At 37.2% G+C, this 121,896-nt stretch overlaps 3 protein-coding genes and 1 long non-coding RNA gene across 7 annotated transcripts; 1 reads left to right on the top strand and 3 right to left on the bottom strand.

Moving 5' to 3' along the window:
- Positions 1-225: 225 nt before the first annotated feature.
- Positions 226-66,816, bottom strand: LOC127650620 (inactive ubiquitin carboxyl-terminal hydrolase 53-like). 3 transcript variants are annotated; one of them, XM_052136156.1, is made up of 18 exons: positions 66,723-66,816; positions 48,756-48,986; positions 48,250-48,418; positions 45,525-45,617; positions 43,582-43,716; positions 39,859-39,972; positions 38,157-38,239; positions 37,420-37,519; positions 36,309-36,455; positions 33,784-33,933; positions 29,194-29,362; positions 27,869-28,018; positions 24,699-24,833; positions 18,801-19,503; positions 17,653-17,720; positions 5,079-5,130; positions 1,750-2,468; positions 226-1,267 (listed from the first exon to the last, which is right to left on the bottom strand). In XM_052136156.1, the coding sequence occupies exons 2-18, from the start codon at positions 48,794-48,796 to the stop codon at positions 1,191-1,193; spliced, it is 3,105 nt and encodes a 1,034-aa protein (XP_051992116.1). In that variant the 5' UTR covers positions 48,797-48,986; positions 66,723-66,816; the 3' UTR covers positions 226-1,190. The 3 variants fall into 3 exon arrangements, with proteins under 3 accessions (XP_051992116.1, XP_051992106.1, XP_051992126.1); XM_052136146.1 differs by having other exon boundaries at positions 66,413-66,772; XM_052136166.1 differs by having other exon boundaries at positions 48,250-48,415; positions 66,413-66,772.
- Positions 66,817-79,837: 13,021 nt separating this feature from the next.
- LOC127643718 (myozenin-2-like) lies at positions 79,838-90,863 on the bottom strand. The gene is made up of 5 exons (XM_052126552.1): positions 90,697-90,863; positions 87,757-87,923; positions 86,166-86,280; positions 82,005-82,188; positions 79,838-80,620 (listed from the first exon to the last, which is right to left on the bottom strand). The coding sequence occupies exons 2-5, from the start codon at positions 87,913-87,915 to the stop codon at positions 80,365-80,367; spliced, it is 714 nt and encodes a 237-aa protein (XP_051982512.1). The 5' UTR covers positions 87,916-87,923; positions 90,697-90,863; the 3' UTR covers positions 79,838-80,364.
- On the top strand, positions 90,733-96,908 carry LOC127643723 (uncharacterized). Its single transcript, XR_007970566.1, has 3 exons — positions 90,733-90,812; positions 95,340-95,505; positions 95,618-96,908. It is a non-coding gene; the product is annotated as an uncharacterized LOC127643723 (long non-coding RNA).
- On the bottom strand, positions 91,514-119,765 carry LOC127643708 (synaptopodin-2-like). 2 transcript variants are annotated; one of them, XM_052126540.1, is made up of 5 exons: positions 119,648-119,765; positions 105,299-105,450; positions 103,357-104,072; positions 99,311-102,204; positions 91,514-95,872 (listed from the first exon to the last, which is right to left on the bottom strand). In XM_052126540.1, exons 1-5 carry the CDS (start codon positions 119,753-119,755, stop codon positions 95,303-95,305), a joined length of 4,440 nt encoding a protein of 1,479 aa, XP_051982500.1. In that variant the 5' UTR covers positions 119,756-119,765; the 3' UTR covers positions 91,514-95,302. The 2 variants fall into 2 exon arrangements, with proteins under 2 accessions (XP_051982500.1, XP_051982492.1); XM_052126532.1 differs by lacking the exon at positions 91,514-95,872 and having other exon boundaries at positions 97,059-102,204.
- Between the last annotated feature and the right edge of the window lie 2,131 nt (positions 119,766-121,896).

Genomic DNA, 121,896 nt, shown 5'->3' with positions numbered 1-121,896 from the left:
TGTCTCAACAGAAATCGAGACTCCATGAAGGTCCATGTTGCATTCTATGTTAAAACACAAGAGTTTGCCCAAAATTTAAATGGGCATTCATTCTAAATTATTATTATTATTTTTTTTTAATTTAACACCATTTGGATGTCGTCATCATGCTACAATTCCGAAAGAGCTCATCATGTTTTTGTAACTAAGATTTGAATCGAATTCTAATAAATGAAGAAACCATGCTATGCTTAAATAAATCAGTTTATTAAAAGTCTTAATCAACCAAAATTAACTACCTATTATAAAAAATGTCAAAAGTTAAAATTTTATAGATAAAAACACCTTTTTTCCCACCTTTACATACAAAATAAGGCACTATTCAGTGGTCTGCCTAGCAACATACAAAAACATTATCATACAAACAAACACAATTTGACAAATGTACAACTGCTCTTGTTCCAAATATTAAAAAAAATCAAAAGAAAATCCATACTTTGTGCCCAAACAAATTTAGTCTCCACTCTTAACAAACAACTTACAAATGAATCTCAGCAATCAAACATGTCTTTCCTCCAGTGTCCTCCATGTAAGTTCTGTGCACATTGGTCGAAAATATAGTCAACATAGTAAAAAGGGTGCAAATATTTTCAATGGCCCATTTTAAGTAGTGATCAGGGACAAAATTAAAATAAGATATATTAAAAAAAGAGCTCATCTCTTTTCAAAGGCAGTTCTTACTAAACATATGAACCATGTCAAATTTAACGGCTTTACCATTTGAAATTACAATCAAACATTTTAGCAGCTCTGCTCACTAAAACAATTAATAAAATAAAAACATTAAGCCATTCCAGAGAAAATTAACAGCAGTAAACAGGCATATCCTCTAAAGAACAAATGGGACTGCATACCCATTCTTTCAGTTTTGTTAATTCTGTTAGTCTAAAGTCATGTTGCATTACATTTATTCAGAGCCTAAGGAGTGTTTCAAATATTTTCTTTTAAGCTATGCAGTATCATTCTCTTTTGGCATAAACATGTGCAAATGTTTTATACTGCCACACACTGACATCAATGAAAATGTAGCAACACAGATCTGCACGAGAAGCCCATTTAAAGTACACTGATCCATATTTCTCAGGCAAAGTGCTGATAATATTAGGCAAATCATCACTACCACTGCGTATGTCATTGGATGAAATCTACTGTCATAGGAAGCCATGTTCATCCAGTCCTTTCACGGTAACAGTTTTCCATTTTGCAGTGGGTTTACTCGTAGCATGAACTAAAAAAAGAAAAAAAAAAGAAAAGAGAATTAATATTTAACAGTTCCATTTCATGAGACTCACAGGTAAATATATACATTTTGGTAACACTTTACAATGAGGCTGTATTCCACGCAACGTATACACACACATTATACATACATATATACATATATACATACATACATATATACACACACACACGCACGCACACAGAGTGGACCAAATAATAAAGAAAATAAGTTCCCAACATAGATGGGAACTCCTTCAATACTGTTTCAAAAGCATCCCAGGGTGATACCTCAAGAAGTTGGTTGAGAAAATGTCAAAAGTACATGTCTGCAAATTCTAGGCTAGTATTTATAAATGGTTTTTCTGGAAACCATTTATAAATACTAGACATTTAACAGGAGGTTGACACATATCTAGCACTTTATCACCCACCCCTACACATTGGCATATGTAGGATGTCAAATGTCTATACATTTGAGACTGCAGTTACCTGGTACCGGTATCGCTCTGAGATGCTGTGGTGCCTGTGAGTCCGATGGAGCTGTTGATACTCTGTCGCCGTAATCACTTTCTCCAGATGACGTATGATCCCCACCTCTAGTGTCAGTCATCATATACAGAGCAGGTCTCTTTTTGTGGTACTTGGCACGGTATGTGTCCGTCATGCAGTTATCCACAGAGAAATAAGTGGTGCGGATTCCAGTAGACTCAACCAGAGGCTTAGAAACAGTAGAGAACTTCTCACCCTCGCTAGCTGAGAGATCATTCCTGTCTTGATCAGACGAACCAGATTTGGAGCTTGTGTCTGATGAGAGCATGTTTGACTCAGCTGAGTTTTCAAGCCACTTCTGCAGGCTTGTGTAAGACAGAGTAGAGCCGTTGTGTGGAAGGCGTTGAGGGCTTGGAGGAGAGGGATCGTGCACAAGGCGTCGCCGGTTCTCTGAACATAATACGAGTGGTTTCGGAGGCAATGGTGGAGCTGTAGAGTTTGATAGAGTCCGAGAGGGAACCTGAGGAGGTGCTTCAGCGTGTGTTGAGGAATCCTCCTGCTTGGAAAAGGGACCAGTGAGGTCATCGGAGCTATTCCACTCCGAGCTGCTTGTTTTGGTGAAATATGGAGGGATGGGGTTCCCGTTTGCTACATCTACTCGCTCTTCCACTGTCTTTTCCATCTTGTTCATACCAGGGTTGTATCTAAAAGCTGGTCTTCTGCAGGAAGATTGCAATGTTATACACCAAGACTGCATTGTCAAATATATCAAACAAACGGTAACACTTTGCAATAAGTTTCCATTCAATAACATTAGTTAATGCACTAGCTATATCAAATACAACTTTTAATTTAGAAAATTTATTAGTATATGTTGAAATTAACATCAACTAAGATTAATAAATGGGGTAAACATTTTGTTCATTGTTAGATAATGTTAACTAATGTTAACAAATGGAACCTTATTATAAAGTGTTACCCAAGAAACAACTCAATAACAGCCTATAATTACCCATATGAGGCATTGAAATGAACTGAATACAAATACTTTCACTAAGACCCGAGCTTCATGTTTAAACATCACGTATGCACAATATATGTGCCATTTTCAGGGAACCCAAAGCTTGGGAAGAGTCATCTCAAGCCAATGAGATTTGAACAAAGCATAACAGTGCCTGCTCCATTTTTTGGTACCGGAAGTAATTTCCCCATTAATTTCTCCCTTTGGGATTTCATATAACTCTTTTATGAAGGAGTTTAAGCCATGAACCAAACCAACCAGCTCTAAGGTGAATCACAACATTACAAACTTTGATTTGTAGCAAAAAGTAAAAAAAAAAAAAAAAAAAAAAATCTTTTTTTATGAGGGAATGAGATAAAATCCCATGAAGCATTGCTAATGACATAATCAAATTGAATTCAATGGAAACATATAAAACCACTGATTTGAAGTTGTTGTTGATGTTAAGGTATATTAACAAAATATTCAGATATATGCAAATATTTAAGTAGTTAGAGAGTAGGTAGACCGATTAGATTGCTTCATGGAAGTGGGTGGTTGCTGCAGGGCTCATTTGGTGCACTTTGTTTGCCGTGACTCTCCGATTGGTGGATCGTTTCCCTTCAGGATTTATGGCTAGTGCATTTCTTCACAAGGGATTCAGCTATTAAACACGGTTTTAATTTTTTAAGGAAGTTGAAATAATGCAGACTGTTGGCTTATTCCATCGATTAACAACCACAAAGCTCACGGTAGGCCTGTCTTTAATACTCTATTCCCCAACGGAAAAAAATTTATGGGATTTTTACATCCAGAAGCAGACTGTTGCTCTCTTTTGTGCCACAGTGTTGGCAAAATAAATTTGGACACTTAAGCCACTCTTAAATGGAATAGGAATAGGAATAAATAACAAAATACGACACCAAGTGGCATTTATATTAAAGATAACACAAGCACACTTTTCAAGAAAAATGTTTTGCAAAATTACATTTGTTAGGTTTGAAATAAAACAATGGATAAACTGCTCAAAAGTATTAGGACACTTTTGGTTTGTCAAACATAGTAGATCATGTCCAAAGTTAATCTGAAGGACTGCTTACTTGAGGGGAACTGACCCCAAACATCCTCTAAAAATGACCAATGGACTACTTGTTTTTTTGCAAATAAAGAGGAAATTAAAGTTATAGTTCTGGTTTAGCATCATTTTTTTGAAGATGCCACTTGGTTTGATATTTTGCCATCTAATGCATTGACATTCATACTTTTTAAGTTTGACTTATATGTCCAAATACGTTAAGGGTTGTACAGGTGCTCCTCAAAAAATTTGAATATCGTGGAAAAGTTATAATACAGAAATGTTGACCTTCTGAAAAGTTTGTTAATTTATGCACTCTATACTTGGTCGGGGCTCCTTTTGCATGAATTACTGCAAATAATCTACTTTTCAGATGAAAGTACATTTTGCAATTAATTTGGAAATCAAGGTCCCAGAGTCTGGAGGAAGAGTGGAGAGGCACAAAATCCAAGTTGCTCAAAGTCCAGTGTGAAGTTTCCACAGTCAGTGATGATTTGGGGTGCCGTGTCATCTGCTGGTGTTGGTCCACTGTGTTTCTCAAGTCAAGAGTCGATGCAGCTGTCTACCGGGAGATTTTAAAGCATGCTTCCATCTGCTGACAAGCTTTATGGAGATTCTGATTTCCTTTTCCAGTAGGAATTGGCACCTGCCCACAGTGCCAAAAATACTAGTATCTGGTTTGCTGACCATGGAATTACTATGTAATTGATTGGCCAGCCAACTCGCCTGACCTGAACCTTGTCAAGAGGAAATTGAGACAACAGACCCAACAATTCAGACGAGCTGAAGGTATCAAAGCAACCTGGGCTTCCATAAAACCTCAGCAGTTCCACAGGCTAATTGTCCCCGTGCCATGCCGTATTGATGCAGTAATTTGTGCGAAAGGAGCCCCGACCAAGTATTTAGTGCATAAATTAACATACTTTTCAGAAGGTCGACATTTCTGTATTCTAAATTCTTTATTCTAATATTTTGATACTGGATTTTCAATTTCCATGAGCTTTAAGCCATAATCATCAAGATTACAAAAACAAAAAAGGCTTGAAATATTTCACTTTATGTGTAATGAATCGAGAATATATGAAAGATCCACTTTTTGAATTAAAATTACAGAAAAAAAACTTTTCCACGATATTCAGATTTTTTGAGATGCACCTGAATTTATGTGTACAGAAATTTTAGTAACTACGAAAAAACGATGACAAATGTTATACATGAAGCCATCTATTAAAATCACATTTTTAAATGGCTTACCTTAGAATGACAGGACTCAAGGAATGATCATGTGTTTTCTTTTGATGATCGCCTACAAGATAAATTCAAAATAATAACAGTTGCTATATACCTATTAATACAAATAATATTATTTGCACATCAGCTCGAATATTTCTGCTCTGACAAACTGTGAAAAAGACATAGACTCAGGCTGAATTCTGGCAAATATGTCACAGAGGGCGAGCCCTGGCTGTAAATTCACAGTACAGACATGTAATGTAACAGGGGTCAGGGCTGGGGTATTGTCTGGGTCCAGAGAGGAAGTGTCACAGTGGGGTATCAGGCGGGCAGTGCTCAGTGAGTAACCCTTGGTCTGTCTGAACCAGACAAGCCTTTACAGAGGGGCCCAAAGCCATCCGGTTTAAACCAGCTTCTTTGTGCATTCTCTATAGTTAGTTAAAAAAAAAGAGATGAGGGGGTAAAAAAAAGTGATCCTAAAAATGTTCTTGCCATGCCAAGCGGGCATCGAGTCAGGGAACATGGATTTAAATGGAGAAAGGAGAAAGGCTTTACAACTTTTATGTGCTGTTGTTGTAGTAACCACACCTTGTAAATCTTACTAGCTCTCTGGTGGATTTTGGTCATTGTGAGGCATGTGACTGCACAGATGCATGCTGGGAACACGTTGAGTCACTGTACAAAAACATTTTTTTTTAAACACATTTCTCAACAAAAAAAGGAGAAAACAAAAACGTTCCCCTTGAAGAGACACTCGAGTAAATGCAGCTTTAGCAAAGTTATGGCCTAAATATATAAAGGGAAAACTCAAATGAAGAGTTTTTAGAAGAATTTCTCAGCTCTTTCGGTCCATAGAATAAAAGTGAATTTTGAAGCTCCAAAAATTCCATAAGGAGCATAAAAGTAATCCATAAGACTCCAGTTGTTAAATCAATGTCTTCAGAAGTGATAGGTTAGGTGTGGGTGAGAAACGGATACATTTTTTAAATCTATATTTTCCTCCCTGCTCAGTCAATCTCCACTTTTACTTTCACTTTCACATTCTTATTTAGTTTTTGGTAATTCAATTTCTTCATCCATATCAGCACCTACTGGGCAGGGAGATTAATTTCTAGCAACAAAAAAAAAAGCCTTAAATATTGATCTGTTTCTCACCCACACTCATCATATCACTTCTGAGGACATGGATTTAACCACTGGAGTCTTATGGATTGCTTTTCTGATGCCTTTATGTGATTTTTGGAGCATCAAAATTTTGCATTTGATTGCATTTGCATTGTATGAACCTACACAGCTGAAATATTTTTTCTAAATATCTTTGTGTTCAGCAGAAGACAGACGTCATACACATCTGGGATGGCAAGAGGGTGAGCAAAATTAGAGAATTAAAAATTTTGGGTGAACTATCCCTAATAACTTCACAACTCCAAATGCAAGCTGATGTATTCTATATAGGTAAGCTTGCATTTTTTAAATGTTCCCTGGCCAAGATAGGTTGTTCTTGACCCAATGACTTTTTTTTGTTGCTTTTAGCCCATAATTGTTAGCTTTGAGGCCATCTATATGATTATTCAGGAGGGTTTCAGACTGGGAACCTGGGACTCCCTTGGGGCCACAAGGAGGTGCAAGTGAAGCCGTGGAAAATTACAGAGGAATAAAAAAATTAACATTTATTATTTTTCTTTTGTTCTGCTTTCTAAAGACTATAAATACATTTCAATTTAATGTATAATACACAGGTTTATACATATAAAAACTAGAGGTTCTAAAAGATATACATTAAACTTAATACAAAGTAAATATTTTCCACATAATATTTTTATAATATCTTTTGACTTTATTACAATGACAATGTAAAAGCCAACTATTTAATTTGGTAAACAACATGTTGTCTTATCTATTAGCTTCTTTCCTCACAGAATAAATTGGACCTTATATGAAAAAAAAAACAAAAAAAAAAAACGGTATCTGGCTTACATTTAGGAAGGGGGTCCCTCGTGAGTGGATCATCATATTTGTGAGTCCTAAGCATCACACATTTAAAACCCCTGAGCTAGTGTGCTCCTAAAAGTTGACAAAATTAACTTTTAGCTAATATAGGCTGCACATTTAAAATGTACAGCCCTTCTCTAAAGGAAAAAAAATACTCAAAGACATCACCTCAAATCTTTCTCCAATAAAATGCTCTCTATCTATAGGCTTCCTCTAGCTCAACTGGTAGATCATTGCGCCAGCAACGGCAAGATCAAGGGTTCAATTGCCAGGGAACACACCAATCTTTGTTAAATTGTCCACAAACCCTAGAGGGCACTAAAGACATAAAAGTCAGATTGGTCCAAGACAATTAAGGAGATTTGATTTGCTGTACATGCTCTGTACAGCAGTGAGTCAATATAAAGTTCACTGTAAATAGTCGAAAGCTGCATATTTGAATGCAAAATACTGTACATGTCATACATAACAAAACACAAAAAAAACGAATAAGCACATAAACTCTTTAATTAGTCCTACACTTGTTAGCCATCGTGGGAAACTCTGATCATCTTTGTCTTCTGAGCACAGACGTTGCTCTTGATGTCAAGCCCCTGAGAATCAAGCATCAGGGTGCATGTGTGTATGTGTGCAAGTGTGTAATGTACTGTTATTATTATCCCCCCGCGCATTAACAACTAAATCCCTTTGGCCAGCATGCAATTATGAGAGGATTGGACTTTAGACCCCATTTTCTGATCATTCCAGCCTGTTGTGTTTAAGCTGCTAAGCCCCATGTGAAGAACCTCCATTTGATGGCCAAGACTTACAATATCAACAGTAAAGATTGCTAAACAGAATGGCGGTCTACGGCCTTTCATGACATAACATGTGTGTAGTAGAAAACCACAAAGCATATACATTTTAATATTGATCGAGGGTAGCAATTACCATATTTAGACCAAATCCACTTCTATTACTGCAGCATATCACTGAAACGTCACAGTCCAGTGACCGCACAATTAAATCATAGACCTGAAATCAACTGAAGAAGGCTGTATACCATCTGTAAACTACATTACGGACATTTTCTGAAGAAAGTTTTAAAACAATTCTAAATAAAATAAATAAATAAAATATAGATCTGCTACTGATGTGTTAGTGTGACCCATCACAATAATCAGAATCAGATTACATTTTATCACTTTATGTAGTGATGCAAGGAATTACTCGTTATAGCTATACAATTATAACTTCTGTTCTGTTACTTGCATTACAAATACAATTTTAATTTGATCAAAATTATGTAGACGTGCATGTGCAAATGTTTTAAGTGCTCTCTTCTGCAGTATGGCCTCACTCAAATATCGCTGGGAAGCCCGTGAATAATGTTTCTTGCTTCAACGAAATATCAGTACAAACCAATTCATTACAGTATACTTCCCATTGCAACAGAGGATGTTCAAACTCTGTTCAGCCATTCGCACAACAGCAGCTCTACTCAGTTGTATGATGTGGGGTATCGGGACATTTAAACAAGAACATGAGTAAAGTTTCTAACCTGATGTCAATCCTTTAATAAATGCATCATTCTTTCTGTGTGGTGCTTCATCCTTGGAAATAAGGAGTATTCCAAACTCCTGTTGAACTCTGCCAGTGGATGAAGCTGGTGACGACACTAGAACACACTAGCGGAGACTATGTGCTGTGAATAGCGGCTGCATGTGATAGCAAAATATGAATTTCATATCATTTCTTCAAAGCGGGCCTAATCCTGTTCAATTTCTAAAGTCTCTCACAGGCTGCATCAGAGCAGTCGGAGGTCCGCTGATGACCCGCAGGCCAGAGTTGGACACACCTGCTATAGGGCCTTTCCCACTGGCGGTACTAAAGCCCGTTTTAGGTACTTTTCCCTGGGACTAGCGCTTTTCGTCGTTTTCGCAATTAACAAACTACAGTTCCTCGAAGCCGTTTTAGAGGACATTTTTAGCTCCCACTCTGGGGTAGATACTTTTGTGGCGTATAGGGACTGTGGGAGGTACTGCAGCATGTGATTGGTCAAAAACCTGCATTGAGAAAGGAGGTAACCTGAAGACACATGCTACGTCCGAAAACTTGAAAATGCTGCCTTCTGAATCTGTATAAGGATGGATGATGGTAGGATAAAATAAAGGTGCCTTTTAAACAGTTCAGTTACATTCATCCAAAAACACTGTTGTTTAAACCATTAAATGATAAGGCAGTTGACTGTTTTCCGAAGCAGCCAAAGTTTGTATAAAACAACCCTAAACAAACAAAAGTGTAGCTCCGATCCTGGGGTCGTCTGTCAGTGTTGTCGATTTGTTGTTGTTGTTGCTACTGAAACGTGCGTGCAAATAACGTCAGATACTAGATGACTATACACTACAGTGGTTACGTTGGGAATGCCAATGCAACGGGAAAGTCTCCTCTGTGTTACATTTCTCGTAAGAGTTTTCATGTAGAAAGTTCCAGGACTGAAGGTGGGAAATGGCCTTATGATCATTCTAGACCCTAGATATGGATCAGGTCCATCCATCAATGTAAATCTTTGGGGATTAACACCAGTTGTATTGTCCACCATTACAAAATCATTAGTTTGATTAGCTACACAAGTTGAGGTATCTTTAATGACTCAAAATGGGGCAGGGCGTGTTAAATGCCAATGTTTGCTCAAATCCCAAACCCCAAGTATGAGCAATGGTAAAAGTGATGCTTGACTTAGCAAGCACCATCAATAAAGGATAATTGCATTACTGACTACAAAATGCATGTCAATTCCTGTGAGTTTATTCAGCAAAAACATGAAAATAAGCCCATAACCAGATGATGTCATACAACTGTACCTTTAAAATGACTGTTAGAGCATTATATTGGTTATTTACCTCCACACTGCTCATCTCTTATTTATTCAATTTATATTAATGTTCTGTAAAGCCTAGGAGTATCCTAATCAGTGAGGAAATTAGCACATAGACAGCCATCATACATGTGCAGGCAGGCTAGCATCAGAAGTCCGCTGAGCAGCAGATCAGATTGAAGGGTTTGGAGAGGTGTCATGCCAACATGAGATCACTGCCAGCCAGCTGACCAACACACACCTGTTATCCTAGTTTGCACTTGAAAGAGTGAATCAGATCCAAAAGTTCAGCACCACATTCAGATGGACAAATCGGCCAAGCTACAATATGCTGTTAGCTTGAAAATGTACCTTGAGCCAGATATGGATGTGTATGATAAATGTCTTCTACTTCAGCGTTAAATGACTCCTCATTTCACCACTTTTTATATTACTGCTAAATGGGAATATGATGCCATATGCGATTGCTTGCCAAGTAATCTTTGCATATATAAATACAAAGATATGTATCGCATTAGACAAGACTGAATTGGATCTGTCAACCTGTCAAAAATATTTACTGACGTCTAAGAATAACCATTTTCCACAGTGCAACAGGATAGGTCTTAAATGAACTTTGAGAATGTCTTAAGGTTTTAATGCGCCATACAGAAACGAGGCATGCTACAAACTCTCAAAACAACTAGACATGCATTCATCTTCAGTCTTGAAAAATAGGACTTAACATGAAAGAAAATACAATGTGCTTTTCTCAAAAAACAAATGGCCATCTGCTCATTTAGTTTAAAAGGAGGACAATTTAAGCTTAGAATTTTGAGTCTACAGATAAACGAAAGACAAACAAACAAAAAAACGATTAAAAAGACCAAACCAAAAGAAGTCAATACTGTGAATACATTAGTAGTAAAGGGTGATAATTCATCCACTATACTGTTATTTGTGCTATACTTAACACCTCATTAATTCCTTTTACGGTGTCATTAATCAACTTGTTTGGCTCGAAAAAGCAAAAACACACAGAGGATAATTACTATACCAATGGTCTGCTTATAATAAACATGTTCATATTATAATTGTTCATAAACATAGACATCAGTGTGTATTCTGGTTCTCTTTTACCTGTCTAGTTGTAGAAAAACACTGAATTCAATATAACTATGCAGTAAATAAATAATATAGCAGCCAACACATTCTTCTTATTAGAATTTTTATGTACTATATTGATACCAAAATGTTTTACTATATACCATGTGTTTTGTCTTAATGAATAATATCATTAAGATGTGTATCACTGTGCTTGTTGTATTATCCTGGGATTCAAAATGAAGGATGCACCGTTATGGACATTTTGGCCGATATGATAATTCAGTGTATTTGGAGGCCGATAACTGATATATTTGAAGAGAAATCTATATCTGGATATAAATCTACATTTTTTATCTGATTACAAAAACAAAAAAGGCACACCTTATAAAGCCACATCCGGAGCACTTCTAATGAAATCAATCATGAAAAGTGGATTATTGTTTTTATTTATAATAAATCTCAATTGCAGAAAAAAGGAACCTGCAAGAAACATCTAAACTTTTAAATCATTTACCAAATGTAGCTTACTTTGAACCAATAGTAAATAAAGAAATGTTACATTTCTATGGCTAACTTATTGACTCTTAAATTAAATTGAATTTGAAGACTGGGCTACTTTTATAAATACATGCACTGCACTTGATTCAAACCTGTGAAAAGACAAAACTAAGGAATGCAAACAAGTCTAAAACTCACTGTAATATGCCCTAACATACAAAAAAAAAGTGTTCACTCCGATCCAGTATTAGTGTCGTCACGGTACCAAAATTTCAGTAGTCGGAACCAATTCCAGTGAAATTTCCCTATTCTTGATACCAGTTTTGTTACCACAACATACATATGCTAATATCACATGTATAAACAGTTTGCGACACTTCTGAGTCACGTCTGAAATCTCTTTACACTGACAAATGAAATGTTGGACACAGTTTTGGAGTGTTTGTATTTTGTGTTTTAGATTACTGGTGTTAGTGTATGTGGTCATTTTTAAATGTTAAGTTTAAAATGTTATTACAGTGAAGCACTTTTTGTTTTAAATGCATTATAAATAAAGTTTGAATTGAGATTAAAGCGCAAATGCACTGATTTAATTATTTAAATATATAGTTGGAGTGGTGGTGACGTAGTGGTCTAAAGCACATAACTGTTAATCAGTTATGTGCTGGTTCGATCCCCACAGCCACCACCATTGTGTCCTTGAGCAAGGCACTTTATTCCAGGCTGCTCCGTGGGGAATTATCCCTGTAATAAGTGCACTGTAAGTTGCTTTGGATAAAAGTGTCTGCCAAAATGTGTAAATGTAAATAGTTTACATGTGCTGCGTGGTTCACAGTAGATTACTGCTCTGTCATCAGATACAGCATGTTGTGAATAATTCTCAATATGTATAAGTGGTCGGATTTATACATTCGAAGTACACAGCTCTTCCACACTAAGATCGCAGCCTTTAGCAGTTTAATAAATCATACTAGGACATGTAACGATTTTAATTTGATAAAATGTAAATTTCAGAGAAGCATGTGACACACACGTGTGTCAGTCATATCGCACGCTGGTACCGGATTGAGTCGGTGCTCGGTACTACCGGTACTGCAGAAACACTGGTATCCTTACATATTTTTTATTATAGTATCGACTTGGTACCGAAGTATACCGGTACATTTGACAACACTACCCAGTATGATCCTCTAAAGCAAAGCCAGAAGGCACCAATCAAAATCCACATGGTGAGTAGCATGTGCCTGAAAAAGACATTTTATCAGCCAAATTTTATAAATCGGACCGATAACTTTAGAATTCACATTTATCAGCGAATATTGTCACCGAAATATTGTGCATCACTATTAAAAATTCCAGTGAGGTTCAGCAATTCATTTGGGCTACGCTCGTAGTAAAATAAGCCATAAAAGACTCTTTACATGCAATATCTAAAAAGGGTTTAGATGTCATAAGATGGCATTGTGTGAGGAACGGGCCGAAAAGTATTTATGAATTTATAATCTGCCGTTTTACTCATGATTTGTGAAAAAAATAAAATAAAAATCATTGTAGTTGTAGCGCATAGTGTTCGTTTGACCAGAAAACTGCCGCGTACATACAACGAACCACTTACAAATAATTTAGCAAGTTATAGAATATGTTGTTACATTAGGTTTACATTAGCATATATATGGCCTCAAAACAAACACATGGACTCGAATTTCATGGGTCTTTAATTTATGCTATATGAGAAATATCTCACTTTCGGTCATAATGGGATAGAAATGTGAAAGCAGAGCTCATACAAGTACTGAGAGTTAAACACTCTTGGCGATTACAGTGTCTACAGGGATACAGGCTGGTGACAAAAAGGCAGTTAGCCTTGAAAGGAAGATCAATTGTCAGGCGTTTGTCCGTTTACAAGCGTGAACTTTTAGCAACTCTTGCTGGTCTGACCTTTTCACATATCTTATGGGATACAAAGCGCACCCACCACACTAAAAAACTGTGAGCACAGCATTGATAATTCACAAGAGAGTATGAGAAAATGAGACAGTTGCCATTTGAGCAATCTGACAAAGCGCAAGGGAAAGCATATCCTCATATACACTCGCTCAAACACTGCAGAGAAGAAAAAAAAAACTCTGCAGAGCACGTCAGATCAAACAAGGGCAGTGTTCAGCAGTAGTGTTTACTGAATAGCTGAGTTGCACTGGTGATTTCCTTCTTTTAAAAAAGGGCTCTTAAGTCACACTTAGTGTCTGAATTCATTTTGTTAGATAACAAAACATCAAACCAAATGGCATCTCTAGAAGCATTTTTTTTAAATCAGACTTTTAGTGGATATATGAAGTCAGTTCTCCCCAAGCTCACACAAATACATTGTTAATTTGAAATAAATATATATATATATATATATATATATATATATATATATATATATATATATATATATATGTTTTATCATTTCATACCTAACAAACATCTTTATGTGGAGTTTTGCTAGAAAAGCGTGCTTGTGCTATCTTCCTTAAGAAATAACAGCCACTTCTTTTATTTTGTTCTCCAATACAATGACATTCACAATTTTGTAATTTTGGCTTGAGTGTCCAAATACCTTTAGGAGTCAATGTATAATAACATGCACACATTTATTAATGCTTTATATATTCATTCATTTTTCAAATAAATAAATAAATCTATATATACACACACATATATATCTATATATCTATATATCTATATATATCCATCTATATATATATATCCATCTATATATATATATATATTTAAATCACTTGATCTAATTTTAGCTCTTTGATTTGCAGAAGTATTTCAGTTCTAATGGCCAGTGCCAGTGAGGGGAACACAAACTGCAGTCGCCACATTTGAACTAATGCCAAATTGATACATTTCGCAAGAACTGTCAATACAATTTTAAAATGGAACTGGATATAAAATGGAGCAGAAACACTGCAACATAAAACAAACAACAAACATTTCTGTTATCAAGTAGCACTGAAGAGCTCACCTAAATCGCATTGTTGAGAATACAGCGAGTATTATAAATGACATCTGTGCTTGACAAAAATAAGACAATTAAAACTGTCCAGAGGAAGATGCTCAACATCCTGGAAACACTCCCACCCAGTTTAATGTCAAAAGGACACATCAGAGCACCATCCCTATGGCAGTGAACACTTCAACGCTTGCTCCACTTGTGAAAACAGCCTTAAAGGCAAGCAGTTGGGCACAGGCCTCAGAGCTCTCCTTTCTGCTTCACTACTTCAGCCCATAAAACTCCCATAAACCACCTTCAGCTGGGGTAAACAGACACCCCCCCCCACCCAACCCGACCATCACAACACACTCGCACACAAATACCTTCCAGCGCTGACAAGCAGAACAAATGATTCGTCCCCAAGCATGACCCCATGTGCACCCTTCACTTCACCAGTTCATCTGGGCCATGAGTGCTGAAATCAGTCCGTTATGGCTCGGCTCAGGCATACATTGGCAAAAGATTTGGCTGTGTGTTCAAATGCCACATCCCTGACAGCATAGATCATTAAGTTTTCTGTTGGCTGGGCAGCTCTGACTCTTTCTCTGCAAAATACTTCTATGATTCGAGTATGGAATATATAATTGTTTGAGCTAATCATTGCTTCAGTTGCCACCAGTAGCTGTTGTTTACTTACATTTTACATTTAGCCACAATTTATGCTTTTTGACCAATGAAATTCAATGAATCTTACAGTTGTTTGTGTTTTTGGGAAAACTATTTTCAAGAATCATTTTGATTCAGACACTTTAGACCAAGTTCTGACTCAAAAGAAGGATTCGCTCACAAATCGGACATTACTATGGCTTGCAAGCAAGTTCTACTCCACTCTAGGGCTGGGTGATAGAACGATATCTTACAAAGATCCTGATGACGATTGTGACACTCAATTGACAGACGATGGACAATATCGGAAAATGGCAAAACCAAAACCAAACGGCAAAACATTAGCCCTGGATGTAAAACTAACACCTGCCAACCATATGCGACGAGGCTGAATCCGGTTCGCAAGCTCCTCGTCTAAATGTATTTCATGCGTGAGTAGCCTAATTTTGCTCATCTACCCGCAACAGGCGGGTGAACAGTAAGACGTCTCGGAGTGACACATGACAAGGAATGCTGATAAACACAAAGACACTTGAAGAAACACACTTTATTATATTTTTAAGAACAGAGAAAAGCCATCAATGCTCATGACTGATTCGCTGTTTGCTCAGAGGCGTCCAGCAGGAGCCTGTCTTGAACGCATGTAGGTGTGCCGCGTCACATGGAGGAGGCAGAAAGCGTATTCATTGTTTACAAGAGAAACTTGCACAGACCACAGATCAAGCGCCTTTCACAAACCAAAAGTCCAAATTTATATAATTTGAAATAATAATAATAAAAAAAACATTACTGCAGTAAATAACCATCCTTTATTTCGGAGCAATGCCGTTGCGTTTTCTGCTTGTGCTTTTTCTTTAGCAGAAAAATACTGTATAGGCTATATGACTGTCAGGAATTCAGGTGACATGTTGTAGTTAGTGAAACCACACAGTGAGATCAAATGGTACAGGTGATATCACACAGAAGAGAAGCTTCACAAACTGAAGACGAGGTAAAAGGCGAAACATCAGGATAAACCGATATCGACGAAGATCAAGAGCAAATACAGACAAGTAAATAAACACAGCGTGGGAGCAGCGCGGTCATAATAGAGTCCTTCGAGTAAGACTTGACAGTGTCGTGGCGTGAAGGTGAGTTATTTGTGCAGGCAGTGATGAGTGAGTGAATTCAGTGCAGGTGCGGTGAATTAGAAATCGGGTGATGATGAATGGAGCACTGAGGGAGGTGTAGAGCCCGAGGGAGGGGTGACAATGACAAAGTTTTCACACATATCCGAGTTTGTTGGAAAAACAGCACGGGCACAGCCGATGAATTCAGATATCGACCCAGTGTCTTTCGATGGTCTGTAATCCTCAGGGGTAAAATGTTCACTGCACACCCTCCAATATTTGAGAGTATATAGGGGTGTACTGATATCCAGGTTCAGCGTGATAAGCCAGAGCTTCAATCTCTCATGATCATGTATAGGCAATCGATGGAAAGTTTATATATTTCCTGGCATGCATTTTCTTTGGGGTTTCCGAAGGTTGAAGCATCCAGGATACACACGGCAAATGACCATTGTGAACAATACACTTATACAAATACAAATCTACAGCAAAGACAATTAAACTTTTGTATAGCGCTCCTCTTACAAACTATGACACGCTTTCTGCCTCCTCCTCCACGTGACACGTGACCTTACCAAAGAGCTTACGTCATCCCTCTCATGTACGGAAGAGACCATTTGTAGTTATAAGTATTGTTATAAGTATAGTTTTGTTACTAAAAATAATCAATCGTTTGGGTTCAGAAGAACTTTATTGGTCGACTGGATTCGTGTGGTTACAACAATACCACGATGAATGCACACCATAATCAAAGCTATAGGCTGTCCAACGAAATATTAGAGTATGCAATGTTTTTGGGGGCCAGACAGTGTATTAAAGAAACAAAGACGAAAGCGATTAAAACATAAAATAATACAAGACAAGTACACTTTTCTTTACATATCACCCAGCCCTACTCTACACAAGCTCTGACCAAGAGCAATATTTATGTACAGTAGAAGATGAAATATTTTATGGCACAGCGCAACTAGAGAAATATTATATTCACTATAGAAACTTCCAAGACTTTTCCTTGACTTTGTTGATTTCCATTACTTTTAAATGTTTTAATTCCCTGATATTTCCAGGTATTCATGACAGTGAGAACCCTGTATAATTCAATATTAATCTTCTTCTTCAAAAACAAGTACTGCTTCTGTGTTGTTGCACATTTGACAAATAAACTTTAAACTTTAACACTATGTTCAGAGGTCTTATTGACCCAGAGCCCCAGTGGTGAGATCTGACAGCTTGAGTGTGACCGAGTACATACTTGACACCCTGTTTCCAACCCCTTGCCATAAATTTGTCACATACAATCTTTATCATCCACCACAAGCTAAAAATATCTTTCTGACTCTGTCTGATAAGACTGTTAATCAGCATTTTTGTCAAATTCAGAAGTCTAACACGTGAGGCACTTACTGTAGATGATGGACGAAGGTGAAATCTCAGCTTTTGAATCGTCATACCTCCTTTGGTAGTTTGGGTCCCTAAAAACATACAATTCATTGAACTTAAAAACAGCGCTCTAAAGCAACATGTGGTTCCCAACCCTGTTCCTGGAGGCCCTCCAACACTACACATTTTGGATATCTCCCTAATCAAACACACCTGATTCAACTCATTAGCTCATTAGTAGTGACTCCACAACCTGAATTGGGTGTGTCAGAAAAGGGAGATACACAAAATGTGCAGTGTAGGGGGGCCTCCAGGAACAGGGTTGGGAACCACTTAGCAGCATTCAATTCAATTAATTCACATGCGAATGCAGGAGAATGGCTACATAAGCACATGTGTACAATTTCAACTTTGTTCAACAGTGGAAAGTCTTTTTTCTAAACTAATTTGCAAGTCAATTAGACAATCTAAACATCACAGATTGATCTCTTGGCTAAAAATCAAACACGTAAGGAACTCTCCTTTTAGTGCTGTCACATTAGCATGTTCAATATACAAGTTTCAGATAATGCAAACTTCAATTGAGCATATGCTAGGAAGACAAATTGCAGGGTGGGGGGGTGCTTACTTAAAAATCCAGAGTGACTGCCTCTTTAGTCAGTCTACATTAGTTATTCCCACACCTAACCTTTTTAAGAAATTTAACTGAATGGCGTAAACACATCCACCCAACATTCCCGAAACATGCTGTACTCTGATTCACAGGGAGCACACTTCCGACAAAGAAAGCCGCCCTAATGAGACTTTAATTAAATACAACTTTGTACACACACCTTTAGCAAATCACTGTTCATAGAGATCTACCACGAAGCCTGTATACAATTTAAAAATAAAGGAAAAACTGCTATAAAGAATTCCTTACAAAAAATACCATGGCAGTACCATGGTATAGTGATGGCATAAGATGGTAATGTCATGATACTTTTATATAAATAACATGGTACTAAATGATCATATTGATCTCTTGTGATCACATTTGTCACAATTCTAGCATCATTTAGCATCCAATGCGACTTGCTTAAATACAAATGTTCCGATATTCCGCTTGGTTGAGGATTACTTAGCTCAGCTAATCATATGAAATTCAAAAGAACAGTGAAATTAGTCCTTACCTGGACAAGTGTACTTCTAGTAAAGAGTGCATTTCTTTGTTGCTTAAGTTCTCCACGACAGGAGAGTCTAGATTTGCCGAGCTATTGCTTAGGCGATCGCTGCTTTCATATCCAGACTCAGTGCGTTGGATCTGTCTGTTATCATTCCTAATGGTGATACAGTTGACTGTTCCTTTAGATCTCTCCTGCTCTGGAGGTCCCCTACCCTCTGATTCCAGTGAGCTCTTGCTGCCCATAGCCTGCTTCTGTTCATCCTCATAAATAGTCATTAAACTCTTGGGTTTGCATTCTTCTCTGCTACCCCAAGCTAACTCTTCGCTCTCCTGATAAGAGGTCTGTCTGCGAGAGTTTTGGTAGTTCTGAATGTTATCACTGTTCATTACACTGTCGACATTAAGTGCCTCTCGCATCGGCCTCCACGCCCGATTGACACGGCTACGAGAGGCTCCGTAAGTCCGAGAGTCCTGACTGCTGTCTGTATCGTAGCCATTGCCGTGATCTAACCTCCGGGATTGATTGCCACTAGGGGGGTAGTCCGGGACCCGAGGCGGAGATTGGGAGTGTGGTTCGTGATTGAGGCGAGGCCAAAGCTCCGCCTTCGTCGGGCCCCTGCCCTGACTACTATAGAGCCGTGACTCCAGGTGCTTGAAGCCATTCTCAGGAGGCGAAAGTGAGCGGGAATAGGGCTTCTCAGGGGCCAAGTCTGGGGGAAAGAAACACACAGTTACAACCAGTGTCAATATTTGCCCCCTGGATTTGTTTTTCAGGGGTATTATTTTCCTTTAATAATACATAAACATAAATTCTCTGTGTACTTCTATCTTAAGCTCTATGCAATAATATGTATTCATGTGTATTGTGTAGAATAGAATATGAAGAAATATATCAGAAGTTACAATTAAATCGCAAAATAAATCATTATGGGGATATTTTCTGACCCCAGATTTTGAATTTTGGGGGTCTTTGTCACTTTCGGTGGCGATTTTGCCAAAAGCCCACATACATTTTTTGACACAGGATACAACTTTTACTATCCAGGGGGTTCTTCCTGCTAAAGTTACCCAACATACCACTGGAGTGAAACAAATCAACTTTGGGGATAATTCTGTAAATTGTACATGAGCATGAGCATGGATGTTTTCAGAAAGGTCAGTGATTGCATTCAGTACACAGTCTATATAGTCCACATATATAGTACTGTGCATAAGTTTTAAGCACTTGTAAAAATGCTTTAATTATTTATCAAATAAATTCTAAGTTGTCTCTTCATGTATTTTCAGACTGACTCTATGATGTTGAGATCCGGTCTCTGTGGGGGCTATCCATTGTTCTTTTTCTATTAATTTCAAACAGCATGTTCCTTACGCCTTTTAAGTGATTAAAATAAAGCAGTTTTGCAGACCTAGGTGCTGCAGAACGCAGCTTATGTGGTCATGTAAACGCATAAGCAAGTGCACGTGCATATACACTTGATTAACTCGTGTAGAGCAATTTCTTCCAGAAAAAATTATGTTCCCAGTTCTCAAGGAATTTATTATATTTTTAATTTATGTTACACAAAAACATTTCACAGATGCTGGGCCTGCTACGAACATGCAATTCCGAATCATCCATCGCTGACAAATGCAGCGTTGCACTAATAGCCTGGATGACCTTTTTATCTTGTGAAGGTGGACGAGTGACTCTCTTTGGGCAGGACAGTGCTGATTATTGGCATTGTTATATGGGCAGGCATAGAAACTCTGCGAAATTGCAAATCTATAATGCTGTGGTGCCTTTCCACATTGCTAGGTTCACTATATCTTTATGCTGTAAGAGCTTAAAAAAAACAAAAGAAAAAACTCAAGCATTAGATATTAATGCATCTCTGTCTTGCGGCTCAAACAAAACATACACTCACACATTGGAAAAGCAAATTAACTTGGCATGATAAATTCTCAAACAGCCTACATGGTTAACTTTCTACAAGAGGAAGGCAGTCTGGTCAAAGCTCTGCTGGCTAAAGGCAATAAAAGCCATTAGTAAGCCATACACCTACTTACAAAGAGTGAAATAAAGTCAAGCAGCTTGGCTTGCAAATCACCTTTATGCTGCTTATGAGCAATAAAAGGAGATTGTAATGTTGGTCACATGACCACGGCACAATGTTATGAGGCATTGTGATTAAACATGCCGTGTCATTTACTCTCTCCAGCATTAGTATGGTTATGCAAGTGGAGATTTGGGTCCTGGTGATCCAGCGTACACTGTTTAATCTCTTCAGTGAGTCTGACTGGATGTGTTAATATAGTAATTTGTCTAAAGATGACAACTGGAATTGGGCACTGTGATAAGCTGCAAACAGAGGTGTAAAAGCTTGAATGTTGATATGTGATATGATGTGTGAGAAGATTTGAAATACAGTACCCTTTTTAATTCAATATCCATATCTTTTGAATGGGCAGACATAGTGTAGTAGCTGTCAGCCACCTGGTGTATTTTGCAGACTGTGAGGATAATGACTTTATGCCTATTTATCAATGTGTGCGCATGTCCATTTAAAATGACAAATCCAAAGTGCACTGTAAAACAAATGGAAATGTTAGGTTTCCATGCACTGAACTCTATCATTGTAAAAACTCCACTTCTGGAGAAACGTACGATAACTGCAACTGCATCAAAATTTCCTAAAGGACATACTGTATGTATCTGTGCTTGCAAGGCAGCTAACTCATAGCTCTATTAAGGTTTAGGTTTTGTGAAAATGAATTGCAGCATCAGAGCCATTTCACCCTTGTCATGATACTCAATGTGCATCTTACGGTCAATTGACAGTGCATCGGAGTTAACACAAAGTCAGTGTGCAGTGTATCCAAACTGAGCTGTGTTGCAAATATTACAATGATGTCATAGCTGTCCGTTTCTTTTTGAATGCTGAATATTCAATCAATCAATGTAAATCAAAGGAAGATTTTTTTTTTTAGAATTATAAAGTTTACAAAAAACTAAAATAGATAGCACACATAAGATTAAGCCTGTAAGGTTCAGTCTGACTTAAATGGAAGAAAAAAAAACTTTATTGATACTTACTAAAATGGATAGTTCACCCATATATTATAATTCTGTCATAATTTACTGACCCTCATGTCATTCCAAACTCATCCTCAACTTTTAAAGCTTAAAAAAAAAAAGTAGTCCCAAATGTAGTCCATGTGGCTTGTGTGCCATATGGCAAGTCTTCAGAAGGCATTTAATAGGGTTTGGTGAGAAACAACAAGAAGTAAAATCTTGATGTCCGTTGAGTATTCATGAGTGCTCTGAAAGAAGCTTGTTGTGGCACACATATTAATGCAAAACGTCATGTTGTTTTTAGCACTTAATCACATAAGAAAGAAAGTCATATGGCTTTAGAATATCATGAGGGTGAGTAAAGCATGACAGAATTACATTTGTGGGTGAACTATCCTATAATACTTAGGGTAAGGGGTTTGGAACACACCCTTGAATTGAATATGAACAATATCAATACTGTGCTGCATTTAGGCACCGAAAAAAAAGGTAACACCTTATTTTAAGGATCAGAAATTAGACTGTAATTAATGCCTAATAATTAAGACTTGTAAGGGACTAGTTACAGATTGTTTGGAATTATAAGGTATTTATTAGGCCTTTGTTCATTGATTTCTTACCCTTGCCTAATAGCCTCTTTACATTAGTTTATTCTAACTATTAACTTGTTAGGTAAAAAGCAAAAGATACCAATAGCTAGGAAGGTGCAAAATACTGTACATCCTTTATGCGTTCTCATTACAATATGTGAATGCGCAACTTATAAGTATAAAATAAATATAGAAGGCAGAGACTTTTGTTGCTTGGTGTAAATAGCAACAAAAACAGTCTCTTTACACTAAGGGCAAAGAGTGTTAGATGCCATTTGCACCCCTAATTAAATACTACCATACAGTAAAGAGGCATCACTGCATTGTATTATACATTTTGTATTATATGCACACTCACACAGAGGACCTATAAAGGATGTATGAATCATACTAGCAATTGATATGTTTTGTTTTTAGCTAAGAAATACGTTGTTATGACAAAAGCAAATATAAAAGGGCTATAAAGCAAGAATAAGAAATCAGCCAATAAAGGCATAATAAATACTTTATAATGCCAAACAAGTGCATAAATATTCACTTACAAGTGTAATATATTAGTCATGCATTACTAATTAATGTCTAATTTCTGATCCCTAAACTAAAGAGTTACCAAAAATAAATAAATAAAATGACATATAACTGCATCACCCAATATGGCCCATTCATATGTACTGGAATGGAGCTGGTCGCTCAGTACAAACTGAACAGAGGAACAGTTGCAAAGATTACAGGACTCAGTGTGAGGATGGAGTGCACATCAGAGGTAATCTGCATTTTTAACACTTCTCACTGACCCCAGGTTACATAAGGACCAGCAGAGCACTCTCAGAGTTTATTCCACTCCAAAGCTCTGCTAAAAGCTCTCAGTGTAACTACCATAAATCTGTGCTTCTCACTGTTAAACAGCAAGCCAAGACATAGTTGTATAAACAAAGTGACTATTTTACATGAATGGCAAAGTGTGTAATTTTCTCAAATGTTAAAATATGGTTTAATATGCAGTAACACTAGTGTATTAAAACTGTGGCTCTATTGCACTTTCAAAACATTACATAATAATGTTTTAATTTCATTTTGGCGCAGTCCGACATTTCAACATTTACATCAACCAATAGCATGGACTGTGGGGCAAGACTACCTGATTCCTGAGATAAGGGACAAAACATGTCCTACATACAAAAGTCCTCTTTATGTTAATAATCAAGTTCAATCTAAAGGAAATGTGTATACACATGGCATTTATTACTTATACTTTTAAATAATTTCATTTGAAATGTTTTTAGAAAGCATGCTCTATGAAGCACATTTTACTTAATCTGTCCTCAGCAAGAGGTCACAACGTTAAACTACCAAACAAAGTGTTTAGAAATGCAGCACATTCATAAATATAAATATCAAATGAAAGGTATGGATCTATAAGATACCAAACAATGCATAAAGTAAACTTTAAATAATATTCCATTTTAATCCTGAATAATTCAGACAACGTCAGATTTAGAGATGACTCTGAGAACCTCTTTGCCACTTCCTGCTCATGGGGGATGCAACAGTAGGACACGTGGTCTGGTAAATTATATATATATATATATTTTTATTTTAAAAGTCTCTGTCTTCACAGCTTCAACACAGTCACCCCATTGTGATCATTTCTGTTAAGAATTATGTAATAATTTTGGCATTTTATTTAAGGTTATAGAAGCAGCTTCAAATGAGAAAAAAAAAATGCCTCCAGTGTACAACACAGGGTTAATCTAGAAAAATATTAATTTTGTCAATGCTGTCAGAATTTTCTAAATAGTGTGAAAACATAAATAAATATGTATATAATGTATTTTATCACTTAACTTGTTTAATGAATACCATTTTTACATAATTAAAGATGTTACACTTGTCTTGGATGGATCAGATTAAAATAGCATGCTTTTTATTGTGTCTGACAAAGTTGACACAAATTACAGAAAGATGTAATTTATGAAGTGAATAAATGTCAAAAAAGTGTTTTTATAAAAACCTGTTCCCTTCCATGGTTTGTTAGCGGAGACCTTTGTCTACAAATATCCATTTCAAATTAAGTATAAAAAAAACTCAATGTTTTGTCTCTTATCTCAAGAATCAGCGAGTCATTATTTTTGTGCAATTCTGCTTGATGCCCTTACAGGTGGAACAATATCATGCTTCACCTTTAATATTTTCCCTAAAGTGGTCAAGGTGTGCTTATGTGTGTTTGAATATGTCTGAAAGCACAAGTTTCCTCTCTTACCCCGATGCCTTGGTGTTTCTGGTCTGCCCTGTGACCTGTCCGACTCCTTCTTCACAAGGTTGATGGGACGGCCCTCTTTTGGCAGATCCCTCAAAATCTCTCTGATTCGACTCTTTGGATCGAAGTTCATCTTCACTGTTAGTTAAACAACACATTGCAACACTTAATCTGAAGTAAATGCAATTCTTTTTTCCAGAACTGTGTTAATCTTACATATTTATGCAACTGTTAAATGTCCTATATTCTAGTATGGAGGTCCCTAAAATGTATTAAAACTTTACTATAAATTCTCATATATCACACTGCCCCCCACCAACATAGGAATGATAATTCAGCCATTAAAAAAAATGTCAAACATGTTTTATGACTCTGCTGTAAAATCCATATGTTGTAGTACCATTCAAATGAACCTTTAGAGTACATTCGAAGTTAAGAATCATTGGGACAGTAGGAGAAAGTGTGGCCTCGGCACTCTTTAAATATACCCCTGAGGCTTCCGGGAAGGACAGGACAGCATAAGAGCCTTAACCGTAAACAATGTGTGTGTGTTCCAGCTTTTTGCAGTGCTCGAAGGTGAAAGCAGTGAGGTGTTACAAGAGCGCAAAAGAGTGAGGAGAGACACATGAGAGAGAGAGAGAGAGAGAGAGAGAGAGAGAGAGATATTATTTAGAGGGAAAGAGAAAGGACATTTCTTGCCCTCAAACACTGCAGTCTCATAAGTCTATTAGAGAGAAGGGTTACTGGACAAAGCAAAAAAAAAAGGAAGGCGTTTTAAGTTCTTACAGCTGCAAAAACATCACCCTATCTATCTTGTATCGCATCTTACATTGAAAAACATACTTTGAAGACTTCCTGCTGAACTTAAAAGTTAACTCTACAGTGGCTCAAAAGTATTTAGCCAACACTTAAAGGGATAGTTCACAGAATAATGAAAATTCTGTCTTAATTCTCCACTAAAGATGAAAGTGGTGATGCAAAAAGTATCACTTGGTTTACATTTTTTTGTTATCTAATATAATGAAATTCATACATTTTGAAAGGAATAGTTCACCCCGAAATGATAATTCTCTCATCATTTACATACCTTTATGGTGTCTCAAACTCCTATGACTTTCTTTCCTCTGTGGAATACAAATTAAGATATTTTGATAGAGATCTGATGTGTTTTTGTCCATTCAGTGCAAGTCAATGGGGCCCAAAATGCAAGGAAGTGATTCGCGCCAAGGGGACTTCGAAAAAGGAGTTGCAATTTGATCTTTCTCTCACCCAAAACCAATAGCATCACTTCAGAAGACATGGATTAAACCACTTCTGTTGTATGGATTGGACTTTTATGTTGCTTTTAAGTTCTTTTTGGAGCTAGAAAGTGTTAGACCCCATTGACTTGCATTGTAGGGATATACTGTATATACATCATCTCTCTAGGAGAATAATTTCTCCTAAAAAAGAACTTGAATATTGATCTGTTTCTCACCCACACATCATATCACTTCTGAAGACATGGATTTAAACACCTGAGTCTTATGGATTTTATGATGCCTTTATATGCATTTTGAAGTGTCACAATGTTGGTACCCATTCACTTGCATTTTATGGAGATATTGCCGTAAAAATATTTGTTTGCATCCTGCAGAAGAAAGTCATACAATTCTGGGATGGAATAACGGTGAGTAAATTTAATTTTTGGGTGATCCATCCCTTTAAGGGCGAGTAAATAATGAGAAAATTATAATTTGGGGGCAAAATATTCTTTAAAGAGTGTCCAAATAATTTTCGGGACAACTGTATAATGTAAACATTTTCACTAAATGCACATTAATACAATGACTACATGATCAAAACAAGATCGTTAATTTCTGTCTTGCTCTTTTAAAACTTGAAAAAATAGCTACTGTGCTCTTGAATTGCTGCAGACTACAATAAAGAAGTCATTCTCCATGGCTTTATCAGCTGTTTCCCCAAGCCAAAGGAAATATTTTCATTTCCCTGATGACAGAAATCCATTACAAAATTGATCTAAGAGCATTTAGTAGAGAAGAACTTCAACAATAAAAGGGAGAAGAATCAAGCCATTATGGTTTGTAATAACAGTGGAATTTGGGCTACTTGTGTAATAGCCAAAACGTCTCACACCCGCAGGTCTTTCCTGTCTGTCTCTGTCCAGACATCCTTTGCTTCTCTCGGTTCCTCTGGGCATTAAAATACTTAGTAGGGGAATAGTTCTGCGGAAAATATTGAGACCACCGGACAGTTCATAAAATATAGATGAGGCTTTGGGATGACTAAAACAGGTACATCAAGGTAACAGAAATTCTTGACTATTTATATACACTGTTGTTTTCTCTTTTGGGGCAAGTTCTTGAATGGGACATTCATTCTCTGATTCTTTCAAAAGCAGCAATATGTCACTTTCATCATACTGTAGTAGCTAGGGCTGCACAATGACTCAATATGGGTTTGTGTGATTATTAAATCACAAGAAACTGCAACGTAAATAAATATAAGTGATGCAAACTTCTGAAAGAAGGGGCGGAGCTCGGTTTCGTCTACAGTCTACTGCATAAACTCCAAGTACATGAGGCTATTAAAGTATTTTTGCTGTCTTTGTCCATTGGTTTCACAATGTGCATGGTGCACACAAACTCCAATATGGGAAGTACTTTCATTTTTGCATTAGTGTAACACGTTACTTCACAAATCTATATCAATACTAAAAAAAAAAAGAAAGTTGTCGAGTGTTTGTCAAGTTTGTGGTTTTCACACCCAGATGGGCTATTTTAAAAATGTAGAAGCGAGTTGAAATGATAGAGTTGTGGGTTGAGTTTTTTGGGATCCTTTTAAAATGTACCATGGTTGGTTGACAGTAAACATTAGAAAATGAATGATACTGGAACTGAGCCCTGGGCAACCGCGTGCAGCATCAAAGGATCACGGTCTTGAATCCTGCACTGTTCCAATCCGGCTGGATGTCAAGATTTCTAATGAATAAGGACTTACATTTTGGTGTGTTTTTACTTCATTGATCTTACAAGTACTGGACCCCATTGACTTGCATTGTACGGAACAAAAACACCTCAAATCATCTTTGTTTGTGTTCCGCAGAAGAAAGAATGTCATATGAGTTTGAGATGGCATGAGGGTGAGTAAATGACAAAGTGTTTTTTCTTTACCTGGCCCTCTGCCAACACTGGTCTGGTTACTGCCACGACTGAACAAAAGCGGTGGCTGAGACTTCTGCTTCAGAGTACCATGATTAGAAAAGAATGCAGTCGGGTTCTCTCGAGTCAACTCCAACTTCTTACCACCCAAGATTGGAGTACCTGTGACAAAAAGATAGACAGGCAGAGGAAAAGACACAAAGACAGAAAGTAAATAACCTTTATTCAGTACAGATCATTTAATATTCCTTTGCTACAGGACTACTGTACATAATAAAGATCTAGATGAAAGATCTCAATTGTATGTGTGATCACACTTAGCAACAAACTATGTTTACAAGCAAAGTTACATTATGGAACGTATAGATGAGCAATTTAATGAAGAGAACTGAAATTGGCTTGTGGCTGTGTCACCAGCAGTTTGTGGTTGTGTCATTTGGGGCTTGTGAGGTCAACCAGATAACTGTAGTCCCAGTGAATCCGGTAAGTCATGCTACTGCACCACAGCTTTCATGGCTGCAACTCTTCTGAAAAGCTATTTTGTTATATTTTTGTGCAGTGATTTATGAAAATGTTCACTATAACAATGCATGAACACTTATGATTTACCCTCCTGGAACAACCACTCTGTTGGTCCTGGACCAACATTCCTATTAACCAATCAGATTTTTGGTTTAGGGACTTGAAAATAATTTGTATCTTATCAACATTTCCCTCTGATTTTGGGGTTAAGCTTTGGTTAGGGGGTTGGCCCTAACCAAAATGAAAATAAATGGGACATTATGCAATCTATATTTGGAAACTCAGAGACAAATCAGCACAGAGTTGTAAAAACTTCTACCAAACATTTCACAATTTCAGGAATACATTATATTAATAAATATCCATTTTACAGTGACTCATCATTGTTAGAGGTGTAACTATTGACATCCAAGTTTCAACTAATCTTTACAACCAATACTAGTTGCACTAGTTGCCACTAGTATTGCAGTCGTCAACCAAATAACTGAAGTCCCAGTGAAGCCAGTAAAAAAATTAACAGCTAGTGGCACTAGTTGAGCTTTGGGATTGCAAATACAACACTGAGAGACTCTAAAAATAGCAAGTGATCAATTGGCATCAATCGATACTAACATTATCTTTTTCCGAGATTATAACAACAACATTTGAAAGACAAAAACCACATACATATTACTTCAATAAATACAACATTTTGAGATGCTAGATTTTGAGTGCCATGACACAGCTACAATCTACAATGAGAAAATGTAATGGTCATCAATATATTAAGGCACTTATTCGTGACAAATTGTATATAAAGGTGAGTGTTTTTCTACCTGGTGTTTCTCCATTGACCGAGGTCTTGTTTTGGGTGGTGGTATGGTTAGGCCGCACAGCTTCATCTGTGGTCACTGCACTGCCATCAGGGTTCGAGTAAAACAAAAGCAAGGGTTGGAAGTGACCTTTGATGCATTTGGTGACCACGTCTTTCCATCTGGATCCCACCTGTGCACATATATGAGATCAGAGTCAAAACAAGCAATGGTGAAAAAGTGGAAAGACACACCACAGAGTAACTCTACATCTGAAGTGTTAGATTATTATTAGTCATGAACATGTGCATGCCTCAGGATCGTGTAGGTAAGAGCGTGTGTACTGCATGACTGTACTACAAAAACCTTCTCCAGGCAAACAGATGTAAGCTTCCTCATTAATTAATAGATAGTGGGATATGACAGAATGAGAAAGAGCCAGTGGGACATTTTCCTAAAGCAATGTGCATCCCATTAAAGAAATACAATTAGCAGGCAGGAAATTAGACAAATAAAATCTGAAGATCAGGCACAGATTACCAAAATTGTCATCATTTACTCACTCATATGTTGTTCCAAACCCATATGACTTCATTTCATCCATAGAACAGAAAAGGAGATGTTTTGAAGAATATCCTGAATGCTCTTTTCCATATAATGTAACTGAATGGGGGACTAGAGCTGTCAAGCTCCAAAATGGCAAAAAAGCACCACGAAAGTCCTTGTGCGTCTTGTAACCAAACGTCATTGATGTGAATCCAGAGGTGATGCATCATATTGTGGCATATTTGCTTTGAGATGGGGTGAAGGGGATAATTTTTAGTATATAAACAACACACAAAGATATCGAATGTCTTCAGAAGACTTGGAATAAAGTGCACGAGTCAGACGGATTACATTTATTTATACATTAGAGCAAAAAAGCATTCATGATGTTCTTCCAAAGATGAAAGACAGTCAGAGGTTTGAAAAAAATTTTTAAGGGTGAACTATTACTTTAAGTAGTTTTACGAAGACAATTGAAAACTATAAGTGAAATTAACTTGCATTACATACTGGGTTGGCTCTCTATATAGCTTTTAGGAAGCAAACCTAAGTCTTGTGTGAGGGTGATCCATCTTAGTGGAGGTGACAGACCCCGCAGGCCCAGCGAGCACTGAAGTGAACATGCAAGCACAAGTCCCACACTACCGACAGTCTGATAAAGAGATACGAGGCATGTGCCAAACACTACACTACATTGCACACTCACATACACTTTCCACATTTGTTGGAAGTCCATCAAATATGCATCAACATTATTTGATTAGTGGCAATGTAAATAATGGTTGTTCATTTTATGACATAAACAGCATAAAGAAAAGTTTCATAGAAAATGATATATATTTTTTATAATATTATACAATGTAGTATCGTTCTCAAAGCAATGAGAGAAACAGAAAAACTGAAAAAAATGTATCTGAAACCCATTGGGTGAGCGTAAAAACGAGAAATAAACAAGATACAGAAATCATGTGATCAGAGTGAAAAAGAAGAAAAATATATAGTAAATTGTGTAAATGAAGTGGAATGTTTGTTTAAAGGAATAGTTTACCCCAAAAATTAAATTCATCATTTACTCACCCACATGATATCCCAGAACTGTATGACTTTTTCATCTGCTGAACTCAAAAGATTTTTAGAAGAATTTCTCAGCTATTTTTGTCCATACAATGCAAGTGAATAGGTGCAAAAATATTGACGCTCCAAATCTCAGCATAAAAGTCATCCATAAGACTCCAGTGGTTAAATCTATATCTTCAGAAGCGATATGATCGGTGTGGGTGAGAAACAGATCAATATTTATGTCCCTTTTTTACTATAAAATCTCATCCATGCTCAGACAATCTCCACTTTTACATTCACTTTTTAATTCTTCTTTTGCATATCGCCTCCTACTTGGCAGGGAGAAGAATTTCTAGTAAAAAAGGGACTTAAATATTGACCTTTTTCTCACCCACACCTATCATATCACTTCTGAAGACATGGATTAACACTACCGGAATTCTATAACTACTAGAATGGCCATAGCGGTCATTCTGACCATTCATACTAGACTGTACCAAATGTCATTTTCTTCATGTCATATTTACATTCAAAGCTTCTATTGAAGCTTCTAATGTCTGTCATCATATTTTATGACATCATCACCCTAATTTATTTTTTTAAATCCTCGAAAAAAATCCTCAATTTGAATAAAATAGAATAATATGGATTAAATGGAGCGCCAAGCGAACGCAGATAGGCCTACATAATACGATCTTTTTGTAATATATAATAGTGCTAGACTAATATATATATATATATATATAAGCTACTAGACTGCCCCGGAAGGTGCGTGCCTCGCTTTGTGTCCAGCAACTTTTGTTTTTGAAAGTTAAACACCAACAAACATGGATTGAGGCAGAATGTTTCGTTAGATAAAAACATGCTGTGAATTTTGGAAACAATCCTATGCAGCCACCACTGCAATCAAAATCCATGAATAAATTAATCTGTTATATTAATAATAAACACCAGGACACGAAATTTAAATTCAAATGAATATGAAAATTTATTAGTTCATCGACAACCACATAACCTGCTATTGTAGCTAATTACAGATACAAATTGTATTTATATTCTATTATTTTCTTTGTAAAATAAAAACAAATCTTACAGGATACAATAGCTTATAAAAACATCACCAAAGTGTATTTCAATGCATAGTAAAAACCTTAGACATGTATGAAACACATATAGGCCTACCCACAATGGCCAAAACGGTTAATAAAGAATATGAGCATTCGCTAAACTGTGGGAAAACGAACTGATTTAGAAAGCAATGTTTGTTTTACAGTGAGCAAAAAAATCATGCTTTAAAACTATAATGAAAATATTATGCTGTAAAATCATTATGAACGAATTCTCCTAAAAGTGGGCTCACTTGAACAAGGAATCTGGTTGTTTTGGGGGCAAACACCGCACATCAATCACTGACGCTTGTGGATTGATTACTCAGTCAACACAGGTACTCTCTATCTTCCATGTGCAGCTCCCACACACTACCTTTTGACATTTGTCACAAGTGTTCTTAGTTTTGTTTTTCTTGCTGTTTCTCCGCACTTGACACTGCCTTCCCCTCTCCATCATCAGCTGCTCCTGCCTGGGTCCTCGCACCGTCAGCTGTGTGGCTTGTGCTCTCATATGGCCGTAGCGAAGTTCATTTGTCAGTCGCATTATGAAGTTCCTCCGTGACATTCTCTCATTTGTGCATTTCTTGAACAGGATGGAAGCATTTATTGCAGCCAGGACAAGGATATTATAAAACACAGCCACTGGACATCTACATGTGGGTGCTTTCACATAGCATTTCCTCACCATTTGATCTTGCACATCGACTCTGAACTTGGTTCTGTTGTAGTATGTGACTGTCTCTGGTTTAGCCTTTTGGCCACTTGTGATGGCAACAGCTATGTGGATAGTGCTTTCCTTCTTTTGCACTGATAGACTGTGAGCATTGCATTGCCACTTCTCAGCACCTCCATGGTGAACAGCACCCTTTGTTCCTTTACGTAGCTAACGCTGAAAAACTTGCGGTCAAAATGACCGTTATGGCCATTCAAGGTAGAAATACTCAGAACTAAAATTCTCAGAACTAAAACAATAACAATGTTAGAATAAAATATACACATTTAAGGAAAGTCATGGTCCTATGGTTATATGGGTTTTATGGGACCGCCGTGGTAGTTCTAGTGTTAAAACACTCAAAATTATGTTATGACCTTTGTATGGACCTACAGAGCTGAAGTATTCTTCTAAAAATCTTTGTTTGTGTGCTGCAGAAGAAAAGTAAGTAATTCACATCTGGGATGGTGTGAGGGTGAGTAAATGATGAGAGAATTTTCATTTTTGGGTGAACTATCCCTTTAAGTGCTTGATTGTGTGATACTTGTTTCATAAAAAAACTTGATGCTAGGGTAGTATTATGGTTGCCAGGATGCTACTATGTAGTTGCTAGGATGTGCTGATGGTTTCTAGGGTGATACTGGGTGGTTGCTTATTAGCCAAAGTTAAAAGAGCCCACCCCCAAGTCTCTTAGGGGCATTCACACTGAACGCGTTTCTTGTGCAATTTAAAATGTGAAGATACTGGAAAAACAGTGAGATGCAACACAACGGTCGAGACTTCAGTCTAGCACATATTTACACAAAAAAATAAGCGCAGCCTGTTGCAAAAACGCATTCAGTTTGAACAGCCCCCAACACGTTCCGCTCACAAGATAATAAGATAAACCCCAGAGTAAAATACCCATATTTTATTAATCTCCTCATTTTATCTGCGTAAGCCAGTTAGAAAAATAATAGCACACTTCTCAACAAGCCGCACCTATTGAGCTTTAATTAATATCTGCAGCACAAATGGTGTGGGCCGAGATAGGTGACAAAGTTTAACACTTAGGGTCTAACTCAAAGTATGAGCAATAACAGTAATGCTTGTCTCAGCAAGCATCACTAAGTAATTGTACATAATATAGTATAAAGACAGAGGGACTACAGGTAGAAGTGATTAATCAAAGGCATGTAGAGTTCTCACCTCTTTGACAGTGGCATCATCAAAGAAAACCCATTTGGAGGATTTGGTGTGGAAGGCAAAGGCACAGTAATGTCTGCTGGAGTAACAGATCATTCCCACCAATAGCAGCTCACTCTTCTTTGCACGCTCATCTGTGACACGGTAAAAGAGCTGCAAACACACAAAAAATGGATATTCATGTCGACAATCAAGCAAACAATACAAAATATGCTTTCACAAGTGTCCGCTATTAGGCTAAATCTAATGAATAAAATCACTGAGTCATAGTGCGCCTGTATACAGTATTTAGAATGCAGAAGAATGTGACAGAACTCAGAAGTATGCAGATAGCAGAAACAAGTTTGAATAAAGCTGCTATTGCACAAAGACTTGTTCCTCCAGCCCAGGTTCCTGAATAGCTGGTTTTCTTCAGAGGCCTGGGAAAGAATGGATTCCAGTCAGGCAGGAAGCTGTTTTCCTCTGAAGTGTCCACCATCACATGGAGACCTAGGGAGTGAATTAAGGCCTTTGTACTCGACCAGTGGGTTTCGTCTGAGACTGATCCAATGCTGGAGGGTGGTAACTTGGAAGTGGGCGTTTAGAAGAATGAACACTATTTTGCAACAGCGATGCTTGTTTTGAGTAGGGGGTGAAGAAACTGTTTTTCTGGGTCTGGATCTTTGGCTAGCATTGATCCCATTATACCAATCCAAGAAGTTATGGAGCGAATTCACTAAACAGCTGCGCTACTTTTAAATGCTGTATTTTAGTGCAAAAAAACTGCATCTTTTTCACTAACCACACGCAATCCAGTTTTACCACATAGAACTGCCGAATGAAAATGCTAATTTAGTCATTGCCATTTTTTCAGCGCAAACACGCCTCCTTTCTATGTCAATTAAGTCCATTATAGATTGCATCTTATTCACAAAAGTCAGCGCCATTTGCCCGCCACAATTAAAGTCGTGCTATTACCTCCGGCAAACCAGACGGTAAATCGCATTTCATTTAAAAGAGATGTTTTGTGTAATTTTTCCTATTGATCATGGCAGCAGTTATTGATCAAATGAAGAACGTAATAACTAGGCATATATCCAGACACATGGTGTATTCAAGTGCACTTTTGACATTTTAAAGAGCCCGTTCAGCTACCTGGATCGCAGTGCTGAGCGATGTTGTACAATCCCTACAAAGTATGCTAAATTGAGGTACAGTAGTTTGTTGCATCTCCAACAACCTTGCACTCTGAACCAAAGATTGTGAATTGCGTCCAAATTGCACAGATTGTGTGGGCTTTTGCCCCATTGCCTGATCTGCATAATGCTTTTAGTGAATTGTGTACTAAAACAATGCAGACAGTATGTCCAAATAAACGTCAGTGTCAGTGACTGTAATTTATTCTTAGTGAATACCCGTTATTGTAAGTTGGAGCAAATGAAGATACTTGTAAGGTGAAACATTGTAGCATCCTGAAATGCACATGCATACAATGGCTAGAAGATGGTAAACAAGTCCCAAGCACGTCTTTATTTATACACCCACACATGAGATTGTTAATCAAAGTCAAACACACATGATGCCATCTGACATTCCACTGCAGTGATTTTCTGGTTATCAGGCATGGGCTAACCGGCCGCTGATGCAGTTACACAACCGCAGTCTTATGGAGAGGATGAACTCCTACTTTATTTTGAACATATGCTCCAAGGCACCAACATAAAGCACCCTCAATGACACCAGCACCAGCTGTGAGGCTACAAAGAAATGTACAAACAACCAAAAAAAGAACAGCCGCGGTGATGTTAGAAGCTTTTTATAGCCATTTAATCTGAATGGAGGGCTCCTATGAGTCGTATATTTTATATAACGGCCGAGATTAGATGTTTTTTATAGGAAATCCTGACATACTACCGACACTTATAAATATTGGAATAACCTACATTACATGCTGATGAGCAGTTTCTTGCAAATGTATGTCTTATCATTTCAAAGCAAGAAATACTGACGGCAATCTGCATTTATTTATTATTATCTGCATAACACAAAGAATAAAGAACAACAATATTACTATGATTATTTGGGATATGGTACCATGACAATGCAATGGGTTTTGGACATTTACCATGGTAGAATCGTGATTTTTTTGGGGGGACAAGTACCATGGGTTAATTCATGGTACAATAAGGTAATCGTCCAGTATTTACTAACTGATATCTTTAATGTACCACAGAATTTATTTGGTAAGGGGAATGTTGTATTCTTCCATAATGTATATGCATTCACACCAAATTGACCTCATACATAACTTTTAACCATCTGATCAACCTGAATACAGTTAAGCACTTGGACTTGCAGGAGAAAATCAGAACATCCTGATCTTGAACTTTAAACCACCACAGATGTTCTTCATTGTTTCATGGTCCCCTGGTGTCATGTAGCGCTTTTGAATTTTGGATCTTTGGGACAGGACCAAATGTCTTGCTGAATTATAAACTTAAGCAGATGGAGTGGAGTGTTTGAGGAGGCTTACTCGTTTACATTCTTACCCCTGAGAGGTTGAGGTGGGGTCCGAGAGATCGGATGACATCTTCAGTTAGATCTGACTGCTCAGAGTCCCACACAAACCCGATGGTCACGATTTCTGGAGAGTTCATCAGCACACGCCGGATCTTGATTCTCTGACCACAGTTACTCTATTGAGGAGGTAGAGATCAATTTATTTAGATAGATATGCATGTAAAAAACCTAGATATTTATGTGTACAGTTGGGTCCAAAAGAATGGATATGCAAAAGAAAGCTTCCTGATTTTCAGGAAGTTGGAAATATACGGTGTCTCAGTACACATGTAGCTGTTTTTATACCAAACATTTAGTCCTCACTGATGTCCAAGCACACAAGTTGTAATGTGAACAGAGATTAAAGAAGAAAGCCTTTATTATTGTCAGATATTATACATTTTTCATATATATATATATATATATATATATATATATATATATATATATATATATATATATATATATATATATATACATACATACATACATACATACATACATACATACATACATACATACATATGCGCAGCACGCACACACACACCCGCACGCACAGCCATTTATTTTTCACATATATCCAGTTCCACTTAAACCACACAGTCACCAAACATTTCAAAGCATTTCTATGCACTTTAGCAACACAAAAGCTGTTTTTGCAGTGCTGTTTCTGACAGTTCCTACTTCCTACTTTGCCTGTATAAAAATGCATAATGTGTTGATATGCGAGAGGACAGTCACCATCTCATATTTCATTTTAGAGGTATTACACTTCACTGCTTGGTGACATTACTTGGCCTTCATTTAGAAAGGACCATCATACTACATTTATGTTATCATCCTTTAAGGACCATAAAACCCCAAAGTTAACATGGTCAAATTCACATTTTCTTATTGGATTATTAACCAAGAAATAGTGAAGAATCTTCAAATTTCTAAATTTTTGACATCATAACGTCACATTTCAAACTTTTGCCTAAAACTAACGTACTAAAGCTTAAAATTAGACTTATGGACCCCATTGTATGCTGTCAAGACATTATCCAGATTGGGAAAGCATGACTGACACCAGCCACTGTGAGCACATCAGAGTTCACCTACTGGGCAGTTACGCAGATCTCCAACTGTGCTGGCGGCTTGAAGCAACTCCCCAAACGTGTCTGGATGCATTCTTTCATCCCTCCTCTCAAAGAATTGTTGGCTGAAGTGCAGAGAAAGAGGAAGGATAACAAATTATAGAAGAAGAGTTTGATCAACACAGGAGAACTGGATCACTCTATTCCAAAACCCTTACATAGGCAGCTGCATTCTAAGGCAGTATATTAACAATCATGGAACCTAATAAGCGTTTTCGAATGCTCTACATAAGAAGCAACTTATGAAATGAGCATTTGCGAGTGAGACTCGACTCGCAATTGATTTCAACAGTTTCACCTTAGCATGTTGCTAAGCTAATGGCCCAAAACTCTTAGAAGCATCCACAGCACACATAAACTTTGGATAAAATAATCCACTTTTATGTCACTGAACTATTGAGCCTGTTCAGTACTGAATGAAATACAAAATGTATAATCAAGCTTTATCTAGCTTCTTCACCATGTTGAATGGAATGTGTGTTTACCAAAGTGAATTCAGGGATTGCACTCTCTGTAAACAATACATTCGATGTTGCCTTAGAACTTTGAAAAATGTTTATATCTTTGGAGGCAGCAAAAGATGCCTACATTTAGAGCAGCCATCGAGTCGAGAGCATGCCTATTACACGTATCTCTATAGGCAGCTCACTAGGTTTTTGGAACAGATCATAAGAGTTGAATTGTGTGGTGCTAACTGCTTACCAGAGGGCTGTGGTGGACACATAGTGCACAAGCTCAGTGAAAGGTAGCGGGTCGGACGACGCGCCACAGCTCCTACAAACTGACTTCAAGAGAAACCACAGACACACACACACACACACACAATTACGCCATAATCTATGATGTAATAGTCCTAATTATACCATGTGATGTAAGCGATGTCTCAATCTAAGTGTTTTTTCTTAGACACTCATATTGTGTAATCTAGATGATGTACAGCATGAGGGTGCAGCCAATGTCAAATTAATACAGTAAATACCCACCATTCCTTTCATAGGTAAAAGCAAAAATGAATCATATCGTGTTCAAAACAGCAAATAAACAAGATAAATGGAATGTTGGGAAAAATATTACTTTGCTTTATTTGGTGGTGATATTACAATGTTTGTGTACATTAACCATAATTAAACCAATGTTTTTGGACATGGAATAATGATAAAACCATATATTTTTGGACATGTACATTGGTAAACCTATTTTTTATGCAATACCATTATAAAACTGTGTATTTGTGGACATGTCACTTGGTAAAAACCTGTTTTTATAAATGGTACTTTGGTGAAACCATACATTTTTGGACATGTACCATAGTGAAAAATGTTTTTGACGAGATACCATAATAATTCTATGTATTTCTGGACACTTTGCATGGTAAAACCGTGATTTTGAAAATGGTATTATGGTAAAAAAACATTTATATTTGGAAATGTACCATGGTAAAACTATTTTTGATGTAGAACCATGATAAAACTATGTATTTCTGGACATGCACCATGGTAAAACCATATTTTTGAACATGGCATCAGGGTAAAACCATCTGTTTTTGGATATGTCCCATGGTAAAATTATTTTTGACACCATGACATGGTGAACAATTCTTGACATGATACCAAGATAATACTGGGTATATCTGGACACGTACAATGCCAGTCACATGTTTTTTGGATATGGAACCATGGTAAAACCATGTTTTTGGGATTTTCTTTTTTTTTGGCAAGGTAATACCATGTTTTTGGACCTGCATCAGGTCAAAACCATGGTATTCTTTATCATTATTTGCTTTTTAAGAATAATAAACATTTGTGCAGTACAGATAATCACTAATAGTGCATGCCAGTACAAATTAACATAAGTATTTAACAAAACAAATGATGGCATATGCCATTGAGTGGTAGGACAGTATAACAGTAAGATCATGTGAGGAGGAGAGCGTGTAAACAAATGAGTGAGACTAAGAAATTTAGACTAAGAAATTGTATGCCAGCATTATGGACACTTCCTGCAAAGGATGGGTAATACACAGAATAAGGGGAGTATTTTCTTTGAAGAAGATATATTACATCCTTGTATTACATTCTTTGAAGTTCCTTGGAAAACCATGTAAATTCCATGGTATATGAATATGGTAATTATTCAGTTCCAAGCTATATATCAAAGTATCATTATATTACTTCAATGTACCATGATACACAGTACTTTTTCTAAGGGCTGTATTCCCATGTACCAAGAGAAGGAGGGCGAGAGAATGGAAATGTCCCTGAAATAGCATTCCCTGCATGCATGCCACCCACTGTACCCTACTGATTGAAAACCACTAGTGCAGGACCATGGTCAATTCTCTATTACTCACATGAGTTGCATGTGAGTGCACGTGTGAGATAGGGTATTAAAAAGACTGCAATACCTGTTCATATAGTGTCATAGCGAACTTCTGATGCGTGATGCAGGACTTGGACGTACAGGCATCTGTTTCACAATCAGGTGCAATGTGAAGGTGAATCCTTTCTAGAATATTCTCCTGTGAAAAACACAGAAAAATACTTTTAGTTAATGAGGCATTTTCCAGAAATTATTTGAAGGTGAAGAATGTGATTTCTGTGCCAATAGTGTCACTAAGTGTAATATAAAAAGTAATTTTTTTTTTTTAACAGATTTCACAAAAACTTCCACCATTGCCAATGGTTAACATCCATCCATCTATGCATCCATTTTCTATAGCTGCTTATCCTTTGTAAGGTTGCGTGGAGTGCTGGAGCCTATCCCAGCACATCTTGAGCCAAAAGCAGGGAAACACCCTGGACAAGTGGCCAGTCCATTAGGTCAACAATCTGATCTCAGATAGTTCACCCCAGTTCACCCAAATTGAAAATTCTCTCATCATTTACTCACCCTCATGCATCCCAGATGTGTATGACTTTCTTCCGTAGAGATTTTTAGAAGAATATCTCAGCTCTGTTGGTCCATACGGTGCATGTGAATGGTGACCAAAACTTTGAAGCTTCAAAAAACACAAAGGCAGCTTAAAACTAATCCATAAAAGATGTGGTTTACTTTAATCCATGCCTTCTTAAGCAATCAAATTTATTTTGGGTGAGAACAGACCAAAATGTATCTCCTTTTTCACTGTGCAGGTCACCATTCACTTGCATTGTGAGGACCTACAAAGCAGAGATATTCTTCTAAAAACCTTTGTTTGTGTTTCGCAGAAGAAAGTAAGTCATACACATCTGGGATGGCATGAGGGTGAGTAAATAATGAGAGAATTGTAATTTTTGGGTGAAATATCCCTTTAGCATCTAAAATAAAAATGACATATTTCAGCTTTAATCAAATATTCCAAAACACAAGATAGTATGGCTTCAATCGCAGGTGATTAATCATACTATACAATATGTACAAAATATGAACGAAAATAAAAACAACAATTCCTCAACCTACCAGAGAGGCAAATATAAGATTTGTCTGGGCTGAAACAATGATACCTTGGCATTAAGTGAATGCATGGTAAGCTTGAGTAATTTTCCCCAAGCCTATTATCTGCTTAAACATACCCTTTCAAACCTGAGAACCGTGGGTAGATTCAGTAATACCAACAGCGCCGTCACAACTTGCCCTTTTGCAATGACGCAAAATTCATTTTATGTTTCTCCAGTAAAGGTTAAGATAACATTTGGTTCTTCACAGGCCCAGGACCGATAGCAGTAAAAAAAAAAAGGGCAACTTAAAGACAAATCAATTATTGGTTGCATTGCTTTCCTCCTAAGCACTCATAAAGAGCCTTCATTGACTCTGAAAGCAATGTACATGCACCTCTGTACTCCAGGCTTGACTTGATAGAGCGCTTCCATTGATTGTGTTGTTTAGGGTAGCACTGTAAATGGACCTATACTGAGGTAATGGCTGACTCTCCACAGTCCTGCTGCGCTAAACAGAAAATGATTACAGGCTCCAGTGCGAAGCAGGTTTACTGCAATTAGGTGGCTGGAGAGAATGCATATTATGAAGGGGTGAACATGCTTACTTCAGCCTTTCCATTGAAAGAGTACACATGGGAACCAATGGTGCGTTGAAGTCTGCCTGGGAAGTTCGTACTTATGAGGTCGGAGATCGTAAATATGATGTGCGTTCAAGTGAATTTAGTAGGAAAGGAGAGACCTGTTTTGAAATTACATATTCACATTTCTTTCTATTTTTCACAAACTGACAAAGCACCAACGCAACAAAATGAAAAGCAAAGCTGCGCTTATAATGATGTGAAATGTAATTTTGTTGCACAAGCCTATAACTTCATAAACCAGTTAGTTCTGACACACTTTATCTTTATTCTTCATTAACAGTACAAAAAATGCATCCAAACTGAACTGCACAGTCAAAATACACAAGTAAAATACCAATTTGCTTCCACCATGATTCCTAAATCGACACTCCTCACTCAGAAAGTCGGGGCTCATCAAAAAACCCAAGTTTCTCACTTGTACTTGTGACTTTGTGGTGGCGTTCATGTGCGCTCATTTTGTAAATACGATCATTCCGACACGACTTGAATGCACCACAAGTACGTACCTGCCAACACTGGATTGTTAAAAATAGGGAAATATATTTGGGGAGGTGGTACGTGGTTTCGATGTGTGAGGAACGGCAGCTAGCGGAGTTTCTGTTGCCCCCGTAGGGAGTAGGTGCACTACGCAGACTGCGTAATATGCGTATAGGGAGTGGCAGTACCGGTCAGTAATAATACATTGAAGATTAATAATAACTATTCAGATGGTCCCTTACCACATCCTTCACAGTTTGAGCAATACATGCTTTGCTTTATTAACAATTTAAAAATCGTTTCTTCTATGCTGAGAATATTCCTGACCTATGACATAATTTTTTTTTTATTATTATTTTGAATTCTTTGATTATTTATCTTCTTTATCTCATTTATGTATACATCTGTGTTGGTTTTATATGAATGTTTATGTTTTTTTTTTTTTATTTACTTTATTTTAATTATTTATTTTCATCCTTCACCTGTACTTGTATTCATACATTGTTTGATCTGTGATCTTACTGAACATTTATATTGAACCTTCTGAATTTTATAAAAAAAATCCACAGTTTTAGCACAATATGTGGACTTCAGGTGATCCAATTTGTATCAATGTTATATTATCGATCTGGAACAATTTCGCCGTGATGCCATCTGACCAGTTTATGGGACAGATCGCATCCCGATTGATTCGTGACTCATCATTTCATAATTAAATATGGGACGATCTCGTATTTTATGGGACTGGTGGCAACCTATTTACTACGTTCTCATGAGCAAAGTATGGATACGGAAAATCCTGAGTTTATCGGGAGAATTTATTTTAAATCGGGATTACAGTGGGAGGAGGGGTGGAAAAATGGGAGAAACCCAGCAAAATCGGGAGTGTTGGCAGATATGCAAGTAAGGAGACATAATGGAAATTATTCAGGTTAGGGTGCATGAACTGTAGTGTGCATAGTGCATACTGCTCTACTGTGGAAACTGAGCTTTATTTGGAACTGTCTTGAACATACTATATCCGCTTACACCGCTTCCCCTTTATAACAACATTTTATTTCTCTATAAAATGACAATCTAAAATGACCACACAACATTTATAAAGGTGAAATGTGTAATTGCTGTGCCACTTTGGCCAACAAATGGAACAGCAAAAAATGACTATCAAAGAGGTTTCCCCAAACACTTCCTGACGTCTGCCAATGGCTGGGCAAACAGATAGTCCTGCCTAAAACTCACGCCATTGGTTGAGCTAATGTTGCTGTGCCAGTGTTTAAACTTTTAAGATAAATCGATGTACAAATGGCTTTACAGATGTCTCTTCATATTAAGCTGTGATATGAGAAAGCATTTTAAACATCGAAAAAAGAAAAAGACTGCTTTAAGCTCTTGGGTTGGATATTCATAAATGCTAAAGTGGCAAGTTGTCTAAAAATTGGAGAGGTCACATTGCCAAAAAACCAACAGACTGCCTAAAAACAAATAGACTGACAAAATTAAACTTGAAAAAGATGTTGATAAAATTTTCTATTTACATAATTTAGCATTTTCATGACATGTTTTGGTTTCTGACTCACAAACACAGACACTTACGAAACACTCAGCAGCATCGTCCATGAAGCCTAACTGGAAGCGCTGTTCATCCTTAAAGGTTTCGGCTAGGGCATTGCGAAGGTTATCTGAGGGTAGCGCTCGCTCTCGACTGTGCTGGAACTGACAGAATATTCCCTGCATAACAAATAAAATGCACTTTCTGAATTTTGACACAAAACGCATTTTATTAAGGAGATACTAAAATGAATTTTCCAGGTTCAGTACAAGTTAAGCTCGACTGACAGCATTTGTGGCAGCATTAATGTTGATTTCCACATTTTTTGTTTTATTCTATAAAGTACGTATAAAATTTCACTCAAATTCCAAATAAAGATATTGTCATTTAGTACATTTATTTGCAGAAAATGAGAACTGGTCAAAATACCAAAAAAAGATCAAATAATGCAAAGAAAACAAGTTCATATTCATTAATAAGCAACACAATACTAATGTTTTCACTTAGGAAGAGTTCAGAAATCAATATTTGGTGGAATAACCCTGATTTCCAATCACAGCTTTCATGCGTCTTGGCATGATCTCCACCAGTCTTTCACATTGCTTTTGGATGACTTTATGCCACTCCTAGCGCAAAAAGTCAAGCAGCTCTGCTTTGTTTGATGGATTGTGACCATCTATCTTACTCTTGATAATATTCTAGAGGTTTTCAAATGGGGTTCAGGAGCATGACAGGGTCTTGATCCGGTGGTCCTCCATCCACCCCTTGATTGACCTGGCTGTGTGGCATGGAGCATTGTCCTGCTGGAAAAAACAATCCTCAGAGTTGTGGGACATCGTCAGAGCAGAAGGAAGCAAATTTTCTTCCAGGATAACCTTGTACGTGGCTTATTTCATGTATCCTTCACAAAGACGAATCTGCCCGATTCCAGCCTTGCTGAAGCATCCCCAAATCATCACCAATCATCCACCAAATTTCACAGTGGGTGCGAGATACTGTGGTTTAAATGTCTCTATCCACTAGATGACCAGGTGGAGGATCTGTGGAATCGGGCAGATTCGTCTTTGTGAAGGACGCATGAATCAAGCCACGTACAAGGTTCTCCTGTAACCTTGTACCTGCCACCCCAATCTCCAGACATGACCCCATTGAAAACCTCTGGAATGTGATCAAGAGGAAGATGGATGGCCACAAGCCATCAAACAAAGCAGAGCTGCTTGACTTTTTGTGTCAGGAGTGGCATAAAGTCACCCAACAGCAATGGAAAAGACTGGTAGAGAGCATGCCAAAATGCATGAAAGCTGTGATTGGAAATCAGGGTTATTCCACCAAATATTGATTTCTGAACTCTTCCCAAGTTAAAACATTAGTATTGTGTTGTTTAAAAATGAATATGAACTTGTATTCTTTGCATTATTCGAGGTCTGGAAAAAAACAATTTTTTTGTTATTTTGACCAGTTTACTTTTTCTGCAAACAAACTTGAATAAATGTCAAATTTGGGAAAAATGTTGTCCGTACTTTATAGACAAAAACAAAATTGTTAATTTTACTCAAACACATACCTATAAATAGTAAATCCAGAGAAACTCTTAATTTTTCCCAGAGCTGTATATTACAACTTTGTTGTCATGACAATGTAACATCTGGTAAAAACTGTAATCTGGTAAACGCTGTAATGCGGTGGTAAATCCCTGATTTTATCACACTACAATCATGTTAACACATATAATGTTTTATTGGCTTTATTTAAAAGTCTTGTCGCTATACCTTTGAAATAGTGTGTAATTTCAACTTTATGGACTGGGCCCATTCACTTCCACTGTAAATGCATTTTTGCTTTTTCTATATAAATTAAGGACGAATCGCAAATAATTTTTTTTGGTAATCAACTTTATGCCACAAATGTTGTCGATTGAGCTTAACTTGTATCGAGCCTGAAACATTTCTTTAAATATGTTTAATGTTTTGTTTGGCAATGAGAATACCTTCAAAGCACAGAAGATGCAGGAGTCGCCCAGGCAGTAGTGGTTTGGGAGCTGCCGAAGACTCCGTCTGAAGATATCCAGCTGCCATAAAACCTAGAACAAAAAATGACAGATGCGGAATTAGATTTCCTCACCTCATTAAATATTACATACGCATTGGCTATGTTCCAAATATAGTGAGCTACCTATCTAGATAGCGTTTTAAGGCATCGGATGCACTTCCAATGTGAAGGTTGGCCCAAATACTAGACAGCAAGATAATGTTGCCTTTTAAGATATCTTGCTTTTGCAAAATTCATGGTCAGCATCAAATCATGGCTGCAAGTAACGATTATTTTAATAATCGATGAATCTTCGATTGTTTCTTCGATTAATCGGATAAAAAAAAAAAGACACGCATTTTCCTGTATTTTATTCAAATTATTTTATTTTTTTAACAGAAATTATTAAGGTCGTACAGATTTGATTTGATTTGCGGTACTGAATTCACGATTCGATACTCTCACAAAACTTTAAACAAAGACTGAATCATAAAAAGATACATTTTATATTTGTTTGATCATAATCATTTTTAGGACATTTGACACTTGAGTATTTACTCAATATAGTAAAACTCTACTGGAATCAACAGCGAGTTGAGTCTCTTTTGCGCTTCATGTGAGGAGCGTTTTTTGCATAGCATGTGGAGTCACTGCCTATGTTTAGTTTCACTTATGAGGCATCTCGAAAGGTTTTTGAAAGTGCTAATGAGTGCTTCTCCGCAAACCAATTTTGCATCTCATGTATCATCATAAATTCGTAACTTTTAATTTTGTGTGAGGCCTTTGAAATTTCAAACAAAGTAAACTTCCATTGGCTATGATTTCATGCATGTTTTTTTCCTTATTGGCCATCTTTTCATTCCTTAATTCTGAGAAGTGAAATATGACTCATAAATGTCCTTGCTTTGTGGACGGAGCTTAAGGGAGATGAGGCTATGTTGACAGAAGATGGCGGGGGAAGAGAGTTGTTCGTTTGTTTGTGTGTGTTTGGATCGGCAGTAAAAGGTTACTCTTCCGTCAATGTCTTTCCCTTAAGCCCAAGACAACTTAGTCTGAACACAGCCCGAGTATGACCTCACTCCATGGTGATGAGTACATGAACAAGAGAACAAACACACACACACACACACACACACACACACACACACACACACACACACACACACACACACACACACACACACACACACACACACACACACACACACACACACACACACACACACACTATGTCCAGAATCTCATCCATGGGGAAAAAGCTGCCTTCCAGCAACCACCAGACAGACTGAGAACATGACAAAGACTAGTTGTGAGCAAGATCTGGGGGTTGATGGGTGGAGTTGAGATACCATGAATATTTGCGTTTGTAGGAACATTATGTAGGCGCGCTCTCAGTGGGCATTGAAGAGATGACAGTTGAGACTGTAGGAGTTAGATGACAGATGTGAGTCAAGAAAGTTAAGAGACAAGTTTAGCTATACAATGCAGAGAGAGAACATTGAGTGGGAATGATACATAATCCACATTTAGCTGGACAATAAAAACGGTTTTACTTTGTAACAGAATTAGATTTGTTCGGAAAGTTCAAACAAATCCCTCATATCAAACATCACATGTCATTTGCCCTTCAAAAAATTATTGTGGTATATCCATGGTACAGTGATGGCATCAGACAGTAATACCATGGTACAAAATGATTATCCTAACAATCTACAATTGCAATTACATAGTATTCAAAAGTACTTAAAAGGATACCATGTTATTATAATGGTAGGAGCCAAAAAAACGTCATTACCATTGCACCCGGTTAAAAAAAAAAAAAAATACAGGGAGGCACAAACTTTTGTAAATGTGCCCACTTAAAGGGTTCATGATGTGCCTTTTTTATTATTTAAAAATGTTCATTGAGGTTCACTAATAATATTAGGAAAGTATTTGGCACAAAAATAGTCATATATTTGTAAAACATGATCATTTTACACTGTCAGAAACGGTCAGTTTTGGTGCTGCCTCTCCTTTAAGACGACAGTAAACGCCAACTGTTATGATTGGCTCTCTGCTCTTGACTGACCTGCTCTCTCCTAGCCATCTCACTGCTGCTGGGTGGAACTACAGAAGCGATAAAGTGGGCATTGTGGAGTCATTTTGGCAGCTTGGTTTCAACTTCAGGAGGAAGTTTTGAAACGTACAGTATGTTCTTATAGTACAATGAACTCTTACATGTGAAAAGATCAAGGAAAATTGTATTCATCATGTCATGACCCCTTTAAGCTACTTTTGTAATGGCTATAATGGTGCTATTATTTTGAACTGTGCTATTCGATTAAAAACAGGGTAAAACAAAAATAATTATTACTATTCAAACAAGGATCAGATGGAAATACTATGGTACTTTAAAATATACCTTGGTACTAAATGGTTATAAATATACCATGATTTTACATCCAAAGTACTTCAAACCATGGTACATATAAAAAAAAAGAAAACAAAAAAAAGGCATTCATACGGCACCCTGTCCAAAAACTATGGTAATACCATGCGTTAACTACAGCAATAAATAATTTGATAAAATAGCCATTTGATAAAAATAGGGTAAAATAAAGAATTACCATTCAAAAAGGTATGTCTATGAAAAACAGACCTTATTATGCAACTGTTACTTTAGCTTTGGTTTAAGCATGTACCTGCACTGCACTGTTGAGGAAGCAGCTGTTCTGTCCCGGCTCATTTAGTAGTCCCTTGGTGGGGGCCAGTGACAGCATAGATCCTGGCTGGTAAGACCTGGAAAGATTGCCTCCCGGTCTCCTGAAGAACTTCACCCATGCCATTGGATTTGGGGTATCTGCCTTCCTGCTGAAGAAATTACTTGTTAAAGCAAATTTTGAGTATTGCTATAGTTGCAAGTCAAAGCTGGAGCACAAAAGTCAGAGATCTTATATTAGGCAGAATGTTACCATTTGCTTACATTGTATGGAAAGAAGATACAATGAAAGTGAATGATGACTGAGGCTGTCAGTCTCTAACATGCTGCCTTTATGTTCTACTTCTATGTTGGATTGACATTGGGGTGAGTAAATGATTTTGAGAGAACGATCCCTTTATCTCGAGGATTTAAAGTTCCATTTAAAAATACGTTCCAGTCATTCAACGAGTAACACAGAGAGCAGAAAACATTTGGTTTGCTACTAACCCGTGTGAAAGTGGTCTCTTGATGCTTTGGGGTTTGATCATTCCCCGAACGGGGAGGGGGATTTCAGCGGGTCGTTGCCGGATACTTTGGCCATGAGGCCTCTAGTGACTCTCAGCATAGTTATGAAGAACACATGAGGTGTCAACTGCAATCAGTCAACTTTTAAAGGGTCATCCATGTCACAGACACTCTAGTGGAGGACATCAGCCTTTGTTTTATGCAGGATCCACTCTGTGGAGAGAAGTAAAGTGGTTAGAGAATTCTTGAAGTGCTAAATGAATGTGAGGAAAACATTTTATATTTGCAACGTGATCGCTCAAATAACTTGTTACAAAAAAAATACCTCACCCAAAATTGCTCAGTTAGCTTTTATTGCATCTTTTGCCATACAAAGAAAGCAAGTGGTGACCGAGTACAACATACTGCCTAACATCTCTTGAAAAAAAGAAAACAATGAAGCTGAGGAAATTATTCTTGAGTGTGTGTCCCTTTAACCATAAACCATATTATACCTAAAGCATAATGATTGCATTTTTTTACATTCATAAACAAAATCTATTGCTTTCTCCAAATGGTGACACTGATAGCAATATAGAAACCTACATAATCATAAACACTGTGTATTATAAACCACTACATAATATGTGTTGCTATTTATTGCACCTGTGAGCCATCAAAACAAACCTTTGTTAGTTCACCTCAGGAGGACTGGCTAAACAACTAAAAACTTGGCAAAAGTCAGTAGGTCAGCTCTCATGCCACTGGTACAGCTGCAATTAATATTGTTAATGTTTAACTTTTTATGACTATCCTTTGTACCAAACATTTTTAATGGCATGGTGACGTTATCCAATACAAACAGGTTGACATTAATATAACATTTAAAAAATAAAAGTGTTTGCACACAGAAATAGGACAGTAGGTCTTTGGGCCACTGTTTGCACTACATAAATGAATATAACTCAGATTGTGTGGCTTGCTGAGGTGAGGTGGCTATTGCTTTTCTAAGTGATTGGCCTAGCAACTTTTGCCTTGAAGACAATGAAACTGACAAAAAAAAATCCCTTTGATTTACTTTGAAGAACTGACCTGAAACAACTTCAGTGACCAAAAAATCTTTGAGGTTTGAAAGGTGGGCTCTTTTGACCTGGGCAGTAAGCAACCACCAAGAACACCCTAGCAAACAACCACCCTACCATTGTTGCAGCATTTTTCAATGTCAAACACCCACTTATATTTTCTTCAGACAATATAAAAATAAAATGTTTAATGCTCTCCACCTTGACCGATGCAAAAGGACAGGAGTTGCATACTGTAATAAGAGCAAAATGGTTTGTAGAGTGAACTTCACACACAAGAGTTTTCAATGAGACTGTTGAAATACTGCATTATTTTAATACTAAAATGAAAGACAGAATAGGGCATGAAGTTCAGAGACAAGTCCAAAAATGCTACACAATTTCAGAACAATGGTTAGTTTTTGGCCGAGATCGTGGTGTGGAGGTCTGGAGAAGATCAATGGTGGAACTGTTTGATTTGGTGGAAAATGGGCCAAAAATAAGAAACAAAGACATCATTTGGTTCTTTTCAGGATAGCTTAAGCTTATTCAGGTACAAGATGTATTTTCCAAAAGAAAAGCTTCATGATTATTTGTCTCCAGCACTTGTGAAGATCTCTCAGTTTGAAATGGCAAAAATGAGAGCATACAAATATGAAACGAGTGACCCTCGAAACAGTCCCTGGAGAAAGTGTGCAAATGATTTAGGTTATTTTTGAACAGATGTGTGAATGCGTGTACAAAAGACAAACAAAAACCTGTTCAAAACCATTTAATTTGCACTGGTATTCAAACAATTCAGAAGCAGCTTTGTATGGTGACCCACAGAGCACAGTAGGACCACTGACCCACTAAAAGTACCTTTCCTAGGGGTTTAACAGAAAGGGAGCAAGAAAACAAGGCAAAAAACAGCTACATTTGAAATGTGGCTACAGTCTACCATAGCAACAGCATTCCAGGGTGATCGCTTTAGACACAGTGTTGCTAAAGAGCTCTTGTCTTTGGGATTAGGCTCGGATCTCGACACAAGAGACGCACCTCCATGTACACATCTCACAGTCACATATGTTCCATTTGGAAATTAATTTTGTTTAACCCATCCACACGTTAACATAAACATGCAAGGTGGAAAAAACGATTGCTCGTTTGGTAATTTACACTGAATTTTGACTACAATTTAAAAAGTAAATACAAAGTCAACATGAATCAGCATTCACAACCCATTTTTCTTCCATTGAATGGATCGCTTTCACTTCCTATTAACCTATGAGGTGATAACTTTTGTCAGTTTAACAATGGAACAATATAAACAGTCCACAATTTGTGCTGCTGGTCAATCCTAATCATTTTGCGTTTAGAAAAATCTACATATATTTACATGGGCAGAGGTCAGTATGGTACGCAGCCAGTTGACGGTAAACTTGGAGACTGAAACCGGCTGCAAAGGCACTGATGCTGCGCATCGCAATCCCATCTACCACACAACATAAGTAAAAACTATGAACATATGCTTTTAGATGTCGAGGCTTGCAGATGTTTGTTTTTAATAGGTTACTGCATTGTACTCGTGCTACTACTAAACTTTAAAGTCCTATTTTACAATTTGCATCAGAACGTGTTCAGGGACGAAATTATCCCACAGCGCACGCTTTATACTTCCTTGTCATTCAGATTGAGAGGAAGCTAGCGGTTTACGTGTTAAAAGCGATCCCGTTTGTACATAACTAGCCCTACATGTTAAACCCCTCAAATGACCTCTGTTGTTTCTTTAATTAACCTCTTGGTTAATGTTTAACCAATATTATTAGTCAAACAGATTGCTAATGCCGGTTAATCAGTTAACCGGTTTACCGTCTATATCCCTAGTACAGCGTTTCTTGATTTTATTAATCTGTTATTCATTGGATTGTGAAAATGGGTGTTCCATACCAGAATGGAGCCAGAACTGAATGAGAGTTTGCAGTCGAATGTGTAGAGAATGAAACATTTGGTCTCAGAAATCAGGCTTGCTGGGATCAAATCTCTTCTTATTTGCGACTATTGCCATAACCTTGAATTATTAATGTTAAATTACTTTGTTTGCTACTGGTAGGATTTTAGAAGAGCTGCTATACCTACAGTACAAAAGTAGCCAAAAAACAAAACTTATTTAGCTAAAATAATTTTGTCCAACCAGGTGACATCAGCCAAAATGGAAAGTTATTTCAGAGCTGTAGCATTTATTACGTTTTGATGAACGATTAAGACACTTTTTTTTGTGTGCTTTTTTTTTTTGCTTTGATGAATCATGCACAATAAGCCCCCCTCAGTTTTCAGTTGCATCATCACGGTCTGTGAAAAAGGTCTATTATTTAGAAAAAGGCATTGATGGTATATGATTGACAATGTGTCTTTCAAGCATCACATTTCTTATTAAAGAAATTTTTTTTTTTATTTAAACAAAAGTTTGATTACTCACATCCATAATCTGTAAAAACGACTTCTGTATGGTACTCTCAAATTTCAAATCACTGCTCAGTTCTAGAGAAGACTGAAAACAGGCAGGAAACATCAAGCCCAAATCCACCTCTACAGTCTTCTGCCATCTTACCATCACTCGCAGTAATATAAAGCAGTGTGTTGCAAAGCGAATCATAGCTCCCACAATCAGGTGATGATGTAGCTGGAGACCAGAAAATGCTGACATAATAGGTGGCGGTTTTTCTCCCGAGCTCATGAGCCACCGGTCATGGTCATTTATCCCAGCCTGACACAAACTTGGCCGGCATGAGTCAGGGTGAGGAAGTACTGTGAAAGGGAGGTGTAGAAATATCTGCCTTTAGAAACCTACACCATCCATACTGCCTACTGTATCAAGTGATTTAGAGTCTTACAAGGTCTTTATAATGACTTAATTTCTAATTGAATTTAAGTGACAAAACATATCAGTGGTGGCGAAAAATTGTAGAAGAGGGGAGACAAAGACGCTGACTTCCACACCTAGAGTCGCAAGTTTGACTCCATGGCGAGCTGAGCGACTCCAGTCAGGCTTCCTTAGCAACCAATTGGCCCGGTTCCTAGGATGGGTAGAGTCATGTTGGGTTAACCACCTCGTGGTCGCTAAAATGTGGTTCTCGCTCATAGGGAGGCACGTGGCGAGTTGTGCGTGGATGCTGTGGAGAATAGCATGAAGCCTCCACACGTTCTAGGTCTCCGCGGTAACGCGATCAACGAGCCACGTGATAAGAAGGGCGAATTGATGGTCTCAGATGTGGAGGCAACTGAGATTCGTCCTCTGCCACCTGGATTGAGGCGAGTCACTACAACACCACGAGGACCTAGTGTGCATTGGGAATTGGCCATTCCAAATTGGGGAAAAAAAAGGAAGACGTATGCCTCCCCAAAAAGAAAAACAGTGAGAAAGAAATGTGTTATTGGTGTTTGATCGCAAAAGTTGTTGCATATTTTCCTTTCAAGAGCCAATGGATCAATTTAAGACATTTTAAATTAGGAAGCTGAAGGCTTAATGAGAGCATAGGTAATTATGTCATCCACAGTACAGAAATTCCTTTTGCCTGGAGGGTGGAAATATCCTCGTTTGGCTTTAGGTAAGAATTGACTGGTTATAACAGCAAGTGGTACAGTGACATGTCATTTTTTAAACCTTGACTGAATCCAGACTGTAGCAAGTACTTTATTTTTAAGGCTGTTCTTGAGAACTCTGCTTTTGCCTGTTGGTGTTGCTCATCTATAAACAGTATGTAATAGGGACACCAGAATGGCATTTTAGCCCAGTCAACCGAATGTAGCCTGTTCATCTTTTATGAAAATATTCAATTGGTTTACATTAAGATTACATTCCTGCTTGTATAGTATCTGAAATTTCAAAATAATAATTATGCTTTATAAATTGAACCCACATTGAAGCATACAGTTATATTAATCCCAAATTTCTCTGCTTGTTTAGCTAATGTGCTTGTGCATTCTCAAGTTGATTGACAGGCCATGTCTGTATCTAAAAGGTGATTTTTACCTGTAAGGCGGGACTTCCTTTCTTCATCCGTTGACCATTGGCTGTTCCAATTCTCCTATTAATTTTGATAGACGTGACCCGTCTCTACTTAATATTCTCTGATTTTACTTGGCTTAAGAAGAACCGTTTATTCTGATTAACAATAATAATATTAACATTCAACTCTTTCTTGAACTGTTTAATCATATTGCTGTTTCCGCCATTTAAGTAATAAGCTACGAGAGGCTGCATTACAGAAATGTACCTTAAGTAGTGTTTTTACCCCCTTAACCATAAAATTGCTGAACTTTAGAAGGATCAGAAGTTCACTGATACCTTCTGCCTTTTAATTCATCCTTATTTTAATGTTTTTCTAAAATGTTTCGACTTGAGAAGCATGTGGCAAACTTTCATCATGCACTTGTAACATACTTATTTGAGGCTACAAAATACCACGCTACTTTCTAATGTCCACTGATACTGACCATAACATTTGTCTAAGAAAAAAAGGATACGCATGACCACCTAGCTTATTAGCCAGTAATACAGTGAAGAGAGTACAAGTATAGGCTAATAAAAATATCCAACAGAGGGAGGAGTCGGAGAATAATTTGTATGAGAAATATCTGCATGTAATGACAGATGGCTAGTTATGCAACAAACCTTTTTTTTTTTTTTTTTTTTTTACATCTATAAATTACAACAGAGCCCTAAAAAAGCCAGCAGTCTCATTTAGCAGGCAGATGTCTGAAACATTTGGGGAAGATACACAAGGGCACCATGACTCAATCCTGTCAATATGGAGAAATAAAATAAATAAATCACAACCGCAAGGAATATGAGTGGCCACATCCCATAGTGGCAAGAGCAAATACGTCACTCTGTGTGGAATAATATCATCTTCTGATCAGCATTATTACTGTTAAAGTAAATAAATAAAATAAAAAAAAAATCACTGAAATACAATAAACAAAACGACAAAATTTTTTAAAAAAAAGTTTACACAAACTAAAACAAATAATAAAAAAAAAAAGTCTACAAATTAATTTTGGTGTTGGATACACTTTACAACTCGCCTTTATTAACCATGAAAATGCCACTAGATAGCAATAAAATTAGATGGCCCACAGAAATGTCATGCTTTCACTTTATATATATAATATATATTTATATATATAATATATATAATATTATATATAAACTAAACTCGAGAACTAATTAAAAAAATTTTTCTGATCAGCATTATTATAGTTAACACAAACTAAATTAAGACAAAAACTAAAATTAACTTTCATGACTAACTAAAATAAAACAATTATAAAAACAAATTAATTTTAGAGAGATACACAGTACACTCTACATTTTGAAACCCACCTTCATTAAACATAAAAATGCCCCTGGGTAGCTCAGCGAGTATTGACGCTGACTACCACCCCTGGAGTCGTGAGTTTGAATCCAGGGTGTGCCGAGTGACTCCAGCCAGGTCTCCTAAGCAACCAAATTGGCCCAGTTGCTAGGTAAGGTAGAGTCACTTGGGTTAACCGCCTCGTGGTCGCTATAATGTGTAGTTGTGCTAAATTGCGCATTTGAACTTTGGATTTGTGTCAAGTACTGATGAATACTTCAGACCAACAGAAACCCAGGTGTCTTGAAATGCATTTTAAAGGTTTAAGCTCATTTTAACTTGACATGGCATCTTAAAATGCAGTGCTCCTACATGAGGCAGAGAAAAACATGGTCCAATAGTCAAGTACATCCATCTAGCAAAAAAACATACATGTTTTTACTTAGAAAAATCTATTAAAATAATGCTGTGTAAAACTGAAAGAAGTTCAGTGCATCTCCAGACAAAGAGCTGTCCAATTAAGCTTTCTCGTTTTACCTTTTACTTAAAGGATTGGTTCACCCAAAAATGAAAATTCTCTCATCATTTACTCACCCTCATGCCATCCCAGATGCGTCTGACTTACTTTCTTCAGCAGAACACAAAGATTTTTGGAAGAATATTTCAGCTCTGTAGGACCATAAAATGCAAGTGAATGGGTGCCAACATTTTTAAGCTCTGAAAAAAGCACATGGAGCCATCATAAAAGTAATCCATGCGACTCCAGTGGATGAATTAATGTCTTCTGAAGTGAAATGCTAGGTGTAAGAAATAGATCAGTATTTAAATCTTTTTTGACAAAAAAATTCACAAGGGTCGAATACATGCTGCCTCTTGCGTGACGCAAGTTCGTTGGCAAGTTACGAAAAATACAGAAGCGCAGTGTTGTTTACAAAAGAGGAGCACAGATAATCATACAGTATATAGTTGCTTCATTCGGCTGGTTTGGATACGTCAACTGTGGCGCAATCTTGGAAAGGTGAACAAAGAGAGCTGTTTGAATTCCTCAGACCGAGCTCCTCGCTCAGACCGCTGCATAAACTGCTTTTGTGTTGAAACAGTATCGTGGTCCATACAGACAGCTGCTAATAAGGTATCTACGTATGAATAACTATGCAGAGGAGGGTTTCGTGCTTGCTTCAGGCGAGAGGCAGTTTGAACTCCACCCTCATCAATGAGCTGTCCAGAAGAGAAAATGCTTGGGAAAAAAATATTTTATTTTTATGTTACGTCACCTGAGAGATACAGTGTTTTCGATCCTTGTGAATTTCTTGTCAAAAAAGTTTTAAATATTGAGCAATTTCTTACACCAAGTGTTTAACTTCAGAAGACTTAATTACTCCACAGGAGTAGTATGGACTACTTTTATGATGGTTATTGGGGCTTCAAATTGTTGGCACCCATTCACTTGCATTTTATGGACCTACAGAGCTGAAATATTCTTCTAAAAATCTTAATTTGTGTTCTGCTGAAGAAAGAAAGTCTAACAGATCTGGGATGGCATGAGAGAAAATGATGAGAATTTTCATTTCAGGGTGAACTATCCCTTTAAATGCTGGAAGTTTGTTTTGTAGACATTGGCTGTTTCTCAATGTGCATTCTTACGTTCTCATGGACTCATTCTACGCCATCATCCACTGCCGAAGTTCGATTCCAATGATGAGACAATTTTCATTTTTGTGTGAACTATTCCTTTAAGATTTGAAAAAATGAACTGGCTAAATCTTTATCGATTACACTTGCTTGTGCTTGATGCATGTGCCCTGCGCATGCGTAAAGCGAAAGGAAGTATAATTACACTTAAAATCATGATCGTGTCGGGACAGCAGATATCAAGATTTAGAGTACTGTTCTCAGCCAAAATAAATCATATCACTTCAGAAGACGTGAATTAAACCAGTCACGTTTTATGGATTACTTTTATGCTGCCTTTTTCTCTTTTCTGGAGCTTGAAAGCGTTGGACCTCATTGACTTGCATTGTATGGACAAAAACACCTCATATCTCCGTCAAAATATCTTTGTGTTCTGCAAAGGATCATCATTTCAAAGGTTTAGACAGGTGATTTCTATTATTTTAGGGTTTTAGGAATTTGGCAGAATTTTCTTTTAAAATTGTAATATAATGAAAATCCTTGTTGACAGCCCTATATTGAAATATCACTTTAACACATTGACACATGCCCTAAAATGCACAAACTACATAAAAACAAAATATACTGAAAAACCAAAACTAAACTACAACGAAAGGACAAATCCAGCAACTGACTGCAAATCCACAACAATTACTGTACTGTACAGAAAGAGCAGAGGCATGTTTAGACATGGCCACACAGCCGAGTCGAAACACAACACGCTCCCGAAACCATGAAAAAACACGGAGGGATCGCCAGAACTCCCAGAGGACTGGAGAAGGCTGCTTTGGCTTCAAGCAACAATGCTGCAGCCGTTTCCTGTGTGAGCTTCCTGTTGGCCATGTGTTACGTTCCAGCACACGGTCAGCACTTCAAGTACAGAGAAACCACAGGTCACACACTTACTCTCTCACCCATTAAATACAAGACACCATACATTTATCTGGAGGTGACAGATTTCATTCTGGTTTGAAATCTAAAACTTTTATCAGTAAATGAAGCACAATTTCCTCTCTGAAACATGCTCAACTTCCTAAATGTTTCCTGGTTCCCCCGTGGCCCGTCAATACATATCAAAGCTACAATGCAGGCAACAACTCTCTTTCCTCTCATTTCCTCACTGAAAAATTTAGTTTCCTCCAACATGACTTACAACATTTATTAAGGCTTCAGTGACTTCATGCACTATTATTGGAGTATTTAGTCAGACAATTCCAGATATTATGGAGAGGATTCCTGGTAAAGAATAACAAATAAAGCAGCTAGCTTTATTTGTTATTGTCAGATGTGAGGTGTCAGATGTTCAATTGAAAATTAGCAAAACATTTCCTAGCACTTATGTTTACCTACAGTATACGGTGTGCCAGTCTCATCAATGAAATTAATCCATATCTATATCTTATATAAACAGATGTCTCCCTGTATCTTACTCTGTAAATATCTTGCAGTATATTTTTTCCCACTTCATATTTGTCAACAGTATGCTTTAATAAAATAATGTAATTATTTTCATGCATCTTTTTCATCTCGTATTCGTGCTGACGAATCAAAAAACCCTTCATCAATGAACATTTTTGTCTGATCCAATAATCCAGTATTTTGGTGATTTACCCTACTTGAATTAAACGCTCTGAACACCAGCAAGCGGAACTGCCTTAAAACAGGTTAATTACCTCTCTCAAATGCATCCTATTTATACTTGAGATAATCACAATATCCACAATGTAAATGTAATATTGCAATTTACATGCAAAGACAATGAAGCAAGTGAACAGGTGAAAATTAACCAAGTTACGCGCTAGTCGAACGTAACGTGACTTGTTATGAATAAGTCGTTTCCATAAAAATCCTGCTGCCTGCAGTGCAACAGGGCTGTCACGATCATGAAATTGAAAACAAATAATTGCGATTAATTGTCCCTTTTTAGGACTTATAATGATTATGTCATAAACTGTCATATTTCTTAAGGTGCATGTGTGCTTCAAATACCTGAAAAAGTCATTTTTACATATTTAACTTTAAATATAAAACAATTAATAAAACAGGGATATACGAAGTTCGATTCCAATGATGAGACAATTTAATTAATTCATAAAGTATTCAGACCCCTTCATTTTTTTCAAATTTTTTATGTTGCAGCCTTATGCTAAACTTTTACATCAATCTACGAGTGTACCCCATACCCCATAATGACAAAGAAAAACCCAGATTTTTTATAACTTTGCAAATTTATTAATAAGACAAAACTGAAATATCACATTGACATAAGTATTCAGACCCATAACTCAGTACTTAGCCTCAAGTCTTTTTGGTTATGATGCAACACTTTGCACACCTGGATTTGGGGATTTTCTGCCATTCATCTCTGCAGATCCTCTCTGTCAGGTTGGATGGGAACTGTCGGTGGACAGCCATTTTCAGGGCTCTCCAGAGATGTTCAATCGGGTTCAAGTCTGAGCTATGGCTGGGCCACTCAAAGACATTAATAGAGTTGTCCCGTAGCCACACTTGCATTGACTTGGCTGTGTGTTTAGGGTCATTGTCCTGTTGCAAGGTGAACCTTCAGCCCAGTCTGAGGTCCTGATTGCTCTCAAGCAGGTTTTCATTAAGGGTATCTCTGTATTTTGCTGTGTTCAGCTTTTCCAGTCCCCCGGTCCCTGCCGCTGAAAAACACCCCCACAGTGTGATGCTACCACCACCATGCTTCACAGACGGGATGGTATTGCGCAAGTGATGAGCGGGGCCTGGTTTCCTCCAGACACGACGCTTAGAATTGAGGCCAAACAGTTCAATCTTCTTTTCATCAGACCAAACAATCTTGTCTCTCACATCTGAGAGTCCTTTAGGTGATTTTTTGCAAATTCCAAGCAGGCTTTCATGTGTCTTGCACTGAGCAGAGGCTTCTGTCTGTCCACTCTGCCATTCAGCAAAAACATTTTGTAGCCTTCCCCAGATCTGTGCCTCGACACAATCCTGTCTCTGAGCTCTGCAGGCAGTTCCTTTGACCTCATGGCTTGGTTTGTGCTCTGATATGCATTTTCAGCTGTGAGACCTTTTATAGACAGGTGTGCGCCTTTCCAAATCATCTCCAATCAATTGAATTTGACACAGGTGAACTCCAAAGTATAGAAACATATTAAAGATGATCCAGAGAAATGGGATAAATTTCAAGTGTCATAGAAAAGGGTCTGAATACTTATGTCAATGTGATATCTCAGTTTTTTCTTTTTAATACATTTGCAAAGAAATCCAAATTCTGGTTTTGCTTTGTCATTATGGGGTATGGAGTGTAGATTGATGTGGGATTTTTTTTAAAAAGCATTTTAGCATAATGTTGCAACATAAAACGTAACAATAAATTTAGGGGTCTAAATAATTTATGAATGCACTGTATGATTTCCTTTTAAGGCTTTATGTCAAATGTATGAATGGCATGAAAAACAAGCCTTAAAATTGTAAAAAATTCTAAAAACTTAAAATATTTCAATACTTTAGACAACGTTAGTTTGGCAATTTTACATTTATACTGGTGTTTTTGGATTTTTCATATATTATATTATTCATTATATTATGTAATACACTCAACTAAAGGATTATTAGGAACACCTGTTCAATTTCTCATTAATGCAATTATCTAATCAACCAATCACATGGCAGTTGCTTCAATGCATTTAGGGGTGTGGTTATGGTCAAGACAATCTCCTGAACTCCAAACTGAATGTCAGAATGGGAAAGAAAGGTGATTTAAGCCATTTTGAGCGTGGCATGGTTGTTGGTGCCAGACGGGCCGGTCTGAGTATTTCACAATCTGCTCAGTTACTGGGATTTTCACGCACAACCATTTCTAGGGTTTACAAAGAATGGTGTGGAAAGGGAAAAACATCCAGTATGCGGCAGTCCTGTGGGCGAAAATGCCTTGTTGATGCTAGAGTTCAGAGGAGAACGGGCCGACTGATTCAAGCTGATAGAAGAGCAACTTTGCCTGAAATAACCACTCGTTACAACCGAGGTATGCAGCAAAGCATTTGTGAAGCCACAACACGCACAACCTTGAGGCGGAAGGGCTACAACAGCAGAAGACCCCACCGGGTACCACTCATCTCCACTACAAATAGGAAAAAGAGTCTACAATTTGCAAGAGCTCACCAAAATTGGACAGTTGAAGACTGGAAAAATGTTGCCTGGTCTGATGAGTCTCGATTTCTGTTGAGACATTCAGATGGTAGAGTCAGAATTTGGCGTAAACAGAATGAGAACATGGATCCGTCATGCCTTGTTACCACTGTGCAGGCTGGTGGTGGTGGTGTAATGGTGTGGGGGATGTTTTCTTGGCACACTTTAGGCTCCTTAGTGCCAATTGGGCATCGTTTAAATGCCACGGCCTACCTAAGCATTGTTTCTGACCATGTCCATCCATTTATGGCCACCATGTACCCATCCTCTGATGGCTACTTCCAGCAGGATAATGCACCATGTCACAAAGCTCGAATCATTTCAAATTGGTTTCTTGAACATGACAATGAGTTCACTGTACTAAAATGGCCCCCACAGTCACCAGATCTCAACCCAATAGAGCATCTTTGGGATGTGGTGGAACGGGAGCTTCAGGCCCTGGATGTGCATCCCACAAATCTCCATCAACTGCAAGATGCTATCCTATCAATATGGGCCAACATTTCTAAAGAATGCTTTCAGCACCTTGTTGAATCAATGCCACGTAGAATTAAGGCAGTTCTGAAGGCGAAAGGGGGTCAAACACAGTATTAGTATGGTGTTCCTAATAATCCTTTAGGTGAGTGTAGTTACAAATGTCTGTATTCTTCACTTTCACACGTTATTTTAATGCTCTTTGATTAATTCCACTAGCCCTTGTTTCTCATGAAGCAAAAAATTATGAAACAAAATCTCAAAGGTTATCACTCCACAGAAATAGACTACATGTGCGTCTCCTCTGTCACTGCATGTCATTAACACTGCATGTATGAACCCGCAATGCCGTTTGCCATTACAAGATCATTTAAAATGAAGCCTGAGCACTTTACATTCACTGTCAAAGTTTCTCTTTGTTCATTTATATTTTTATGGGATTTTGGGGCGAGTTCTCCTCATATCCTCTGTTGACGACGCGCACATCAGGGCTCTTGAGGAGTAGTTCACGTGTTCTTCTGGACAGGAGCTTCTGCTGTGTGGCTCAGTGACGTCAGAGTTCAACTCAATGATACGCAAACGCTCCATTGATTGGAATTTGAAATGCACAATAATCACGGTTATTTCAAATAATCACGGTTATCTCAAATAACCATGGTTAGATCAAGTAACTGCGATCAGAAGATTTTTTTTTTAATAATTGCGACAGGCCTTCAATGCAATATCCTAAACAGACGAAACATAGAAAAGTAATTACAGTCTCTAAAGCATGAAGATTTCAGAATACAGTAGGCTAACTTTGAAAAAAGTAGCTAAAACCTCTGTATCCTCGTTATATGCTATGTTTAAATTGAGAAAATGTTGATACCTTTTTTCTAAATGTTTGCATATTTGATTAAAGTTTGATCTGTTACAGTTTGACACACGTGCACCATTTTTCACATTATCATTAACCAAAAGATGTTATTTCTGTTGACTAAAATGATATGCCATTTTAGTCAGAGTACAATTTGACTGACATTGAATATGACATGATAAAATCTTGTCTAATTTTAAGGACATTTTCATCAAGACTAAAACGCATTTTACGCATATATTTACATACAGTATACACATACAATATGTCAGTTCTTTATAAGTAGCTATAGAATGACAAACTTTATGAAGTTTAAAGAAACAGTTCACCCATATGAAAATTCAGATCTGATTTGACAGTAAATCACAACTCCTCTACTCTACTCTACTCTACTCTACTCTACTCTACTCTACTCTACTCTACTCTACTCTACTCTACTCTACTCTACTCTACTCTACTCTACTCTACTCTACTCTGAAAGTGATTGTATCCTTTCAGAGGTTTTATTATATGATGCACGTGTCGCATTGAAACTTTTATGACACTTTTGTGTGCTTTTTACTTTATATTCTTTAAAATATCTCCTTATGTGCTTTGCAGAAAAAAATAAACTCATACAGGTTTGGAATGACATGAGGGTAAGTAAAAATAACAATGTTCATTTTCGAGTATCCCTTTTAAACATTGTATATTTTCTATAAACAATTCAGTGTCAGATAGAACATTTGTTGAAACAACTTTTAGGGTGATTCACAAATGTAACAATCATTGTTAAACCTGAATCACATACCTGTCATACACGCACACACATGCACGTTTTACTCAAATACAGTACGTATAGACGCCTACAAGGCAACTATGTTTGCACATTGGTAACTTTACATGTGAAATCATCCTAGTTTCCACGAACCTGATCTGCATAGCTGGTTTTCTTTGAATCTCCTCCCAGAACAATTCAATAAATTTTCTTCAGGTAACGCCTTGCTTGCAAAATAATGTGACAGGGTCTAGCTGTGAATCCGTACCTATATATGACCTGATATGAAATCAGTTTTCATACACATGTGAATGACTGATGTATGGGTTGTTAGGAAACAGAACTGTTCTGAGATGAGACAGTGGTATAGGGAAAGACAGACAGTTTTGCGAAATGTCACCCCTATTTCACAGGTTACACTTGGGAGTAAAGAAATTTCAACATGCCAGAAACCAAATAAATTTTGCTTTGCCTCACAATATACCAGACAAGTTTAAAAATACACAATTGCTTAATTGATATGTTGATCTACATTTTGGTCACTAGGACTAAAACTGATTAGTTTACTTTGATACTAGACTAATATCCACACAAATGAAGATAGATGTAGTATAAATACTGATGACATAATTCTCCAGAGAGATCAGAGAGATAAATAGAAAATGCAAATGTGCATGACATGCTTCTTTTCTAGTGTCCATTACACAAAATGAGCAGATGCAAAGCCGACTTAACTAGACTCTTGTGAATAAGGGATACATTTCTGTATGATATTCAAATGAATTGCCTGTGCAGCAATACTTTAATGAGGAGAGTGACTTGGCAGGTAAGTGGAGCCAATTTAATCTGTTTATTTAGCTGTAATGTTTGTGGCAAAGAAACAAATAAATAACATTTGCAACCCCAGATGCAATCTCCTAACTTCTGTGATACAGAAAGGCTAAAACAACTTAAAACAACAGAAATTCTTCTTCAACAATAAATAATAATAATAAAAATGTCTCAGAGATGTTTGTGATTGAATGGATTCTTGATATATCTTTTCAATATCTACATCTAATTATAGGCCACACACACACACACATATATATATATATATGTGTGTGTCTGTGTGTGTATATAATATATATGGATATATATACACGTGTCAGATATTACCTTTTACATTTAGGATTTGCTTTTGATCCTTTATGAGGGCATATTTTTATGTCAATTACATCAATTAACAAATGTATTAATACAAATTCTCAAGACTGAGGATTTATTATCTCTTACCCCAAGAATAAAATCAATATCAAATGCCATAATACAGAATAATATGTTTAACTAGGACTACAATAGAATATTAAGACTAATATCAGATGTTACAAATTAAAGAACCAATACAAATGTATTACTAGGGCATTAGTAATAAAGGTTTTTTTTTTGTCCCAAGCCCCCATTGAGAGAGAGAGAGAGAGAGATAAAAAGCAATGAGGGTCTTCTACATGATCAAAAATACTATTCGACATGAAATTCCAATTCAAACCTGGCTAAAAATCCTACAAGCAATAATTGAACCCATTGCTCTGTATGGCAGCGAGATATGGGGACCTCTAAAAACCCAAGATTTTTCAAAATGGGAAAAAGAGGCTATCGAAACTCTGCACACCCAAATTTGTAAAAGCATCCTTAAAGTAAACAGAGCGACACCAAACAACTCTTGCAGAGCTGAATTAGGACAATACCCCCTATTGATCAATATCCAAAAAAGAGCTGTGAAATTCTACCAGCACCTGAAGCGCAGTGACCCGAGCTCTTACCAGGCCGAAGCCCTGCGGTGTCAGGAGCAGAACCGGCCCCGGAGCGCACTCTCACAGCTGATGCTCAAACTACAGCCAGACCAGCACAGCACTATCTGGCCCAACCAAATTATAAAATTACAAAAACTAAATTACATTACCTGTTGGAAAGATGCTACTAAATCACAAAAAAGATGGAACTCTATTTAAACCTGAAAAGAGATTATAAACCAGCAGAATACCTGAGCTGTGTAAAAGAGCATAAAGTGAGAAAGACCCTGACCAGATACAGGCTGAGTGCCCACTGTCTGGCTGTAGAGAGAGGACGGCACCGGCAGAGGTGGCAGCCGAGAGAGCAGAGACTGTGTTCTCTGTGCTCTCAGAGAGAGGTGGAGACAGAAGAACACTTCCTCATACACTGTGATCACTATCACAGCATTAGATCGGACTATTTCACTAGATTCCAACAACTAGAACCAAATTTTATGGCATTACCAAATTCAGATAAATTAAATTATATTTTGGGAGAAAACTCCAGCTCAATCATAACAGCAGCAAAGTATGTAACAGCCTGCCACAAACTACGAGAGTCAGCCAGTGGACAAAACTAGGGTCTGAATGTTGGTTCAAATTTTTTTTTTTTTTTTGATATATAAATGTATTCATGCATTTTTTCACTGATTAATTTTATTGATTATTTGTTCATTGCCTATGTAATGGCCAATGCTTTGGCAATACTGTACAAGTCATGCCAATAAAGCTCATTTGAATTGAATTGAATTGAGAGAGAGAGAGAGAGAGAGAGAGAGAGAGAGAGAGAGAGAGAGCTACTTTAACAAAACCAAACAGCCCCTTTACCGATTTGTGGAATGTTTACATATAAAATTATTCCTTACAATTTTAATTGCCTATGATTTGTGGAATGTTTACATTTAAAATCATTCCTTACAATGTTAATTGCCTATGATTTGTGGAATGTTTACATTTAAAATAATTCCTCACAATGTTAATAGCCTATATTTCAATGACACAATGAACAAAAGTTTCTATATGAAACTTTTCTGTATCTCTCAGAGATGTAGCCAAGAAGCAATAGTCTCGACGAGTTTCATTAATGCAAAAACACAATCGGATTGTTATTAGTGTAGATCTCAGAGTCTCAAATACGCCATGAATACACCTGTTTGTAGTGACATCTGTACAGCAGTTCATATTTTCGTGAATGTTTTAACTCCATAACACACAGACACGAATGTTGCAACACCATAAGATGTGTGTAGACTACTTTTAAAAGGTAACATTTTAACAAAATAGTCGATTTGTGAATTTGTTATGTAAACGTATTAAATTAAGAAAATACACTAAATAAATACACACGCGCGCGCACAAACACACAATGGGAGTTTTCAGCAGTTCAATCTGGATGTTGCGGCTATTCGTCTACCTGATTTAGGTACATGTCCGCCACATGCGCACTGGCGCATGAAACATGGCGAAGAAAAAGTTTGATCAAAACAAAATGTACTGACGTGACAAGAGGTATCGACTCACCATTTGAGCAGTAATCGCGAGTGTTATTCCTGCAATTCTGTCCGTTTCCAGTGAGATTACTAATAATGAGAAATTCCCATTGTATTCTCCGTCAAACTGCTGGACTGACACAAGCGGAAGCGTCACGCGACTCTGTATATCCACTACATACTATAACATCATGTTCGCCTTTTGTAATGACCATTGACTATTGTTCTCTTTCCATTTCCTTATTCCAAAATGCTATCCAGTGAACTGATATGTCCCCGTAGTAGTCCTATGTGTGTATTACTAACATGAGCGGCAGTAGTGAACGCCGGAGTTTACTTACTGACTGCGTACACCTGAAATTCTGGATTCGAGCTGGTTTCGGTGCTGAGGTCAAACCCCGCCTCTGCTCGTGTGCACTATTTACTGCAGTCCCGGCGAAGGGAGGAGTTACCCTCACAGTTTTGCTATCCACTGCCTTTTCACACTTTTCTCTGCTGTGTCGGAACAGAGCTACTACTCATTTGGATGGCGATACACAGCGGCTGTGTTATAAATTCTAGTGCGCTGCCTACATAGACAGTGTTTTGGTGCTGAGTGCTTGTGTGAGAGCTGCGCTGCCTCGGTACGCGTCTGCTGGTGCCTAAAATGCTGTCTAGGTAGGCAGCTACTTAGGTTATAAGCACATGCCCTGTTACAGGTGTGCCTTTGCTGTGCAAGAGGAATATCATACCACCTTATGCCATTTGCTAATGCCATTCTCCTCTTATTATTTCTGTGGTAGCATATATTTGGTGAATAAAAGTACCAATTTCTTTCCATAAGTGCAAAATCTGTTCATTATTCCAAACTTTTGGCCACCAATATATATATATATATATATATATATATATATATATATATATATATATATATATATATATATATATATATATATATATTAGTACTGTGCAAAAGTCTGTTTCACAAAAGCATTTGTCTTTAGATGGTTATTTACATCTTGCCAATAGGAAATATGAATTTAGACTCCCAAACATTACTTTTGCAAATAGAAAAGAGAAAAGAGAAGAACAGCGAGCTCTCAAAGTTTGGAACATCCTATCTGCCAACAACCAAGAAATACTGTGTCCAGGTGTACCTAGGATAATTGGTGCTGTTTTAAAGGCAAAGGTGGTCACAGCTTTTTTTATGTTTACTGGACTTTGTATGAAATTAAGTGATAAATGAAAACTACTTATGGCATTAATTTTGAAGACCTCCTCACTATGCAAAATTTTTCGTATGTGCCTAAAACATTTGCACAGTACTGTTTATATATTCACCAAAGTGGCATTCAACTGATCACAATGTATAGTCAGGACATTAATATCATGAAAAATTACTATTACAATTTTACTTTTTTTTCTTCAGAACTTCCTAAACTACTTCAAAGATTTCTCATCAAAAAATCCTCCACATGCAGCAATGACATCTTTGCAGCTCCTTGGCATTCTAGCTGTCAGTTTGTCCAGATACTCAGGTGACATTTCACTCCACACTTCCTGTAGCACTTGCTATAGATGTGTCTGTCTTGTCGGGCACTTCTCACGCACCTTACAGTCTAGCTGATCCCACAATATCTCAATGGGGTTAAGATCCATAACACTCTTTTCCAATCATCTGTTGTCCAATGTCTGTGTTTCTTTGCCCACTTTAACCTTTTCTTTTAGTTTTCTGTTTCAAAAGTGGCTTTTTCTTTGCAATTCTTCCCATAAGTCCTGCACCCCTGAGTCTTCGCTTTACTGTTGTACAATAAGCTGGTGTTGAGTGGGTAGAATTCAATGAAGCTGTCAGCGGAGGACATGAGAGGCGTCTATTTCTCAAACTAGAGACTCTGATGTACTTATCCTCTTGTTTAGTTGTACATCTGGACTTCCACATCTCGTTCTGTCCTTGTTAGAGACAGTTGTGCTTTGTCTTTGAAGACTGTTTTTTCCAATTTCTAGCATTGTATAGCCTTCAATCGTAAAAACTATCATTGACTGACGAGTTTCTAGAGAAAGCTGTTTCTTTTTTGCCATTTTTTAAATATAATTTTGACCTTTAGACTTGCCAGTCTATTGCATACTGTGGCGACTCAAAAACAAACACACATATATATATATATATATATATATATATATATATATATATATATATATATATATATGTGTGTTTGTGTGTGTAAATATCTATGTATAAAATTGGGATCTTTCCCAAATATGCAATATACAAAAGAGCATACTGCATGAAATATTATTACAAAATGCAATGTGCTGCTTTTTACCTTCAATTTCCAGTGTGATAAATTAACCAAAAGCAATATCCCTGATATTAGAGTGGATTGGGCACTTTTAGTTTTAACTGGTAACCCTCTCAGCTAAACCAGCTTGACCAGGCTGGAAGACCATCTTAAACTATCTAATACTAGCAGACTATCTTGGGCTGGTTTAAGCATTTTTTTTTTTTTTTTCCAGCAAGGCACTACAGTTTGATTAAGTTGCCAAAAATTATTTAAAAAAAATACTTTTTTTTATTATTATCCATATCCAGTATTGAAATGTGAAGTAACTATTATTTCTAAGATAACATGCAATGTGTTGAGGTAATTTGACAACAATTTAGCATGGTTTAAAACGTTTAGAATTGCATATTGCTTTACATACCTTGTTTTTTATATTAGGCACCATACAGTATATGCTGGGCAGTAAGCAATAAGCAGTATGCTAGTAATCCATTGCAACATGGTTTCACCCTCTTGGACATATTGTTTGATCGATGCTCAAGTGTTGTCAGCTTTGGGCCTGTAATGGACTTGCATTATTTATACTGTTCTATTCGGTGATGAAAACAGTAGTATGGTGCGATGTGATGTAAGACCACTGTTATCTGAACACCATCTGTCTAATCCTGTTACATAAGATAGGGGTAAAATAATTTAACTCCATTTCAACCATTTAGTCCATTTCAGTGTGCAGTGCGGTTTCTCATTTGATCCACATACACAACCATAAAAATGTCTTCTTTAAAAGTAATTATAGTAATAAAACATAACATGTATACATTGTGTTAAGACAAGAAGTATATTCAGTGGTTGACCATTGTACTGTATTCAGAAATGAGAACAAAAAAATTAAAAACAGGCACATTTCTGAGGGGTCACATTTTATCAGAATGAGACACTCCCTAAAATTACTTGGAAAACCAATATAAAAGACAACACATTTTCCTTCAGCAAATCTTATCCCTGATCACATAATGCTTCCTCCTCTGATATTCAAGTTCTTGAAATGACTTCATAAATCTGGAAGATTTATAAAGACTGGTTCATTGTAAGGAAGTGAAATATTTTACATGTTCATTTGTGACTGATTCACTGCTACTGTAACACTCAGACTGATGTGTTAGTTGTATGTTTTCAACACCACAGATGGATCAGTTGTTATAGATGCAGTTTTAACTCTTTCTGCATAATTTACAAGGGCTGGATTGTTTGCTCATCTGAGTCAACACCCAGCCATTTCCTAAAATGAGAACAATTTGGCAGCATAAAATAAACCATATTTTAAATTCTAGAGCCACTTTTTGTTATGTCTACTCAAGGAATGTAGGCTAATGTCTTTGAATTATCTTCATTTTGTAAAGAGCAGTTGCTAAATCTAATGGCTGTCTTTTAATGACGACTACAAAAGTGAAACAAACTCAAATAGCAACAAACAAGAACTGACAAAGAGGGAACAAAACTTGAGGGTATTTATGCACACAAGGGCTAACGAGGGAATGGAGAACAGGTGAGAACAATGGGGAACAGATGACAGTGATGATGGCAGTGCATTATGGGAAATAGAGTCCTTGGAAACACATTTGGGGGCTTTTGTCAGCAAATTTATATTAATCAGCACATCATGTAATTAATGAAAAATGTTAATCAATTGAAGATTGTCTTAAAAATATACTAGCGGTCTAATCAAACCATTGCAGAAATTTTCTAACATACAATAAAATAAATCATATTAATAATAACTGACATATCAAATAAAAGAATGTGCCTACTCGAGTACTCGTAGGAAGGGTTTGTTTTTGCACTATATATGTATATCATACCCGTCAACATTTGGGTACCAAAATCCGGGAGACCTCTGAGCGGGCAGGGTGGGGGGTGGTCTTTAGGTATGATGTATATATATTTATATTAGTGCTGTCAAAGTTAACACATTATTAATGTGTTAACGCAAAATTAGTTTAACGCCACAATTTATTTTATGCTGTTAACGCGTAATATGACCCTTTGAATAAACCATAGTTCATGATCAGTGAGTCAATTCGAGCAAACGCCGCTAATGTCACACGTATTGACCGTCAGGAAAACGGATGTTTGGAGGCATTATACTGATACCTGCGCCAAGCATTTAATCAATGTAGCACAGCAGTAGAACATGCCTAGATAGAGCTCGGAACTTTGTAACATGATTGCAGTGGCAAGACAGCTGGCATTTGAACACCTGACTAGCACTGCGATGTGCGGTGCGAGCGCGAAGTGTTCCGTGACTACTACTGGGTCTTTGAATAACGTATATTGTGCCGGTAAAGGCAGCTCAAAAAACTCAAAAAAGAGTTTTTGGTGCCCCCCTAGGGAGTTGGTGCCCTACTCAGACTGTATAATATGGAGTATAGGGAGTGGTGGTACTGATAACCGGCTAACGGAAAGGTTCTGTCACAGTATCTCTGTTTGATACTGCACTAGCCAATGCAGAAGTTGTAGACTTTTCTGGAACCCTGCAGGTAATCTACACTGTCATTAACCCATTTAATCCCACCATTTACCGTTATGACTGTGCAAAATACACCAAAAACTCGTTTTAGAGTTGTCAATTGTAAAATACTTTTTAGCATGTTTGTCAAAACTCAAAAAGAAGCAAATAAATTCTGTCATTATACACTTACAGCTACCATATTTTTTTTACAGAACTGGAATTGAGTTGTGCTGTGTTCATTTTCTGTTGTTGGGGTAGGTTTTGTGTGGATGACTGAAAAATACATCTGGAATGAAGCATATAACAATCATCCATGCGATTATCTAAATGGCCAATCATGTGGCAGTAGGGCAGTGCATAAAATCTTGCAGATACGGGTCAAAAGCTTCAGTTAATGTTCACATCAACCATCAGAATGGGGAAACAAATGTGATCTCAGTGATTTGAACTGTGGCATGATTGTTGGTGCCAGACGGGCTGGTTTTAGTATTTATGTATCTGCTGATCTCCTGGGATTATCACGCTCAACAGTATCTAGAATTTACTCAGAATGGTGCCATAAACAAAAAATATCCAGTGAGCGGCAGTTCTGCAGATGGAAATGCCTTGGAGGTCAACAGAGAATGGCCAGACTTGTTTGAACTGACAAAGTCTACTGTAACTCAGATAACCGCTATACAACTGTAGTGAGCATCATATCTCAGAATGCTATTCTGAGATGCAGGTTGGTGCCGTTTTGGCAGCAGAAGGGGGACTTACACAATATTAGGCAGGCAGTTTTAATGTTGTGGCTGATCGGTGTGTAATATATATATATATATATATATATATTTTTTGTTTTTATTGATTATTTTAACCATCACCATTAGATAAAACAGGGCTTGAAATGCTGAGATGCAAAGAACTTTTAGTACCACTACCAGAGTGAGTGTGAGACAAAGGGACCCAAAAGCAGATGTGGAAGTCAGAGGCAGATCCGTAGGAATACTCCTTTGAAGTGTGGTGTGGTGCAGAGAACAAAGGACAGTTGAAGGAGAGCATTCGTATTCTTGACACGAGGGCAGAGGCGAGGAATCCTCCACTGGCGAGTCGTGGGCGGCAAGGACAGGTATACAGCTAACTGGAAGGTAACAAACTTCCCAACATGCGGGCAGAGACAGGCAACCAAGGTTAGCCGCATGATAGCACAAGCAATAATCTAGCGAAGACTGTGTGGGCACACAAGGATTAAGTAGGGAGTGCAATCAAGGTGGAACAGGTGTAGCTAGCACGTTAATCAATGGCATGATCAGCGCCTCCCCAGAATGATTAATGTTCCCATGGAAACACTGATCATGCGTGCTGGCTGCACCTGAGAGACATGAGGGAGAGAGAAAAACAAAACAACAGAATAAACCAGCAAACTCACCGGAGCCGTGACAACCACAGCACACAGTGTCAGGGAAACCTCACCTTGAAATGATTTCCATTATAGCAGTGAACCATGTGATCCTTCATGAGCAGCACCTGGCTACACACTCTATACTTTCCTATATAGTCCTCTGTGAATAATGATATCACAGACATGAAAAGAATTGAAGAATATCATTAGTTGCTAAATGGAGCTGACATTTTCAATTTTACTGGTTGAGTTATTGCCATGACTTATGATCAATAATTGTGCTAGTACTCATTCTCAAGTTCCTTAAAGTGTAAATTAACATGTCTCATGTTAGAATTATGGCTAAAGGATATTTCAAGTTGGCACTAACTGTATAGTATTAAACCCTTTGCTTTATAAGTATTTCAACTGGATGAGATCATATAAGCAGCTGGTCACTAAATAATTGGACTGGTGTATCTGTGGGCTCACTCACCCACTAGTATTGATGTGGGGTGAAACAAAATCAGATCATACTAGTTTAAGCTTGATTTGATTTGTTTACGACCTTGGTTTGTTGTGAGGTTGGTTTAAAATTGCCATATGCTCCACTAATGCTTGTATGTGTTTTTAATTAATTAATTCATTCATTTACTTACATACATATATATATATATTCATCTGTGGGCTGATATTATTGTCCAACCACTGATATATAAAATCAGGCACACTGGTATTTAATCACTCATGTTGAGATTTAAAGTTAACATGACATGATGTTCATAGCTCATTTGTTTTTCTGCTGTAATTTGATGTATTTACATGTGAAATAGGATGTTTGATGTGAACATGTGAAATGTGGGGCATAATCCAGACCTGGTGAATACAATGAATAACAATGCATAATAAATGGGTAAAAAAAAAGGATAAAGTGTCAAACAAACGGACATCCCTTTATCATTTTTTTTGTCAATTTATTAAACATTTATATAGCCATTTAATCCAATGCCTGATGGACAAAATGGATAAAAATGTATAAGTATTTTTTTATTATCAAGTTTTAATCCCATTTTTATCTTTTTTTTAAATTGTATTCCTTATGCATAAAATGTTGAAAAATGTATCATCAAATTATAAATGGATACAAAATTAATAGAAAACTTTTTTTCCATTTTTGTCCATTTTTATCTTCTTAAAAAATTGAAATCAAATTTATCCTTTAGGAATAGATCGTGAAATAATAGTCTCTGTGTGACAGGTGGATAAAGGGGAGGGGTTAAAAAATAAGATTCTGATTCATTGTTCACAATAAAAATAGGAATGTGCAAGAAAGTAAATAGGGTCCTTGAAAATTGTTGAATAAACATTTACGTATGTTCTTTTCAAGCACACAATGAAACACCCTTTGCAGAATCTTGCATACTGTGCCATCAACCTACTCCAGCTTTGGGGTGATGCTATCAAAAACAACAAAAGCAATTTTTCAAGGATTTGCTTAATAAACTTTGCCTGTTTACTCAGACTGTGATGCAGTTTGCTTCTATGTTTATTGTGACCTTGTTGGCACTAGCACTTGCTGTAGATATCACAGGGCTGTCTTGATATTGGCAGTTAGAGCAGACAAACTGGCTCTGACAATTAGGATAAGAGACAATTTTTCCATTGACACATCACTGAGAAAAAAACAGGGTGGCACAATGTTGTTTGGTGGAAAAATATTCAGCAACACTCTCACTCGAAAGCCTCTGTTTTCCTAAACCTTTTGCTGTCACTTCAAGAGAGACTATGAGAAGGACAACATGAAACCTAAAGGAAGTACTGTATATGGACGCTTCATTTTGTGCACCGGTACAACCTGCATGGCTTTATTGTGATGCTTCTCCACTGAGAATCCTTGAATCCACCACATCAATCCCTAGTGTATATGTCACACTCCATTCACTTATGGTTACATGTGATTTAATTGGACTCCTGAGGATGCCAGTTCTCCGTAAACAAAGTCAAGAACCTCTTTATTGTTCTTCCTTTCCATCTGTACCCTGTAAAATCACTGTGTGTAAAAAAAAAAAAAAAACTAGTTTTTATTTGAATCCCTCTTAGTGTTAATGTATTATTTCATTGAATAAACATAAACGAATAAACATCCACAAAAATATTTCAAATCCGATTTGTATATTTTCTGATGAAAATGTGTGGTTTTGCCGGTGCAAAACCTCAAACTGGCATGATGTGGGTATTGAGGTTGAATACACGGCCGTTGCTATGTGGTTGCTAGGGTGTTGGGTGGTTGTTAGTATGTTTTGGTTAGTTGCTAGGTGGCCCAGGTTAAAATATCACACCCCAAACTTTCAACCATATTCTGGTCCTTATGTCCTAATACTTCAGTGAGATTTCTTTGCACCCATTTTATCATCCATCTGGTGAAAATTGCAAGTCAGATCACAAGATGAGTTACGCACCAAAATGTAATACTTAGGGTTATGGATTTGTTTGTTCCAGTCCCTAACCCTAAAAATGAGCAATAGTAATAGTGACGCTTGCCTTAGCAAGCACCACTAATTACATTAAAACCTAAATGGCTGCTACCTGTTAGTCATAATCAGATTCTGTAAGTTAATGTAATGCAGCATGCCAGAGATCAATGCTGACTCTGATGACTTCAACACAGGAGTGTAGTCTCCATTAATGCTCTGCAGGGACCTGTAAACCTTCTACCATGTTCTCAGTTCCCCGCTCTTGACCTTTACGTATTTTTTGTTTTGTCCCAATCCCATTGGTTCCACAATGCACCAGTACTGTGTCCGTAGATTTTGCCAGCTTATATACAGTAGGTCATTTTATTTGACCACCTGCTGTGAGCATTCAAAGTCCAGACTGCGCGGCATTTATTAGCAGCCAATAGTTCATAAGGTTAATTGTCTGTTAATCGCCAAAACATCAACAGAACTGGCAGCATGTGATGTTAGTTTGCTAATGTGAATTAAATATCATCCTCTGAACTGGATCTTAATTCCTCTGCGTGAAGTGGTATGGACCAGTTTCCATGTCTATGACATAATAACAAGCATTTTTTTTTAACTGATAAAAAATAGCTGCAGTGTAGTTTGGTGGCAATACATCAAATTCAGGAAATGGTTATTGCTGTTGTCCATCTATCATCATAAATATTGACTAGGGATACAATATATGTTCAGAATAACATTCTTCAATACTACTCTTATTTATGCAGTTCATAGTACTGTGCATGGTATGTGAATTTCCTAAATGCATAGAATATCCGAATTACCTACTACATTTGAACAAATATGCAATAGACAATAGAGCACACACCCGACTTATTACTGGGACTGTATCACATAAAGCAATGCACTCAACATGAATGAACTGAAAGTAATACCTGATGTGATTGTTTACTTCTTTTTTGTTTGAACAACTTAACGACTTATTTGACCGGACTGCCCAGAGTTATTTTGCCTTTATGCAAAATAAGTTTAAAAATGCAAAATCAAATTTTTAATGTCAGAGATAATAACCAGACTCCACTTGCATATACTGTAATGATGTCATGTGATTACGCTGTACCACATGACTATACAAAATGTTTATGACTGCATGATGAGTATGGTTTCACATACTAATTGGCAAACATTTACAGTTAGGTTGCATACTTTAACATTAGTTAATATTAACTAGCACAATAGTTCACATGATCTAACAATGAAATATTTTTACAGCATGTATATATCTTGTTAATGTTAATTACATTATTATTAAAATCCATTAAAATTGGTTGACATTAGTGTTAGCATTAGTTAACATAATTCATTATGAACTAACATTGACACTGAGCAATAGTACATTTATAAATTAGCATTAAACAAGATTAATAAATTCTATAAAATTGTTTAATGTTAGTTCCTAATACTAACTACCTAATGTTTACAATACAACCATATTGTAAAGTAATGTTTTATATAGTATGTTTTTAATTTATTTTATTTTTTTAAAACTATTTTTAAGAAATAGTATGCACTATTCAGTGAAATGCACAGCAAGCAGTATGCGAGTATTGTATTCTGAACATATTTCCAAATACTTGCCATGATCATTGGCTGTACTTCCACTCAGGTGTTATTTGTGCCCTAAAAACACCCAGTAGATTTCTCATTCCACTCTCACAAACCTGAGCAGACTATTGCAAACACCATTACTTTAAAATATGCAGTGATACCTGGAGCAGATACAGAGAACAGAACAATTGCAGTGACAGCATGAATAACATTGCCATCAAGAATCCCTGACTTTCTTGGTTAAGGCTTAAACTGCTGTACGTAGTCTCTGATAGCTGTGCCAAAAGTACAGCCATGACTTTTTTTTCCTTCTTCCAGATTTAGATCTGACATGAGGGTGGTAGCTAGATGTTGATCAAAGAACTACTGAAATAGCGTTGAACTGGCAACGCCCAAATGTACATTACACCATATTGTGTTAAGTGAGTATTATTAGTTTTTATACAGCCAAATAACACACCCATGGGGAAAGCAGGTGTGTTCAAAATGTTTTTCACATTCTAATATTTTGTGCTATAAAAAGTTAAAAGAGAATTCAGCCCAACCCTTGATAAACAGTTTCAAAAGGAATTTGGGGTCACAGCAAAGTTCCAAGGGTGCAGTGTATGAATTCTAAGAAGCTTGTCATAGAGCCTGAGGCAGTCCAACAGCAATCAAACAGTGTTTAGGAATGCAGCCATGTCCTCTGTGAACAGGACAGTCTTGGGGCAATCAGCAGCATTGGGTATTTCCTGTTTTAGAGATTATTTTGGCAAGAGTGCACGACATGACATAATTAGATGAACAGTTAAATAGTATATCAATATTTTCTCAGGCATTACAATAATGAGAATGACATTTCTCCTTATTGTGGTAATGGCAGTTTGGGACAAAATGTGTTCAAGTGCCATGTCACAATGCAAAAACAATTAAAAAATAAATGATGATTGGTCCAAAAATAGGCTTCCTTCTCTTTATGGAAAATATTAAATATAACCAAAGCAACCATATATTCAGGATTAGGGAGACCAAATGTACTAATTTAAGAATCAACTACTGAAACCCATACCGATCGACCAATTCTCTGAATATTTGGGGGGCATGTCCCTTTCAATGTGTGACATGGTTATGCCCCTGGCTCATTCAATCATTATTTATTATGTTTTTATAACAAATAGATGATCTTCTGCAATAGTTAAAAGCAACGTTTGGCACAGTGGTAGCACATTTTCAACACACAATACACTCTTAGATGGCTAAGCATTTATATACACTGTGTAAAGGCACTTGTGTCAACCATGCAGCAGCCCCACAGGGCATCATTTGTTATCCAGTTGGATAATCTGAATCCGCACTCTACAAACACACAAAGGCTTGTGTCTGTAGATCAGCATCTTTTTTTCTGACTAAGCAGGCTCAGGCTAATTGGTTGGCTTTTCTCCAGGTGCTGCTGTTTTCTTACAGAATGAGCTAGAATGACTATACTGAATTTTATGCTGTGTTCAAGGCTTACAACTGCTCACATTTATGATTTCAATATTAAAGGAAGTTTCAGAAATTCTGGCACTTACACAGCTCCATTATTTAAACCCCATGGCCAAGTGGTCAGCAGCTTTATATCTAGGATGCATCAGTGCACCTTATGTGCCAAGACTTAGTTGCATAATATAAATATACAGTAAGCAATTGCAGCAGAATAGCAACTAGTCTTTTAATGAGAAAATATGACAAGTCATGGTTCTGTGCATAATAATGTCTTAGCTTTAAGAGTAAGAGGAAGATGAGAATTTCCCTTTCATTTAAAATGCTAAGATAATATTGGGTAACAATTGTACATATTCTTAACAAATGCTTTCTTAAAGGTGATGTGTGTATTTTGTTCTCTTATTCCAGAATTGTTTTTTCTTTCTCTTATTTTTTCTCTCTTAAATTTCTTGTTGAACTGATTTCCCTTTTTTGCCATTGCAACTATTTCAATATAAGAATAAATGGACCCGGATGAGGGGCTGAACTGACCGAAGCACACGGCAGAGTGAGCTGTGACGGACATGTGCTGTGTCCATCAGTGACTGTCTGATAGAATGCAAGAGACAGGGACTCATCACTCATATGAGCTGTGTGAGGGAAACACATTCAATTTGTCAGGCCTGGAGACTCTAGCCTTGACAGAGAATAAATACATTGTCTCACACATACATGCATGCACTATGTGATTTTTGAACAGGGCATACTGAAAATACTTTGTGTTAATGGCAAAAAAGCTGTTAAACTGCAAAATATAATTTATACTATACTCAGCAGCCTTCTTTTTTTCCAGTAAAAACAACTAAACAACCTTAAAACAAGATATATTTTACTTGTCATACTGTAAGAAATTAAGACTTGTTTTCAGATAAAACTAAAAAGAGTTTTATGCTTAAAACATGATATATTTTTTTATTTGACAAAATAAAAAAAGAGTATTCTGGGTTCAGTACAAGTTAAGCTCAATTGACAGCATTTGAATTTGCGGCATTATGTAAATTACCGCCACTCCACCACTCCTTTTCTTAAAAATATATAACATAAATAATAATCTGTGTGACAGTGAGGCACTTACAATGGAAGTGAATGTGTCCAATTTAAAATTTAAGGTTTAAAGGCAGAAATGTGAAACTTATAATTTTATAAATATCATTTTAAGAAGTTAATTCAAATTAAATTTGTATAATTTAAAATCACACTAATTGTTCGGTTAAATTTGTGTATTATTTGAGCTGTAAATTTGTTTAAATAGTTGTTTTTACAGTCATTTTAAGGTTTACAGCGTTATGTTGTCATGGCACAGAAAAGTCTAGAGAGCGATTTCTTACCCTAAAAGCATGTTAACACACATATAGTTTGGGTTTTGTGGCTATACTTTTGAAACAATGTTGTATTGTTAACATATTGACCCCATTCACGCACAAGCAGAAGAAAAGGAGTCTAAAATAATTTTTGTGGTAATCAACATTATGCCACAAATGCTGATGCTGATTGACCTTAACTTGTACTGAACCCAGAACATTCCTTTAATTCAAACTGACAAGTTCATTTTTCTTACACATTGGTAAATATTTGGTCTTTTTTTAAGCATAAACCACACTAAATGTTACAATTCTCTCAAAGCAACCCTAAATATCTCATGCAATTTTTCTTCTCAAGTAAATGCATCTTGTTTTAAGGATGTCTAGATGCTTTTTTTTTTTTACTGGAAAGCAAGAAAAAATAAAATAAGCAAGAAACTGATATTTTGCAGTGTCATTTTATTGATTTGAAAATGCATGAAAACAGAACATATGCTCATTAAACTTTTTATTTAAATAAACGTGTTGATGTCACCAGCCATTTAAACATGTACTGTATATTTACAGGTTTATACAGGTGTACTGTATCTCAGCAAGCCCATCTTTGGGTTGCATAAGATTTGTGAAGTTTGCATGTAAATAGATCTATTCCACTTTTATGTTGGACTAAAACATTAGGAGACAATTCCAATACTCCAAGGAACAAAATTCCTTTGCTGCATAAAATATTTTTTGGTAGAAAATATGCCTTGCTTTAGAATATAATGTATTGAAATGTTTTTTCACTATGTATATTCCAGTTTGCACCGAGAGCCATTTTTATTCTTCTAAGACAATAAAAAGAAATATCATTAATACACTGTAATTCCTGGCCTAGCCTGATTTAACCATGAAACAATGTTAGCTATATATTAAACATTCTTTGAAAGTGCCACGTGTATTATAGTGGCAATGAAGTGCACATAAACTGTGATAATGCTCAGAGGTCATCTGACTCAGGGATAAATGTGGAAGACATGGATGATATGGGCTCAATTGGGACAGTAGGAAGTATCAGAGGGGCGCTGTCACCAATCCAGCCCGAGGCTGTTCTGTTGAATGTGAGCCGCTTGATCACCGGGTCAGCTACAGGTTCTTTGGGTAAGGGACTGGGAAGGCCGAGGCCGGGGTCCACATCACGAGGTTTAACAGCGGCTCTGGGTGCTTTGCCAAAGCCACCAAATGGAATAGCCACCCTTGAATTAAAGTAATAACAGTTCACACGTTTAGGTTTCAACACTATGGCATGTGTTTTTTCTAATTCAAATATTGCTGAATGGCATGTGCTCGCTCAGAAAACATGCCCCCCTGTTCAAATGAGGTGGGTTTCCAAATTTTTGCAAATGCACTTTAAAATCAACATGAAACAACATTTGTAAACCCTTTAACTTCCGTAATGTGACACATTTCAGAGTGAATCCATGTTCAACACATTCATCTACAGTACATTCAAAATTAGAAAATGAATTTACTCCTTTAGTTAATTTAGCTAATTAAAACGATCGAATGTAGCACAATTTTTGTCACAACTTAATTTCACTGTGTGCATGCAGTCAATGTATATTTGCATTGGAACCAGTGGTTGGGACAACATAAATATTTTTTATTGGCCATAAACATGTGATGTCCTGGTCACAGTATAGACCCCGCATGAGTAAAAATGTCAATTTAGTGTTTTATTATTTACTGATTATTTGTGATAATGGTGTTGTTTTTGTTGCCACTTTGAGTTATGTTTCATGTGGTGTTAGCCAGAGTGCATCTCTTTTCATAAATAAGTGGTTGTGGAGTGTCATTGTCATTGTGGTTTGAATGTAGGATGGGAAAGACCCCATATGCTAGTTGAAATATTTGTATTATAACTCAAGTGCTGCGAGATGTTGTCTCTTATTTCTCAAGTCCACAGCTTGCTACACTTGCACTAACAAATGTCTGAAATGATTGAAATTGTGTTGGCTCAACATAATTAAAATGATGACGCTGATATATTTTTATCTCATATATATGACAAAATAAACTTAAGTTTGCACAACAATGTAGCCAAGTGGAGAAATTTTATGTAATTTAACTCTAGTCATAAATTGGACGTGGCCCCTTTAAGGGGCAATGGCGGCTCAGTGGTTGAGGCTCAGGGTTACTGACCAGAAGGTTGGGGGTTCAAGCCCCAGCACCACCAAGATGCCACTGTTGGGCCCTTGAGAAAGGCACTTAACTCCAGGTTGCTCTGGGGGGATTGTCCCTGTAATAAGTGCACTGTAAGTCGCTCTGGATAAAAGCGTCTGCCAAATGCATAAATGTAAATGTTTAAGAACCGGAGATTTGCGACACCCGATTTCCGGCATGTTCTCTTGTTGAAGACGTCAGAACACGTTGCGCAAGAGAGCTCCCAGTTTTGTTCATCGGTTGAGAAAACTTTGGGATGCAAATTAATTGATGAAAGTATACAAATACAAAAAAAAAAAATCTTTAAAATAACGTGCACCACTGAAACTATGAACGTATTTTAAGAAAGTAAATAGGGTCAATTTTGATTTCATGTTGACTTTAAAGACATAACAAGTTTAAGGCAGTAGTACAAACCTGTTGAAGCTCTTGTATTGAGGTATCTCATGCCTGGGCTCGGGTTCAGGCATATGGGTGACCAGAGTGTCGGCCAGAGAGGGGTTATTAATAAGTGCCTGTTCCCAGGGGGACTGATAGGATCTGGGCATTGCTGTACTGTTGAACTTCTCAGATGGAACATTCTTTAAGGGACCACCATAACCTATTGGAATAATAATAATAATAATACAAAATAAATAAATATAAACTCTTTATATGACCATAAAGTGGTCCATGAATTGAAGCAATTTGGGTTGCAGACTGAAAACAGCTTAGTCACTGGCTACAAATTGCAGATACACTGAAAAGAAGAAAAAAAAAACTGTAGAGTTAAAGAACATGGTCAATAGGTAGAAACAGCGTACTCAGACCAGGACAAAGCAAATGTTAGGAAATGAAAAATGAGCCTTATCAATGGAAAAAGAGTGAGACACCCACAGGTCAAGAGACACATGACCTGCTTTGTTCTAATGGGGAAAAAAGTAAGAAGCCTGGTCTAGAAACATATTATATCACTATCCACTCAGTCATACTTCTTATTTCATCAGATGAAACGTTGTCAGTAGCTTAGCACTGTCTGAATTTACACAGAATCATTGATTTTTATTTTAAATTAAGGTGACATTTATGCCATTGTGCATTCTTCTGTTCAACAAATTGCATTACGCATTTATTTCTTATCCACATTTAAGTTTTTGTACCAGTGAATGTAACCTAAACCCTGTTATTTTTTCCCTGTATAGTGCAAATGAACCATTAATACTTCCATCTTTAGCATGTTTTTGGAAAATAATTAAATTTTATGACTAATTATTAAGCATAGAGTTTAAGTAATCATAATCATAAACAGGCCGACCTGCTCCATTTATAAAAGAGTCCTTAAAACACAAAACAGCGTTAACCCCCAACCCCCACCCACCCAAACAATTATAGCCAAAAATGATACCCAGTCCAGCAGACAAATCTGAAGCGACTGCCCCTCAAAAAGGTTTAGAGCCCCTGACCCTCAAAATGTCTGTGCACATTCCTGATCCCACACAACCTTATTTTCAATAGAAAAAAAATAAAATAAATAATAATTATATAGGATCTACCCTGAGGTCCTATGGTCATGTAAATGACATTGTGTTTTACAGTTCTTGGTATGCTGTTGATCTGTGTTTGCATTGCTACAGAAATGTAGTTAAATATCGTAACTCCAGTCCTCATATAACCCCTTAAAATGAGCTTCTCTCATTAATGCCTTTAATAATGTCAAACAGAATGCTTTATTCCCCGAGTGTTGAGTTTATTAGCTTATTGTTATGCTCTGCCTTCAGCTTATTTTTATACTCTGTGGAATGTTCTCACACTCTGTTACCTACTGCTACTGTAGTGTAAGCAAATACAGTAATCTATTACTATTCAAGCACTGGTCCATTTTGACAAGGTGCTAAAACATGCTGTGGAAGGAGTCAGGGGGACCCTTCAAAATGAGTATCCCTCAAATTGCTGTTCACTGGCAGGGCCAGCAAGCCCGAAACATCAGTTATGTAATGTGGATGTTCTGTCATGTATCACCCTCGTGCTGTAGACAATCTCTTTTCTGAGTTTATGGGCCTCAAGGAAGCAGCACAAAATGTATGTGCACAACCCTGAGGGTCTGGCCAGCTCAACATGCCTGAGAGAATGGTTAACAGCTGGGGGAATTTCAAAGGAACGGTTTGTACAGGCCAGCACATTGAGACGTCTCTAGTTAGCAATATGCCATAGTTGTGCTGAAATTTGACTCTATAAATACTTATTTCCTGTCAAAATGCATTTATTTCCTTCTTTGGAAAGAACAACACAATATAACAAAACAATATGTAACAAGAATTCTTAACATTTTCCAAACTCCACAGTACAAAGACCGAAATTCACTAAAATAGCGCCAATTCAAGTAACATTAAACATTTTCCAAAGTCTAAAAGACTCATCCTCCACAATATTGATCGTCATCAGGCTGTCTTTTCACTTTGGATAAAGAATGCACATGATTTGTTTCAGGGCAGCAAGCGCCGCGTAGAACTCCATATGAAAAGCGCATCTTATTCTGCTTTTAGCGCTGGCACTGCAGAAGCTTAGCGGCAACAGGTACAAAGTTGAAATGATGTTAAATATGAGCGAGTGTCAACAGACCCTCCATGTGGTAAAATGAGGACTTACAAAAGGCGCAAAGAACTTAACTTTTGTCACAAGTCCTATCAGCATTTGTTTTATAAGAGGTCATTTAACCAGTACGGACTCACTGTTGTGTGTTTGTTTGTAGTGTGTAACCAAGTGCAATGCCCCCGCTGGACACATCGCAACGGTTCTGGCCTCTAACCAGTGTTCAGAACTCACACGGAGCTGAATATAATGTCAGAATCAAATGTCAAATCGGTACATGCCTTAATCGTGATTAAGAAAACGTTTACGTGATATACATTTTAAACTAATTAAAACAGTACTACAAAATGCAATATTTTTATTATATATGTGCTATATTTACGCCTCTCATCAACTCTAGAATGGTGTTTTCCTCCACTGAAAACTGAGCTGTTCGAAAATGCTCTCTATTACTGCATAGTTTGGAAATCAATGACGTCATGAACCTGAAAAACTGAATTTTCAAATGAAGACGGATTAGTGTGGGTGTGACCTAAGTGGGTGCTTCCAGGCCAGAATAAGCCGCAAAGTGGATCAGACTTCAAGCCAATAGTCAAAAATCTTGCTACATTTGACAATCTGACTCTAGACACAGAAAACTTTATTATTCTGTATGTCAATGCTTCACTCAAAATGAATGATGTTTGGCTGATTTCTTTTATGCATTTTTCATTCATGCCAATATGCACCAATGAATTAATTACCCGATAACAATTCTGCGATATCAATTGACATTCATTCTCACACTTTGAGATTGCAATTCTTTGAATCTCTTTCATTTGTCATTAAAAATTCTGATCATTGAGTATCCGCTGGTCTGCATACCATATCTGGTCCACACTCCCTCCAAACAAAGCCTCCCTCAAAGCCACAAAAATAGCATGACATACTGTAAATGTGTACTCATCCTCCAATCTTGGAATGCTGGCTAAGCCCAAAGGCTAGATCATGTCATGGGAGTTTTAAGGTTAAGGTCTGTTTAAGGTGATATCATGGACAGCTGCTGCACTGTTACAGTACTAAAGAGACACAGGAAATTCTTAACAAACTTCCTTTTGGTGTGCGCATCATCTGCTGCAAACTGAAACTGTAAACAATAGTAAATACTACAATTTTAATTGAATTTAAAGCTGAAGCATGTAATTCCTGTGCCACAAGCACCACCAAACGGAACTGCAAAATTAAAATTTGTTTTCAAAACAGCTTTCTGAATTCGACAACGCCCCCCCCCATCTGCCGTTGGTCAAACAATGAGATAGTCCCACCCCCAGCTTATGCCATTGGTTTAGTAATGTTGTTGGGGCGGGTTTAAGTGGGTCTCTCAAAACAAACAGAGCAATTTTCAAAGTGCCACAGAAAGACAGTGCTCAAAGTTTTATTTTTAAATTAAGCTATGGCTTACTAATAGTTGTCTCTGCATATTAAGCTGGGATAGGAGAAAGTATTTTAACACAGAAAAAGTTGCATACTTCCGCTTTAACGATTGTATGCCATTTCTGTGTCTAAACTTCAACAAACAAAAATTGTGTATTAAAGCAGAAATGCAAGCTCCTACAAACAAGTTTACTGTTTTGCTACATATCAACGTTAAATTCTGTTTGGTGACGTTAGTGGCGAAGAAATTACACAAAGTTCATGTTTGGTGAATTTATGCCAGTGAAATTATGTAGCCAAAATCTAAACTTCCCTCACTGACCTTTTGGCTGAAAATAATGAATGTGAACATCAAAGCTGCATGGTTTGCAGTAAGGTAAATGAGTAAATGGTAAGCTTCAGCATTTTTTTATTTATTATAATGTGTTATTTCCTATTTATTATTTTTAAAACAACAGTCCTTGAGCATTTAATCATATTCTGTTGACAATCTTTATTGCAACAGGAGTATTTTGCATGCTTAAAATTTTGTGTGACCACACAAAGAGTATCTGTTGAATCTGTCAATACATTCTTAAGAAATTGCTGTGGACTAACCTGGGGCAATACTTTCAGGGTTGGATGTTTTTGGTGCCTGGTCAGCTCCAAGACCATTTGCATTACTTAAAATGTCTGTCATTTCAGTATTTTGACCAGGAGGAATGGCATCAATCTGTAAAGGCATGAGAGGAAAAAGTGTTTTTTTTTTGTGTGGAAATGGATGGATCATGTACATTGGAATTCAAAAGTTTACATACACTTAGGTTCACTGTTTTTTTAACCACTCCACAGATTTAATATTAGCTAACTATAGTTTTGGCAAGTCTTTTAGCGATATCTACTTTGTGTATGACATGAGTAATTTTTCCAACAATTGTTTACAGACAGATTGTTTCACTTTTTAATTGACTTTATCACAATTCCAGTAGGTCTAAAGTTTACATTTACTAAGATAACTGTGCCTTCAAGCAGCTTGGAAAATTCCAGAAAATGATGTCAAGCCTTTAGACAATTAGTCAGTTAGATTATGATAGGAGGTGAACCTGTGAACATAGTTTGGTGCAAAAATGGCAAATCAATCCCAAAACAACATCACAATACCTTGTGAAGATATGGCAGGAAACAGATAGACAAGTATCTATATCTACAGTAAAACAAGTCCTGTATCATCTTAACCTGAAAGGCTGCTCAGCAAGGAAGAAGCCAATGCTCCAAAACCACCATAAAAATAGCCATACTACAATTTGCAAGTGCACATGGGGACAAAGATCTTACTTTTTGAAGAAATGTCCTCTGGTCTGATGAAACAGAAATTGAGCTGTTTGGCCATAATGACCATAGTTATGTTTGGAGGAAAAAAGGTGGGGCTAGCAAGCTGAAGAACACCATCTATGAAGCATGGGGCTGGCAGCATTATGTTGTGGGGGTGCTTTGCTGCAGGAAGGACTGGTGCACTTCACAAAATAGATGGCATCAGCAGGAATGAAAATTATTTGGAAGTACTGAAGCAACATCTCAAGACATCAGCCAGGAAGTTCAATCTCGGTCGCAAATGGAAAATGACCCCAAGCATACCTCCAAAGTTGTGGCAAAATGGCTTAAGGACAACAAAGTCAAGGTACTGGAGTGGCCATCACAAAGCCCTGACCTCAGTCGGACAGAAAGTTTGTGGGCAGAAATGAAAAACCGTGTGCGAGCAAAGAGGTCCACAAACCTGACTCAGTTACACCAGTTCTGTCTGGAGGAATTGTCCAAAATTCCAGCAACTTATTGTGAGAAGCTTGTGGAAGACTACCCAAAACTTTTGACCCAAGTTAAACAATTTAAAGGCAATGCCAACAAATACTAACAGTGTATGTAAACTTCTGACCCACTGGTAATGTGATGAAAGAAATTATTCTCTCTACTATTACTCTGACATTTCACATTCTTAAAATAAAGTAGTGATCCTAACTGACCTAAGACAGGCAATGTTTTCTATGATTAAATGCCAGGAATGGCAAAATGTATTGAGTTTAAATGTATGTGTCTAAGGTGGATGTAAACTTCTGACTTCAAATGTAGCTACAAAGAAATGTGCTTCTGTATATTTTCATGATAGCACACTATTTGTAGCCTACTGTGTATATATAATATTTTATACACTTACACAATGTTGCATGTTGACTTCATTCTGAATACTTTCAAAGGTATATTTATCGGAGCGTTTCTGACGCATCTTGAAGAGACGAGAACCCCTATTTGAAGCTGAGGAAAGTTCTTCCAACATGATTTCCTTTGGTGCGCTAACCTTCCTCCCCAGGTCCATCTCTGGTTCTGTGGAAAAGAAACATTCAGATCAATTAGGCTCCTTTTTGATAGTCAAAACTCATTTTAAGGTGCTGTTTTTTTGGAATACCTCACATAAAATGTCCCTACAATGAATTTTGACAAAATGGATGCTAGTGTGATTTGATTATGCTTGCTTGTGTATCCAAAAGTTATTTGCAAAAGATAATGATAGCCAAAATTTACTTTGGAGGGTAGAATTCACAGAAATGTATCAAATTTAATGGAAGTAGGTGTTAGAAACCAACATACAAAACCTCTGCCAGAGAAAACACACTTCTGCGCAACTGAACTTTTGACTCCAATTTGTGTAGTTACTGAGATATAACCCCTGTGACAACTTCCCTGTGCGGCAGTTAGTGCAGTCGCCCCTATATTTGTTTTGCATGGCCTGTCCCTCTGTAATGTTAGCGATATGATTAGAGCATTCTTTAGGCCATTCTCTCATTGAAAATATATGGCTATTTGCACTTCTATAAATTCTTGAGTTTGGCAAGAACAAGTACATTTAGGTGTCAGCTGTCTTTAGCAGCTCAAAATGTACTTACTACTGAAGACCCTAATGCTGGTCACTCAGGGATATCTGAAAGGCATATCAAAGGATGAAAGCGTATCCTTCCAGCTGTCAAGAACTGAACTGCACTCAACCACTAGCCAATCAGTCATCCACACCCCTAAATAACATTTCAAATAGGCAACTACAAAAGATCAGAGATGTAATAATACATATCTGTAGATTTTTATTTTTTAGCAGGGTGTGGTAATGCAATTCATTATAAAATCTAAACACTTCAAATTGGAAGGCACACTTTTTGCAACATGATCACACTGGAAATTGACATGGTGCGACATCCCCCATCAAACATTTGTATACATGAATATGCATTACTGTTGACTGAATTAAATCATTAACAAATAAAATAAAACTTGCTTTGGGCACCACTTTGGGGACATTTCACCCGGATACTGGAGCTATCACGTGTCTATGTGTTCAACACCAGTTCCAGCTTTGACCACTGGGGGCAGTGATTTGTAATTCAGTAAGGACAGACTGATTTCAGCAGCAAAACTTTCGACCACCGTTTGCCGGATTTACTTTTCACAGGATTTCTGGAAGAGGATTTTAATTGGACACAGACAGATTCACGAATTAATCATTTAAACCATTTTGTGAATGAGTGTCACTGATTCACTGAACAGAACCAAAGCATAACTTCTGTTGAAAAATGTGTATTGACTTGGACAGAAATGTCTATGTCTTTACTTACATTTTTAAGATTTTATTAACTTCCATTACTTTTCCAAGTCTTGAAAATACAATTGAAAAATTCCCTGATATTTCCAGGTTTTCCATGATCAGGGAAACCCTGATTGGAGATCCACTAAAATAGCTGGTTAGTTAAAAGTTTCAAATAGGTTGTTATTGTAAAAGATGCATGCTGATACTATAGATTTGGAGGGACATGAGGGTTTATGTAACCGCCAAGACAGATACAGTATTTTATTTTTGTTCCAGTGAATTCAGATGCAAACACACACACACACACACACACACACACACACACACACACACACACACACACACACACACAATATATATATATATATATATATATATATATATATATATATATATATACTCTATATACAATAGATAGATAGATAGATAGATAGATAGATAGATAGATAGATAGATAGATAGATAGATAGATAGATAGATAGATAGATAGATTGATTAATTGATTTAAGAAGAGGGCAGTAATGAATTGTTGCTCGTACAATCAGTGGCATGGATCTCTCTACAAATTGCAGCCGCCTGCATTTTTCTCTTCTGTGTTGACATCAGAGAATGCTGAGACATGCTGTCTGTGGAAAACATAAAGTTAGGGAATGTACGTGTATGCCCTACACCATTTCATACTTACATTCTCGGCCCTGTTAATATATCAGAGAAAACACAGTTCTAACAAGACACAAACACATTATACCTTTCATAGTCCAGTGGGTGACATTTATTACTCCTGCTGAAAAGCTGACACTAGCAGATCCCTTTAAATAACCTTAAGCAATTTAATGTGACATCCGAGCAAAGGACGCACCCCCACACTCTTCTGCAGGGGACTGTGAATCAGATTGCCTGATATAGACCCAACTGGACAGGCCGTTGCAGCCAAAGGGTGTGATGTCACACCGTACAAATCCACCAGTTGGAAAGGGAAAGGTGCCAGTTTGTGTCCACAGGTATTACTGTCCTGATACATACTTGCATACTCGCTACACATATTAAAGTCCAACTAATGTACTACTTCACAATCAGGGCTACATACAACAACTCAACATGTCCAAAAAACATAGTATTACAATATAAACTACAATGTCCACAAAACATAGTACTAACACAGAATATATATCTATGTATATATATACATACACAAACACACACATAGTATTGCCAAAGCACATGTCCAAACCATTGCATATGTTTAAATAAATAAATAAAATAAAACATTTTAATAATAAAATATTTTTCAGGTGTTAAATCCACAAATGTAAACTACAGTAACACCTTGCAATCATTGGTCTAACTTGTTTGATATTGAAGTCTTTATTGTCTTATACTGCTTTGAAGCATAATTGTTTATCATAATTTGTCATATAGGTGATGGCAGTTATAGAAACATTGATAGAACCATTAACCCACTGTACACACAACCCACACATCCCTGCTGCAAAAGCACTTCAGGCAGGAGGACGTCCTTACCTGCAATGTGTCAGGCTGTGTTAGTATCCTTTAGGAGAGGAAAGTTGCAACCTGTGTTGGATCTCTCTCTCTGTCTGGGACTGAGGCACTCTGGCCAGGGAAGACAGGGAGTTGAGGTAAGTGAGGTTGGAAGGAGGGTCAGCTGTTGGTTTGTCCATTTTTACTAGCATGCTGTTATAAATAGCACTGAACTCATACAAACAGACATACGTTAGGGTTAGGGTTATTACATTTTGAGAGTAACAGAGACAGCAGGTGTTGCTGGTGTTGTGCATCCTATCCTGTGAAGGACCTACCTTGACATTGCTCTCATACAGAGGCCCCAAAAATGATTTGGACAATTTAGCAACCTTTAAATTGTATTAAATAGCAAAAAATCAAATCAAGAGTCTTTTATTTTAAATAAGGATACACAAGCACTTTTCAAGCTATATATATTCACATAAATTTGTCACGACAATTTGTCGGGTTGTCAAACATAGTGGAACATATTCAGTCACACCGGTGTGAGCTTGAGGGGTGTGAACATACGTCTAAAATCACCTTGAGACCAGTTGGTTAAAGGTTGCAAATATAGCTGGGAAAGGGGAAGTTTGTTATAGGAAAAAAAAGTCTTGCATAATTTGTTTGCTTGCTTGTTAACTAATATAAAAAATGGGACCTTATTGTAAAGTGTCCCTAAATTGTTTTAATTATTTTGCAGTGTGACCACTGGTTTCTTTGCAAGTATGGTGCTATTATAGTGTACCAATATATTCAGATCAATCAATTTACTCATTTAAATTATACTGTTCATATGAATATTTATGGTTATGATTATAATGCAATAACTGGAATTGCAGATTGCAATTTACATGTTTGCTCTTGTGTATGTCCCAAATGGCACATTATTTGCAGAACCCTATTTTGAACATGGTTCAGCCTTCAAAGTCAGCTGCCAGATAACTCAGTTGTATGACAAGTACAAGCTCTGGAGTCAAGTCAAGCCTCCCAATCGTTATATAACAAGACAGCAACTTGTCACAGACTAAAGGACTGAAAGCAGGCTCTACACTATGCAACATACATTTTATTCTCCCTCAGAAACAAAGATGTGAAATTAGATGGAAAAAAAAAGAACTTAATGCAGAAAGATTTTTAAACATGTTACTTTATTAGAAGTGAAAAGCATGGTTTTGTGCCAGTCATACACAGAGATTGGAGCCGTAGAATAAAACTAATCTAATTGATGGTTTAATCAAACCATTTGCTTGTCTCATACGATACATTTGACAACAAATCAAGTCAACAAATATCCTTCAGTATCCAGACCAACATTTTAAATAATATTTGACGAGGATGCTTAATGCAGAAATATTCTGTCATAGAATAAAAAAGTATAAGCAAATACCTACTCAGAAATCACAGACTAGCTACTGATAAGCAAACTGTGCATTTAGAGCATGCATCTTTGTGTAACACAATCACATTCTGTAAGTGAACCCTGAAGCAATAACAGCTCATGTGTACAAAACTACAGTGTCATTCACACAGACAAATTCAATAATTTCATTTGTGACTGTCAAAGCAAAAAAAAAAAAAAAAAAAAGAAAGAAAAAAGAGACAAATGTAGTAATGTTAATGACAGTTTCTTGCATTTATTAGCAAACAGAACATTTTGTTTTATGTGAATCTGAGTGAACTTAATTCAGTCTGAATCAACAGGGCATGACGTAAATTACGGGTCAGGCCGGGTCACAACAGAATGTATTAATCTTTTAAAGTGAAGCTTATGGACCAAGTACACGGCTAATACTGATTCAGCTGTTTTCAGAGCTTATCACACAAACTAATTTCACTCTCTCTAATATAATGAGAAAGGAATGTGATAAATGTGTTTCTATATGTTATCACAACAAACCTAAATATTCAAATTCTTTGATTTAAATTCACAGTGATAACAAGCTAATTAAACGGAAACGTTGGTAAAATGTCTGAAAATTGTAATTCAGAAAGATGCTATTTTGCTTGCATAATGTACAATGAATGTCTATGATGTGTTATTTATTTAGCATATGTTTACTGTCATGCATCGTTTTGCCTTTGTCATTAGCACAACACTAAAAACTGAAATTGTGATGCATATAATTATTTATAAATCAAAATGAGTGATTGTTGTAAGTTACAAATCCCAGCACTAACTCTCTGATTTCATCTTGAAATTCTTTTTTTCTGACTTTTCATGGACCCTTCTTTTGCAACATGGCAACTATTTCAGTCTGCTTATCTTTATCTTTATGCATACCATTATCTGACTTCATCAAAATAATTTTAGCTTAAAGGGATAGTTCTCCTAAAAATTAAAATCCTTTACTGTCTGTCATCATTTATTCACCCTCATATTGTTGGAAACATATACAACTTTTGTTCCACTGTGGAGTAGGAGATGTTAGGCAGAATGCTAGTCTTACTCCCCATTCACTTGCAGTTTATGGGAAAAGGCATTGCAAAGACAGCCCAATTATGCAGACACAACATTTGGAAGATCAGACCATTCCTATCTGAGCATGCTATACAACCTCTTGTCCAAGCACTTGTCATGTCATGTCTAGACTGGACTATTGCAATGCTATTCTATCAGAACTTCCTGCATGTAGTCAAACCTCTGCAATGAATCCAACTGACTATCCTTTAAGTCTATGTGCCCTCCAAAAGCTTACAACCGGACAATCTGATCACACAATGAAATTGGAAATGGTAGGTTAGCTTTTTTTTGTGCTTACCACAATTCAAAACACAGCTCCCAGTGGCTAAAGCAGTAAGTGTTGTTGGGCGTATGAGCACACATGAGCTTCATTTTCCATGTGAAATGTCCATGGAGGGGCGCCAAAAGCAAGTTGTGAAGTGACTGTACAGCACATCCAGCTGTACAGGATGTAAGCCCCCCCAACCAAATCACAAACCTAGCATGTATTGCAAAAGGAAAAAATGCAACCTCCAATTCATGCTTGTCATCGATTATGCGAACGCAATTACATCCTGGTTTCAACACGGTATCTTAACCTGGGTCTCCCATGCTGCGGAGGTGAAGTGCTTCCGATTACATCATAAGGAAAGGTAAACACACTGGAGCTGATAAAACGTGTCTGTTAGGAAATGTTTCGGCATTATGTGCCCAATCCTAGGGTACCGGAACTATCGGAAACAACATACTGACCTCCCGTGTGATCATGTTGGATCCAAGAGTGAACGGTGCCTCATGGTGTCATCTGACAGAGGCACAAAACTGCCTTTTCAGACTTTCACTTCCACCATTCCTTGCTAGTGGAATGACATTCCATCCAAGCCAATTCCCTACTTTCAAAAAATATTCTTAAAAAAAAACTCACCCCATTCTTTCACTACAGTCTCTCACCTTCCGCCCTACTTGTACTTCTCTGAGCAATATGAAACTTTATATTGCAACACTTTTCATATTATTGCCTCCTTAGGACAAATCACGTTTGCTGTATTCCTCATTTGTAAGCCGCTTTAGATAAATGTGTGTGCTAAGTGAATAAAATGGAAATGAAAAATCCCTCACATTCTGACTAACATCTTTTGTGTTTCACAGAGAACAGAAAATGATATGGGTTTGAAACAGGGACTAAAAATGAAATGTTTTTCATTTCGGTTTGTTCTGAGCAAAAACTGGATTTTTGTTCCGGTTCAGAGGTGCTGCAGCCTCCTATCCAAAAGGTTACTGGTTAAAAATGGTTAATCACATTCTTTTAAAAATGACAATACTCTGTTCTAAGGGGTGGGTGAAATACCAATTGCAATATTGCCAGATCTCACAAGAGTAACAAGCACCATGGTCTGGAAAAACAAGCCCAAAATAAACCACTTGCCTCACCAAAATAAGTGAAAATATTATTATATTATTTTCTTCCTGTGTGGTGAATTTATAGTCATAGAAATCATAACAAGCACTTCATTTACATTATTTTAATTACAGATCTACTTCTCAGTCAAAACCCGGCAGCATCAAATCTGTATCAATGCATTATATCTAACAATAATTCAGTGAAGACTTGGAAACAACCGAGAATTATACATTACCTCTAATAATGTTTTCAGTCTATCTAGATTAGCTGTGCATGTATATGTAGTAAATATACATAGTTGCTAAAAAGGTTTTCATTCAGAGAATGCAACATCAACAACTGGCAATTTTTTCGGTCAACACGAACTGGTGTAGTTCCAAAAATGTACTGTGATAAACACTTTGGCCTTTAGTTTTTATTAAAAAAATATAGAAATAAAATGAACCGGTTATAACCGGTTACCAGCATTTAAAAATAACGTTTTCACTCCGAAACAATTGAAAATAACTTTGTTCCGGTTTTCGATGACATTCTGCTAAACATTTCATTCATTTTCTGTTTTCTTTTTCGTTCCTTGAATTGTATTTAGTCCCTGATTTGGAATAACAAATGAGTGTGAGTATATGACAGAATTTTCATTTTTGAGGGGAACTAACCCTTTAAGAAACCATTTGAAATTACTAATACTTTCTAAAAAGATAACAACATTCTCATTTCATTTTTCTTTCACTACCTTCAAGAAACAATTTCCTGGTTCAGATTTAACGTCTCCATGTGCCGCTATCTTTGGCTTTATAGAGTCCCAGTCTGTGAGGCCCCATGTACTTCTGATCACCCTGTGAGGGCCCCAGATTAGCCTCTGTCAGTGACCTCTGGGGTTGGCACTGCCTGAATGGTGACCGATACGGGATGGGACCAGCTGGTGCAGATGCTGTGCTTTTGGTTGGGGACAGAAAAGACAAGGGTGACTGACTCAAACTCTCTTTTAGGTTCTTTGGTGGAGGTTCATATGCAACCTTTGCCTTCCACTCTGCAGGGGGTTGAGGTAAAAGCTTACTCTGTTCTGCATAATGCAGATTGGACGCAATAGACTGCGGGAGGTCCAGGAATGCGAAGGCCGCATCCACCAGGCCAAGAGGGTGGCGTGAGGCAGCTTCCCAGGGAGTGAGGGGCTTGTGACACCTGTCCAGCCGACTGGTCTGCCCGATTGGTGGCCGAACGGAAACAGCATGTGGTGCAGGTCTAGGAGATGGAGACGATGAAACAGACCTGGATGTGAAGCCCACTGATAAAAGTCTAACAGGTGGTGAGAAGGATGAGCTCCTAAGCACCTGAAATAACCAAACAAATGTATTTAATTTCAGTCAAAGTTTTTTTAATGGCAATAAATAATAGTTCTTGCCACTCCAGAGAAAACTTAATATCTGTTTAATAGGCTCCATATAACTTCCACGGCAGAGTATCTTATTGAGTTCAAGGCACAGCATCTAAACCCCCCCCTGGATATTTCCACATGGAGTGATCAGAATGGCCAGAAACAGATAACAAAGTTGTTCAAGAAGGACTGTGCTGCCATCACCTGGTTATGATATGAACTTGCAGGGCTAGTAACCTGCCCAAATCAGTCTCTGCATGTTTAGCAAAGTTAACATTTTCAAATGCTATCTTGTCTTTTTTGCTTTTAGAAAAATAAAGGACAGGACATTTACCAATCTGCCAATCATTTAGTTACTGGTTCCCAACAGTAATGTATGAAAAACTTCATGTAAATATTTTGTACACTGAATTTAATGTTTATAAAATAAGCTATATTAATGGAGTTTGCCATTGATTTTAAAAGCCAGTACAGCTGAAGAGATAAATCAAACACATAAATAAATTCATTTTTAAATGGCAGGGAAGACTGACTTCATAATTACACAAGTGAGTGTTGGGTGTTTCTACTTTTCATAAGAGCATCAACGCTAAACTGAAAGTAAGTGACAGGTGCCATAAACTGTAGTGCTCTCCTCTCGCCACTTTCAGATCATGGGACCAGAGATCACATTTCTCCAAATATAGCTGCTGGAGCAGGCCTAGCAGGGAATTCCTTCATATCATTTCAAATTTTCAATTCTAAAAGTTGTATGTCTTAGCTATTCAAAAGTATGATGCAACACAGGTCGAAATTTAGAACAATATTAATACTGCAAGCATGTATTTAGGCTTATTTATTTTAGGTTTACTGGTGATCAATGTTTTTTCCAAGCAGAAACTAATCCCTTTCCTGCATTCAAGACTTTTGGAAGAGTGAATAGGCCTTATGTGTGTATATATATATATATATATACACATACACACACACACACACACACACACACACACACACACACACACACACACACACACACACACACACACACACACACACACACAAACACACACACACATATATAAATAGGCCATATTGACCTTTAATACTTATATAATAATTCATACAATGATTTAAGGATTTTGTGAATTAAAAATCTGTAATGAAAATGTATCTGTAATGTATTTTAATGCACTTACCTTTAATACCCTAATCTTTGCTGTTAAAGGCTAAAATTGCTATACTGCTGAAAGTTACTCTGAAAAGGAGTGTGAAAGAATAGCAGAGAATGGTGACAAAACGAAGTGCACAATGCAAAGAAAGATGAAAATGACTGAGGTACATGCAAAAGCAAAGCAAACAAACAAAACTGAAGTAGTCATTTTAATGGCACTGTCACATATTACAAATAGTGCTCTATGACGAAAATCACACAATAAAAAAAAAAGGACAGAAGTCAAGTCAAATTCAAAACGTATTTTTCCTGTTTTCCACTTCCTATATATGTTGTATTTGATGTTCTTAATATGAGTTTTCTTATAGAGCTGAAGAAAAAAAATTATGAAGGAAACTAAAAAACAAAACAAAAATACAAGTTGGACAAAAATTCCTCCTTCAAAAAATAAACATGAAAGAAATCTGCACAAAACCTATTTATCGCCATAAAAGTACAAATGAAGAGCTTTGAAATATGCCCCGGCAGTTGAATGTTAAAATAGTGACTCACATACTGAGTACATTCATTTCTTCTGTTAGGAAGAAAGTCTGAAACATTTCTTACATTTTTGAAATATAACAATTATGTTTTTCCTTATATAGTGAGAGATGATTGAACTTCACTTCCCCATAATACATTCTGTCTCTGTGTTTTATTCACTTGCACTATTTGGGTCAGTCAGAAGCTTATACATTGGTTACTTGCATATTCCAACTATCATTGGACTTTTCATAATTTCATTTCTGTCTTTCCACTGAAGTATTATAAAATATTATCATATAGGCTTAATCATACACTGATGGGAACAATGATTGTAATCAATATTAAAGAAAGTCCAAATCCCTTACGAAGTCATGTGGAGCTTTTCATATTGCAGTCAGTGGCCCTCATAGCAGACCATTAGGCCCATCCCATTTTTTAACTTGTCAAATTTTTTCCATCACTGTTTAAGCCTTCGTGTTTCACTTTTATCATCAACTCGATCAACACTGATTAATTTTAACCAAAAGTCTAACACACATTTTTCTATTTTTTTAAAAAAAATTTTTAGCACAAGTGCTTTCCTACCTGTAGTAGTACAGGTACTATTCGCAGAGGATTATTCTATAAACACCAGATTATGTCCATTTTTAAATGTCTATGCCTACTAAATAAATAATATGTAATTTTCAGTTAACAAACTATATATATATATATATATATATATATATATATATATATATATATATATATATATTCTAGTAGTGTTTTGGAGTTTTATGTATCTACTCTACATACAGTATTTTGCATCCTAGCAGGGGTTTGACTGAAACGCAACTATTTTTCAGCACTTCCAGGCTTCCACACCTGGGCAGAACTCTTTTTGGCTGAAAATTTGGGCTTTGGAGCAGCAGTAATACTGGCCCCTGAGACAGAATCAGCCTTTTCTGCTACTGGGAAACTTGGCACAACATAAGAACTAGTGGCTTGTTGGTAAGGCATTGCTGGTCCAGCTTGATGCATTGGATTAGGGCCTGCCTGATAGGAAGGTGGAGAGGGCTGTTGGTAGGGAGGGCTTGGTACTTGTTGGTATGGATTTAAAGGAGGTTGTTGGTAAGCTTGTTGGGGGTTGTATTCTTGTTGATATGGGATTTGATTAGAGTGTTGCTGATAAGAATTAAGGACAGGCTGATATGTACTTGGGGGGGCTTGGTCGTAAGGGCAAACATGCATAGCGGGCGACTGACCAGACATCCCATAGGGGAGCTGGGCCTGTTGTGGCATAAAACCATAAGGAGGAGGGCCTTGGTTATATGTAATTTGCTGGTTTTGATTTGGAGGACTAAGCGCTTGGGCTTGAAGTTGGGCTTGAGCTTGGGCTTGAGCTTCAGTTGCTTTTTGAGCAGCAAGCTTTTCAGCTCCCTCCTTTTCTGCAGCAAGTTTCTCTGCTGCTGGACCATATGTGAAAAGAGAGGAATTCAGCTGATAGGGCTGATGCTTCATGACATCAAGAACATGAAGAGGTTTCAGGGCAGGTTTTTCTTTTTGTTTGCTTTTGTTCTTGTTGGCTACTGAAGGGCTAGATGGTGGAGGCTGCTTGATGGCACCTGGTGGATATGATGGTGAATGAATTGGATTATATGCCAAGGGAGGGGGTGCCCGGCAATTGGGAGAATATTTCCATGATTGTGGCAAAGAAGGAGAAGGAGAAGATGGTCTTGCCTTATTTGTCTGCACTGTGGTCGAATCTACAATGTACTTCTCCATCCTAGATTGCCTCTTGGCAAACAATTCAGCTCCTTTCCCTCTCAAGGCAGGCATCTCGAAAGCTGAACCAAAACCAGACATAGTACTATTTGGTGGAGTAGGGGACGATGCCTTTGTTGTATACGAGTTCATTCGTCTTGGAGGAGTGGACTGAGTTGGCTGAGGAGGGCTCAATGGCTTGATTAGCTCTGGAGAGAACTTCTGGGTTTCAGATTGGCCAGTTATTCTAACTGAACTTTGCAGGTGTTGGGGTACCCATGCATTTACACCAGGCAGAGACTGAGTTTGCAGTGATGCCCACTGGCTAACAGGTGGCTGTGATGTCTGCTGCTGAGGATGCTGTACCCATGGAGGTTGCACCTGAGGCTGTGGCTGCACCCAGGATGTCTGAATTTGATTCTGCTCAGGTGAAAAAGAGTTAATTTGTTGAGGATGCCTAGGAGAAGCAGGTTGTTGTGCCCATGGTGGCTGTGGTTGGGATTGTACTGGCATTGGTGTCCAAGAATTCATGGGTCGCTCCATTGGTGCTGAGGGTTGTTGTGGAGGTTGAGTCCATGGAGGCTGCACTTGAACTGTACTCTGTGGCTGGGTCCATGCATTTGCAGGTGGCTGTGTTGGTGTATGTTGATTTGGCTGAGAAACTTTAAGTGGTTGGAGCTGTGGGTGCTGGCTCTCAGGCTGGGCCCAAGGAGTTTGGGGTTGTTGTTGATGGGGTGATGCCCAAGGTGGCATTATCTGAGATTCTTGTAACTGTTGTTTTTGGGCCCAGGTTGGCTGTTTCTGAGCATGATTTTGCCAGACACTGATAGGTGGTTGTGCTGACTCATGCTGCTGAGACCATGGGGGTTGTAGTGTTGACTGATTTGGGCTGGCTGTCCAAGAATTCATATGAGATTGGGGCTGGGTTTGAGGCTGTTGTTGATGTTTGTTCTGGAGTAAAGTTTGAGTCTGTGTCACCCAAGAAGGATGGGGTTCTGTTTCAGTAGGTGCTTGCAATTTTACTTCGGAAGGTCTTTGAGCATGTGACATCCATGCTGGTTGTATTTGAGATTGGTTTTGAGATGGGACTTGTGGTTCCATCTCAGTTTGATCCCAGGCACTTTTTGGTGGCTGCTGATGACCATGAGTTGTAGCTTGTTCCCATGTTCTGGTAGATGGATCTGACTGCACATTGGCAGGAGAAGGTACAGCAGGATGAGCTGAATTCAATTTCGGCTGTGGTTGTTTCTCGTTCCAGGTCTCTGGTTGCTGGTTTGTTTCCACTGGAGTTGCTGGTCGGTTCCATGCATTATCTGGAGCAGATTGTTCCACACAGAGAGAAACACCCTGGGATTCAGGTGCAAATGTGAATCCCACAGGTTCTTGCTCAGACATGGTTGGGGCAAACATTTCAGGGACAGGGACAGGGGCAGTGGCGGAATCAGCATTGGTGGCTGGAGCTTCAGCAGGTGCTGGGCCACAGTTTTCCGTTTGCTGTGGGATCAGCTGACCAGTAGTTTCTGGCTGAACAGACCATGGGGGAGAGTCTGGGTTTATATGAGGTTTAGGAGCAGTGGGTGGTGGAATTTTGTGCTTTATCTTTGGATACTGAAGAAAGTTGCATGCTTCAGCTCCTAAGCTTAGATAATCTTCATCTAGTCCAGACTCAAGACCTACCTTTTTATCATTCCTGTTGAGGAGATTCAACAGCGCAGGATTGGGGGACACCTTTGGAGAATCTTTGAACGTGAACATAGGTTTATTGGCATTCTTCCTTCTTGTATCTTGCAAGATACCAGTCTTGATGGCAGGCACAGATATACGCTCATCACGGGACGCAATCTGTTCACCTTGTCCCAGTGAATACCCAGGTTGTTCTTGAATCTCTGCAACGGTTGAGGAGGAAAATGGAGCGGCCTCTCTATTTTGAATTGAGAATGGCTTGGCACTCCTGTTTGTGACTGATGGCTGCATTTCATTGATTTGCTGATCGAGCATCCCATTCATTTGTTGTGAGTATTGCTGTATTTGCTGTTGTTGGAGTTGTTGCTGATTGTATGATTGCATCTGCTGATACATTTTTTGTTGCTGGTAGTCTTGCTGTTGTTGATACTGTTGTTGTTGATGTTGCTGATATTGTATTTGTTGCTGGTAGTCTTGATACTGCTGCTGCTGCTGCTGCTGCTGCTGTTGTTGTTGTTGATAGTATTGTTCTTGTAATTGATGGTACTGCTGCTGCTTTTGTGCTGCTGCTGCACTGTGGTGCACATTTACATCCATGTAATTCTGGGTCTCTTGTGCATGCATATAACCACGATCCTCCATGTGATGGTATGTCTGATGTGTCTCAGTCTTCTGTGCCCCTTCAACTGGGATCCCCTTCCGTCTCAACTCCTCGTGTTCAGCTACTATCTCATCCATGTGCTGTCGGCGCTGAGCAAACATGAGGGCTCCTTTGCCCTTGGTGTCAGGCAGTGCTTCCATATCAGTCTGGTTGTCAAGCTTGCGCTCTATCTCAAGTAATCCACTGTCCCAGTCAAAAGTCACAATGCTTTTCTGGCCAGAGTTATTGGTGAAGAAGTCCTCATCAATTTCAGTTTCACTGGTGGCAATTACAGTGAACTCTACAGCGTGCTCCTCTTCGTTGTCCTTTTCGTTGTCGTCTTCGTCCTTATAATCAGGCTCGTCCTCACCAGTACCGTAGCTTACAAGTGTATACTTCTTGGCTCTCTGTCTATGCTTCTTGAACATCAACACCCCCTTGTTATTGGGGTTGGGGGTAGGCGCAGAGAGCAGGAGAGCAATTCGCTTGCATTTGGACTTCGCCTCCTTCACCTGCTTCTCCGAAAGGCTCTCACTCCGCCGGAGCCCTATGAATGACAGAAAAGGGAGGTGTTTAGTGTGCAGGGAAAGAGCGAAGAGGGTGAGGTCATAAAGGAGGAATACTGCACATGGCTGCTCCTGGTGCCCTAGTTCCCTATAGTGTTTATAAAGCATATAAAATGCATAGTTCTGTGAAGCTAATAAATAATTTAATTTAAGAAGACTTACACTTGGAAAATGCAAGAATTAAAATACTGGATACACAATTATTTAATATAAATGTTATTTATATTATTGAACTAATGCTTATAAATCTTATAATGAAATTCTAATGACTACACATTTCACACAATTCTGATTTTGCAATTAATATCAAATGAAACAACAGATGAATTTCCTGCCTACAAAGGGAAAATGCAGTAACTAAACCAAACGTGACTAAAATAGCTTCATTGTTACTTGCTTTTTTAAGTTATGGATTTTGTAGTAACTGCAATTTTTACACTCCTTTTTTTTGCTCAAACTATTTTGAATAAATAAATAAATAAAATAAATGAGAAACCTGATAACTAATTGAATTACATTTCTGATTCTAGTCTTTTCAATTTCAAAGTGGAGATATCCATAGATGTGTGGTCCTCCCTTTTCACTGCTGCAAAGATAGCCTTTTAAAAGGATCGGGTAACAGGCCAGAGTCGCACATGCTGGTGTCTGTCAAATGGCACTTCAGCAAGCATCATTAGCATACCCATGTTTTATTCTTAACTTCACCGGTCATGTCACCCTGCAAGTCCCCACCCCATTACTGCTACACATTAAAACGATTCTTTCATTTTATAACACAAGTCTAAGAAAGATCTGATAAGTAGTAAACCAAACTATAGCGATCACACTTATGCATACATTTCTTCAAAGTTGTTACAATAAAACAGCAAAAATTTACTGAATTCTCATTTAGCTTTGAGTGACAAAAATCTCGGGTTTAAAAGAAAATTACAGCCTGAACATATTTTGTCAATTTATACTGTTCAGATAAATTTGAGAGCTTACAAAAACATCCACAAGCAATCCAGAACAGACATCAGGAGTTCACTGATGCTATATCTATAATCTAAGCATTTAAAATAAGAAATCATGGCTACTCTTGCAAACAGATACTGTAAGACACAGCAACACTCTGAAAATGTGATTTTACTTACTGGCGTGCCTTGCCCGGTGCTTGTTGGGCTTGTTAACCTCCCTATCTGTTTCAGAATCCCACTCCTCTGAGGAAAGTCCAAAAGACACAGAAGAGGAGGTGGGTGCTTCTTCAAAGTGCCCTCCTCCAGCAGAATCCAACTGGTCACTGGCCTCTATCCCCTCCTTCCCTGAACTGTTGCCAGATAATTGCAGCACGGTCACCTCCACCTGTCTCTGCAAAGCAGGGGGTTTGCTGACCAACACACCCCTTTGACCAAGAGGTTTCCGGTCTTTTCGGGGAATGTAGAGGGGGCAACCTGGAGAAAATGCAGTGGTGGCATAGTTGAAGTCCTCACTCATCTTTCTCTGACGGTTGTCTCCGATAACTCCACAAGCACTGCCTAGGAAAGTACACTCTGGTTCTTCCAGGGTGGTTTTGGAAAGCGACAGCTGTAATTCCACTACAGATCCTGGGGTTATCTCGAGCCTGGTATCTCCATCTCTCTGGCCAGAGGTGTTTTGACTGCTTTTGATCCTAGAAGTAGGTACTTGAACTTGCATCTGGACCAATCTAGTCCTCCCAGGACATTCGGCATCACTGTCTGTTTCCCCAAAATATGCTTCATCCTGCGACTCAGAAATATATAGTTCCTGTGGCTTATGGGGCCTGGATGGAGATGGAATCTGTAGAGTGGTGCTAACTGATTCAAGGCTCTTTTGAGGCTGGCTACAGCATCTACAAGGAGAAGATAATGGCTGATGTTTCAGTACTGAACCTATTTGTTTGTACATGTTCATTCACAATGTATTGCCCTGTCAGACAAATAATTTGGGGGAACTTAGACATTTACCCTTCAGTTTAAAATGTTCAGTTAACAATGTGGACATCATTTATTCATCTGTGAACAAAGTTTTAGTATCTTATTAGTCTTAATGAATCTAAATCTAGATTTCTTCCATGCGTTTGAATCGTGGGTAGACAGTGGTCTGTCTGGTATTTCAAAGGTCACAACAGCCATAAACAAGTGACTTCATAAACAGTGCTATATAATACAAATAACAATCAAGCTCAATGCATTGGATTACTATCTCATTAGCATCAGGTCTAGTGTGAGTGACAGAAGAGGTGAGGCTAAAATAATGTTTTAGCCTTTTATGCAGCTAGTATGATATTCAAAAAAGCAATATGCTTTATTGAAATTGCTAGATAACATTAATTTAATTTAAAGATGTTTTTTTCTTTTAAATTTAAAATACTTGCTCATATCCTAGCTTAAAGGAATATTCAGTGTTCAATGCAAATTAAGCTCAATCAACAGCATTTGTGGCATAATGTTGATTACCACAAAATAATTATTGACTCATCTCTCCTTTTTCTATAAAAAAAAAGCAAAGGTTTGGGTTAGAGTGAGACACTTATAATGGAAGTGAAAGGGGCCCATCCATAAATGTTAAAATAATCACTGTTTCAAAAGTATAGCCACAAGAGGTAAAAAATATGTTTAAATATTTTAGTGTGATGAATTCGCTTGCTAACCTTTTCTGTGTAAAGTTAAATAAAATTATACAACTTTGTTGCCATGACGATGTTACAGTGAACCCTAAAACGACCATAAAAGTGATGTTTTAAACAATTTTATTGCTCAAATAATACTCAGGCTTTAACAGAAGAATTAATGTGCGTTTTTACAAAATTATAAGCTTGACATTTCTGCCTTTAAACCCTGCAAAAATTGGCCCCATTAACTTCTATTGTAAGTGCTCACTTAAAACTCGATTTTTGCCTTCAATATAAGAATCAATACAATAACATAATAACATAAAAATAACATAATGGCTCAACGAATGACAATCAATATTTTTGCAATTCTGTTTGTTGACACTAGTGGCACATAATTACACATTTCAGCTTTAAAGAGGGAACCAGACAGCATCAAGAGACATTTGTAAGCAGTAGAGTACCTTTTGACAAGTAGCTGTAGACAGTCAGTGGAGGCCTCAAGGAGCTCAATAACCTCTGAGACACACAGGTTAGTGCAGGGCTTCCCATTCACTGACACCAACTCATCATTCTCACACAATCCAGCCAGTTCAGCATGACTGCCATCCTCTATCTAGAAGAAAGAAAATAAAAAGGAAAAAAAATCTAATTATTATTATTCTTTTTTAGATGCAACAAAACACCTACTCCGAATTTGAGATTGCACTTTATGAACGCAAAGGCTTGCTGTCATTTTGATTTAGGCATAATGTGTTTTTAGAGTTAGGGAAATGTCATTTTTGGGATAATCCACTCAAAAATGAAAATTCTGTATGAACCGGATTTACTTTCTTTCTTAGATCACAAAAAGAGATTTTTTTTTGTGTGTAATATTAGCCAAGAAAAACAGACTAAATGAATGTGAATGACTGTGGCTAACATTTGACCTAGCTTTCCAACTATTTCCTTTTGTATTCCATGGAAGAAAAGGAAAATTACATGGGTTTGGAACAACATGGGTTTGAGTAAATGTTTTTTGTTCCATTAAGAGGAACATATTAAGTTAAAAAAGCAGTTCGTTGATTAATAGCAATAAAACAGATTTTTACGAGGAGAAAAATAAATATGTTTGCCTCAATAAACTCATTAGACAAAAAGCGTAGGTAAAAACATTGGACCAAATGTCTGTATACAAATGTACAAACTAATCAAAGGAGCACCAAACCACATTTACATTGAAAAACCAATAATTATCAAAATAATTAAATGTAAACACTGTCTGACTGTGCATTATACTGTAAGTGTTGGATGAAATTAAGAACTCAAGTCTCATCCTTGGTTAGGAGGCAGTGTATCTTTATTTAGACCAAGTGCCTCTAATTTACGCATCACAACAGCTGCATGTCAAATGACTAAACAGAGCTACAAGCCATAGCAGGTCTATGACCCATGAACCTTGCATAGAGAAGCAGATTCACTTCAACAAAAGATTTAATATCAGCCCTTTGTAACTTTGAGTGCATCACAAATCAATCCTGCTATAAGGTCAAGTCATAAAGCAGAGCAATTGTTCCTCTAAAATTGCCTTTACTAATAAACGGTAGCTTGATTTAACACATGGTATAAATACAATATTTAAGCTATATTAAGCAGAGTGAAACACTATATTGAACTACAGGGAGACTACCTGTAACACAGAATATACTCAGTATTTACTGTATGCATGCATATAAATGAAATCTTTAAAGCGAGTACATTTTAACTGAGATGTATCTCTAAATATATCTATGTCACAATGAAATCTTAATGTAACAAAATATAAATAAATACAATGCCATAATTAATGGTTGTAGTCCAAAGCCGACAAATGCATTGCAAGCCATTGCAAAGACATAGTACAATGACAGCATTACGAAAACAAATCTATTTATGACATTAATAAAGTGATCAATACCTTTACTGAAAATAAACTTCTAAGATAAATCATCCAAGATCTTCAAACTACAGATGTCACATCAGGTCTCCTGAGGACAGCATTTAGCAATTTTAATCAAGAACCATGAGATTGTTTTTTTGTTTTTCTGTAACAGCTCACCATGCATGCACACACATCTGCTCAACACATAATGTAAAACAGTAATTCGCATATTTTATATCTTTTATGAGCACTAGGTATAAGTGAGTGAATCGGTCTAATAGATGTTTGCTTGAACTGAATGTTTGAGTTATCTGTATTTAGGTAAGTGAGTGCTGATGTGTTAATGATAATAAAGCCTGCTGCTAAACAATCAAGAATTAAAATGATAATTCACCTAAAATTCTCTCATCATTCACTCACCCATCGCAGATTTTTTGGAAGAATATTTCAGCTCTGTTGACCCTCACAATGTGGGAAAGTAAATGGTGACCAAAACTTTGAAGCTCCAAAATGCATATTACAGCAGCATCAAAGTAATCCATAAGACTCCAGTGGTTAAATCTATATCTTCAGAAGCGATATGATGAGTGTGGGTGAGAGACAGATTAATATTCAGGTCCTTTATAACTATAAATGATCCTCCCTGCCCAGTAGGTGGCAAAATACACAAATCATTTGAATTGCCAAATAACAAAAGGAGGAAGTGGAGATTGATGGTAAAAAAGTACTTAAATTTGTTTCTTCTTTTTACACACACTTATCATATTGCTTCTGAATGTATGCATTAACCACAGGTATCGTATGTATAACTTTTATGCTGCCTTTGTGATTTTGGAGCATCAAAGTTCTGGTCACCATTCACTTGCATTGTATGGACGTACAGAGCTGAGATATTTTCTAAAAATCTTCATTTGTGTTCTGCAGAAGAAAGAAAGTCATACACATATGGGATGGCATGAGGGTGAGTAAATGATTTTTGGGTGAACTATCCATTTAAGCATCAGTTCTTGCAACAGCTTAAATTTCTTTTGCAGTTTTAGTGCACATGGCTAAACAAAAATACTATAATTGCTGTCGTTCTGAAGATGCAATTAAATGAAAACCAAAAATTATGCTTCACCTGTCTTTTTTTAAAATCTTTTAATAGTGGCTACTACATGCTGTGCCTAAAATCACCCTTACCCATAGTAAAGTCACTCTCATGGCTTATTGCTTTAGGAAATGTCAGGGAGAAGTGGGAGTTGGATTTTTTTATGTGACCTGAGAGCCAGACTCGAACTTGCGTCACCTGTGTGAGCACCACAGCTGATCGGTTGGAGCACGTTTTGGACAGTTCATCTTTAGGTATCAATAAATAAGTGGAACTACATATTGCATTTTGAGGATTGCTATCAATGCATGAAGGCTTTGTAATTCCAGCTTGGAATTACAGCTTGCCATATGTCCAACTGTTCATAATGAAAATATTTTTGCAGTTGCATGTTTCAAAGTCATATGAGACAATATACTTCTTATTAATCACCACATGTGGACAGTGTGCAGTCAATAAAGGAAATCTTGTTAAAAAAATAAACTGGTGACATTAAATGAGCAGTATGTAACATTGACATCAAGCGTTTAAAATGGGTACTGCATTCCAAATTCAAAATATTTGAGAGAGTTGTCTCAATTGTCACAATACCCAGGGTAGGGTTGCATAAGCTGTGTGTAAGGTCTCACGTAAGTTGGGATGTAAAGTTCACACTAAGGGATTAGTAACTACTAGATAGTTTATAACTAATTCAGTTCTTAATCTGGTTGCACCACCTGTTCTTAAGGCAATTAACTAGTAGGTCAAAAGCTCTCTGTAATGCGTAGTCGAATAATATGACGTTTAACTGTATTTATCCAATAAACAGCCTTCAAATGTTAAAAATATGTATTAAAAATACGTGAATTCCAGTTTGTTCTTGTTACGGTTGATGTTCAAATCTTGTATGCTCATGTAACTGCCAGCTGTAATAAATTATATCCCCATTAAAATACGATATGTAATAAAAGTAGATTTGATAAATATTCACCCTGTGTAAATAGCAATATATAGGAACTGTATCTAAAATAAACAAAGGCTGATAAATAGATACTAATACAATTGGCTGGAAAAATAGACATTTATTCATTTTAGTAACCTATATTTTGACAATGTTGAAACTTGGGAGGGAGAGGGGGGAGAGAGGGAGGGAGGGTGGGGGAGAGGGAGTGAGTGGGGGGGGAGGGAGGGAGAGAGTGAGTGAGTGGGGGGGAGAGAGGGAGGGTAGGGAGGGAAGGGAGGGTAGGGTGGGAGAGAGTTATGGACAGCTGCATTACGTGTGTGTTTTTCCTTTGGTTCAGCCGCTTCTCGCCTTTCCATTGACCTGATTGTGAATTTAATTGAATTGTGTTAGAGTAGGGTTACATCCTACCTAAGTTTAATGGTGCAATGCTCAAATATTTAGGAGAGCGACTTAGTGCACATTTACGCCACAACTAGGCTGAGTTGTAACTTACGAATAGCTGGTGCAACCGGCCCCAGACTCGAAGCTCACGTGGGTTTGCTGGTAGATGACACGCAACAGGAACGAGTAAACTGACAATTGCAAGCGACGAGATTTACACTGTATGTTGATCAGCTAATGTATAAGTTTGCAAATTTTTTTATTGTATGCAAATTATGAAACAGCTCATGTGGATTTTTTATAACTCTGTCAATGTCAGCTAGATGCTGGCTGCAGCACGCTGTGTTTGCCCACTAACTTGTTTAAAATCTGGCAACCCGGGGTGTCAAAATACTATTGGGAAATGGGCAGTGGGTGGGATCACACAGGCCAAAACTCAAACAGAAATTCCGGCCCGGAACAGACATTTCAAAGTAGAATATACTGGCCGTAGCATTGTTTTTGGGGAAGACAGTATTTCAACATAGCATGTTTCCTAAATCTCTGATAACATATTATGATAAGCCAACAAATACATTGCCAAACCAGCAAAACGACCAGAGTAAAAAAAAATCATTAAGGCACAGATGGCCAAAAGAATTAGGATCCTTTATAGTGTAAATATTGCAAACACCAAATTAGTTCATAATGTGGCGTAAAAATACAGCTTAGCCATACAACTTTGAGCAGTAACAATCCTTACATTGGCATAATGCCCAGTGTCATGTTGAAGGTTCTTTACTTTAATAAAACCATGAAGTTGTGGCATTGTTCAGCGACTGAAGTTGAAAAAGTGAATATAACAGTTCTGGTCTCCGTATAAGGGCTTTTCAGAGGGACAGTGTCTGTGTATAAATTCACTGCTCAAATGGAAATGAGGGAGGGCTGCCAGAATTGAACCCAACCGTTCTCATCCAGAAAAGGAAGGGAAAGAACCTTTGGCTTCCAGCAAGTATAGGCCTATGTGTGACAAGGGATGTAAACTTAAGGGGGGGGGACAACAATCAGGACATTTTCATACCATATTGATTATGATATTGAAAATCTCTCCTTCACTCTTTATTTTTTTCATGAATGTAATGCAAATCTCCACTACAAGGATATCACATACTGATTTACATGTAAATCCTGTGTTACCAATACAACTTTAAATGCATTTGCAAATATAGTGCTGGTGCAGCTGCAGTGATACAGTGTAAAAAGTATGTGTTTGTGCTGCCTTAAAATTTTGAAGAATGTTCCGGGTTCAATGCAAGTTAAGCTCAATCAACAGCATTTGTGACATAATGCTGATTACCACAAAAAATTATTTAGACCGGTGCTTCCTTTTCTTAAAAAAAAGCTAATATCTGGGTTACAATGAGGCATTTAAAATAGAAGTGAATGGGGGCAATTTCTGGAGGGTTTAAAGGCAGAAATGTGAAGCTTATAATTTTATAAAAGCACTTATTAATTCTACTGTCAAATGTATGTATTATATGAGCTGTAAAGTTGTTTAAATTGTCATTTTACAGTCATTTTAGTGTTTGTTGACATTACATCATCATGGCAACGAAGTTGAATAAATTGGCTATAACTTTAAACAGAACAGTTAGTAAGTGAATTTATCACAGTAAAATCACGTTAACACATATATTGTTATATATATATATATGCACAGATATTGGCTATACATTTGAAACCGCGAGTATTTTAATGTTCAAAAATTTACCCCTAAACTGATCTTGTATTGAACCCAGAATATTCCGATCATAAAGTTGACTTAAAGCAATATAACTTGTTAAATTAGCTTAATGTCTATTAGTAAACTTGACTTTATTAGTTCAACCAACTTTACACTAATTAAATTCAAACTGAATATAGAAGTTTAAATAGCCCTACTTATATTATCATATAATATTATTGATAACCATAGATGTTGTTAGGGCTATCCCATTGTCAGAGGAAAAATAAACAATGGTAAATGGCTAGTTGATGATCAGAGACCAACATCTGATCAATAGCTTATTCACACGGAAAGTTAAAGGGATAGTTCACCCAAAAATGAAAATTCTCCATTTACTCACCCTCATGCCATCCCAGATGTGTGTGACTTTCTTCTGCTAAACACAAATGAAGATATTTAAAAGAACATTTCTCTGTAAGTCCTCACAATTCATGTAAACGGGTACCAAGATTGTGAAGCTCCAAAAGCACATACAGGCAGCATAAAAGTAATCCATAAGACTCCCGTGGTAAAATCCATGTCTTCAGAAGAGATATGATAGGTGTGGTTGAGAAACAGATCACTATTTAAGCTATTTTTTAATATCAATCTCCACTTTCACTTTAGGTATTGCCTAGGTAGATCTCTTGACTCATATTTTGCACTTCAGCTGAATAGTTTTTCTAGTGAGTTCAATAACTTATCACAAGTTCAGTCAACAAAAACTTGGATAATTGAATTAACGCCACATGATCAATCCAGGTCAGTTATTCTAACTCTACATTTTGTGTTATGATCACTAAAAGGCTAAATCGTTTTTTACAGGGTGCAAGCTGCATACCAAGACAGAAACATTTAAAGAGATCAAACAAACTGTGTTTTTCAGTAGGCAGTGTTATTTAGTATGATAACAATGTCAGCTCAAGTGGAAAGGGTAACAGATGGGGTTGAGGGTGTGTGCTTCATAAATGTTCAAAAGTAATGTCTTCAAAAAAAGTATTTTTCATCCAGCACTTTGATTTCCCTTTGTTTGAAAGTAAGGCAGAATGAGTTATACTGTAGGGGAAAAGACATTTGCTACATGGAAAGATGAACTAAACATCATCTGGCAAACAAAAGTACATTTTTAAATGTACATATTTGGACGAGAACCCACAATTTGTGTTGTTCCCATACCCACACCGAATGTAACGTGCTGGAAAGTTCTCACATGCCTCTTGACTAGTTCTTTCTCCCACAGATTAGAGCAATTATCCATTTGAATTTTCAACAGACATTTCAGATTAAATGAACCATGGTGGTCCACAGATTGTCAGGTTCCCATTGTTAAATCCACATTAGCTGTTAATGGTGTACTTTCATATGCTTCTGCTGTAAGGATAAAATGGTGGGAGTGTGTGGTAGCAGTGTAATGCAGCACACAAGAGCAAATCCAGATGTAATTTGGCTTAAACATAACTCTTCAATACTGATTGCTTTCCGAAGATCTAAGGGTTCTTTTTGAAAATATTTTTGTAGGTGCATGTTCCAAAGAGCCGGTATGAATCTGTACTATAAATGAACTCACTTTGACAAATGAACCCATCTCTATGCCAGAAATGAACCATGTTTTGCTGTAAATGCATGACTTATACAGAACAAAGAAGGGAATTATTGGCTATTTTGGAAGATTTTTTGCATGATAAGACAATGTTCTTATATTTAGTAATATACTATATTTATACTGAATTGCTATCATACCTAAATATATTGGAGAGCGGGTCTAGTTCTCATAATTTATACTCAATTTTATGAATAATACACAATAATTGTACTTAACAATAGCGTGATGTGCTGTCACACTATATGGGGCAAGTTGTCACAATGAAACTTGGTGTTAAAGAGAATATTATAAACTTTTATCATAGTTTAAAAAGTTAAAAAATAATGAGACACAAAAAGAAATCAAATAAAAATATAAAAGGTAATGTAAAAAAGATCAAACCATTGTTTTGGCCAACAAATATTGTGATTAATAAAATATATAAATGTACAACATTTAAAACACTTGTGACAACTTATTATGTTTTTTTGACAAACTACAAAATTTGTTTATGCTTTTTTTTTTGTTTTTCAAAATTCTTAAACAAAGACCAGAATTTCTGACTGTAACTCCCAGAGCTTTCAAGCTACCCTCACCAAACTTGGCACAGGCCAACAGCTGTTCTGGAAGAGTGTCCCATGACTTTTCTAACTCGCTTACAGTTTTAGCCAGTGGACAATCAAAAATCGGAAAACCTCATAGACTTACATTGACGTAATGTTCAAATAGGCCAAAAGAATGCTTGTTACGGTAATTCAATATCCAAAAATGCAAAAATTCAAATGTAAACAAACCCACAAAAGGCCTTTGATCTTCTGAATATTGCTCTCTCTAGTATCTGATGGCGTGTCTGACTATTTATCTGTCAAGCTTGCCGTTTGTCTTACTGTAAATGTCTGTATAGCCATCAAACCTTTGCTCAACCTTTTCTCAACCACACCTATAATATCGTTTCTGAAGACGTGGATTTATCACTGGAGTCGTGCTCATTATTTTATGGTGCCTTTATATGATTTTTGGAGCTTCAAAGTTCTGGCCACCATTCACTTGCATTGAATGGACTAACAGAGGTGAGATTCTTTTCTAAAGAATAGAAGAGTTCAGCAGAAGTGAAAGTCAAATGTTTTGACAAAAGTTAAAAACATCTGGGATGGCATGAGGGTGAGTAAATAATGAATGAATTTTAATTTTTGTGTGAACTATTCCTTTAACAGCAAACACCATGTCATTTTCGTCCATCTGACATTTGGTCTCACAATGACCAACCGCCCATCATGATATTTCTCAGCTTCTTGTTATATACGTTTTTAGACATGTTTCCTTAGCAAAGTTTGTCAATCAGCTCTTTTAAAGATCTTGAGTCAGGCAAAATTATGCCTTGCATGGGACTTAGGAGAACAGTGGGGTCACTCCACAAAGATGTTTGTGGAGTGAGAACGATCATACCATCAGCACAAGGTCTCTTATGGCAGGCAAATATTTGAGCACTCAGCAAAGTGGTAGCTCTAGAATATGTCTCATGTAAGAATGTCAGATACAGATCCAACATAGTTACAGATTCTCAGAAGTCAGAAAATGGTTGTCTCACTGTATATGCTTCTAGATAAAGTGTACTTTCAACCTTTCATTTAATATCTGACTTTCCCTGGACTCATTCCGACATGGCTGACCAAAAGCCGGTGGACTGTTACAATTTGATTTAAGCTAAATTACCCAAGTCACAGCTCAATGTTCCAAGTAATTATATACCTAGTTTTCTGGATGTACTTTCGGTGCTTGACTAATAACACATAGGCTACATACTCAGAAGTATATGAGGTATACTCATATGTGTGCCATTGTACGTATACACAAAGACAAAGATCCCCCATTTAGCCTGAACAGACTGTAGGGGCAAGTGCTGTTAGCGAGCACCTCTGAAGGCCGGAACAGTACCACAGCACCACACCCGACCGCCTTTGTCTCCCCAGTGGCAATGTTTTACACACCGCACCAGGTACTCATTTTAGGCTGAGTCGACCTAGGGGAGGCCCGGGACCGGTTCAGATAATCGTCACTGGTGTTAGCCATGAGCGGGAATCGAACTCGGGTCGCCAGGTTCATAGCGCAGCACGCTAACTGCTACACTACCGCTCTCATATACGCCATTGTACACACACACACACACACACACACACACACACACACACACACACACACACACACACACACACACACACACACACACACACACACACACACACACACACACACACACACACACACACACACACACACACACACACACACACACACACACACACACACACACGTTGGATTTCCATGTTTTATGGGGACTTTCCATAGACATAATGGTATTTATACTGTACAAACTTTATATTCTATCCCCTACCCCTCACAGAAAATAAAAAAATATAGAATTTAGTATGATTTATAAGCTGTTTTCCGACAAATTGTTCCCACAATGTCAAAAATGTCATGTTTTACTATCCTTATGGGGACATTTGGTCCCCACAAGTGATAAACACACACACTTTTTTTTTTTTTTTTCAGACTAGTTCTAGAAAATTCAGTTTGTAATTACAGATCTCTCTACCATCTCATTTTTGCACAAAGCAAATGTTGTGACATGTTAAAATATGACAAAACAAACAATACCATTCAGTAAACTATATGCCATTAATTTATTTATTATTCTGGAACACATGCATATGAACCAAATGTATTCCTTGGATGTGCTGTTAGTCGCTTTGGATAAGTTATAGTGTTGGAGTTGTGTGATATGGGAAGTATATGATATATGGTGATCTCATACAGAAGTCTGATATATGGCCATATATAAATACTTACTATATTTGAGCATACAGTATACTGTAAATACACATATTCAAATTCCACTATTTAGGAAAATATAAGTTTAAAACAAGCTACCTCCACGTTTTTGTAGGATTTTGAAATATATGTTGCATATATTTACAAGTTCAGAATCAAAATTAGCTTTATGGCCATGAATGCTTACACATACAAGGAATTTGTCTTGGTGACAGAAGCTTCCAGTGCACAAACAATACAGCAACAAGACTTTTGATAATAAAAAATAGAATTAAATTAAAAAGTGAAAAGTAATTATTAGTATATACACAATGAGATAATATATACACTGACCAAAAGTTTGGAATAATGTACAGATTTTGCTGTTTCGGAAGGAAATTGGTACTTTAATTCACCAAAGTGGCATTCAACTGATCACAAAGTATATTCAGGACATTACTGATATAAAAAACAGCACCATCACTATTTGAAAAAAGTAATTTTTTATCAAATCTAGACAGGCCCCATTTCCAGCAGCATCACTCCAACACCTTATCCTTGAGTAATCATGCTAAATTGCTAATTTGGTACTAGAAAATCACTTTGTCATTATATCAAATACAGCTGAAAGCTATTTGGTTTGTTAAATGAAGCTTAACAATGTCTCGGTGTTTGTTTTTGAGTTGCCACAGTATACAATAGACTGCCAAGTCTTAAGATCAATATTAGGTAAAAAATGGTTAAAAAGAAACCTTTCTTTTTAACTTAAAAATGGTTAAAAAACGCTTTCTCTAGAAACTCTTCAGTCAATCATTGTTTTGAGAAATGAAGGCTATACAATGCTTCAAGATTTCATACAAAAGGTGTACACTACAGTCTTCAAAGACACAGGACAACTGGCTCTAACAAGGACAGAAAGAGATGTGGAAGTCCAAATGTAAAACTAAACAAGAGGATAATTACATCAGAGTCTCTAGTTTGAGAAATAGACGCCTCACATGTCCTCCGCTGACAGCTTCATTGAATTCTACCCACTCAACACCAGTTTCATGTACAACAGTAAAGAGAAGACTCAGGGGTTCAGGCCTTATGGGAAGAATTGCAAAGAAAAAGCCACTTTTGAAACAGAAAAACAAAAAGAAAAGGTTAGAGTGGGCAAAGAAACAGACATTGGACAACAGATGATTGGAAAAGAGTGTTATGGATCTTAACCCATTGAGCTTTTGTGGGATCAGATAGACTGTAAGGTGTGTGAGAAGTGCCCGACAAGACAGACACATCTATGGCAAGTGCTACAGGAAGTGTGGGGTGAAATGTCACCTGTGTATCTGGACAAACTGACAGCTAGAATGCCAAGGATCTGCAAAGATGTCATTGCTGCACGTGGAGGATTTGATGAGAACTTGTAGTTTAAGAAGTTCTGAACATATTTTTCAAATTGTAATTTTTCATGATATTAATTTCCTGACTATACATTGTGATCACTTGAATGACACTTGGTGAATAAAAGTAACAATTTCTTTCCACAAGAGAAAAATCTGTACATTAATCCAAACTGTTGGTTGCCAGTGTATATAAATATGTAATGCAAATCTGTTATTGTAACGTACTTCGCAATGACAGGCAGATGAAGACGATGAAGTGGGAACCCAAGTGCAGTTTATTTACAAACGTCAATAAAAGCATAAACGACTTGACAACGTTACACCAACAATACTTGACAAAAGACAATGGAAAACAGGAGGGCTTAAATTCATGGACATGAGCAAACAAATGACAATGACAACCAATAACAAGACTAAACTAATAACAAGATAATCAAACAATGAACCAATGAAAATAAGACACACAAACAGGGGAAACATGACAGCATCACATGACAAGATCACATGAGGGAACAGGAACTAAACTTTCAAAATAAAAGACATGAACATAAAACATGAAAATAAACACATTTAAATGTGACAGTTATATACAGATGCAAGGGAATGTATGGCATAAGAGGTATGGCATGTTGGATAAATATAAATAGACTAAGCTGTGTATTGCACATAGCTGTTGTTCAATGGGGCAGTTTTAACTGTTCATGAGATGGATAGCCTGAGGAAAATAACTGTTCTTTGTATGTGCAAGCAACTTTGACAATAAAGCTAATTCTGATTCTGCTTCTGAAGTTTGTGACTTTATTACATCAGTGAAAACCATATATAAACATGTCATTCATATATGTGTTTTGCATAGGCCTAGATTGCCATACATCAGATTTTTTTCAGTTACAAATGAGAACCATTTTAATCAAATTAGAAGGAAACATGACACAAGCACAATCATTCATAGTTACACGTATAATGTAGCAAATGTAGAATGCATTTGTTTAAAAGCTTGTTTAGCATCGTTATGTATAGCTGTTGAAAATGGGTGTCAAGGGCTCTGTGGGCACAAACTTTATTTTAAAAGTTAAAAATTAAAACAGTGAAATCTATTAGCAAAACAGATGCTTACTTTGCCATTTATATCTTTATTAGGTTATGTGTTGATTCTAAAAAACACATACTCTTTAGATAGGGGTCTTTATATGGACTGAGATCATACTTGTGGCTATTAACTTAATGGCTATTACTGTTTTACTGAACTGTAAACAATTGCTATATTTGGGGCAAACATTTCTTGGAGCTACAAATAAATTTAACAACCAGAAACACTGATCATTTAAAACGTCAGTGTCCACTAGGTGACCCCAGACTCTTGTCTAGGACATTATTGTCACTTCATTTGTCAGTTCTAGTGACCAGTGCTTGATCCCATTTGTGTGGTCATAATGTAAAGTTCAGGCTCACAGTTTTTCATCAAGCACATGGTTGTTAAAATGTACTCCTGGAAAGCAGGTGTAAATCATTATGTTGGCTTGACATTCTGTTATTCTACAGAACTGGTTTGGGGTTTTTCCAAAATCCCTCAATCAAGACCAAAATTATCATCTGCAACTCCCCCTCAAGCTTTCAAGCTACATCCACCAAACTGCACAGACCTTCAGACTGTTCTAACTTGAGTTGCTATGTATTTTCTTAATGATTGGTCAAGCAGTTTTCCTGTGAAAAATCCCCCAAATCCTTTAGACTTACACTGATCTATCTATCAACACTTGCAATCCTAGCAATGCCTAGCAACCAACCAAAATACCCTAGCAACCAGCTACACCACCCTAGCAAACCAGCCATAACACCTAAGAAACAAGCTAAAACACCCTAGCAATGCCTAGCAACCAACCAAAATACCCTAGCAATTATCTGGAACAGCCTGGCCAGCCTGATTACTTCTATTGAACCATAAGCTTTGTTATTAGGATCACTAAAAGTCAACATGTGTATTAGATTTTTGAAAGATAAAACGTCTTGATTTCTGTTCTAGCATCTAAACCACTGTACATATGACATTTCATGCCTATGAAGATGTCTTATAAATGTGTTAAGCTGTTAAGTAAGCAAAGCATCCAAGCATAAACAGAAGTATGTATATACTGGTGCTGAGTATGGTGGCTCCTTCCATCAAAATACTCACTTACAAAACCTAAATACAAAAAACTGAAACTGATAAATTCACATAGTATGTTTCTGTGACATCTCTATAGTAAAAAGGTTCACTAGCAATTTCAGACCCACCAATACAAACAGTTTATATTCTTGATATCTATGGGAGTGATTACAGACAGCTTGTACTTGGCCAACAAACTTTGTTAGCTTTGCTGTGACCATATAAGGGCCCTTGCTCAAGTCTTGAGGGACAGGCAGAGCCTGCACAGCCCAGATCGCCCTATAAAACTCACCTAAAGAAAAAACAACTTTGCCCATAAACATTTATCAAACCAAGCTTAAACTATGCCGGTGGCCAAGAGATTTCGTCATTATACATATTTCCAGCTTAACAGCCACTTATAACTGTGCCCACCATATAGGCTATCCAACAAAGACAGTTAATAGTCATTGTTTTGTGGTATTAAAATCGCATCATTAATGCGAGACTAGAATTAGGGTAAACTCAATGGCAACTCTGAAAAGCAGCTCAGATGGTTACAATTATCATACAGATGTTGACAAATGTTTTAAAGCAACCAACCTCATCCAGGAGGGATTTAAAAAAACTATAAATAAATAAATATATAAAATAATGTTTCACGTGTGACAATGCGTTCATACGTTTTAATTTAAAACATGAAACATTGAAGAATAGGAAAAACAGACATAATAAAAGAAAACAAATGGATATTGTCACCTCCAGGTTAATCTATAAATAATTTTGAATAAATGTAGTTAGTTTTAAAAAGTGATTGTCATCATCATTATCATGATTATGGTATAGTCTTACCTCAAACACCTGAAGAGGATGTTGAGGCTCTTGTACACTCTGGCGGAGTAAGAAGCCCCATGGTGCACCACCGTGCAGCGTTACGCACACATAATCCCCAGTGCCCATCCTCCTGCAGTTTTCCTCCAGTCTACAAGAGATGAAGTTTGTTCAGTGCGATATCTAGAGACTGCCTTTGGTGGGTGTAAAGCCAATACATCTGGAGTCCAGCCCTCTTTTTAGCGTCATTGTTCAGAAATCTTCCCAAACAGCTCCAGCCACTGCAGTGTTCAAGTAACAGTCAGAAAATCACCTCCCTGAAGTGGGAGATTCCTTGTTCAGACACTTCAGTACTTCAATATTACAAAGTTTAAGGTGCTCAAGCAAACGTTATATCAAATTTGTTTTAATATTAGGTAAATGCAAAGAACTGAAAGTTAACAACAGCACTAGTAGGTTATGGAAAATTTTAGGCATGGCTGATGTAAAGCTTTTTTGGGCAAAAACAATGCTTTATATTTTAGTATGTTACCTTTTTCATTTTTCTGTTTCATATACAGGATGTATTGTATTGTGTCTCATAGCTGTTTTACTGTTTACATTATTGCTATACAATAGCTGATCACATTTTTAATTTAAAAGCATATATGTTTTTGTTATTAGTCCAGCAGTGACGTTTTGAATCTGTTCGTTGACTGTACATGAACCGGCCAAACGACCCGATTCACTAGAAGAATCTGGCATGCCAATGTCATATTTGAGACAGAGGACCAGAATTCGTTCACTATGATTTGGTCCTCTCAATGCTAATTATGCATCATGTCTTCCTTATGGGGGTGGGCAGTTACTGATCAGTCAAAATAAAATTTTGAGCTGCACACCCCTAGAAACCAATCACTGCAATCAAGATGCATTCATGTACATCTGTTACAGTATAAATTTACATTATGCTCATGATGTCTTGTTAAATGTTTATTCTATCTTATATTGTAAAGTGTAAATAGTTATTTAGATTTTGTTCTATTTTATTTTTATTACATGGCACCTTATTTTAATTCTATTTTTAGTCTTATTTGTTATTTTTACTGTTTATTACCATTCTCTTTCCTATTTTCATGTGCTTTAATCCCACGGCATCGCAGGTATTATCTGCCTGACAAGATGTGCTACCTAGGTGTTTCATTTTTTATTTTCTCCCCTTTTGTCCCCAATTTGGCATGCCCAATTCCCAATGCACTCTAAGTCCTCGTGGTGGTGTAGTGACTTGCCTCAATCCGGGTGGCGGAGGACGAATCTCAGTTGCTTCCGTGTCTGAGACCGTCAATACACACATCTTATCATGTGGCTTGTTGAGTGTGTTACCTCGGAGAATTAGCATGTGTGGAGGCTTCACGTTATTCTCTGCGGCATCCACGCACCACTTACCATGCGCCCACCGAGAGCAAACCACATTATAGTGACCACAAGGAGGTTACCCCATGTGACTCTAGCCTCCCTAGCAACCGGGCCAATTTAGTTGCTTAAGAGACCTGGCTGGGGTCACTCAGCACATCCTGGATTCGAACTCACGACTCCAAGGCTTGTAGTCTTTGTCTTTACTCGCTGAACTGCTACCTAGGTTTTTAACACTTTTCATGCTGTTGTACTACATACCGACAGGTTCCCCCATGCCTCCTTGTGCTATCCATGTTTTAGCTTTACACATCACTGTTTTTACTGCTGGTAGTAGCACAGATTGTTATATGCTCTTTGATCTGAGGCCGCCAGTGTGTGCACACAAGGAGATAGTAGCTGGCTCCTTGGATGAGGCAAACTCTACGTTTATTGGGAGCTGTGATGAGGCTAAACACACAGTCAGGTGTGCTTCATTTCACCCCGCTGCCCAGACATGGCTTATCAATTATGTGCCTGTTCTCTCTCTTGCCCACTCCCGTCGTGAGCCTTGCTGAAGGACGGCCCTCAGTGGCAGGGTGACGAGAGGGAGGGACAGGTCGCTCTGCCACGACTACTTATAATAATAATAATATTTTTTTTTATTTGAAAGGTGGATTGCTTTGTAGTGATTTGGTCATGGTGATGGTCAGGGAGTTGAGAGAAAGGTTTATACCAGGTAAATTTGACCATGGTACAATTTTTTCTCATACAAAGTACCATTGTGTTACTGTAATAAAACCATGGTCATTTTTGTAAGGAAAGGTTAGGGTTAGGGTGTCTGTGGTACTCTAAATGAACACAATAAACACACTGCAGTGAGGTCTCCACTGCATACT

This window comes from Xyrauchen texanus, chromosome 1 (assembly GCF_025860055.1).
Source record: "Xyrauchen texanus isolate HMW12.3.18 chromosome 1, RBS_HiC_50CHRs, whole genome shotgun sequence".
Classification (NCBI taxonomy): Eukaryota; Metazoa; Chordata; class Actinopteri; order Cypriniformes; family Catostomidae; genus Xyrauchen; species Xyrauchen texanus.
Note: the sequence above shows the minus strand (reverse complement) of the source record. Positions and strands in the feature narration are given on the sequence as shown.

What these genes read in the sequence shown, in the direction of transcription:
- LOC127643708 (XM_052126532.1), bottom strand. Translation starts at nt 119,755, where the DNA reads ATGGGCACTGGGGATTATGTGTGCGTAACGCTGCACGGTGGTGCACCA. An exon ending in CTACAGCTACTTGTCAAAAG is followed by an intron (nt 104,073 to 105,298) that starts GTACTCTACTGC and finishes TTCTCCTTGTAG; the next exon opens with ATGCTGTAGCCAGCCTCAAA. An exon ending in GCACCGGGCAAGGCACGCCA is followed by an intron (nt 102,205 to 103,356) that starts GTAAGTAAAATC and finishes TGTCATTCATAG; the next exon opens with GGCTCCGGCGGAGTGAGAGC.
- LOC127650620 (XM_052136156.1), bottom strand. Translation starts at nt 48,796, where the DNA reads ATGATCAAACCCCAAAGCATCAAGAGACCACTTTCACACGG. An exon ending in CTATGACACTATATGAACAG is followed by an intron (nt 38,240 to 39,858) that starts GTATTGCAGTCT and finishes TTTCTCTTGAAG; the next exon opens with TCAGTTTGTAGGAGCTGTGG. An exon ending in TTGAGTCCTGTCATTCTAAG is followed by an intron (nt 2,469 to 5,078) that starts GTAAGCCATTTA and finishes ATCTTCCTGCAG; the next exon opens with AAGACCAGCTTTTAGATACA.
- LOC127643718 (XM_052126552.1), bottom strand. Translation starts at nt 87,915, where the DNA reads ATGGACCTGGGGAGGAAGGTTAGCGCACCAAAGGAAATCATGTTGGAA. An exon ending in CCCTGAAAGTATTGCCCCAG is followed by an intron (nt 82,189 to 86,165) that starts GTTAGTCCACAG and finishes TTATTCCAATAG; the next exon opens with GTTATGGTGGTCCCTTAAAG. An exon ending in CAATACAAGAGCTTCAACAG is followed by an intron (nt 80,621 to 82,004) that starts GTTTGTACTACT and finishes CTTTAATTCAAG; the next exon opens with GGTGGCTATTCCATTTGGTG.